The sequence below is a fragment of the Haliotis rubra genome, unplaced genomic scaffold (assembly GCF_003918875.1).
Source record: "Haliotis rubra isolate DU_JTF1 unplaced genomic scaffold, ASM391887v1 Scf174, whole genome shotgun sequence".
NCBI classification, from domain to species: domain Eukaryota; kingdom Metazoa; phylum Mollusca; class Gastropoda; order Lepetellida; family Haliotidae; genus Haliotis; species Haliotis rubra.
Window position 1 is genome coordinate 972,512 of NW_025765714.1, and position 138,362 is coordinate 1,110,873.

General features: G+C 41.8%; 5 protein-coding genes and 1 long non-coding RNA gene across 22 annotated transcripts in view; 3 read left to right on the forward strand and 3 right to left on the reverse strand.

Annotated features, from left to right (window-relative positions):
- Window positions 1-6,378: 6,378 nt before the first annotated feature.
- LOC124272874 lies at window positions 6,379-53,402 on the reverse strand. The gene is made up of 17 exons (XM_046708092.1): window positions 52,933-53,402; window positions 51,897-52,837; window positions 51,496-51,558; window positions 50,636-50,727; window positions 49,737-49,764; window positions 48,035-48,296; window positions 40,010-40,378; window positions 37,514-37,696; window positions 21,674-22,489; window positions 21,451-21,502; window positions 20,867-20,953; window positions 20,079-20,281; window positions 19,473-19,626; window positions 18,834-18,941; window positions 10,607-10,713; window positions 9,397-9,505; window positions 6,379-9,040 (listed from the first exon to the last, which is right to left on the reverse strand). The coding sequence occupies exons 1-17, from the start codon at window positions 53,400-53,402 to the stop codon at window positions 8,717-8,719; spliced, it is 4,368 nt and encodes a 1,455-aa protein (XP_046564048.1). The 3' UTR covers window positions 6,379-8,716.
- A 6,933-nt stretch (window positions 53,403-60,335) lies between these two features.
- On the forward strand, window positions 60,336-88,048 carry LOC124272900 (dimethyladenosine transferase 2, mitochondrial-like). Of its 13 annotated transcripts, XR_006897485.1 has the most exons (13): window positions 60,336-60,898; window positions 62,156-62,224; window positions 62,645-62,736; window positions 63,744-63,900; window positions 66,119-66,267; window positions 66,954-67,052; window positions 67,190-67,240; window positions 68,512-68,675; window positions 69,345-69,447; window positions 86,403-86,607; window positions 86,666-86,771; window positions 86,830-87,012; window positions 87,063-88,048. XR_006897485.1 is itself a non-coding variant. In XM_046708123.1 (11 exons), exons 1-10 carry the CDS (start codon window positions 60,610-60,612, stop codon window positions 86,577-86,579), a joined length of 1,350 nt encoding a protein of 449 aa, XP_046564079.1. In that variant the 5' UTR covers window positions 60,336-60,609; the 3' UTR covers window positions 86,580-86,607; window positions 87,063-88,048. The 13 variants fall into 13 exon arrangements, 1 of the variants encoding a protein (XP_046564079.1); XR_006897475.1 differs by having other exon boundaries at window positions 86,403-86,771; XR_006897476.1 differs by having other exon boundaries at window positions 86,403-86,771; window positions 87,120-88,048.
- Window positions 88,049-97,006: 8,958 nt separating this feature from the next.
- Window positions 97,007-100,177, reverse strand: LOC124272904. Its single transcript, XR_006897488.1, has 2 exons — window positions 98,984-100,177; window positions 97,007-98,909 (listed from the first exon to the last, which is right to left on the reverse strand). It is a non-coding gene; the product is annotated as an uncharacterized LOC124272904 (long non-coding RNA).
- A 37-nt stretch (window positions 100,178-100,214) lies between these two features.
- Window positions 100,215-113,496, reverse strand: LOC124272902. 4 transcript variants are annotated; one of them, XM_046708124.1, is made up of 10 exons: window positions 113,240-113,496; window positions 109,702-109,836; window positions 106,969-107,124; window positions 105,475-105,732; window positions 103,968-104,150; window positions 103,703-103,861; window positions 103,120-103,289; window positions 102,676-102,905; window positions 101,450-101,922; window positions 100,215-101,108 (listed from the first exon to the last, which is right to left on the reverse strand). In XM_046708124.1, the coding sequence occupies exons 1-10, from the start codon at window positions 113,382-113,384 to the stop codon at window positions 100,702-100,704; spliced, it is 2,316 nt and encodes a 771-aa protein (XP_046564080.1). In that variant the 5' UTR covers window positions 113,385-113,496; the 3' UTR covers window positions 100,215-100,701. The 4 variants fall into 4 exon arrangements, with proteins under 4 accessions (XP_046564080.1, XP_046564083.1, XP_046564082.1 ...); XM_046708127.1 differs by having other exon boundaries at window positions 109,656-109,836; window positions 113,240-113,495; XM_046708126.1 differs by lacking the exon at window positions 113,240-113,496 and adding an exon at window positions 111,612-111,702.
- Window positions 111,652-126,724, forward strand: LOC124272903 (mediator of RNA polymerase II transcription subunit 6-like). 2 transcript variants are annotated; one of them, XM_046708129.1, is made up of 9 exons: window positions 111,652-111,808; window positions 115,719-115,878; window positions 117,123-117,214; window positions 118,108-118,190; window positions 120,390-120,429; window positions 123,922-123,990; window positions 125,563-125,703; window positions 125,862-126,037; window positions 126,118-126,724. In XM_046708129.1, the coding sequence occupies exons 1-8, from the start codon at window positions 111,751-111,753 to the stop codon at window positions 125,993-125,995; spliced, it is 777 nt and encodes a 258-aa protein (XP_046564085.1). In that variant the 5' UTR covers window positions 111,652-111,750; the 3' UTR covers window positions 125,996-126,037; window positions 126,118-126,724. The 2 variants fall into 2 exon arrangements, with proteins under 2 accessions (XP_046564085.1, XP_046564086.1); XM_046708130.1 differs by lacking the exon at window positions 111,652-111,808 and adding an exon at window positions 113,415-113,508 and having other exon boundaries at window positions 125,862-126,724.
- Window positions 126,725-138,052: 11,328 nt separating this feature from the next.
- The window catches only part of LOC124272875 (acidic repeat-containing protein-like), a 1,640-nt gene continuing 1,330 nt past the window's right edge, over window positions 138,053-138,362 (forward strand). The window contains exon 1 of the mRNA XM_046708093.1: window positions 138,053-138,152. Coding sequence (XP_046564049.1) covers window positions 138,053-138,152 — 100 coding nt within the window. The remainder of the gene's footprint in view (window positions 138,153-138,362) is intronic.

Genomic DNA, 138,362 nt, shown 5'->3' on the forward strand with positions numbered 1-138,362 from the left:
TACTACTATAACCCAGAGTCTTAAGAGGTTAAAGCGAAAAGTCTGACCAGAAGACCACGAACAGAATACATAATGAAAACACTAGTGCAAAACAAACTGGGTAAAGACAGTCTGAATAAGCTTTCCGCGACAGTCACATCTTCTTGTGTTTCTCATCTCACCACCTGTAACTGTTCCTTCCCCCGAAAGAATGTTTTCACACACACACATGTATACGAATACTAACATACACGTGACATACACAACATACACGTGACATAAACACCTATAGCACTTGTCCAGGCAGCATTATATCTACACGTATACTTGAACTCCATAGCCTAACCAAAGTTACCGGGCAGTTCCCACAATAAATACTTATCACCGCTGTATACATCGATCTAAGGGGGACCGGCCAAAAGATCCTCAGGACAAAAGCCCCTTGGTACAATTAAAGCCCCTCGACCAAAAGCCCCTTTTTCGATGGGATTTTGACCTAGACACCTTTCTACAGTCTTCTTTCAAGTATATTTTCTTTGACAGAAACTTCAGTTTATTTAGCGCTTACACGTTAACATTTTCTTGTTCTCAGATACGAAAAAGAGTTTCTAAGTTATCAGTTGATCGCAAAGTCACAAATGCCTTTGGACATTAACATACATCATATAGACGACACGACTGGGATTTCAACACCATATATACAGTGACAATCGCGTGTCCAGGTCTACCACTGATGACACGGGTAGTTTCCCCAGTTCTCAAGGGAAGGGTCGTTAGCTCTGTACATGTAGAACATCGTCTGACATCGGTAGCACCAGCAATAGCGAGGTCGATAGTTGCTCCTCATCTTCTGCTCCTCGGTTAGAACGGCGATGCCATTTTCGAAAACCTGAAAGTCTTTGAACAGTTCCGGTTCCGGTGTCATACTCTCGGGCTGTTCCTCCTCCTCCTCCTCCTCCCCCTGCAAGGGCTCCTCGTCCTTGTCACAGAACGACATCTCCGCCAATTTGCTGATCAGCCATTTTGTGTCATCGTCACACACTGAGCGCTTCTTTGACCTAGCGGCTTCTGTTCGTTTGAGCGACATCGGGGACGGTACAACGTCGATCGGAGGGAGCGTGACGCATGACGGGGACAGTGGGGGTCGTCCTTTTGTACCTTGCGAAAAAGGAGTCAGAAAATACTCTCCGTTTCAAGTGGTTTAAGAAAAACTAAAAAAGATTAGCTAGAAACGGCAGTTTCTCTATGACGAAGATATCGGTAATATGTAAAATTAGACATGCAGCTACAAAATAGCTTGGAGACGATAACGGTTACAGGGACAGAGGGGTAGCGTAGTGGTTACAGCGTTCGATCCTCACGCCGAAGAGCCACCCACATGGGTACCCCCATGGGTACAATGTGTGAAGCCCATTACTGGTGTCCCCCGCCGTGATATTGTTGTAATATTGCTACAAGCGGCGTAAAACTAAACTCACTCAATTTTGCGTTACACCTCAAAATTCTCGGTAAACCTCAAAAATAGGGGCGGATCCGGGATTTTGGAGAAGTGGGGTTACACATATATCATGAAGTCCAAAGGTTAGGGGGAAATGCTCCTGGGAGAATTTGGGGGGAACGGGGGGCTGTTTACAGGCGCCCCAAACTCACATTCTCTGTGAGACAAGTTACTGTCTATGCCCCCGTTAGCAGTATGCAGCGGGCGGGTGTATGATTTCAGGTGAGAAGTTGTTTCGAGTTCACAAAAACACATGCTTTACAAAGGCAATGGCACTGGATGGTTCGTTGGTTGTTCTATAACGCCACACTCAGCAGCATTGCGGCGGTCTGTAAATATTCGAATCTGGACCAGACAATCCAATGATCATCAGCATGAGCATCGTTCTACGCAACTGGGATACGATGACATGTCAAGCGAGCGAGAAGTCAGCGAGCCTGGCATCCTGATCCCGTCAGTCACCTCTTACGAAAAGCATGGGTTGCTGAAGACAGATTCTAACCCGGATCTTCATGGGTGACACTGGATGAGCGGACTGTATAAAAATGCTTATTTTGACCATGCGTCTGCATGCTGTGATATCTACAGTCTGTGCTATTGAGCAACATTAATGATATACAGCGACTATACTTATTAAAGGCATGTTATGAAACATACATGTACCTTCCGTCCTCCGCCTCAAGATGGTGGAGTCGTAGCTCTTCTTCCTGGCGGACGGGCACGGCAGCTGCAGTGGCATGAAGGTTGTAAGTTATGGACAGATCCTGTTGTGGCAACTGACCGACAGAGTCTGTTTTCCACATCTATATTGTCAGTTACCTTCTGACCTCGGATTACGAGGGGCGGTGGGGTAGCCTAGTGGTTAAAGCGTTGGCTCGTCACGCCGAAGACCCGGGTTCGATTCCCCACATGGGCACAATGTGTTAAGCCCATTTCTGGTGTCCCACGCCGTGATATTGCTGGAATATTGCTAAAAGCGGCGTAAAACTAAACTCAGTCAGTCAGTCAGTCGGATTACGAAATCCTTGAAGTTCTTAAGAAATGGACATACACGGTGGAAGTAAGATGATATTTCGATGATAAACTGACCTACAATTAAGTATTGATTTTCATTTTCTGTGAGGTCTTTAAAATATGAACATTCATAGGGGAACAAACTGTATGAGTGAGAGAGTTTAGTTTTACGACACTTTCAGCAATATTTCAGCAATATCACGGCGGGGGACACAAGAAATGGGCTTCACTCATTGTACCCATGTGGAGAATCGAACCCGGGTCTTCGGCGTGACGAGCGAACTCTTTTAACCACAAGGCTACCCCCATGCACGTGTGGCTGTCATAAGTGTTAGTCATCGTTGATCAGTTGGTCGATCAATGAGAGGTCATTATAAACATATGTCAAACAGATACAGATAAAGGTAGATTTATGGATTGATGTGGACTGTCACGTGTCTGTTGTGCATTTCTTTGTTTCGTTCTCTGAGATCAGTCGGGGAGAGAAAATCTTTTGTGTACGGATAATGTCAAACTTTTTTATGACATCTGTAATGGAAACGTCTCTTCGTCAAGATTTGGCAAATACTTTACAGGAAGGAAAATTGCGTGAACCACACACTCAAGCAGCCAATAAAAAGCACAGCCCCTCGTGCCTTTGCGACGATTAAAGATTAAAGCCGCCCCCCGACTCGAAAGGCTTCACAGTACGATAAATCATATTATGCCTCGTAATGCTATCATGATTTATTTTATGGTTATTTTTTTATCTATTTTAAATCTTTAATCCTCACAAAGACACGTTGGCCTGTGCTTTTCATTGGCTGCTTGAATTTCCTGTGATAAAAAGGTCAAGTATATCAGCTTTCTAAAACGATTTGTCTTCAGTTCTTTAAAACAAGGCAATATAACCTCAACGACTTGGAACAGTCTACTTCAATTTACAGATTCCACAAGGGGCACAATAATGGTGAAAATTAGAATGGGTGGCTGAGAAATAGTCATGGCACCCGGTGCGCCACCACTCACACAAACTGCATAAAACCCGCGTGTTTATGTTGTCCAATACCGCACAGCAACACTCCAATCACGCATGTAAAAGAACCTCACTAAGCAATATTCAAGTTACATGTTGGCGGTTTGTTAATTATCAAGTGTGGTAATCCAGTGATTGACGCTATGAACATCGATGTACGATGGCAAGCAGGTGGGATACGGTGACATCAGCCAAGTAAGCAAGCCTTACCGGCCGATCCAGTAAGTCACCTCTTACGACGGGCATGGGTTGCTGAAGATCAGTTCCAACCCGGACCTTCACGGGTCCAGACATCGGAAGGTATCATATGCTTACCTGAGATGCGTGCGCCATGAGTGTATGTATAGCTCGTCAGTATCTTCTGTAATAGGCCAACACTACAAAAGAACCAATGCATACTTTTTTCGCCTGAATACACCATATGACTTTCAGGTTTTCTAATCGATACCATATGATATAGTCTATTTAGGTGATCTCTTCTCCAAAGACTCCAAGGGCGGTGGGGTAGCCTAGTGGTTAAAGCGTTGGCTCGTCACGCCGAAGACCCGGGTTCGATTCCCCACATGGGCACAATGTGTTAAGCCCATTTCTGGTGTCCCCCGCCGTGATATTGCTGGAATATTGCTAAAAGCGGCGTAAAACTAAACTCAGTCAGTCAGCCAAAGACTCCAAATACACAACCCATGAAGGAATTGTTCCAATTCAGTTACCAAACAAACACCGTGCTACTATATACAGTTAAAGCCATGAACTACCTCTGGGGACACTCGGCACGACACTAGTCCAGTTAGCACTTGTGTTGATACACCATAGCAAGGTATTTCTGAATACGGAGAATACATTCCGTCGTAAATCACTATTAGAGACATTAATACGTAATTACTGTGAAAAACAAAGATCTGCAGTCCCATATTTTGGGTTGGTTTGGTTTATGATCAGAAAATGGCAAATTTGAAGAGCTAAAACTTCCATATGTCATGTTGATATACATGTATATGACTTCTGAAATACAGAAATAAATAGAGTTAAACTTACGTGCTGCTTTCAGTGTATCTTGGATTCTTCCATTACAGCTCAATTCTTTTAAACTATATACATGTATTGACATCCACGTCAATTGCTTGGCAACTGTTTTTCACACAATCATAGCGACTTCGCATTGCAGTTTCCATAGTGATCGTGAGAACGTGTTAATTAAAGTAAAGGTGACACTTTTAAATAGTACAGCGCAATTTCCGTTTTAATTTTTTTTAGCACAATAATAATGTAACATTATTGAGGGCACACTTATTTGAATGTTCTTCTGAAACCCAAAATCCTAGCTCAGTGTTATATATACGTGTAGATAGCCCAGTGTCATATATAAGTGTAGGTAGTCCAGTGTTATATATATGTGTAGATAGCCCAGTGTTATATATACGTGTAGATAGCCCAGTGTCATATATACGTGTAGATAGCCCAGTGTTATATATACGTGTAGATAGCCAAGTGTTATATATACATGTAGATAGCCCAGTGTCATATATAAGTGTAGGTAGTCCAGTGTTATATATATGTGTAGATAGCCCAGTGTTATATATACGTGTAGATAGCCCAGTGTTATATATACGTGTAGATAGCCCAGTGTCATATATAAGTGTAGGTAGTCCAGTGTTATATATATGTGTAGAAACGTGCCTGTATTCTGTAAGTATTGGATGAATATATACTCTTGAAAAAGGTATAGGGAAACTTCATTTTTAATTTACGATTGAAAACAATTGGGAGATATATCGGAGTCAATCATTGTTGGTATGATTATAATGAATGTTTTGAGAGTCCATCACCACTGGCACTTCCTTATGACCATAGTTGTTGGCACAGTAATCGCTCTTGAAGGATGATTGGTGTATGACGTGAAATTTGCATGTGTACGATTTTCATGTCCAAACAAAACAAAACGGCTAGAAACAAACGCTAACTGTGTGATGCAAGATGATTGTCAAAATGATTGGTCTACAGTGATTTATCGACCTTCGGCTTCTTGAACACCGTCAAAATCAAGAATGACACCCCATGCACGTGTGTGGCGCTACTGCATTGTGCACGTGCGTTCCATACGTTGTGTTTAGGGGTGGTGATAAAGAGAAATGGTGGTGCGTTCATAAGATGTAAAGTTTGTTAACGTTTATACTTCCTATCCAAATTGAAAGTTCAGGTTCCCCAACTTTTTAAGAGTATATATAACTAGGGGATCAGAGAAAATACATATCAATACCAAGTGTTTGAACAAAGATGAATGTTGACGATAAACATCCTTTGTGAAGACGTGTTTGTCTGTAAAACGTAGAACCAAAACACGTGTGATCGATTGCACATGCTGTACCCAGTAACGCCACCGACATGTGTTGGGTGGCATTCCTTATTCTGACACATTTAAGTCAGTCTTACCGATTCTGCTTATTTCTTTCATGGTTAGTGTATGACCTGGGGTAAGACGTCTACAGCCCCAGAAGCATGGTATTTATAAACATGCAGGAAGTTTCTGGGTGGATGAGTGAGTGAGTGAGAGAAAGTGGTTTTACGCAGCTTTTCGCAATATTGCAGCAATATCACGGGGGGGGGGGGACACCAGAAATGAGCTTCACATATTGTACCCATGTGTCGAATCTGGGTCTTCAGCTTGATGAGCGAATGCTTTACCTACAGGGGCTGGGATAAGGCTGGAGCTATCATCTTCCAGGTGGCTCTCACACTAACATATCAGGAACACCAGAGGATTTCATGTCCACCATATTAACACAGAAAGAGTGAGTACAGGACTCCTGTGGGAAGTTGTGTAGGCCATATAATCCTCCAGAGGAATCCACATAAACACACACACACACACAAGTAAGTATCATAAACATTATTTATTGCATAATTGGCAATATCCAGTTTGATCTTTGTTACAAAGTTCACAGGTGTCAGAGAGCACTAGATGAATAGTGTACACTAACCATCTTTAAAAAGGCTATATACAAGTGCTGATGAAATATACAATGAAGGTTATTACTAATTTGCATGGAAAAGTATTATGAACAAATGAGTCAACATGATTAATGATGGGATACCTGTAAAACCTTTCTCTTTCAGAGACAGTCAAGGTCTTCACTCATTCTAATTGTTACCCTTAACTGTAGGTTTCATGTATGACATAACAATGCCTTCTCATCATTCTATATCACACATTGCAATCAATTTGCCACATCAGAACCTTATCCAAGTTGGAAGGTAGATATATATATTCAGAACAATAGCAATATAGCAGAGGTGACTATCTACAAGGAAACAGCACCATGTACATCAGTACACATTCCCATGATAAACATCTCCTCACAAGTCACAGTGTCACCAATCTGGGCAAGTCCACCCATCATCCATAGTCTACTATTTAACACTACGTTACCTATATTGCTTCTTTCCTTCTTCAAACACTATCCGTGAAAGACTATAAGTAATACTTCTTTCGGCATTAGGAAGTAGTTGCTAATAATGTCAACACAACCAAACAGTATCATAACTTCATTCACACAAATTTGTAGCACAATTTATGCCAAAACAATAAGAGTGTTTCGGGTTTCCAGTCTCTCCTCTTGAGCTCTTACTTAGTTATTTTCTCTCATTTTTCTCACACTGAATCACCATCTTATTAAGTCTGTATTTCAAGATATCAAAGTAAATTTGATGCACTTCACTAACAATGTACCAGTCATTACAAGAAAACATGAACTACCTATATTTTGATAAACTGAAAATGGCAATGCATATTCTACCCTTACCGAATACCTTTCACCATGGACTGTTCCAAACAGTTAATACGATAACGTCCATTCCCTTGTGTGTGACAAGCTACTGTCTTCTTATTGCTTTACAGGGTTGTACAGATCAGGGGTGGCAGTGAACAGAGTGCTACTGTTGATGGCAGGTGGCTGGGTAGATGGACAGCATACTCTACAAGAAGCTCACATGGGCTATATGTTTTAAAAGTTAGCTTTAAGTCCTACTAAATTCAGTGATAACCAAACCCTTGCTTGACCCAACCCTTAGATGATGTTGGCAGGACTTCACCTCAACAGTAGACAGTTCCATCCTAGGACTACAGGTTTGTATTGTGTGATCAATATTTCTCTGAAATACATCTATACCAACTTCATGTCAGCCATAGAGTCAATTAGGATAGCCCCCTAAATATATTTCTTCATCTTATATATATTGGTATAATGTTATCTATGTGTAGAGCACATTTTGAAGTTACTGCACAAATGTTTATTGAACATAAATCCTTTACAACTGATTAAAAGATTGTGTCACCTTCTCTATTTCATGACATATACATAATCATGAACTGTGATGCCCTCTTTGTATATACATAATCATGCACTGTTCCTGTGATTGACCGGGACTTATAAACTATATACTAAATTCAAGGGTAGTAAAAGTTAGGTAAACAATCATGTACACATGCATCGGGTCTTGTCTTTGCCTACTAGTTTGTAAGAAAATGCCCAGTCCTTATCTCTGTAGGCTGTTTCTTTATGCGTCGGGTACAATCCTATTAAGTTGTGTGTCTATTTCAAGCAATTCAAGCTGTGGCCCTTGCATGAATCTTCTCTCCTCTGTTATTAAAGATAGAGGAGAGAGGATTCATGCAAGGGCCACAGCTGCCAGATGCAGGTCACCATACCAGTGACCAGTATTTCAAGTAATATTATTGTAACTATTATATAAAGTGAACCTTCTTGTAAAGGTTGTTTCTGTACAAATCATGCAATCCCTTTTGTCAACAGTTACATTGTATGTGTTATAGGCTTGTGGCATCGAGGTACTGAATTCACTTCTGTCTATGTCTGTCTGTCTCATACTTCCACTTCTTCAACAAAATACATTATAACCACAAACTTTATAAAATGTTCCCAAATAATTTCAAATAAAACAACAAACCTAGTGTTTCACTGTAATAAAATTGTCAAAATTCCCAAAATGTTAAAATCCTCCAAATACAACATGTGAATGCTCTTACTTGGAACCCTACATGTAGCAGAAAACCAGAACAGAGAATACAACCTAACAAACATCTCTGCCAGGAATTAGCTTTCTCTCACAATCAAGTCATCACCCTGCAGATATGTGCAATTCTAGAGGTCTGTTAAGGAATTTGTTCTGATGGATGAGAAAGTTGCAGTGTTTCACTATGAGTCATTAGCCCAGCCATTAACCTTGACCTGAGACTTGATCTTCTTGACCTTGATGTCTGTATGTGGCAGACAGTCTGCCAGGCTCTCTGTCAGCTGGATGAGGCTGAGTCTGTTGACAGGGACTGTGGGGGCTTCGGGCTGTTTCTGGAGTTCCACATAGTTGGGGGGATAGAAGGGAATCCACATGGCCTGTCGGTCATGGTCAGAGAGGGGATCAGGGGCACACATGTCAGAGTTGACGATCACACCCCACTCCAACAGCTGAAGTTTTTGGAGTTTCGACACCAGTGTGAGCGTGTTGGAATTGACAGCTGCCATCTGAAGCAACAATACAACACTTGGATGTCAGAAAACCTTGGATAATTACATAAGGTTACAATATCATCAATTCATGCAGCTGAAATACTTTTTAAAAGATAAAATTTTGACTTGCTTTAAATCACAAGTATATCAAGAAAGAAACCATTAGGCAAATAAATATGTCCAGTAGTATTTCCAGTTTAGCAATATTACAGCAATATAACTAGAAAGCGTTTTTACTCGTAAATACAGATGTCTCCCCCTTCCCCCTTTAACCCCCAGGCTACCCCACACCATCCTTCACCACAGCTCATGGAAGGCCTTGGTACAAGCTGCTATATGGTAATGGCAACTATGGCCAGGATTTGACTTACATCTGCTGCCTCGGGCCAGACAACCAGGGACCTGAGTTTGTTAAGCTGCTCCAGTGGGATGTACAGCGTGTCGGCCAGGCCGAAGTGGATCAGTTGAAGCTCCTCCAGGCTGACAAATAAATACACACTGTATAATGGTAAACACACATACTGGCAGGCCAGTGTCAGGCTAAGGGTTCTGAACATCTATTGTAAAGTAAGCATGACAGGTGTGGCTTATATATGTACTGCAGTGGTTATTGCATGTTTGTCTTGGAGGAAAATGAAGCAGAACAAGCATTGTCACTAAGGTGACATAATCCCCACTTTGACCTTGGAGTCACTTTGACCTTGACATGAATGTCATGGTGTATGAAATATGCAAAAATAAGAATAAAGAAATTGCTCATCAAAAACATTGAAGAGAAGTCTTGAAAGTCTGTGAAGAAAAACCAGTGAACCGTTCTTGAGATATCTTGCTGACAATCTTAACATGCAGGTGAAAATGCTGAAATCTTCAACCTGTCACCTTGACCTTGAAAATTAAGTGAAGGTCACCAAAATCGAATGGGCCCTGCACTGTCGAATATGAAGAAAATTGAGTGACAGTTCTTTAGGTATCTCGCTGACAAGCTTAACATGCAGGTGAACATGCTGAAATTTTCAACGTGTCACTGTGACCTTGAAAATTAAGTGAAGGTCACCAAAATCGAATGGGCTCTGCACCTTCCCTAGATAAACCATGGTGTCGAATATGAAGAAAATCCAGTGACCAGTTCTTCAGGTATCTTGCTGACAAGCTTAACATGCAGGTGAACATGCTGAAATCTTCTAAGTGTTGCTATGACCTTGAAAATTATGTGAAGATCACCAAAATCGACTGGGCCCTGTGTCTTCCCTAGATAAAGATTGGTGTTGCATATGACAAGAATCCAGTGAACGGTTCTTGAGATATCTTGCTGACAAGGGTAAAATGTTAAAGTCCCCTTGTGAAATGAAATGAAGGTCAAGGTCACCAAACATGACTGGGACCTTTTTCATACTGTGATGGATCTAGGTACCAAATATGAAAAGAATCTAGTCAACGGCTCTTAAGATATTCCAATTCGTACATACTGACGGACAGAGCCTAATACTATATCCCCCACTTCGCGCTAAACGCACGGCGGGGGATAACAATAATTTGTAACTGAACTGGGGATGGAATGTGACAACCGGTAAGTCCACTTACCTCTCCAAGGAGGACAGAGCATCACCAAGGCCGATATCTGGGATCTCCCCACCATACTCCAGGCGGAGGTGAGTCAGGTTTGTCAGCGAGCCCAGCACAAAGTAAGTCTGTAACAACAATCAACTCTATCACAATAGTCTCTCACTGACCTATTTCTTCCTGCATTCTGTAATACTGTGAAACATGTAATTTTCTGAATAAAATTGATATTTTATACTTATCCTGACTCATGCTATTTGCTTGTCTTCTTCTTCTTGCGAACACAGTGGAACACTTGTATCTCCCAATTGAAGTTCCCTTCAATGTAAAATCACTAATTAGTACTCACCACGAGTTATCTTTCCCCTCGAAAGCGCGGGAATGAGGGCGCCACCTCTCACCATGTGCCTCACTCTCTCCTTTTATAGCGAGCCCAACACTTGAATTTACAGGAAAATCCAAAGTGTTATGTGGGGAGGACGGGAGGGCTTACCTCATGAGTCAGGATAAGTATAAAATATCAATTTTATTCAGAAAATTACATATTTTTCCTTATCCTGACTCATGCTATTTGCTTGTAGAATCCGACGGATACGGAGGTGGGAATATATAATACTTTGGATTTGGATAATTAGTGATTTTGAACTGTAATGACTGTAATAACCCTTATGGGAACTTCATAAAGGCACTGAATTGATGAATTCCTGCTGCTAACTTATCAGCTGCCATACATGGGTTATTACAATATAATTATATGATAAAAGTATATACAATATTAATACAAAGCTTAAGACTAATAGACTTAAGTTGTTAATATGATAGCATAACTCCTTCGAGTTTATTAGCTAATATACTTTTATGAAGTAACCAAAGTACTAAGCTTAAGATATGAATAACCTTAAGCTATATGAGTATAGTTCTGTGCTTAAGACATAATTTAACTTAAGCTATATAATAGCAAAAAACTCCGTAGAGTTTGTTAGCTAATACATTTTAAAATGTGACCATAATGCTGAGCTTAAGGTATGATGAAACTTAAGCTAAATATATATACTGTAAACGTACTTATTTTCGCGTGGTGCAATTTTCGCGGAATTGACAGTTTAGACTACATCGCGCGGTCAATTATTCGCGTAATCAGTAATTGCCGGAACTGCCAGCTGTCTCTTTGGCCGCCACTAATAGCAGTGAAAACAAACAGAGTGGCTTAACCTGTCAGGCGGCGTTTATTGCATACTCACAGGAAATCCCTATCTGTGCGATATACTAGTACACAGTAATCCGTTTACTCACGGAAGAGATGAAAAACACATCAGTCTTATGTTCCGAATTCTATCAGTCGTACGCGTCATTTTAAGATTCCCGTAGATTTCTGTCTTCAAACTTGATGTGTTATGGTAACAACTCAGGGGCGAGCGTGGCTAGACAGAATGAATGACAGGTTTATTCGCGGTGTATAAATTTTCGAGCTAAAATGTTTTGCGTGAAAAGCGCGAAAATAAAACCGGCGCAAAATATAATTCGTTTACAGTAATAGCAAAACTCCTTAGAGTTGTTAACTAATATATTGTATGATATAACAACCATAGTACTGAGCTTAAGATAATAAAATGAACTTAAACAAAATATATATAGCATGTAGCTATTTAGTACTGATATCAGATAAGTATAAAATCTGTAAGATTGACTTATCTTCTCCGAGGAACTGTCAACTGTTGAGCGAGGACCATGGGACCGAAATGGTGGATACCTGAGATGTCCTCGGTGGTGATATCTCTCAGATAGTGGTTGGCAAACACCATATCGGATCTCCAGAAACAACCCTCCATTATGGTATTCAAAGAGCAGTTGCCGTGTAGAGCAAGTGTAGATGCTAGCGCTCTAATTTCATGAGGATTAGATGCTCTTGGAGGGTCGAGTCCTGCAGCCTTGTAGGCACGTAGTATGACAGTTCTGATCCAAATGGAGATAGTAGTACGTGAGACTTCCGTCTGCGTAGCTGTAGATAGAGGGATAAATAATCTCTTGAATATTGCTCTCCTCTGTTTGGATCGGTGGAGATATATTTTCAGTGCTCTTACTGGGCATAGTGATAGATCCATCGTATCATGAGGTCCAAGTATAGATGAGAGAGCTGGGACGTGGAATAATCTGTCTGGTTGACCTGGCAATTGGTTCTTGGCTATAAAATCCCAGCGTAGTCCCAGATGAACGATGTTATGAATATCATCAAAGAGTGTTCTCTCGTAATCCAATGCGTGAATCTCTGACATCCTGGCAGCCGTAGCTAGAGATAACAGGAACAATGTTTTCTGAGTCAGTGATTCAAACGATGTAGATTCTAATGGTTCATAAGCCTCACTTGTGAGGTGTTGGAGCACTATATTCAGATTCCAAGCTGGAGCGTGAAACTTCCGTTTTTGATCCTCCAATCAGAATGCTCGTAGCAAAGCGAGTAACTCTGGGGTTTAGGTTAGCTTGACGCCCGTTCTTATAGTTATGACAGAGCTTATTGCTGCAAGATAAGTGGACAAAGTTGAGCCTTTTAGATTCTTAGTCTGACGTAGATAACATAAGTAGTCCGCCACTTGAGGATGAGTAGCATATCTGGCTGTAAATCCTTTCTTTGCAGCATAATTGACAAAACTGTGCCATTTGTCATCGCATAAGTTGCGAGTTGAGTTACGCAGGGCAAGCGTGATTGCTTTTGCCGCTCTGGCTGAATAACCTCTCTTATTCAGACATGCCTTGATACAATCCATACGTGAAGTTGGAATACTTCTGGCTTTCTGTGCGCTTGTTTGGTGTGCGGATGTATCAACAGATTCGAGCACTCTAGAAGTTGTAGAAATGGTTGTCCGATTTCTTGAATAAGAGTTGGAAACCACGTTCTCGCTGGCCAGTAGGGCGCGACCAAAATCAGATGGAGGCTCTGCGTTTGACTGATTTTCCGTAAGACTTGTGGGATTAACGCTGGTGGCGGGAAAGAGTACGCGTTGAGTCCCTCCCACGATATGCTTAGTGCGTCCGTTGCCCATGCTAGTGGGTCTGGAACTGGCAATACGAACGTTGTCAGTTGTTTGTTGAATCGAGTGGCGAATAGGTCTACTAGTGGAGATCCTATTTCCTTGATTATTTGAGTGAATATCTCTGTGTGGAGCATCCATTCTGTCGGCGAAGGTAGGTGTGGCAGAGAGAGAGCGTCTGCTAATACATTCTTTGCTCCTGGAATGTGACATGCTCTGACATGTATGTTTAGATTGTCGATTAGATCGAATAATCGGAAACATAGAGACAGTAGGTTCGGTGACCTTGTTTGTTCACATAAAACGCCACTGTCGAATTGTCTGTGTGAATCATCAACTGAGCGTTCTGTAGTAGGTTGCTCCAGTGACTTATGGCGTTTATGACTGCTTGCATCTCTAGCAGATTTATGTGTAACTTGCTCTCTTGATTGCTCCATAGGCCTGACGCTGTCCTGTTGGCAAGGTGGGCTCCCCAACCTTGTAGTGACGCGTCTACGTAGAGATGTGTTTCCGATTCCGGCTCTATTAAGGAGATGCCTACGCAAACATTCAATCTCTTGGTCCACCAAAGTAGATGAGGTTTGACGTGATCTGGTAGACTGAACGGTAGAGGGTCTTCGAGATGCGCATTGATGAGGACTTGTAACGGACGTAATTGAAGTCTGCCTCTGACTGTCAAGTCTTGAGCTGATGTGAGTAGTCCCAATAGGCTCTGCCACTGTTGTAGTGGTAGCGGAGAGAGTAAGGCTTGTGGGATTAACTGTTGGATCTTGATCCATCTGTCCTCCGGGACTACTATACGATTCTGGGCTGTTAGAAATCATATACCTAGAAATTGCAGATCTTGCGTTGGTTCTAGGTCTGACTTGAGTAGATTTACTAACCATCCTAGTTGAGTTAGTAACTTGATTATAAAGTTCAGCTGTAGTCTGAGACGCTGTGGATCTGGATCCACTTGTATCCCGTCGTCTAGGTAAAACACGCTGCGAAGACCTTGACGATGTAGGTATGAGACAATAGGTTTCGTCACTCTTGTGAATACCCAAGGGGCCGATGAGATTCCAAAGGGAAGTACTTTCCATTGGTAATGTATTCCGTCTAGGATAAATCTTAGATATTTCCTTGAACTTGGCTGAATCGGAATGTGTAGATATGCGTCTTGCAAATCTATGCTGGCCATGTAATCTCTGGGACGAATTAAGTACCGAAGTTGCGGTAAGTGTATCATGCGAAGCGCTGGCGGTTTGCTTAGATAGTCTCTGTTGAAGATGCTCATGTTGTATACGAGACGAAACTTTTCCTTGGAATTTTTCTTGGGCACTAGGAAAACTGGGGAGTAGAAACCTGGTACGATGTTTCGCTGATCCAGAACTTCTAGGGCCTGTTTGTTTAGAAGAGTAGCTACTGTTTCTCTTAACATTGGTAGTTGTGCCGGTTGGAAGTCGAACCTTGGAGGGATGACTGTCAACGGAGGTATGGCCTTGAGTTGTATTTGATATCCGTGCTGTAGGATGTTGGATACATAAGGATCTTGTAGGAATCCCCAGTTTTCCCAGTGCAGCTGAAGGCGTCCACCCACTTGAGAAGGTTGTACTGGAACAGCTGGGGATGAAAGACTCCAGTCGTTCCAAACCTGTATTTCATCGTTTTAAAGCGCGGAAACCTCTGGATGACCTGCCTCTTGCTGATCCTCCTCTGAAATTGCTGAATGGGCGACGAAAAGATTCCTTGGGACCTTTTGCTGTAGCCAATTTCTTGTCCCGTGCTTTCTGTAGTCCAGAGAATTTAGACTTGCCAGAGTATCTCAAGGATGTTTGCTTAATGACATTAGCTAACGTATCCATGGACTTGATCATAAGCACCTCTCTAGAGTCCTTAGACACCTCTTTGGAGACCTTGTCTATGTTACCACCAAAGAGCAAAGGTGATGACCATGGGGCAGCGTAGAGGGATTCCGTAAATTGATTACCCCAATTGCAGGAGGCTAGTAGACCCTGACGACGAGCCATGGTAGTAGCTGCAGTAAGTGCTGATAAGTGATCTGTAAGGAACTGTTGGTCTCTTTTCTGCATGAGTAGAACCGAGTAGATCATCCTATCTTCTTCCTCTGTAGAATCTTTGAACTTGGTGATGAGGGTTTCATTGACAGTTCTAGATCTATTCAATCCAAAAAACATTCTCCTAGAAATGGTATCCAACTGGGCTAGTTTGCGATCGTCTATTCTGTAATTCCTGGACTTGGCATCGTTGATTAACTTAAAGTTCTCATCAATATCTTGAGCCTTGAAAAAGGAGTCCATATTGTGGCCTGCAAACTTCTTGGCGTTGAAAACCGGGAAATGTGTTGACTGAAACTCCGTAGATTTGGTAAAGGCTGTATCCAGATTAGCTGGAACCGCTGCTATCGGGTCAATAGGAGGTAAGGAGATAGTGTCCGCATCATCTTCCTTCATCAAATAAGTATGAGCTGAGTTCTCGTTCTTAGACAGGGAAGTAAGTTCCAATTCATTCACCATCCAGTATCTAATTTCTGCATCCGAGAATACGATACCTCCTTCCTCTTCTGACGTAGGATCACATATAATAGAGTGAGGTGGAGTCCTAGATCTGTAAGAAGATCGTGAGAAGATTGTGGTGAAGCGGACTGACGCCAGTGGCTAGTATAGGGAGACCTTGGAGGAGACTTCCTCGGCGAACGCTGGTGGCTTCGTGAAGCTCGATGAATCCCTTCTAGATCTTCTGGATGAAGATGACTTGGAGCCACTTAACCTTCGTCGTAAAGGCCTTCGTGGAAGGTATCGAGTCAGAGTCCGAATCATTATATAGGAGCTTGCTTCGTGAGAGCGACCTCTGTGTTCTTCAGGGTCTGAGCTCGGTGAAGCACTCCGCCTCCGTGAAGCCCTTCGCGAATGGTGAGGATCTGGATCCTTCGTGGAGGCGGCCTGGGACGTTCTTCACGAAGGCTTCGATACGGGCTGGGTTGCCCTTCGTGGAGGGCGTTTGTGGGCTCTGAGGCCCTACGCGAAGTCATAGCGGGCTCTGGGGCCCTACATGACTTATTATGGGTTGGGCTCTGGGGCCCGCGGCTCTGAGGCCTCTGTAAACCGTATCGGTCTTCCATCAACATCATAATCTGGCTGACCAGGTCATCTGGGACGGTCTGCGCTGGCGTTGAGGCTGCCCTCTCTATGGTAGCGACGGGACCCTCAGTTAGAATCTCAGCCGTCAGCGTAGGCATCTCTGGTTGCGTGTTGATCTGCGCTGAAGTGACGGTAGCCGATACTGGACGCTTCTTATGCCGTACATCTGGAATGATAATCGGAATGTCATCATCATATAAACACAATTCTGAAACAGGAAGAATGTCAGATGAAAAGTTTTTAGTAGCCTTCGTGGGTTTCCCTTTCGACGAAGCTGTAGCCCTGGGGTTCGGAGCAGCACGTTGTGACGACGCGTGGAAGCTCTCCTAGTCTTAGACTGTGATGATGGAATGTCCTGGGATGCAGGTCGCTTCTTGGATCAAGCGGACTGCGTCCCACGCTTCTCCCCCGAAGGTAACTCAGGCGGAACACCAGACGGTAGCGGGTCGTCCGCCAACAGTTGACAGGGTATATCTGACTCTGATCTATCAGCCATGACTGAAGACTGTTTCCGAGATGTATCTGCTGCACGTCTCAAGACGCAATATAAATATTTATCAAAGGCAGAATTAGACAATTTAATACATAAATTGCAGCGTGAAACAATAGAGCATGGCGTTGTACAACTAGGGCATATTAAATGCGGATCGGCAGCAGAGAAACGTAATTTACAAATAGTGCAGATTTTCTTTAACGCAATCCGCTGAGCAAACACGGCGGACCGTGAATAAAGCAGCAGAAACACGAATAAATATCAATGCATGTTGAATAAGGATACTAGTTACACCTCTATAGATGAATATAAGAGGTAACAAACTAAATATAAATAAAGGATATAGTGTGTAGGGAGACACAGGCGCTCTCACGTCCTGCTCACTGGGCGAAGAAGGAGAGAGTGAGGCACATGGTGAGAGGTGGCGCCCTCGTTCCCGAGCTTTCGAGGGGAAAGATAACTTGTGGTGAGTACTAATTAGTGATTTTACATTGAAGGGAACTTCAATTGGGAGATACAAGTGTTCCACTGTGTTCGCAAGAAGAAGAAGACAAGCAAATAGCATGAGTCAGGATAAGGAAAAATATGACTTTTCACAAATCCATGGAAAATGTGAATCTCTCTTGTTTACATAAATAAACATCATAATTACTGGATTACTTGAGTTTAACTAAGTCAAGTCAATGCCAAATAACCTTATAATTATAAGCTAAACACTGCTCACCAAGAAAGTGAAAGTTTCCACTAGAGTAACAGCACTCTCGGTGAATAGTTAACACTGCATATTGCAATTAAAAGATGTGTTAACTCATGCATCATGATCAACACTCAGAACCTTCGCAGAACCGTTTTATTCAAATATGTTCAATTTCATTTGAATGTCAGAGGGAAGGCAAACAATATTTACAGATGATTCTACTTTGTACTATATATGATTGCCCTTTAAGTCAATAGCCTGTTGCGGTTTGCTGTTTTCAAAATATCTAAAGCAGAGATAATCTCATAGTGACTAGTAGTAGTCATACATATCATGACAGTAAGACAACTTCGAAGAAGCCACTCGCAGTATCATCCCTGCACTCTACTTCAGAACACCTTCCACCATTTCTACCTGGAGTCCCCACTGACCATGTGTTCTAGCTGCCCAACCAGTATCCCTCCTTCCTATGGCCTCTGATGAACAAGTGTTCAGTTGCCAAACAAGTGTACCCTCTAAGGACCTCTGATGAACAAGTGTTCAGTTGCGTAACCAGTGCACCGTCCTTCCAAGGACCTCTGATGAACAAGTGTTCAGTTGCGTAACCAGTGCACCGTCCTTCCAAGGACCTCTGATGAACAAGTGTTCTAGTTGTCCAACCAGTGCACCCTCTTTCCTGTGACCTCTGATGAACAAGTGTTCTAGTTGTCCAACCAGTATCCCTACTTCCTGTGACCTCTGATGAACAAGTGTTCTAGTTGTCCAACCAGTGCACCCTACTTCCTGTGACCTCTGCTGACCAGTGCTACATGTGCCCCACAGATGCACCTTACTTCATAAGACTTCTGATAACCATATGTCATAGGTGACTCATCTGTGCATCTCAACTCACCTCCGATGACCAAGTGTTACAGTTGCCAACCTCCAGGAACTTGAGCTGCTTCATGTCACGGAGGAAGTGGAATTCATTATCCGGGATGGACTTCAGTGTAGTGAGCGACTGCACACAAAGGAACAGGTTAACCATAAGTAACACATATAGAGTATAACAAGTGTTTGCCACTGATATGGCAATGTCCCCGCCCCTAAAGAATGGAATATCTATGTTTACTACTTTTTATTTTTTGGTCACATACAAGATGCCTGAAATGACTAGTGCCTGCACAATCACCCAATGTAGGCTGTCGGCATAATTGAAAACATCGGGTGCAATGTTTTATGAGATATTGCGTTTAAATAAGTTTGAAAAGTGGTCAAAGTGCCATGGTGACCTTGAAGATAAGGTCAAGGTCACCCAAATCAACTGGTGTCTGCATAATCCCCCAATGTAGGCTGTCACCAAATTTAAAGATATTGGATACCACAGTTCATGAGATTTCGCATTAACAAGAATCGGAACGTACATATGTACGGAAACCGCTGAATACATAGTCCCCGTTCCTCGTTGCGGCGGGGGACAACTACCTATTTCAGCAGTAACTAGAAACTGAGTATAACATTAGACCCAACATGCATGAATTCACTGTCTCACCAGAGTTTCCAGGTTCTTGAGAGCTGCCAGTTCTGCCAGTCCCCCATTGAATGAGAAGGCAGGTAGTGTGAGGCCCCTAGTACCTCGAAGTCGCAGTTCACGCAAGTGCTTCAGACACACAAACTTGCCCAAGTCAATCTTACAGGGAATGTTCCTGGTAGAAGGTAAGACGGTTTACTTACGAGGATAAATAACTACAACATACTGAATCAATGGTGACATGACGGCATAAATATCTATGTTAATAGATAGCAGTATGTCCTTAAAATACAAGAAGAGTCACAGGCTTTGGTGATAATTAGAAATACTAGTTGACCTGCACTGACCAGATGATCTGAACTCAAATAAGTGCTTTCCTCACTGACTTAATTGGGCCGTCCATTTATGTGTTTAGATATGGTATGTCTATAGGGTCAACTGGTCCTCAATATTTGTTAAAATGCCTTACACTCCATGAAGCTGATATGTGACTTCCTACCACGCAACTGTTTTGGACACGAGGTAATTTGTATTATTGTAGTTTATTGTTCCATGAGCAATGTCAAAAAGAACTAAACATGAGGTCATGCATCATCTACAGACTGAAGTTACAGACATGGCGTGTACCTATTCTGATCTCCGTTGACTTCTGAGATGTACTCTGACTTGAAGACCTCGAGGTTGCCAAGTTTCTCACAGACCAGGTGGAGCACCGAGGCTGGTACATGACCAAACTCTATCTCCCGCAGACCAACCAGGTGGTGGAGGTTGGCAATCATCAAGTGCCATGTCCTGTTCCTGTCGTGTTTGTGGAACATCCCTTGCAGGCACTGGAACAGGCAACCAGGTCAACATCACGTCCAACAACACATAGGCTTAGTTTCAATTCTAGGAAGTAAATAATGACAGAACACAGACTCCGCTTCAGTTCTATACAATGAACAAAACAAAGTCAAACAATAAGACCAAGTGAGTTTCAAACTTTCATCTTACAGAAGGTGAGCATGTTCACAGTTTACTAGAGAAATGAAGTCATCTAGGTTTTGTATTTCATCAGTCAGCATAGTGTTAAATTCAAACCTGTCCGACACTGCTGAGTTCACACTCCGGCAGTTATTTTAATGTCAACATTCCAGCCATGTAACAGCTTCTTACAAATAACTAACAAGAAGACAAAGTCATTAATATCCCCCACGATGGTAACATGCTTCCATGGTTTGAGTTACCTCAGCAATGTTGATCCTGGAATTAGAGTGGTACTGTAGATTTATGTCATTAGGTTCTTGAGTACCAACAAAGTGAAATTAGAGTATTGAAAGTTCTGTTCTGGAAAGGAGAACCTCATAGTTCTGATGTTTGTAAGCTATGGGCTCTTGGACAGAAAGGGGACAAACATGAAGAGTTGTGAAACCTACCAAACTTTCAACTCGGACCTTCCTAAAGAACTGTGCTGCAGCTTCCCACTCACTGATGACTGTGCTCCGGAGTCGAACTCGCTTCCACTGCAACAACACAGTACACTCAAACATTGACGACTACCTGCACTGGTTCCTGAACTTGTAAACAACTAAATTTGGGTCAGACAAGCAATATGCTGTTATTTTAACAACTCACAATATAAGGTCACAATGACTATTGACCCAATCTATGTAGTTGCTCTTCAAGTCAATCATTGTGCTTCAGAACTATTCCACACTAGTATACGGACAGTGGGGTAGCCCAGCATTTAAAGTGTTTGCTCGTCACTCAGAAGGCCTGAATTTGTTTCCCCATATTGGTACAATGTGTGAAGCCCATTTCTGGTGTCCCTCGCCATGATATTACTGGAATATTGCTAAAAGAGGTGTAAAACCCAACTCACTCACTCCACGAGAATCCTCACACAGCTACAATGCAACTAGGGCACACAACTTTAAAAACAATAAAATACATCAACAAATAATAGAAGTTAGATTTTCCATAACTTGATAAGTGTATACATTACTGTCATCATACTCACTAAACATGGTTGCAAGGAGATTTTATTCCAAGTACGACAAACTGCACCAGCCCTGTCAAAACAACACCAACATAATGAGCAGAAGCATACAAACCTACATATTTAAACCTTTTTAACACAAATCAATTATATCAGTCATTTACAGTCCAAATGCAAAGTCTCTACTTCAAAACTGAAAATAAAATGCAAAACCTCAGCCCAAATTTCACAATTCATAACCTACCTTAGGAGATCTTTAGTCCGTAAATATTCGAATATCTGTAACATACAGTCATAACCTGCATACAGTTTTTTAATATAGCAGCAGGTTGCATCCATAGCTTGTCTCCGCTTAGATGCTCGAGTGGAGGGAGAGGAAATGACTGGTGCATCCTTCTTAGCTGCAGCAGCAGGCAGCTCCTCCCCTGGGGGGTGCACTGGGGGGCTAACTTGCTGCTTGCCGTCAGCACTCTCCAAGGACGCTGTGTTATTGGACACTGTCACGCTAAGTTTGGCATTGGGATCTGTTGGAAGAGGGAACGTATTGGGAGGAAGCAGCACCTTCAACCCATCACTTGAGTTTATCACACATGATGGAGGCACCACAATCTGAATATTGTTGATTTTCAATGCCAAAGGCTGTGACAGTTTTAATCTCTTTGTCACACCTTCTGGTAGAGTCAATAATTGTGCATTGAGAGGAATTTCTGACTGCTTGTTAGCATTTGTTGAGAGCTGAGCATCAGTCCTAGGCTGGATTCCATTGGAACCTTGAGACACTGGTACAAGCACCCCCGGGGCAACTGTGAGCCTGGGGGGTGGGATAGTAGGCATAGTGGCCTGAGCAGGCTTGTTGAGAGATGTCTGGAGTGGGGCTCTTAACAAAGTGAGTGGGGGTGCAGCTCGGACTACACCTGATGTGGGGATGGAAATTGTGGCTGGGGTGGGCATAATGGGTGGTGGTCTCACACTGGCATTGACAAGGGTATGAACCGGCACCGGTGCTCTCACCGTTGGCGTGGGGATACTCATGGTCCTTACACTGTTGGTAGTCAGTAAACTAAAATGTAATTTTTTGAGTAAAATTGATATTTTATACTTATCCTGACTCATGCTCTTTTGCTTGTCTTCTTCTTCTTGCGAACATAGTGGAACACTTGTATCTCCTTAATTGAAGCTCCCTTCAATGTAAAATCACTAATTGGTACTCACCAAGAGTTGCCTCCCTTGCCCTTTTGGCGGGAACAGGTGTCGCCACCCTCTGGCCTCATGCTTCACTCTCTCCTGATTTTGCGAGCCCAACACTTGAATTTACAGGGAAATCCAAAGTGTTATGTGGGGAGGATGGGAGGGCTAACCTCATGAGTCAGGATAAGTATAAAATATCAATTTTACTCAAAAAAATTACATATTTTTCCTTATCCTGACTCATGCTCTTTTGCTTGTAGAATCCTACGGAAACGGAGGTGGGCAAAACAGAATACTTTGGATTTATAGAATTAGTGATTTATATAGATATAACTGTAATAACCCCTACGGGAACTTCATAAAGGCATAGACTTAGGATAATTCCTCTATTATAAGCCATAGGTTATATTGCCATACTGGGGTATTTACAATAATAATATACTGAGATATTAAAATAACAACATCAAAGCGACTCTGATAGAGAAGCTATACAACTGAACATATATACATAGTGCTAGAACTCCGTAGAGTTATAAGCTAGATAATGCATGTAACAATTATGCATATTAATCTCGTAAGACTACGTGTTAACGTTTACGAGGGACTGTCAACTGCTGTGCGAGGACCAAGGGACCGAAATGGTGAATGCCTGAGACGTCCTCGGTGGTGATATCTCTCAGGTAGTGATTAGCAAACACCATGTTAGATTTCCAAAAGCATCCTTCCATAATTGTATTCAATGAACAGTTACCGTGTAGGGCGAGAGTGGAAGCCAATGCCCTGATCTCATGGGGATTTGATGCTGTTGGAGGGTCCAGTCCTGCTGCCTTGTAGGCGCGAAGTATGACAGTTCTTATCCATATAGATATGGTGGTACGAGAGACTTCTGTCTGAGTTGTTGCCGACAAGGGGATGAATAATCGTTTGAGAAATCTTCGCCTTGTTTTGGAACGTCGTAAATAGATTTTGAGAGCTCTGACTGGGCATAGAGATAAGTCCAGTGTATCTTGAGATCCGAGAATCGAGGATAATGCAGGGATATGAAATAACCTGTCTGGTTGACCTGGTAGTTGATTTTTGGCGATGAAATCCCATCTTAGTCCCAGGTGTGCTGTGTTTTGATTGTCATCAAACTGTATCCTCTCATAATCTAGTGCGTGAATTTCCGACATCCTGGCTGCTGTGGCTAGAGATAACAGGAAAAGCGTTTTCTGTGAGAGAAATTCAAAGTTTGTCGATTCCAACGGTTCATAAGCCTCACTTGTGAGGTGTTGTAACACTATATTCAGATCCCAAGCTGGGGCGTGGAACTTCCGCTTTTGGTCCTCCAATCGGAAAGCACGTAGTAAGGCCAGTAACTCTGGAGTTTTTGTCAATTTGACACCCGTTCTCATGGTAATCACAGAACTAAGCGCGGCAAGATATGTTGACAATGTCGAGCCTTTTAAATGTTTGTTTTGCCGTAAGTAACACAAATAATCTGCCACTTGTGGATGAGTAGCATCTCTTGCTGTAAATCCCTTATTTGCTGCGTAATTCTCAAAACTGTGCCACTTGTCGTCGTACAAGTTACGTGTAGAATTGCGTAAGGCAAGCGTGACCGCTTTTGCCGCCCTGGTAGAATATCCTCTCTTGTTTAAACACATTTTAATACAGTCCATACGTGAAGTTGGAATACTTCTGGGCTTCCGTGCACCTGTTTGGTGTGTGGATGTATTAATAGATTTGAGCGCTTGGGTAGCTCTAGTGTTGGTTGACCGATTTCTTGAATTAGAATGGGAAACCACGTTCTGGCCGGCCAGTAGGGCGCGACCAAAGTGAGTTGGAGGCTCTGTGTTTGTCTGATTTTCTGTAACACTTGAGGTATTATTGCTGGCGGCGGAAACGCGTACGCATTGAGGCCTTCCCAGGATATGCTTAGAGCGTCCGTTTCCCATGCTTGTGGGTCTGGGACTGGTGACACGAATGTCGGTAGCTGATTGTTGAAGCGTGTGGCGAATAGATCTACTAGCGGCGCTCCTATTTGCTTGATTATCTGTGCAAATATTTCTGTATTGAGCATCCATTCTGTCGGTGACGGTTGATGTGGCCGAGAGAGTGCGTCTGCTAGTACATTCTTGGCTCCGGGAATGTGACATGCTCTGACATGTAGGTTTAGATCGTGGATTAGATCGAACAGTTGAAAGCTTAAAGTCAATAGGTTCAGTGATCTCGTTGAACCTTGTTTGTTCACATAGAACGCCACTGTCGAGTTGTCGGTATGAATCATTAAGTGCGCATTCTGTAGAATGGTGCTCCAATGAAGTATGGCGTTGATTACAGCTTTCATCTCTAACATGTTTATATGGAGCTTGCTTTCTTGCTGATTCCATAACCCTGATGCCGTCCGGTTGGCGAGATGAGCTCCCCAACCTTGGAGCGACGCGTCTACATATAGATGGGTTTTGAATTCCTGCTCTTCTAAACAAATACCTTCGCAGACATTCGACCTCCTGGTCCACCATAGTAGATGAGGTCTGAGACGTTTCGGTAGACTGAATGGTTGTAGGTCGTCGAGATGTGCATTGATGAAGACCTGTAATGGGCGTAACTGTAATCTGCCTGTGACTGTCATGTCTTGGGCTGATGTGAGGAGACCCAACAAGCTCTGCCATTGTCGTAGTGGTAACGTAGAGAGTAGAGCTGGCGGAATGGTCTGTTGGATCTTGAGCCAACGGTCTTCTGGTACGACGATACGGTTGAGATTCGTGATAAATCGAATGCCTAGGAACTGCAGATCTTGCGATGGTACTAGGTCCGACTTGAGTAAGTTTACTAACCATCCTAGCTGTGTTAGTAGCTTTATGATGTAGTTTAACTGTAGTTTGAGACGCTGTGGATCTTGATCTACTTGTATCCCGTCGTCGAGGTAGAACGCACTGCGTAGCCCTAGACGATGTAGATAGGTGACAATAGGTTTCGTTATCCTCGTGAATAGCCAGGGGCTGATGATATTCGAATGGGAAGTACTTTCCATTGGTAATGTAGCCCGTCTAGTGTAAATCTTAGATATTTCCTGGATTCGGGATGTATCGGGATGTGTAGATATGCGTCTTGCAGATCTATACTGGCCATGTAATCCATGGGGCGAATCAACTGCCGTAACTGAGGAAGGTGTATCATGCGAAACTTTGGTGGTTTGCGTAGATAATTCCTGTTGAAAAAGCTCATGTTGTAAATGAGTCTGTATTTCTCCTTGGAGTTTTTCTTGGGTACTAGGAAAACTGGGGAGTAGAAGCCTGGTTCGATGTTTACTTGATCTAGTACTTCTATGGCCTGCTTGGTTATGAGTGATGTAACAGCCTCTCTTAACTTTGGTAGTTGTTGTGCCTGTAAGTCGAACTTGTAAGGGTTGACTGTCAGCGGGCGTGGCCTGTAGTGGGATCTACGAAATCCGTGTTGAAGAATGTTGGAGACATAAGGGTCTTGTAACATTCCCCAGTTCTCCCAGTGTAGTTGGAGGCGTCCACCCACTTGTGACGGTTGTACTGGAACGGCTGGGGGTGGAAGACTCCAGTCGTTCCGAACCTGTCTTTCAGCGTTTATAGTTGCGGGAACCTCTGGGTGTCCTGCCTCTTCCTGACCCTCCTCTATAGTTGCCATATGGGCGACGAAAAGAATCTTTTCCCCTGGCTGGCTATCTTCCTATCCCGTGCTTTCTGTAGTCCGAGAACTTAGATCTCCCTGAGTATCTTTGTGAAGTCTGCCTGATGACGCTGGCTAGCGTGTCCATCGACTTGATCATAAGGACTTCTCTGGAGTCCTTAGTGACTTCCTTGGAGACTTTGTCTATTCCTCCGTCAAAGATGTATGGGGATGACCACGGGGCTGTATAGAGTGGAGCTGTAAAGTTCTCACCCCAGCTGCAGGAAGCGAGGAGGCCTTGACGACGAGCTAAGGTCAGTGCTGCTGAGACAGATGTGAGATGATCTGTAAGGAACTGCTGGTCCTTCTTTTGCATCAGTAGGGCCGAGTAGATCATCCTATCATCTTCAGAGGTCGTATTACGAAATCTGGTGATAAGTGTCTCATTGATCGTTCTAGATCTATTTAGGCCAAAAAACATGCGTCTCGTCATGTTTTCTATCTGCACCAGCTTGCGATCGTCAATCTTGTAGTTCTTGTTCTTAACATCGCTGATCAGCTTGTAGTTGTCATCGATGTCTTGTGCCTTCAGGAAGGGGTCCATGTTGTGCGTGGAGAACTTCTTAGCGTGAAAGTTCGGCAGATGTGGTGTCTGCACTTTCGTAGCTTTAATGAAGGCTGTATCTAGATTATGTGGCACCGCAGCAATCGGGTCGATCGGAGGTAGGGTGATGGCGTCTGCATCGTCTTCCTTCATCAGGTATGTCTGCGCTGAGTTGCCACTCTTGGACGGTGAAGATAAATCTAGGTTGTTTACCATCCAATATCTTATCTCAGCGTCTGAGAAGATGATGCCTCCATCATCTTCTGTACCAGCATCGGTGATGAGAGGTTGATGCTCTTCTGATGGTGAACTGTGGGCTGCTATCTCTATGTCGGGTGACACTTGGGGAGACCTGACTGTAGACTTGCGTGCCGACTTGTGTGGTGACCTGCGAGGTGATGTACGTGGAGATCGGCGTGGTGAACGGCGTGGAGATCGTCTAGGTGATCTGCGTCTATGGGATGACCTTCTTGGAGATCTGCGAGGAGAATGTTGATAGCTTCGTGAAGCTCTTGAGTAGTCCCTCGACGTCCTTCTGGACGATGGCGATCTGTGTGGCGGCCGCCGTGCAGCTTCCTCTGCGTCGGACCTGGGGGGCGCCTTGACTTCCGTGGCGGTTTCCGTGGCGTCTGGTGGTCTGAGTCTGCATCTGAGGATGAGGCCGAGGGCGGTGGCGATCTCTCCGTCTTAGCGAAGGCCTTAGCGAAGACTGTACATCACATCGTCGCCGTCGAGGTGGTCTGTGACTTCCTTCTCGAAGGCTGCCGTCGTGGCTGCTTCGCTGACTGGGGGTGCCTCTGGGGTGTCGTCTGCGTTGCTCAGGCCCTGGGCTGGCTGCTTCTCTCGTCTGTAGTGGCCCTCCATCATGGTCATGATCTGCGCAACAGCTTCGTCTGGGATGGTCTGCGGCGAAGTGGTCGGTGCCCTCTCTGCGATGACAGCTGCTGAGCCCTCAGGAAGTCGTCTGACATCAGTGTAGAGGCATCAGGCTGCATGGCGATCTCTGCTGATGTCACTGTAGCTGTCACCGGTCGCTTCTTGTGGCGTACGTCAGGGATGATGATCGGCTGATCATCGTAGAGGCCCAGTTCGGCGGCTGGAGCGATCTCGGCTGAAAGTTCTTGGCGACCGTAGACTTCCCCTTGGATGTCGGCGCTGCCCTGGGGTCGAAGTCTGCGTTGAGAAGAGGCGTCGTGGCCCTCTTGGACTTTAGCTGCGATGGCCGGGACGTCTGGGGAGGCAGGGCGCTTCTTAGAGGTGGCGGACTGCATCCCACCCCATCTTCGGCCGGAGTCTCTAAGCGGAACACCAGGCGGGAGGGTCTATCGACAGCAGCTGACTGGATGGGGAATCCGATGTATCGGCCATGTCTAACCCTTGTTTGCGTGACCTATCTGCGGTGCGTCTCACGGCGCAAAGATATTTATGAAAAGCAGAATTGGATAGATTAATGCAGTAACTGCAGCGTGTATCAAGCGCGCACAAGGCGTAGCACAACTAGGGCATAATACATGCGGGTCAGCAACAGAAAAGCGTAAATTGCAAATAGTACAGATTTTCATCAGCGTAATACTAGCTGAACAATCACGAACTCGCGTGAATAAACGGTAGAAATACGATTAATTATCAATGCAAATTAATGAAGGATACTAGCTATACCTCTATAGTAACCTATAAGAGGTAATAAACTAAGAAAACCAAAGGATATAGTGTGTAAGGAGACACAGGCTCTCACATCCTGCTCACTGGGTGAAGAAGAGAGAGTGAAGCATGAGGCCAGAGGGTGGCGACACCTGTTCCGCCAAAGGGCAAGGGAGGCAACTCTTGGTGAGTACCAATTAGTGATTTTACATTGAAGGGGCTTCAATTAAGGAGATACAAGTGTTCCACTATGTTCGCAAGAAGAAGAAGACAAGCAAAAGAGCATGAGTCAGGATAAGGGAAAATCCAGCTATATTACATCTGGTCCAACAGTAAAGGACACCGGCTTGTAACTGGCTGAGTATCACAGTTTTAGATCCTTTGTGAGTGAGTGAGTGAGTGAGTGAGTGAGTGAGTGAGTGAGTGAGTGAGTGAGTGAGAGAGTGAGTGAGTGAGTTGAGTTTTACGCTGCACTCAGCTATAATGATACCATATCCAAATGAAAAATGTAATTTTCTGACTAAAATTGATATTTTATACTTATCCTGACTCATGCTAAATGCTTGTCTCCTTCTTCTTGCGAATGATAGTGGAACACTTGAAATCCCTTGAAGTTCCCTTCTAAAAAGCGGACGTAAAATCATCACTCGCCCACGAGTAGTCTCGCTTGACTCCTTTGCTGCCCTTTTTGGTCACATGACCAGTTATGTTTGTCACTCTCTCCGATTGTACACCCTACACCCGGATTTACAGGGAAATCCAGAGTGCCCTGAGAGGGGAGGTTGGGAGGGCTGACCTCATGAGTCAGGATAAGTATAAAATATCAATTTTAGTCAGAAAATGACATATTATTCCTTATCCTGACTCATGCTAAATGCTTGCAGAATCCGTCGGAATTGGTGGTGGGTCAGGCCACTTCCTGGATTCACCGGCTGCTGTTTTACGTCCTGATGATTCTGTTCTTCCATCTGATGAGTCGGGGGGGAGAAAAGGAAGAGACAAGAGGGGGAGAGAGAACCATAACTTGTCAGATTTCTTCCGAAACTTCTCCTGACATTTTTGTGTGGATTTTAGATATACTAATGTTCCATAAGTTATCTATTGCAACTCCATCTCTGGAGATGCGACCCTTCTTCGTGTAAGAAGTAAGTCCTATACAAGTACAGGGTCTATCACTCATGCTAGTCTGTCCTAGATGTGTGCATGGACTTTAACCATTTGCTCTCCAGAGCGTTGGTTTTCACAAGTCACGAGATAAATGGGTGAGATTTTTTTCTCAGAGCCTTTGTGGAACCGTTAGTTGTTGTGCTACAACAAGTGGCCCAAACTGGTGAATGCCTGAGACGTCTGCGGTGGCAATGTCTCTGAGGTAGTGGTTGGCAAACTCTGTGTCCGATTTCAAAAAGCAGCCCTCCATTGTTGTAGTCGAGCAGTTTCCATGCAGAGCAAGTGTAGACGCCAGGGCTCTGACTCCGTGGGGATTGGAGGCTCGTGGAGGCTCAAGTCCTGCTGCTTTGTAGGCCCTTAGTATAACAGCTCTCATCCATATCAATATCGTTGTCTGTGAGACTTCCGTGGGCATCTCAGTGGATAAGGGGATGAATAGACGCTTGAATTTTCGTCTCCTTGTTTTTGTCCTTTCTAGGTAGACTTTTAGTGCTCTGACAGGGCATAAGGATAGAACCTGTGTATCCCGTGCCCCAAGGACTGTAGAGAGTGCTGGGATGTGGAACTGTCTGTCAGGCTGGCCGGGCAGTTGGTTGTTATCAATAAAATCCCATCTCAGTCCTAGATGTACGATGTCACGATGTCTTGATTCAAATCGTGTTCGTTCAAAGTCCAGAGCATGTATTTCTGATATCCGTGCTGCTGTTGCTAGGGCGATCAGGAACAGCGTTTTCTGAGTCAGTAGTTCAAAGGATGTCCGTTCTAGAGGCTTCTAGGCATCACTGGTGTGATGTTGTAGAACTACGTTGAGATCCCAGGCAGGAGCCTTGAATTTCTTTTGTTGGTCTTCCAACTTGAACGAGCGTAGTAGTGCCAGTATCTTTGGTACTTTGGTCAGCTTGACACCCATCTTCATGGTGATAACTGTGCTGAGAGCCGACAGGTACGTTGAGAGTGTTGAACCTTTTAAGTGTCTCGTCTGTCGCAGATGACACAGGTATTCCGCCACTTGAGGATGGGTTGCTTTTACTGCTGTAAAGCCTTTCCTCGTTGCATACTGTTCAAATCTCTGCCATTTGTCGTCATACAAGTTGTGAATTGATCTGCGTAGAGCTAGTGTTACTGCTTTCGCTGCTCTGGTGGAGTACCTTCTAGTCTTCAGGCAAGCTTTGATACGCTCCACGCGTTTAGCTGGAACAATGCGGATGCCCGTGAGCTTGCTTGGCGTGTGGATGGACGAGCAGGTTCGACCACTCTGGTAGTTTCAGGGTTGGACATCCCTTCTTGTATGAGGACAGGAGACCATACCCTCGCTGGCCAATAGGGCGTGACTAAAATCAGTTGCAGCGTTGTCGTCTCCTTGATTTTCTGTATTACTTGTGGTAATAGTGCTGGAGGTGGAAATGCGTAAGCGTTTAGTCCTTCCCATGAAATGCTTAAAGCATCTGTTGCCCATGCCTGAGGATCCGGAATCGGTGAATCGAATGTTGGTAGTTGTTTGTTGAACTTTGTTGCAAACAGGTCTATCAGCGGAGATCCTACTGTCTGTATGACGAACCGGAACAGTTCTGGATGTAACATCCATTCCGTCAGGGATGGGTGTAGTGCACGAGATAGGGCGTCTGCTATGACATTCTTTGCTCCTGGAATGAGACATGCCTTCATGTAGATGTTCAGGTCGTCGACGATGCTGAACAGGAGAAAGCTGAGTTTTAGCAGACTTGTTGACCTTGTTGATCCTTGTTTGTTGATGTAGAACCCTACTGTGGAGTTGTCCATGTGGACCATGAGCCTTGCGTTCCTTAGTACGCTGGAACAGTGTTGTAAAGCGTTGATCACTGCTTTCATCTCCAACAGATTGATGTGCAGAATTTGATCCTGACTCAGCTTTCCTGCTGCCACTTCGTTGTCGAGGTGAGCATCCCATCCTTGTAGTGACTGACTGAGTTTGGTTTTACACCGTTTTAGCAATATTCCAGCAATATCACGGCGTGGGACACCAGAAATGGGCTTCACAAATTGTACCCATGTGGGGAATCGAACCTGGGCCTTCGGCGTGACAAGCGAACGCTTTAACCACTAGGCTACCCACCGCCCCTTGTAGTGATGCACACACTTAGAGATGAGTGTTGCAAGCCGGCTCTGAGAAAAGGTTCCTCCACAAACATTCGACTTCAGAGTCCACCATAAAGTTATGGTTTCAGACTGTCCGGTAGTATCAGTGGATCCAAACTGTCGAGATGGGCGTTCACAAATATTGTAGAGGTCGCAGCTGTAATCTCTCTCTGCGAGTCATGTCTTGAGCTGAGGTCAGTAGACCAAGCACGTAGTGTCAACGGAGAGAGCATTGCCTGAGAATTCATATGTTGTATCTTGACCCAACGATCTGGGACGACCGTGTGATTCTGTGGTGTGATGATCCATATTCCCAGAAATTGAAGATCCTGTTTTGGTTCCAACTCCGATAAGGAGATTACTAGCCATCTACTGCAATCATGTCCTACGTTTTAAGTACGTGGATCTAGGAGCCCTTGCCAAGTCCGTCATGGAAGCGGAGAGATGATCGATTCTGGAATCATGGCTTGAAGCTTGTCTCATCAATCTTCCGGTAATAAGTAATGAAGATGTTGTCACCAGAATCCGAACAATGTGCAGCGATGATGCATAATACGTCATCTCTAGATCAGCAAATATCTATGATGTACTGGGACTGCCATCGATGTGAAGTCTTTTTATAGTCTACCGGCTGCCTCGAGCAGAAACTGTCTCACACTTGTTGCTGCAAGTCCCCAGACAACCAATATTAAATCTGCTGACAGGCGAAGTCCTCTATGACCCTGAAGATAGTCAAACCTTGCTGTACCTTGCTAACTGGACTGTAAATAGAGCCGTCCCCACGTTGAAAGAGTTGTTTACAACTGTAGACGACTTCCTGGCACGTGACTATGACAGAGTTCTGCGGAGGGCGTTGTCTCTCATGGACCAATCAGATTACAGATGTGACGTCACCGGTGTTGCAGGTAAATGATCCTCGTAGAATCTTGTGCAGTCGTTGATTTCTTCGTCAACACTCGGCCTTGTCCGTAACCTCTCTGTTCGGCTTGTGCCGGAGTTACATGAGTGAACACGTGTCTTGATGGCTGAGTGGAAGCGCGCGAAAACTTAGCTGCGTAGTACCGATGTAAGCAGACTGTTCCCTGTCTGTTGTGACTGTATTCTTCAACTTTATTATCTTTACTGCCATCATCTTATACAGATGTTCTGTAAAGTTGACCGTAACCGATGTATCACTGAGGAACTGCGACAATGCTGATAACTGTCCCCTTGATATCTTGATAATATACAATCCAAAAACCATATACAGCTGCCATTTAGATGTAAAAGGTCCAAAATAGAAAGGATATGTGCCGGGACACAGGTGCCGTCTTCAAGGGCGAAGAAGGAGAGAGTGACAAACATAGCTGGTCATGTGACCAAAAAGGGCGCCAAAGGAGGCAAGGGTGAGTGATGATTTTACGTCCGCTTTTTAGAAGGGAACTTCAAGGGATTTCAAGTGTTCCACTATCATTCGCAAGAAGAAGGAGACAAGCATTTAGCATGAGTCAGGATAAGGAAAAATATGGATATTATTTCATATTGAAATATTAGTTAAAGAATCATACATTTTCATGCTACAATTTTTAAGCAGATTGTAGAAAACCAAGAAGTCAGTATCCACCTTGTTTTCTAAATCGTTCAAATACTTAAAGATCACACATATACTCTAGGGGGTACAAATACATAAATCACTAACTGGCATCGCTATAAATGAAACCCCGTCATTAAAACTACCCACTTCGGTCTTTAATTAACTTAAATCAACCTTTTTGACAACAGTGCACAATTCTCACCCGCGAACGAAATTTCAACCAATCAGAGCGGGGCGACTCTGTGACGTCATATGAGGAATAGATATGAGGACCGATGCAGAATTCATCTACATTTCAGGGGGTAAATTATCTTGTTTACAGGTTTGTATAAACCTGAAATCATGACAACTGTTGTGGAAAATGAAAGCTATATGTTCTCACAATCTACTGTCATTTAATTTTGTCTCCTGCTTTGCCTAGTTTCCGAGTTACAACTTGTTTTCATAGACGATTCTGTCAAAATCGCTTGGTGTCATTAGGCCTTATTTGTATAATGACTGATCCAAATTGATCCTATTTCTGTGTTTTTTTACCTCGATATTTAATCATGTCATGTAAAAATCTGTTTGTATTCTCCAAACAAGTTTTCACATGCAATACAGCAATTAATACTCCCTTGTTGTAACCCGTGTTAGGTGGTATAAACCTACACATGTTATTTGTCATCATTCACTTGATGGTCAGTTAATGAATTTATAACAGGTATAATTAGTGGTAACACACTTCGATTACCCGACAAAGGTTCCCATTTGGCATTTCTTGTGTCTGGAGTAAATACTCAACATTATAAACATCGATCAAAGGATTAACCGATAACACGCTGATTGATTAATTACTTTTATCTTACACATCGGATTTGTCAAAAGGTAGTGTTTATGTATGTAGATTTACTAATCTATACTGAATGCACTCTGTCGTGTCGGTGTCTGCGTAAAAACAACGTCCTTCTTTTAAAGGATTAACCGGCAATACATTGATTGATTGCCCATTATTGGCTAACTAAATTACTGTTTTTAAAGAAAGGCGGACATTATGCAATTAGTTGCCAGGTGTGCTATCTTGGGTGACCAATGAGACTAAACACCAATGTGACATACCTGAAACAATATATCACTTTTTCGTATACTAGACTGTTAAAAGACACATAACTTAGAACAGCTGCAGATGAATGGCATATCACTCGTTTTTGTGGATATTAATGGATACATTCCTCGAACAAGGTAATTGCCTGACATTGTTCCTATAAATTTAATGTTTTAATTTTAATATTTGCATTTTGTATTTATTCATTTGTCGTAGCATTCAACAGAATCATTGTTTTTGCCGTGAATTGTAATGAGACAGACAACATACACTAGGGTGTGTGTGCGAATTATGATTCACATTGGCAAACTATAAAATGTCTAGATATTACAGTTCTGTTATAAATTCACTATAAGTATCAGCAGATCGTCTGCTTTTTATTTAGTTTCAAAATGCATACAAGTATGATAATAAACTAATTAGGATTATAAGACCAAATATAAAGACGCACATTGACTAGTATCTACATACTGGTGAGTGGACATTAACCATGTGAATGTAACTTTATCGCGCAGTATTGTGACTTCCACCCCCACCTCGCTTCCGTGCAAGAATTCATTATGTTATAAGTTGTGTCATGCAAAATCCTTTTGGTTATGATTCCAATACATATTTAACTACGAGTAGAAAGTAGTTTTGATTTTCTAACTTGATGAAAACAAACCATAATCTCATTAATTCTAACAGACTTTAGCCCGTCACTTTCACGATTTTCAAAAAAGAAGCCCTGTCGCTGAACATCCGCCAGTCTGAGGATAAATGCTATTTAGGTTTGTTTTCACCGAGTTACAAAATCAAAACTACTTTCTACTGGTAGTAAAATATGTATTTGATTGATGGCCAATAGGATTTTGTATGACATAGCTTATAACGTAACAATTTCTCGCGTGGCAGCGAGGTGGGTGTCAATATAATACTACTTACAATATTATTGTTACTTCGACCACAACCTCACTTCCGAGGAAGAAATCGTTATGTTACAAGTTGTGTCATGGAAAATCTTTATGGTCATCAATCATATACATATTTTACTACAACTAGTAAGTAGTTTTGATTCTTTAACTTCCGTGAAGCAACTGAACACAAGTAAGATATCGTTTCAGGCTTCCACAATGGTAAACCGCACTCACAAACATAACCCATTTAGCACTACGAACTGCGGGGCCCTGTGGAAATCTGTGCATGGTGACACCATCGCCCGACCCTAGGAGCAATTGGCGACAAAGCAACAATTCGGCATGTCGTCGTTGATGTCGAGAAATCATCAAAATGATGAGCGTGCTACACACTTTCTATACAACTAACTGAAAATCGTCCCTCATATGACGTCACTGCAGTGCTCTGGCGACAGAGTTACGTAACCTGTCTGTGGTTTCGTTGGCGGGCGAGAGTGAAGCAGGCGACATTTTGGCGACTTTTAATCGCTCGGTATTAATTAACCACAAGTTTTTTAAAAATAAATTTGGTGTTCCGCATAAGTCTAACCACAAATCTTTCATATGTAATAGTTAAAAGAGTACAAAAAAAACAAAGTTTACTTGTTCTTTAAGCTACTCAAGGGAGTTAACAAAAGCTATTTAGGCCCCCTGAACTACCAGACAGACGAGGATGGTATTTAGGCCCCTGAACTACCAGACAGACAAGGATGGTATTTAGGCCCCCTGAACTACCAGAGAGACAAGGCTGGTATTTAGGCCCCCTGAACTACCAGACAGACAAGGATAGCATTTAAGTCCCCTGAACTACCAGAGAGACAAGGATGGTATTTAAGTCCCCTGAACTACCAGAGACAAGGATGGTATTTAAGTCCCCTGAACTACCAGAGAGACAAGGATGGTATTTAAGTCCCCTGAACTACCAGAGAGACAAGGATTGTATTTAAGTCCCCTGAACTACCAGAGACAAGGATGGTATTTAAGTCCCCTGAACTACAAGGATGGAGAGAGACAAGGATGGTATTTAAGTCCCCTGAACTACCAGAGAGACAAGGATGGTATTTAAGTCCCCTGAACTACCAGAGAGACAAGGATGGTATTTAAGTCCCCTGAACTACCAGAGAGACAAGGATGGTATTTAAGTCCCCTGAACTACCAGAGAGACAAGGATGGTATTTAAATCCCCTGAACTACCAGAGAGACAAGGATGGTATTTAAGCCCCCTGAACTACCAGACAGACAAGGATGGTATTTAAGCCCCCTGAACTACCAGAGAGACAAGGCTGGTATTTAGGCCCCCTGAACTACCAGACAGACAAGGATAGCATTTAAGTCCCTGAACTACCAGAGACAAGGATGGTATTTAAGTCCCCTGAACTACCAGAGAGACAAGGATGGTATTTAAGTCCCCTGAACTACCAGAGACAAGGATGGTATTTAAGTCCCCCTGAACTACCAGAGAGACAAGGATGGTATTTAAGTCCCTGAACTACCAGAGAGACAAGGATGGTATTTAAGTCCCCTGAACTACCAGAGAGACAAGGATGGTATTTAAGTCCCCCTGAACTACCAGAGAGACAAGGATGGTATTTAAGTCCCCTGAACTACCAGAGAGACAAGGATGGTATTTAAGTCCCCCTGAACTACAAGGAGATTTAAGTCCCCTGAACTACCAGAGAGACAAGGATGGTATTTAAGTCCCCTGAACTACCAGAGAGACAAGGATGGTATTTAAGTCCCCTGAACTACCAGAGAGACAAGGATGGTATTTAAGTCCCCTGAACTACCAGAGAGACAAGGATGGTATTTAAGTCCCCTGAACTACCAGAGAGACAAGGATGGTATTTAAGTCCCCTGATATTTAAGTCCCCTGAACTACCAGAGAGACAAGGATGGTATTTAAGCCCCCTGAACTACCAGAGAGACAAGGATAGCATTTAAGCCCCCTGAACTACCAGAGAGACAAGGCTGGTATTTAAGCCCCTGAACTATCAGCCAGACAGGTCTGGTATTTAAGCCCCCTGAACTACCAGAGAGACAAGGCTGGTATTTCAGTCCCTGAACTACCAGACAGACGAGGATAGTCTTTAAGCCTCTGAACTATCAGCCAGACAGGTCTGGTATTCAAGCCCCCATTTAAAGTGTATCTTTACACCCCAGAACCTACCAGACAGAGGAATGTGGCTTTGTCTTCCTTGCAGTTGACACATCGGGGATGGAAGAGACACATACAGCCAGCACACTGTAGAGTTGGGGGGATCCCCTCCAGCCCCGGGCACTGCAACGTGCACAGCTGACCCAGGGACCCTGGGGGAGACAGGGGCGTTGTCGTCTTGCTGAGAGCAGAAACATGTCATTAATTGAATACTGTATCAGCCTTCTCTTATGAACTAATATCCTTAGTCAACAAAGAGCAAAAGAAGTGTAATGTTGACTGCATATCTAGTTACATGGGTTGAGATGACATTGATGAAATAATCAGTCAGAAGGTATATCTGAACAAGTGTCTGGCACTAATATGGCAACATCCCTGAGCATATCCCTGTGACATGGAAAGGCGCTATATAAATGGCCTATTATTATTATTTATTTAACATCCCTAATGAAGAATGAGATAGACATATTTATTAGTTTTTATCTTTTGGTCACATAGAAGATTACCTTTTATGTGATGTAGTTAACGCATTAACAAGATTTTGAAAAGTGTCATGTGACCTTGAAAACAAGAGTCATCAGAAGATGACATATCCCCCCGGCCCTCACATATTTGAAAAAACAAATCATCTGACAGTTACTTTAAGTCCAGCTTGACTTTTTTTAATGACTTTTTTCAAAACTAAGTCAGAAAATAATAAATCACAAAAATCAGCAAATAGCAAAAGGCACCACTTTGGGATCTGCCTCACATATCTGCCAAGTTTTGCTGAAAGATATTAAGAAGTTTTCCAGTTGTGCTCCGGAAACGAAACCCACCCCTCCCTTTTGAGAATAAGTCCGAATCATTTCTATGGAAACCGAGAAAATAATAAATCACAACAAGAAGACAAAGTCATCAATATCCCCCGCAATGGCAAAATACTCTTCATGATTATGTCTACGAGTTATGATTATGTCAAATATTTAGGTGTGTATATAGAAAAGTGGAAGGAGAGTATTGAAAGGTTTTTAAAGTTCTGCTCCAGAAAGGAGCACTATCACCAATTTCAGTCTATGTCAAACTTGTTGCCATGGAAATGCCCCCCATTTTTTTTTTCAGAATTCCGAAACTACCAAAAGGCACCAGTACACCACCAGATCTATCTATGTGCCAAGCTTGGTGAAGAAATAGTGAATGGTTTTAGAGTTCAGCTCCGGAAAAGAGCACTACCACCAATTTCAGGCTAAGTCAAACTTGTTGCCACAGAAAAGCCAAAAATGTTTTATTCAGAATTCAAAAACTACCAAAAGGCACCAGTACACCACCAGACCAATCTATGTGCCAAGTTTGGTGAAGAAAAAATGAACGGTTTTAGAGTTCAGCTCCGGAAAAGAGCACTACCACTTATTTCAGTCCAAGTCGAACTTGTTGCCATGGAAACGCCAAAAATATTTTATTCCAAATTCCAAAACTACCAAAAGGCACCAGTACACCACCAGATCTATCTATGTGCCAAGATTGGTGAAGAAATAGTGAACGTTTTTAGAGTTCTGCTCCGGAAAAGACAAATGTGCATGGACGGACGGACGGACGCACGGACGAAGTCCATTATAAAAATCTGCAAATAGCAAAAGGCACCACTTTGGGATCTGCCTCACATATCTGCCAAGTTTTGCTGAAAGATATCAAGAAGTTTTTGAGTTGTGCTCTGGAAACGAAACCCACCCCTCCCTTTTGATAAGTCCGAATCGTTTCCATGGAAATCGGGAAAAATATAAATGCCAAAAATCTGGAAATAGCAAATGGCACCACTTAAGGTTCTGTTTGATATATCTACCTAGTTTTGTTGAAAAATATTTAACGGTTCTTGAGTTGTGCTCCGGAAATGAAACCCACCCCTACTTTTGAGACTAAGTCCGAATCGTATCCATGGAAACCGGGAAAAATAAAAATGCCAAAATCTGCAAATAGCAAAAGGCACCACTTAAGGTTCTGTTTGATGTATCTACCAAGACTTGTTGAAAAATATTAAACGGTTTTTGAGTTATGCTCCGGAAACGAAGCCCATCCCTCTTTAAGATTAAGTCCAAAACGTTTCCATGGAAACCGAGAAAAATAAAAATGACAATAATCTGTAAATAGCAAAAGACACCACTGTAAGTTATGTTTGACATATCTAACAATTTTTGTTGAAACATATCGAAAGGTCTTTGAGTTATGCTCCGGAAACAAAATGATTATGGACGGATGGACGGACGAGGCGACGACTATATCCCCCGCATTACATGCCGGGGGGATAATAAGGTCAGAAACAAAGTGTCATGGTGACTTTGAAAATAAGGTCAAAGTCACCCCAATGTAGGCTGTCACAAATTTGAAGACATTGGGTACAACTGTTCATGAGATATCGTGTTAACAAACACTGAGACGGATGTTCGGACAGATGTACAGACGGACGGACGGACGGACGGGGACAACTATGAGCTGTGAGTGACATTGTCATACTCGCTACCTCTGAGGCTTCAAGCTTGGGACACGTGGTGTTGTGCTCTTCCTTGCTGTAGCCTTTTTCCGTGGCGGAGCAGAGCTGGTGATGGAGCTGTTGGCATCGTGATCACTGTCTGTGTCCTCCACGTCACTGTGGGAACGCTTGATGCTGACAGCAGATGAAGCAAACTGGACAGTGGGGCTCAAGTTGACATCTGTATCTCTTTCCTCCTCCTCCTCCTCCTCCTCTTCCTCCTCCTCCTCTCTCTCAATCACAACCTCTGGGGGAGGGTAGGACAGCTTGGAGGGACGACCTGGTCTACGTTTGGGTGGCAATATACTGTCAGACACCGGTGTTGAATTCCATGTCACCACTGGACTGTCTGTCTTAACGCTACCAGTTGAAAACACAACCTAGTTAGTCTTAAACATGTTTATATTTCATCGGCAAATGGCAATACTAACAGATTTAATAAGTGATGTATGCCTCCTAAAATGAGCTGTAAGAAGATTGCAAGGTTATCTGGTGAATATACTCTTAAATATTTTTACTTGCCTTTATTCTTCTATGATAAAATTTGTTCATTACTCTACAGCACAAACATAACCTGAAAATATGGATCTATAACTAGGGGTTGGTATTGCACAGAATTTTCATATTGCAATATATTGCGATGCGAAAGCATGTATTGTGATATGTATTGCAATATATTGCCTGAAGTATTTTTAAACAAAAAACTACTGATAACTGAGTTAATGCTTGATTTATAGAGCAAAACCACAACAAAATCACTATGCTTGATTAACCTTTAATAACAACTTTTAATCATGATAAAATAAAAATGTGAAGAATATTTGGCACAAATGAAACAAGGAAATAACCGAAGATTTTCGAGTGTTACGAAGTTTCCGAATGCAAGTCAAAATTGAAAATTTTAACTACAAATTGTATATTTATATACTTATCCTATCTCACGACTTGCACCTCTCTCTCTTCATTCGACCATGAGTGGAAACGAATTAAAACTTTGCTCCAGGCCTACCTTGTCCCTGTCCCCGTGCTGTGCGTGCCTTCCTGTCTCAGTCATGCTCACTAGTCCATGACAACACGAGGCATGCGCAGTCCTCACCCACGTGATCACCTCACATACTCATTCTCGATCTTGGAGCCATAAAAGGACAAAACCGGAACGGTGGTAATCTATGCAGTGGGGAGGTAGGGAGGGACTTTATCGCGTGAGATAGGATAAGTATATAAATATACAATTTATAGTTAAAATTTTCAAATTTTTAAACTTATCCTATCTAACGACTTGCACTTATCCCACGGTAGGAAGGTGGGTCAGAGATTACCCGAAGTTGAAGCGATAACAGCTAAGTGTTATGCCCAAACAACCGTAGGAAGCAACTACAAGGTAGGCCAATAACTACCAAGTTACTACGTGCGAGGGTTAGTGCGAACCCATTGACTTACTAAGCACAAATGCTCCCAGGGACCGAAATTCCCGAGCAATGTGGTGTTCAGTCACTACCTTCACAAAGTGAAAGGACGTAGCTTAGCGAGTGTAATCAGTCGCATCGCCACGATTTCCAAGGTACCCCCGTAATAAAAGTCTAACGACTAGTATCGGGCCAGCCCCTGCTTGAAACAACCCCACAGACACCGCCCCGAGGAGGGTGAAAGGGTAATTGAATCGGTAAAACTCACAATTTTAACGTTCAGTACCACAACATCATCTTATGACTTCCACTACTTACCACAGTAAGATCACATAGATGTGTATAGGCACTTAGGAGCATGAACGCTCTGAAGTGTAACACTTCGGGAAGGACTCACTTCACTGTCTTAATTACTCCGTGGAGCAGAGGACAGTAAGTGAGGTGGCGACTCTCTATAGTCTCAAACAAATGAGAGAAGAAATATAAATCCCGGAAGAAACAAAAACATAAATCAGAAAAAAGTTTTTCAGATTTATTCAGATTGTACACAAGCAGAAACGATCGCGACTTGGGATCAACTGCACAGTGGGATCCATATAGCATCGTAGCACAAGGAAGTTCATTATCTGCGATGTTGTGCGCTGATAACTGCTGGGCAGGGACGAGTGGTCCAAACTGATGAAGGCCTTGAATATCCGTCACCGACACATCTCTGAGGTAATGAGGCGAAAATACCGTGTCAGATGCGCCAAAACAACCCTCCATTATGGCAGTTAACGAGCAGTTGCTATGCAACGCCATAGTAGAAGCCAATGCCCTGGTTTCATGAGGGTTGACTGCCGTAGGTGGTGGCAAACCGGCAAAAGTGTAGGCTCGTAGTATTGTAGCTCGTAGCCAATATGAGAGTGTTGTCGCGAGAGACTTCGCCTTGGAAGCAGTAGACAAGGGTATAAACAGTCTCTTACGCAGACGGCGGCCCTCTTGCGATGCTTTAAGGTAAATGCGAAGTGCTCTGACTGGACAAAGAGACAGATCTTCGACATCTGCTGGACCCAATATGGTAGACAAAGGCGGGATTGTAAAAAGACGATCAGGTTGACCCGGCAACTGTTTTTGAGACAAAATCCCAGCGCAATCCCAAAATTACCTTGCCATGTCTACTCTGTTCAAAACGGACACGGTTGACATCTAGAGCATGCAGTTCTGATATACGTGCCGCTGTAGCCAAGGCAATAAGAAAAAAGGTCTTGAATGAAACCTGTTCAAATTCCTTGTCCTGTAAGGGTTCATAATGCTCGGACACTAAGTGGCGCAGGACCACGGATAAGTCCCAAGCTGGTGGGCCGAAATTTCCTGGATTGGTCGGCTAGCTTAAAAGAGCGAAGCAAGTACTGCAGTTCCGGTACTGTCGAAACCTTCGTACCAGAAGTCGTGGCTAGGACCGAATTAATAGCCGCCAAGTAGGTGGCTAAAGTGGAACCCTTGAGTTTCCTTGTAGCCCACAAATGTTGTAAATATTACGCAACAACCTGGGGCGAAGCAGTAGTAGGGGAAGCGATCCCTCTGACCCGACAATAACATTCAAATTTCTTCCACTTATCGTCATACAAAGAACGTGTAGACGTACGATGAGCTGCAGTGATAGCTGAGGCCACTCTGTGAGAATAACCTTTGGCTATTAGTGATTTCTGCAAATGTGCCATACGTGAAGATTGAACGTCTGTGGCGACTCGTGATACACGCCCGATTGCGGATGAACTAGTAGGTCGTCCCGCACGGGAAGAGGAATGCTGCTTTGACTGACTAGACTTTTTAGGCCGACGAACCAACTTCTCGCCGGCCAAAAGGGCGCTACCAAAAGCAGTTGTACTTTGTTGGTTAACAGAACTTTCTGAATGACCTTGTGAAGTAGAGCCCGGAGGTGGAAACGCATAAGCGTTGAGACCTTCCCAGGGAATGGCCAAGGCGTCGTGATCCCAAGCTAGTGGATCTGGAATTGGAGACACGAATCTCGGCAGTTGGGAGTTGAACCGAGTGGCAAACAGCTCGACACTCGTTCCAGAGAGCGGGTAAATTATCGTCCGAAAGATCTTGGGCAGGAGTTGCCACTCTGTGGGCGACGGGCGACTGGAACGAGACAGAGCGTCGGCAATCACGTTCTTTGTTCCGGGGATGTGCCTGGCTCTTGCGACGATGTTGAGAGAATCTATCAGAAGATAGAATCGAAATGTCCACTGTAGGAGTGCTGCTGAACCCGTCGACCCTAGATGATTGATGTACCACACTACCGTCGAGTTGTCGGATTGTATCAGCAGGTGAGACATCTTGAGTAGAGCCGCCAGTAATACTGCCTTGAACTCCAGAATGTTTATGTGGAGTGACTTGTCTTCTGACGACCACTGCCCTGCCACTTGATGCTGAAGGAAGTGGGCACCCCAACCTTCTAGAGAAGCGTCCACAAACAACTGATGGGTTGGACTGAAGGGCACCAAAGAGACGCGGCGCAAACATTCTGTACGTTGAGCCACCAACGCAGAATTGGACATAGTTCCCTGGGTAACCGAGTCAACTCCTGAGGGTTGTTGGTTTGAAGATGAGGGCGCAGAAATAACTGAAGCGGGCGAAGCTGCAGTTGACCTCTGTAAGTCAGAGCCTGAGCTGACGTTAAGACGCCCAGCAACTCCTGCCACTGGCGTAGAGTTCTGGGGTGATCCAAGGCTAGCGGAACCAGACGCTGAATTTTGGTCCACCTGTCCTGGGGAACAAACAACTTGGCTTGTTCTGTGTCGAAGACTGCTCCTATGAACTGAAGTCTGCGAGTCGGTGTTAACTCCGACTTCTCGTAATTGAGGAGCCACCCTAACTGTTTGAGCAGCCTGATGGTGAACTCCCGATGGATTTGAAGAACGATTGGATCCTGTTGTGCCTGAATACAATCGTCGATATAGCTTTCGAAGGTCACTCCCCCGAGAATGCAGGAAACTGCTGATGGGTTTGGTCACCCGAGTAAAAAGCCACGGGGCCGTAGAGATTCCAAATGGAAGGACTTTCCATTGGAAGTGATGGTCCCCGAAGGTGAACCTCAGATACTTCCGATGATCTGGGTGAATCGGAATGTGCAGGTATGCGTCTTGAAGATCGAGGGATATGAGGAAATCCCCTTTCTTCAGAATTGAGCGGAGAAGACTGACTGATACCATGCGAAAATGAGGCGGTTGTTGCAGGAATCGGCGTTGAATGTCTTCATATTGAAGATGAGACGCAACTTGCTGGAGTTTTTCTTTGGCACCAGAAAAATCGGGGAGTAAAACCCTGGAGTTATGCACACCGGATCTAGGCATTCTATCGCATGTTTCTCCAGTAGAGTTGAGATTGTAGCCGAAAGGACTGCAGCCCGATCCAGAGGATATATTTGCTGCAAAGGTTGAATGGTGAGGGGTGGATCCCCGACCACAGGCAGTCGATAGCCGTGAATGAGAGTCATTGTGACAAATGGATCTCCCAGAAACTCCCAGTTGGGGGCAAACAGACCTAACCTCCCTCCTACAGGGGAATCGAACACTGGAACCACCGGAACCGGCAGAACCAATCCGAGCTCTGACTTCCGTGAGTCACTGTTTGGACTGTCTATTTCCAGTTCCAGTGTCGGGTCGAAAGGGGCGACATGAAGCGGAACCATGAAATGGCTTCTTGCCCCTGCCACGTGCTTGAGAAGGCGCCGTGCCTTTCATACAGTCCCGAAGGTCTGGGTTGGAAGGGGTAAATTGTGCGGTTCGGCGATGCGGCATAGAATCCTGGAGCTGAATTTTTTGCAATTCCAAGAGATCGACAGATACTTGAAATTGGTTAAGACGGTCCACCTTGGATGCGACTTCTGCAATAGCCCCACTGGACACCGTATCCCCCGACCATGGCTGACGAAATAATTTAGCCTTGAATCTATCTTCCCATGAGGAGAAATTCAACGGGCCCCGACGGCGTATGGCAAGTAAATAGCCAAAGAAATGAGACAGTTGCTCTAAGACCACCTGGAACTGGTCTAAAATCAGAGCCATACTTCCCCTGATGTATGCGTCCTGGTCCGTATAGGCATGATTGACAGCCTCGCATACAGCGTCAACAGCGAAATAATGCAGCTGCTGGAAGGGATAGAATGGCGAACCGTAGTATCTAAGTGAGCCAATTCCCTGTCCTCCACAAAAAACGGCGAACTGGAGCGCTTGCCACAGACCATGGAAATGTCATCATCAACTAAAGGTGCCGCTGACCAAAGTTGAACACCATGAGTATCGCCGTCGATGGTCGGAACCTTGGAGCAGACAAACCATCCTTCATCCTTCTAAGCTTGTTGAAAGCCGCGTCAAGAGAAGAAGGTAATTGTCGAAGACATGGACGCAAAGGAAGTGTGATACTGGAAATATTAGTCATGGCATAAGACGTGGCCAAATCATCTGGAGATTTACTAAGAGGTAACTGAAGTTTTTCAACTATCCAGGCTAGCACGCGTGAGCGGTTCAACAACATCAAAACTGCCATCAGGAGTGGAGATGTCTGACTGCCCAGGTGACGGTAAAGTAGTCTGAGATCGAGTCCGATCCCTCAAATCCACAGAACGATTATTGCTAAGTACGGCAGACGATTGTTGAACATGTGAGGACGAACGACACTGATTCCAAGCCGACGTAACAGCACGAAGCATGGTGTCTAAATGCGGCGCTGGAGAGGAATCAAGAGTAGGATTCCAAGACTCAGCAATAACCTGTGACCGAGGCAAAGTAGAAGTGGTATGGCGGGAAGGTGAACGCTGATCCACTGAAGCATAACGCTGCCTAGCAGGTGAAACCACCCCCACAGAACGACGTTGCTGAGGTGTACTATCATGTAAAGGCACTGACCGTAAGACGTCACTAGCACTAGGCTGGCTAGAGGGGATATTCTGATTCACCTGAGGTGAATGAGACCGACTTCTAGTATCCCTCTGACGCAAAGACACCATGGCGGTTAGGTGAACCGGATCGAAATGGCGAACCACTTCGACTAGGTGAGACTGAACGACTACGGGAATCAAAACGCTGTGGTGAATTGATTCGACTATGAGATGGTGAGTCGAACGGAAGCACATGTTGAGGTGAATTGAGTCGGGAATGTGAACCGGTTCGTCCTGGTGAACCAATTTGAGTACGTGAAACAGTACGGCCAGACGAACCCATTCGACTACGTGAATCAGTTCGATCAACTGAACCCATTCGATTACGTGAATCAGTTCGGTCAGGTGAACCCATTCGAGTACGTGAATCCGTTCGGTCAGGTGAACCCATTCGAATATGTTCTGGTGAGCCGACTCGGCAGGGTGAGCCAGCAGGGTGAGCCGAGGGGAATGTGAACTGATTCTTCCTGGTGAACCCATTCGATCACGTGAATCAATTGGGACTGGTATATTGGAAGGCCGGAAAAAGCTCGAGCGTGAACGAGATCTAGAACAACTCCTCCCAGCAGTGGAAGAACGCATTCGCACCTTCGCACCAGCTGGCGACTCAACTCGTGTGGGTGAATTGTTTCGGTGAGATGAAACCGTGGGAAGGGGAGAACGGGTATGTTCCAACCGGCCCGATCCCCGCTTCGATGATGAATGCTTAGAAGTTCTCGAAGTCTGTGAACGTTCCGAAGAAACAGACCTACGAGATAATGTAGATCGCAGGTCTTGCGTAGAAGAAATATCCGTCATTACCACCCTGGTACGCTCATGAGAACTTAAACTGGGTGAGGGAAGCTCCCCAAAAAGCCTTTTAACGTTCTCAGATAAATAGGAATCCAACGAAGCGTTCATAAAATCCTTGTCAGGAGAGACGGGCGATTTAGACCGGTGAGCAGTGAGGGTGGGGCGATCTACACATTGTTTCTTAGCGGGAGATGGACCAGACCCCGCAGGAGCATTCCTGGCCCTATCTGCCAAACGTCTGGCACAAGCACGTTTGTAAGATTTACACGCCTCATTAGACAGGCCTGAACACTTAGGACAACGTGTGTCCCAATCACAAAAACCCACACAATCAACACACGATGTGTGTGGGTCCCATGCTGAAAAGACTTTATTACAACGGGCGCAAAACTTTCGTTTACTGGCCTGAACAGGCTTAACCATTTTGAGCAATTCTCAGACGAAAAAAATTTCACGTCCACTCAGTGGAGCAACAAGAAAGAGAATTAGTATGTGAGGTGATCACGTGGGTGAGGACTGCGCATGCCTCGTGTTGTCATGGACTAGTGAGCATGACTGAGACAGGAAGGCACGCACAGCACGGGGACAGGGACAAGGTAGGCCTGGAGCAAAGTTTTAATTCGTTTCCACTCATGGTCGAATGAAGAGAGAGAGGTGCAAGTCGTGAGATAGGATAAGTTTAAAAATTAACGGTTTTCAACCAGCGTGTCGCAATACGTATCGTTTTCATGTCTGAACCGGTAAATACCGGTAAACCGGTTATATTGCGCAGCCCTATCTATAACCCACATTCATATGAAAATCACTTGATAATCTCTTGCCCATGTTGATCATTGGATTGAATGTGATTTAAATACATAGCTTTCATATACAACAATGTCAGGGACCCACCTAACTCGGAATGAAGATGTATTCTCGGGACTTGGCGAAGTTGAGCGCAAAAAATGACCTCGACCCGGAGATGCACCCCGACCTCGACCTCGACCTCTCCCCCTTCCTCGACTTCTCCCAAACCCTGCACCACCTCGCGACTTTTTCTGGAAACATTTCCTTCCACTGTTCGCTTGCCTCATGACTTCAAAGGGAGGTTCAGAGATACACTTCCGGGCAAAGGAAAAGTTGTCGACAGATAATGGGGACTTAGTCCTTGACACTGTTGAAGAAAAGTAAACAAATGCAATCTAGCATCTGTAACACATCCCATCATACTTGTGCCCATTCCTTGTTTCTAATACACAGTGTTGACACAAACTGGACCTATCAGATAAACCACGATGATAATGAACATGCTTACATCAAACAGACAGATATAACTTGCAGCTTTTTTTTATGGCAATCACTTACTGTGAAAATGAAAAAATGTGCATAACAAACTACAGCACCAAAATTACAGGTTCCTTTGAGTTGGTTATTTGTGTAGTGTACTGTATCTGGCATCTAGGAAGTTTCTGGGGATAAAATCAGGATTGGGATCAGTGTTAATGCTTGACCTGGATAATTGACAAAGATGCTTACAACATGAGGTGAGGTCATGCTTTTCGCATACACTTTCTGGTGAGGTGTCATGCTTTGAGCATACTGTTCATGGTTACTATGCTTTGAGCATACCCTCTATGGTGAGGTGTCACGCTTTGTGCATACTGTTCAAGGTTTATGCTGGAGCATACCCTCTATGGTGAGGTGGCATGCTTTGAGCATACTGTTCATGGTTACTATGCTTTGAGCATACCCTCTATGGTGAGGTATCATGCTTTGAGCATATTGTTCAAGGTTTATGCTTGAGCATACCCTCCATTGTGAGGATTAACTTTGTAGATACCCTCTATGGTGATGTGTCATGCTTTGAGCATACCCTCTATGGTGAGGTATCATGCTTTGAGCATACTGTTCAAGGTTTATGCTTGAGCATACCCTCCATTGTGAGGATTAACTTTTTGCATACCATCTATGGTGAGGTGTCATGCTTTAAGCATACTGTTCATGGTTACTATGCTTTGAGCATACTGTTCATGGTTACTATGCTTTGAGCATAGGTTTATTTGCATACCTCATGGTGAGGTATCATGCTTTAAGCATACTGTTCATGGTTTATGCTTTGAGCATACCCTCCATTGTGAGGATTATGCTTTGAGCATACCCTCTATGGTGAGGTATCATGCTTTGAGCATACTGTTCAAGGTTTATGCTTGAGCATACCCTCCATTGTGAGGATTAACTTTTTGCATACCATCTATGGTGAGGTGTCATGCTTTAAGCATACTGTTCATGGTTACTATGCTTTGCTTAACTTGAGCATACTGTTCATGGTGAGGGTTACATATGCTTTGAGCATACCCTCTATGGTGAGGTGTATCATGCTTTGAGCATACTGTTCAAAGGTTTATGCTTTGAGGCCACTATACCCTCCATTCCATCAGAGCAACCCTTAAAATCTGAAGTTTACAGCATACCAGTTATGGTGAGGTGTATAAATCAACATATCTGAACAAGTTCATCATACGTTATATTCACACAACATCCCCACAGTATGGCACAGTGTGATGAACAGACACTGGGATACAGATACAGTCAAGTCATCACAGTTTGTACTTACAATAATCGGCAATCTGGACCATTGACCTCTGGAAGTAAATGCATCAACCTCAATAAGTTCAATAGATACGACATTACTCACTTATGATGATGTAAATAAGAAAATCTTACTACTGTTGGTAGATCCTATAGCTCTAATGGACCATTGTGTATTCCAATTACTGGTATAGCATTTCAGTCTGTCTTCAGCCAAGGCAGTGAATGCACAAAGGCATATTAAAATGTGTTGCATGTTAACATGTTTATTTTGTACATGTTCTAGTTGTGTGAATTTGAAAAGACCACTGTACTAAGATGTACACGAGAATACTATGCAATTTGTGAAAAAAACTACATCATCTGACATCTGTGTCAAAATCAGAGCTACAGATAACTTTTTGGGTCATTGAGTTATGTACTCGCTTGTGTTCAACTCAATTGGGTATCCTTATTTCCTTTGAGTAACACACCTGGCTGTCCCTTTCTCTGCACTCATCCCTCGTAACAAATAGTGAACTGTGTCAATAGTTTAATGATAGATTGTTAAACAACTTTTTTATTTTTAGGACAAAAATTCTGCAAAAACATCACAGAGTGGGTATGATGTTTTGATTATGATCAGCGTTTCATTGAGTATTTTATGTTTATTAGTTTTCGAGTTAGATTGCAATTCATCGGTCCGCTTTTGAGCCAAACGGACTATAGCCATCGGTACGCAAGCAAAGATTTGACATTTTCGTGTGTACGCATGTAAGATCACATTTTATTGGGTATTTACAAAACTTCAAGCGTACTTGTACGCAATAGACTTAATAGGAATTGAGTTTTCTCATAAATATTTGCGTAATTTACGCAGATATGCGGCTTATCTGTACCTCTGCAAAATTACCTCATTTCTAGCACAGCGTATGCAGAACTTACCAGTTTAGATCCTTCTGGGGGATGGTAGTAGGTGTCCATCTGTGTGTTGGATCCCTCCACCACTGCCCGCATCACCACCTCCCTCCTCCAACCTGCAGAACACAGCCACTCTCACCATGTTACACTCTACACCATCTACCTATTGGCAAGGTCTAACACCCTCTGGACCTGTCGCCCTGTAGGTTCTTTTTATGCTTAAAATAGGGATGAAATGATCAAACAAAAAGTAATTACTGTTAATAATTTCTATGAAAACTAGTTCTAAAACATCAAGAGTAAACAAACCCATCTCCCCTATTTTTTGCCTTTAGGATGGTTGATGTTGAAAATAAGTGAAGACTTCCTCACTGTGATTGGGCATGGGGTACTATTAGTATCACCACTGATTATGGATAGTTGATGGTGAAAAGGATTTTGTGTTAGCATGACAGCTGAGATACAGCATTTCTGGTAATGATGTAAGAGATTTTGTATTTGTAGGAATTAATCAAGTGTGGTCCAGACAATCCAGTGATTGATATTACAATCAATCTTCCAAGCTGTCAGGGTATGGTGACAGAATGAGCCAAGTCACTGCACCAGCCCACAAGACCCATGCGTGAGTGAGTGAGTTTAGTTCTATGCCACTTTTAGCAATATTCCAGCAATATCACGGCAGTGGACACCAGAAATGGGCTTCACACATTGTACCCATGCAAGGAATCGAACCCGGGTCTTCGGCATGACGAGCGAACGCTTTAACCACTAGGCTACCCCACCACCCCCACAAGACCCATAAGTAGCCTCTTTTGGCTTTTTGGAACTTATTCCAACCATGAACACACATGGGAATAATGACCATGCTAAGCTTCTGTACTCACCATAATCAAAGGGCACCCTCAGTAGTGACATATCCAGCTTAGTCTCATGTTGACGTCGAGGTGCTGAAACAAAGGAGAATGTTGTCTGTATTACCTCTTCCATCCTTGTTATCAACCCTACATTGATTCAGGACAACAGTACAAACAAATAAATGCCATGTGATAAATGTTAGTTGACATTAGTATGTAAACATGATAAAGTTGAAACATAACAATGACAAGATTCAAATACAGATTTCAATAATAACGACATCCATGGAAACGAAGGAATAAGATAAGAAAGACGACATGTAAGTTCGGCTATAATGTCGCATTAAATTCAGTTGCAATGAGTACTTATGTCTAACCCAAAATTACAATGACCACTGTTCCAATGCAGGGCTTAACACCTAATTACTTACTTGATGTTCTCTTCTTTTCCTTCCATTCAGCATCAATCATCAAACCCATGTCATCCTCTTCTGTTACAAATGAGGCACCAAAGTCTTTTGATTTGCGCCCGCGTCTGTTGGGTCTCCCCACTACATCAGCTTCTGATTCTGTGTCACTATCGTTGTCATGCTCAGCAATTTTGTTGAGATTCGCTGCAGTGAGAAAGGAGTCTTCCGCTGCCACCCCTCCATTTTCATCCTCCTCAGCATTGTCCATCTCCACCACTGCCTCCCCTCCCTCCTCCGCTGTTACAGTGCTCACAGTATCCTTATCATTGTCATTATCATCTTTCACACTATCACTTTTTCTTTCACCATCCTCAACCTCCTCCTTCTCCTCCTCCTCCTCAGAAAATAACTCTGTCTGAGAGGCAGAAATGGTAACACCCGGGGGCTTTGTTGAGCTGCCCTTCTCCTGTACCCCTACAACTTCTTCCTGGGCACCCTTCCCTACTCCATCGATATCATTTGAAGTATCTCCACCACCTCCTCCACCACTCACAGGTTTCTCCTCTTCAGCAACTCCTTGTACTTCTGCATCAGTGTTTTCATGTCCATGTGTATTCTGTACGTCATCTGCCACCTGTGATCCTACAGGTTTGTTCACTTCCTCTCCAGGTGGGCCTCTACAGTCATCATTCCCTTCCTCACCTTTAGATTCCTGACCTTCAGCAACATTGTCTTTGCTTCCACCTTCATCCCCTTCTTCAACATCCATGCCCTCCTCATCTACTGCAGTTTCCACATCTCGATTAGCTGGTGTGCTTTCAGACTGTGCCATGTCTGGTGCGGTTTCCATACTTTCTTCATCTGGTGCCGTTGCCATACTTTCTTTATCTGGTGACGTCTCCTTACTTACTTCATCTGGTGCCGTTGCCATACTTTCTTCATCTGGTGCGTTGCCATACTTTCTTTATCTGGTTCCGTTGCCATAGTTTCTTCATCTGGTGCCGTTGCCATACTTTCTTTATCTGGTGCGGTTTCCATACATTCTTTATCTGGTGACGTCTCCTTAATTTCTTCATCTGGTGCCATCTCCTTACTTTCTTCATCTGATGTTGTCTCCATACTTTCTTTTTCTAATGTGATTTCAACAGTTTCTTTATCTGGTGTACTTTCTTCACCTTCATTAGCATCTATTTTCTCTTCCTCAATTGCTGCTATTTCAACACTTTCCTTTTGTGGTTCTGCATCTGGTTCTACACCTTCCTTCATATGTTCCAGATCCTCCTCCTCCTCGTCATTACACTGTGGAGACAGTGTCAGTATCATGTCATCCCCATCCTTGCCAGACTCCTTAGTTGCTCCTGCATCTTCAGCTTCGTCAGCTTCTGCTGATACAGGAGGATCAGGAGGCTTCTCTGAGAAATAGTCATGATCTGAGGGAACAGGTTCTATGTGGTCTGTTTGTGCTGGTGCTTGGGTGAAGTAGTCATGGTCACCTGTTGAGGATTGGGGAGTACCCACAGCTTCCATAATGACACCAGTCACTACGTCAGTGCCAACAGTCTACATGTGCACTTAAATATTGGCAAGATGGACCACTCATAAAACAGCACCTTTAACAGTCATTCTTGCTGAAAATATACAAATTGTAGCTCATGATAGTGACTTGTTTCCTTAACATAATTTCTAATGTTTTTTTTGTGTGTTGGTTTAATGCTACAGTCAACAACATTTTAGCTAGAAGACAGCAGTGTCTACTGAACAGCGCCTCACAAAAAGCAACACCACATCTAAGGCGATGCATTTATTAAAAACCTTCAAAATCAATGTTTATTTACATACCCTGTCGATAATGCAACCTTGAACAAGGCTCCAGATAAGGGACGTATCGGCGTATGTACGGATATAAAATATGCACGATACGGTAGGAAATAATTTAGAAAACATAGCAAATACGCACTGCAGAAATGGTGTACGGTCTTAGAATTATTTACAGACGTATTGATCTGAAAAAGTATTGTTTTATTGGGTTTTTTACCTGTTCACACAAGAGTAGCAATGTTGTGGTGCATATATGAAACGAAACACAAGCTTACTGATACTCCATTAAATTCCATTCAGTACTCTAAATGTACACTTAAGGTTTTCCAGTACTCCAATATTGAAAATATAAGAAGTACGTACTAAGTACTAAGTACGATGTTGAAAAATTATCTGGAGCCCTGCTTAAATATGTTTGGACCAAGTCTCTGCTACTTCATAGTTTACTTCATTACAACAATATAATAAAAGGCACAACTTCACACATTTTCGACAATATTTTGGCCTATATTATATATATTCGGGCACATACACTCACTTTAGCTCCTATTGATGCAATAAAAGACTCACTCACTCCTTACAATTTGCCTGAAATCAATAATTGAAACCTCGAGGCGAACAGCTTCCAAACAGAGAACACTTGCCACATATGGAATATGTAAACAATTGCTCCGTACACTGAAAACTGTCGCACGCGGTGTTGTCACTGTTTACCGAACTAGTTTCAATCACAATTTTTTTATAGGATAATCATAAAGAGCACTCCAAGGGACATAACTCTATGGGGTTTGCTTGAAATAATGTTCGGCCAGTAGAGAGCGCAAGAGTCGATTTAATGCAACATTGCATTAATTCATTCGAAATTTTTAATGTAATATTGTAATCTAATTACGTTAAAAAATCCTGAACAATTTATATGGTAGCTACTGAGGACTGATAGTTAGTATTATTGAGAGAAATGCATTATTCATTTTTACAGAAGTGTGGTGTGAAATAGTGCGTTTAAATACTTATTCATGGACAATTTCAGATGATCTCCCTCTGATGGCGGAGACTTTTTTCATTATCTCAGCTGGCTGAGAAATTGTAATCCTGGCGAGGCTCATTTAAACTTTACTTACAGAATATGTATAGGTATAGTATGACGGGTACAATGGATACCTATACCAAAATAGTTCGTGAACAGTTATTTAACAAAATGTTAACTCTTATTGTCAAATATATCTCGAAATATGTATATCTCGATGGCCACTGGACATGGCCAGTCGAAAACTATGTGAGTCCTTCTACCACATGCAAACCCTCTAATTCTTTGTTATTTACAAATGGTAAATAATCAGGAAGCTGCTGTTGCTTTAGTTCGAACACTGCTATTCTCACACCTGGACTATTGCAATAGCCTCCTGTGTGGTGTGTCGCAAGAATCTGTTTCAAGGCTACAAAAAATACAAAATACTGTAGGACTAATTGTGTGTCTTGCTCCAAAGTTTGCACATATACAGCCACATCTACGATCCCTACACTGGCTGCCCATCTCAGCTAGAATTGAGTTTAAAGTTCTTGTACTCGCATACCAGTGCCTTAACGGTATCGCGCCATCCTACTTGTGTGAACATGTAAGCCAGTATAATCCAACCAGAATTCTCAGATCCCAGTCCCAAATTCTGTGCGCAGTGCCTAGATGCAGACTGAAACGATTTGGATTCAGATCATTTGCCTACCAATCAGCTGTTCTATGGAATTCTCTGCCTGAAGATCTCAAAACAGCCCCAAGTCTGCTCTCCTTCAAAACCCTCCTCAAAACGTTTTTATTTAAGAAGTACTTTGTCTAGACTCTCACCCAAATAACTTTACTTGTAGCGCCATGAGCATACCAGCTGGCGTGGAGTTTGGCACATTACTAATTCACTCATTATTATTATATCTGGACCAAAGAACCCATCATGGCTTGCTCAAGGCCATTTCTAACTCAGATCTTTTAGGGGCAATGTCTTATGAAAAAGCATTTTCACATCAATGTGATTCTGTATTTATTGTAAATTCATGATTAACTTCGGCAATGAATTATTTTATTATTATCATTTGGACACAACAAAGAAGTAACAAGTCTGCATGTTATACGATGATGGTACATAAATTTCCATGACCAAGTTTCTAGGTGTGGTAGGGATGACAACTTCATCGGCCATCTATTGATCTCACTGTCACTGTCCAGATCAGTATTGTCATAAGAGCTCTAATAAGACATTCACTATTATAATCTTATTCCACTTTACACATTTCTCAGTTTTCACGTGTCAACAGCAGTCATGTGATCATTAAGGGTGAAACGGTACGCTCTTACCACGGTACAGTACTGTTGCAGTATGAGGCCTTTGATTCGGTATATAATTGACAAGCGCCAAACCTTACACTGTTTAATAACATGGAAAAGAATAACCATAATCTTTGTTATTCAGAATGAACAAAACTGTCATTCTATGACTAGAGACAAATGACGGTACGAAAAACTGAAAATACCAATTTTTTTTATTGCATTATGGTATACCGAACCAAAGGCAAAATAGCGTGTTTCTAGTGATAGATCTATGAGATTTACTACATTATCATTAATTACTCACAAAAGTATCATAAAAAGAATTTGTTTTGCGCTTTTAGAAATACAAATAGCTATACCACATGATTTTTTCATATTACAGATAACTGATTATAAATAACATTGTCTGATAGATGGCATTCTACTGATTTCAGATCACTTTTCCTTTTGAGAATCTGACCATAAATAAATATTTTAGAGGCAAATAAAGTGTCAAAACTTGGGGTCCAGGTTTAGATCGATTTTGTACATGTAATACATGAAACCCGCGGACCGCCGTTTTCGCCCAAAATATCTTAATTCTCCCACAACATTGCTGTTTTTGGTGTATTTAAACAAAATTTGGTACATGGGGTAATTGGATACCCCTGATTTCAGTTTTGGCATCAGAATTCACATAAATCTAATGGATTAAGAGTTATTCCAAAGATTCAAGCAAAAAATTGAATGAATAGTGAGTGCCCGAGTAACATGGACCAAAACCTGATAAGTCGGTTTGTAATATTTTATAATTCTTTACGCAAATTCATTCCTTGTATGAAGTCAAACTGAACAGCGAATTTCAATTAGGGCCAGCAGCAATATTATATATACCATGCCGTCATATGATTCCGTGGTACTTACGTTTCCGTGGTATTTTCTAATGACATAATTTCTCACGAGCCACTCGCCAAATCGCGCAACCTATCGATTGTTTACGTTCATCAGTTGATCGGCACGGGTCTGAACAAAAAATGTTCAGACTTTCATTAATTTGCGTACGTACAGTCACCTACTATTAAAAACTAATGCAACTTTATGTCTAGCACGTAATGCATTTTTTGCGCGATCTTTGCAAACATTTTCTATAAACTTACTCAGCTTCAAAGTTTTCCAAACATCGCTCGTCTGCTAGCTGATGTTATCAATAAAAACAATCACGTGACCTAAGGGGGGAATCCCAGCTCTATTTTTTAAACTATAGAAGCCCGATAGGGTCATCTCTTAAGTTGTTTTTTCACTTTTCATTTCACGTATCCCGTATCAACTCTACATATTTTATGAATTGAAAATTTATTATGAAGAAGTGTGACTACTGGTGTTAATTCTACAAAATCGTTTACTGTATTACAATTTATCAACTCCGATATTACTGTAAACCTACATTGACACTCACGGATTGGCTGTTGACAACGTGTGAGATTGTGACATGTGCTGTGAGCCCGTAATTTGATCTGAAGGAAATACTATGTCGTCTAACACTATATTATGTTTATATGACTTGGCAATATGAGCGATCATATTCATAGTCGTAAATTTCTTAATACCGAGGAAACCCATGACGCGAGGGTATATATGAGGTAAATCAATTTGCAGCACAAACAGCTTTCGTATATCATGATCAATGGTGAAAGTGCAACACAGATATCTGTTAAAATGGCAAAGAACAGACTATTTGTTTTTACTTATGAAATAATGGCAACTTTCCTGAAAAGTGCCATTTGCGAAACATTTTACCCGCGTCTTATTCCGCTTTTACTTGCAGAAAACGTACATCGAAATTCATTGAAAATGCATTTCATTGCACAAAACAAACATAAATATAAAACAAATACAACATTTTATCAGCATACATGAGAACATGTAATGACCTTGCACAGGAAGTATTTATAAATAAACCTCATTACTATGCAAGTTTAACAGAGCCCCCTAGTGGCCATCTCAAATTACAAAATGAAATGGCTGCATGGCTAATGAAAAGAAACAAAGAAACTTCTGGAAATAGAAATGAGTCTGAACTACAGATGTATGCAATGTGTGGACATAGCACAAAAACACCTACTAATTAACTCTGGACTAATAATACCACACAAATCGAGGTTGACAATATTCTGCAAAGTTGTATTGATCGAAGGTGTCAATTGGTAGTTATCTGCCCTTGGAAACATTTCCGCAAACCAAAATTTCATATTCACGAGACCCCTGATTTATTGGCATACCATTTGTTTCGCTTAGTGAATAATGCCAAACTACGTACAAAGATAGACAAATATACCTACTTTCATAGCAGAAGACAAACTCGAGAGAATTCCACATGCGATCCCACTTTTTCCCAGTGTGATGCAGCGGTCTCCTACTAGTCCCAGTCCCATAATTAGCGAGTGCAAAGTAAATAATATTCATTGACAAAAATGATTAATATGTATATTCATTATCAGTATTTAATTACTTTGTGTCACGATAGGTGTTACCAATATTGCGAATATATTAAGTCGGCTATAGCCACACGAGGGTGAAGAAACATACTAACCTGAAAACTTCCCCGCCATTGCAGTCACGATTTTCTCTAAATTCCGGAATAGCGGAACAACATTTATTATGGAATGGACGATATACTCATGAAAGTGTGCTTCAAGGTTCAACGTAACTTGAAACGCAGTAGTCATACAACGGATGTATATTTAAAAATCTATTAATTGCAAATTATAAAGATGCGTCTAATTGAACTTAAAATGTACAATTTGTGGTACTAACTATTAAAATATTTGTCATTCGTGAAAATACGCCACAAGATGAGTCCCGTTTTAGCATAAGAATATTCTTGCCAAATTCTTCTTCATCTGAATGACAAGTAATACCCTGTTAAGGTAATTATCAGCAAATCCGTCTGTCCGGGCTCGTGGGATTCTCGAGTGGGTTAATGGTTGTTACTGTCTCTATATACATTATTCTTAGGTTCTAAAATGCAAGAAAACGTCTGGTCGTGTGAATGTAGATCATAGTTATTATAAGAAATCAGAGACTGGTCTGAAATAGGAGCCTACCTGAAATTGATCACATCTATATTCATACACAACATGTACACGGATAGATCTTCAACTATTTCTTATTTGAGTTATAGTAAATGAACAAATCCACAAAAAGACAACAACTATAGGAGCTATGCGATGGACAAAACAAAATGTAAAACACTGGCGTGGTGATTGCCTTAAAATATTCATCTGACACCATGGAGGGTGACTTTAAACATATCCGCAGCGCCGCACAAACCACCCTGAACAATCGGAGTGAAAAGGTTTTGTTTGTATATTCCAGATATATGACGGCGGTCTGGAAATAATCGGTTCTGGACCAGACAATCCAGTGACTGACATCATGAGCATCAATCTATGCAGTAGGGATACGATGCCATGCCTTCACCACGTCAGAACACCCGATACCGTTAATCGAGTGAGTGAGTGAGTGAGATACCACACAGCTTGTAGAGGGATTAAAACCCGGAGTTTCGCTCATGATAAGGACTATTATCGTGCCACGACTAGAGGCCCTTGTGGCGAGGATGGAATGTGTATCGTTTCTACCCCCAACATATTTCACAAAAACCTAAAACATTCATGGTGTAGATGAATTAGCCGTAAGAATATGCTAAGACTGTGAACTGCACGACGTTAGCAAAAAAACAATGTCTCGAAGTAGGCCTACCTTAAATTTTAGTTTTCATTGAAAATATCTTTACATGTCCGAACAGCATCATAACAAACTTTATCACGATTTATGATAAGTTTTCACTCGTAAAAACACTCATTTACATGTCAATATAGATGCTTATAACGGTTGGGATTGGGTTTTTTTGCATGACACAGAGGACAAAAGTCACTTGTAAACGCGTGATATCATTACATAAAATGGGCGGGCTTACACATGATTTTTAAATGAAAGCTGGATAGTCGTCAATACTATCCAAATATAAAGCTTTGCAACCTATCGGGCTTACACGGAAAAATTAGTTTGCTACGCGCCTGTTACGGGTATGTGTGAACAGGTCAGTCAATTTGTGTGAGAGTTTACCTCACAAACCTTACCTCCAATTCGAATCCGATTTCGCACTTGAGTCTCACTTTTGTGTCTTACAGGTTTTGTAGTAATATTTATTCATTCTCCTACTGTAAAAATTAGGTTCGACCATTGTTCGATCATCCACATACAGTATTGCTAATGAAACGAGAACTTAAAACCAATAGTTTTGCGATGGTTAAAATAAAAATAATATGGTCACATGACACAATATGGCTGCCACCATGAAAACGTGCTCTTGTTTATAAACAAGTGGATTTCTACACTGATTTTCGACAGAACATTTTGCCTGACATTGAACTAATAACTCTATATTTTTCAAGGTTTCTATAAGCTTTCTTGGAATGACTAATCAAGGGATGACATCTTTGACATGTCTGAGAGAAACATAGCTTATATCTCATTCTCAATGTCAAATCGGCAGCAGCTTGTTTTACTGTTTTGACACACTCACGCCACTCAGGAAGTTTTCATTAAGACCGGGACATGCACCTTTGTATTAACTGTTCCCGTTTTTTACGGCTTACGCAAGCGATCCCAAAAAAATTTGGTGCTTCCTCTGTTCCAAGACATTTTGGTACAAGAAACTTTACAAATGATCCAACATCCCGACCTGACATACCCACTCAACGCGTGGAGCCGGTGCCTAAACATCGGTCGTTGTTACACGCAGAAGATGTGCCCAGCAAGGAAAAGGTCTTGTCCAGTCATGAGGTGTTGGCGGGGAAAACTGTTACTCGTTCAAGTCATTACATCATTGACAGAGATATTGCAAGTAATTATACAGATGGCAAAATGACGGTGACGCCTTAGAGATGTGAAAACACCACACCACCATATGTCAAAATAAAACTAAAGAAGAAAACAGGGTGATATCCCCTGCCACAGTGTTCTGTTCCTATTTTGACAACTATTCATTCTTCCTACAAGTAGCGATACATAAGCTGTTAAATGAGAAAGTCTGTTCCCATTGAGGATAACGTGCACCAAATCAAGAAGTGCATGAAAAAGGCCATAACTCTGTAACAAATTGTAACACAGTTTCTGTTTTCGAATTCCTTCAAGGCATTTCTGTCCTGAAAACACTTACCAAATTTGGTTTTCCTGTATGTAAAGTGTGAAAATCTGTACCCATCATCTCGGACGGACAGATGGAGCTCAAACCTTTATCCACCTCCCACTTCGTGGCATGGGATAATAACAGAATAAGTTGAGAAAAACATATTGATAAATATGGAAGTGGTTAGCAAACAGATTTCAAGATTTAATATGACCAAAAGCATTTTTCTGATGTATCCTCATTTGGGAAAAAGTATGTGTGTATTGAGGTTGATCAACAGAAAAATGGTAAGGAAGAGTTGGTTAGCTAACATTGTTACTGACTGCACAACAAATGGAAAAGAGACTGTATATAAACCATTTCCCTTTGAAACACACTCTTTACACACTAAGTGTTATGAAATAATCCAAACCTCTTCTGATATGGCAATAATTACATTAGATATTACTAGGAACAATCTGTAATAACTGAAAATGTTTTGGTATTGCTATGTATGTTATTACATAGCCCAGTTTCTCATCATGCCTAGTTGTGTCAGCCAGAATACAGACTCACACAGTGTGGTAGAAGCCAGAGCTCAGTGTTCCTTACTATCATGTTGCATACTATATTGAGACTTTAGTAGCGTGATATGTATTGATGATGCCCATAGTCATTTCTTGCCAATTTCTACCCGTGAAGGTCCGGGTTGGAATGAGCCTTCAGAAACCCATGCTTGTCGTAAGAGGCGACTAACGGGATCGGGTGGTCAGGCTCGCTGGCTTGGTTGACACATGTCATCGGTTCCCAATTGCGTAGATCGATGCTCATGCTGTTGATCACTGGATTGTCTGGTCCAGACTCGATTATTTACAGACCGCCGGCATATAGCTGGAATATTGCTGAGTGAGGCGTAAAACTAAACTCACTCACTCACTCACTCTTGTTAATTTCTTGCAATATTTGAAGTGATGATTTGAGTTATATTTTCAGGGGCTATAGCGACAGCAGTTTATCAAAACCAGCCATCCGAGAGTTGTGTCCTTGTCGAGGCAAATCCTGGTGAGTGAGCTAGAATCTATCCCTTTTCGCCCATTAGCATTATCCTGTGCATACAATACTTCAACATATGGATACAGCACTCTCCATCCTACTACTGTAACACATCTACTACCCTGCCACAAGCTGAAATGAGGGGAGCATGGCTGATGCTGGCAATCTGATGTCTCCATCATCATGGTGGTGTAGACACTAGAATGGAGTATATTCTGCTTTACCGATGTTTATTGTTGGCAGATTAGTCACCCAACTAACCAGCTGGTAGTAAGAAGTGAAATACCTGTCATTTTGAAATCTGTTTGTTTCACTGACCCATTCTGTAGAACAGCACATGCTCTTAGTTTCTGTCACTTGACATGAGTATGGGTTCAAGCTGTACAAAGATGTGAAGGTCTTCTGTTATTGTGGTTCTTGTACTTTCAGGGCCAGGGATATTGACAAGGGCTTTCTTTGATGCAGGGTGTCAGCACGTTGTTGCTGTAGAGAGTAAACCAGAATTCCAGCCATACATGCAGGTACATCATTCCAGCATCTGCATCCCAACATAGGGCATTGTAACCTTGATGTCACTGGCCACTTGTCATCCTGTAAATACTCATACTAGTCAATTTGGTCTCCTATATGGATATAGGACCACTTCCGTGGTGTAGTGGTTAGAGCGTCCGCCCAGACAGCGGAAGGTTGCGTGTTTGATCCCCGACCACGTCATACCAAAAGACATTAAAATATGGTACTTGTTGGTCCCTGCCTGGCATTCGGCATTAATAGGTACAACCAGGACTGGTCGGCACAGAGTCAGTATAATGTGTCTGAGTGGGGTATTCATGCTTCACTGTGGCATGGTATCTCAGTGGGCTAGCACTATAAAACCAGCTTAAGTCTGGGCTAGTACAAGCAGCCGCACATACATACGCATGCACATCGTCATATGAGCGAAATATTCTCAAGCACGACGTAAATCCCAATTTCACCTCACCTCCTATATGGATATCATGATGGCTTTGGGTTGATGGAGGATAACTAGCAGTTTTTTAACAGTTGACTCATGTCCTCATTTTAGTTTACTTTCTGTATTTGCACTCATGCGTGATTATCTCATGGGCCTGCCGGCGAAAACGTTTTTGGTAACCTGGCCCAGAGGAAACCAAAACCATGACGAGCGGACACTTTAACCATTGGGCTACCGCCCCTACTGTTCCAGCAGACCCGTGAAGATCCGGGTTACAGTTGGTCTTCAGTAAGACTAAGAGACGACTAACAGGATCGGGTGGTCAGGCCCACTGACTTCGTTGACACATGTCATCGGTTCCCAATTGCGTAGATCAATTCTCGTGCTGTTGATCACTGAATTGTCTGGTCCAGACTCAATTATTTACAGACCGCTGCCATATAGCTGGAATATTGCTGAGTGCGGCATGAAACTCACTAACTAACTACTGTTCCAGCAGGGGTGATAGCCTGCCAGCAATGCAAGGGAAGACTTCCATTGTTGTCCCAGTGTATTCCTAGCCTTGGTTTACAGGAGATTGAGAGGACAGTGGGACCAGACAGACTCAAGTATTTTGACTTTGATCCTTTCATCTTGTGGAGGCGGGACATGATCACGAACAAGCATGATGCCAGGTACAAGGAAGTAGAGAACAGCATTGCCCAGTACATAACATCCAGGCTGCTGACAGGTCAGACATAGCAGATAGGTTGCAGCGGTTCAGTTGCTTTGTGTTGTATAGTAGTTTCTTACACACCTGTGGGTGAGAAACCCATGTGAGAAAACTGGTATCACACATATGTGTGAGATCAATTTCTAATCCTGTGATTGGCTACTCCATGATGATGACCTAGGGTCAGGTTATGACGGACTACTTTCCTGATTAAAATTCATTGATAAGTTACTCATGCTTCAATCGAACAGAAACCTGTTACTCGTGGAAAAAATACCCCTTTACACCTACCTGTTATTTTCGCGATTGCAACATAAACAGGTATTTATACAATGAATCACAAGTAGAATAAATATAACACAAATTTATTTATTTTCTTATTCCTTTTATTAAAACTTTTGATTTCTAGTCATGAATTCAAAATGGCTCGAACAATCAGTGATACCTGTGTAAACAGTTATGTGAAAATCACTGTTAGAGATAAAGCCCGAGATTCCCTTCGATTATTCAAAATGTACAACATTGGTACTTTTACTGGAGAGATGCGACAAGTGTCATGTGTCGTCTTGCAAAAATACCTAACACGATAACGTCAATGCCTGTCCAATGTGAGATCGATTTGCCTCGTTGTTTCTTTGATGCATTGATGAAGATGACATTTTCACTGATACACATGATGAAGGCCCACTTCCAGCTCCAAGATACTATGTGATTCCAATGTTATCAAATTCACTCATGACAATCAGAACCAAAACACACTCGTTGAAACAATGTACAACATGGAACGTTTTGCAAGGCTTCATGAGTGCAAATCGAACATGTACAGGAACGGTTGATCTACACATAAGTCATTGCTTAAGAAATTCCTCCAACGCATGATAATGCAAAGTTTATGTCTTGATAACATACAGGATGTAATCAACTCACATTTCATACTGAAAACTCTGTAAATTCCGTTACATTCCAAGTGGCAGTTTCTGGCTCGTGAAAACGAGAAGGCTGTGGCGAAGAAGAGTAGTCCCCCATTGATAGTGAACGTAACCTCAGCAATGTCACATTCAAGCACATGGGTTACACCTAATTACACACACTCAATAGTTGTGGCTCTGGTCGATGGGAGAACATCTAACGTACACAAGTACAGATCCCCAATTTGCAGAGATATCCAAAACAATCTTTCAATGACGACAACCACCAAACAATAACGATGCATCACACGCTCAAATCTTTTATGCTTGCAAGAATTAAAATCATCCACATTTACATGGTAACATCATTGTTTTAGAGGGTTTAATTAATTTTCTGTGATCTGATCTAGTTTGCATTATCACCATTGCCGTTAAGCCCATTTCTGGTGTCCCCCGCCGTGATATTGGTGGAATATTGCTAAAAGCGGCGGCGTAAAACTAAATTCAGTCAGTATCACCATTGCCTTGATGACACGAAGATGTAGCAGAAACTTTTTCGTGGAGGGTCACCTTGGGGATGAGTTGTGATTAGGAAGCCAAGTGACGTCACTCATTCATAAACATTGTGTTGTGTATTATTGCGCAGCTACGATGAGAAAATCTGAAATTTGAATCTATTCGACCTTAAAATGGTGCAATTTTATGGTGTGTAAGAAACAGATTACTGTACTCGTGTCTGTCAGATACAACTTGTTGTAAGTTAAATGGTATCTGACAGACACTCGTTCAGTAATCTCTATCACTCCCATGATACCTTCATGGACAAAGCCATATACAATGAGTACTTCAAAAATAGTACTGTACTGTATCTTCATCTATCACTGAAGTTGACCGCTGTGTCACGTTATGATATTTACTCGTTTATTAATGATAATCGTAAGGTATTTGGGGCGGTGGGGTAGCCTAGTGGTTAAAACGTTCGCTAATCACACCGAAGACCCGGGTTCGATTCCCAACATGGGCACAATATGCGAAGCGAAATGTAACAGTAAAAAAACAAGACACATCCATCAATGATCTGAGATTTAGACTAATTCATGCATCTACTTTTCAATATTGATGATTTTATGGGATCTTATAGAAACTGGTTTTGTCTGATTCTGTCAGATTGTGATGTCAACATGCTTCCGGTGTAAGTTTAATCAAGGGCTTAAATTGAACCCTCTGTATTTACGGTGTTTACGTTTAGTCACCTGCATAATTCATTTGTCTGTCAAGTATTATTGGTTGAAATCTGTATTTAGCATGGCACTGTACCTGTTCTACAGATGTTCCTGTCAGTGTGTTTGGTGTTCTGAGTAAAAACAAGGAGTATCCCTTCCTCTCCTACCTGTCCAAGACCTTTGCCTTAGGGGAAGGGCTGTTCTCTGTCAGGCCAAGGAACTGGTTCTTGTTTGTGTCTGCTAAAATGTACCTGGTGAGTCTTGCCAGGCATTGGTAAGCTTTTCATTGATATCCTGACCCAAACTCTCAGAGATGTAAATAAAATTAAACTTGTAAGATCCGATGAGAGAGAATCAGATAACAACATGGCTAATAGTGTGTGATTGTGCCCCAGTGATGTATGACCTGGGTGACAGTGTGTCATCATACCCCAGTGATGTATGACCTGGGTGACAGTGTGTCATCATACCCCAGTGATGTATGACCTGGGTGACAGTGTGTCATCATGCCCCAGTGATGTATGACCTGGGTGACAGTGTGTCATCATACCCCAGTGATGTATGACCTGGGTGACAGTGTGTCATCATGCCCCAGTGATGTATGACCTGGGTGACAGTGTGTCATCATACCCCAGTGATGTATGACCTGGGTGACAGTGTGTCATCATACCCCAGTGATGTATGACCTGGGTGACAGTGTGTCATCATACCCCAGTGATGTATGACCTGGGTGACAGTGTGTCATCATACCCCAGTGATGTATGACCTGGGTGACATTGTGTCATCATGCCCCAGTGATGTATGACCTTGGTGACAGTGTCATCATGCCCCAATGATGTATGACCTGGGTGACTGCACATAGAGAAAGCTTGTGGATGTTGTGACTCAAGGCCACCTGTCATTCTTGCTGGCTAACAAGTACGGTACTCTCTTTCTTCAGCAACTGAAGGTTTGTCGGGGTGACGTTTGGTCGTCCGTCTTCTACAACAAAGTGGCTGTCATCCTCTACAGTTTCTTTGACTTCAAGTTGGTGATGGAGGTGAGATGAAGCTAGCTTCTAGAATATTTCTATGAATAAGAGTTTATATCATGCCCCTTTAAATTATTGCTTATTGGTAACTATCAACATTGATGTGAGATTATTGACAACTCTAAAATTGACCATTTCATTTTCAGCTTGAACACAACAAATTTGCACCTCCATTTAGGAAGAAAATCAGGAAAGTGGTAAGATACATCATGCCTTTTCTAAGGAAATATTTTAATTTCATATTTTTTAAAGGGATAGAATAGTAATAAAGCCATGCTTGATAATTGTTGTTACTGTGTCTGTTGAGGAATGAGTGTAGTATTATCTCACGGTGTCTGTTATTGAGGACTGAGTGTAGCGTTGTCTTATTGTGTCTGTTGAGGACTGAGTGTAGTGTTGTCTCACTGTGTCTGTTGAGGACTGAGTGTAGTGTTGTCTCACCGTGTCTGTTGAGGACTAAGTGTAGCGTTATCTCACTGTGTCTGTTATTGAGGACTGAGTGTAGTGTTGTCTCACTGTGTCTGTTGAGGACTGAGGGTAGTGTTATCTCACTGTGTCTGTTATTGAAGACTGAGTGTAGTGTTGTCTCACTGTGTCTGTTATTGAGGCATGAGTGTAGTGTTATCTCACTGTGTCTGTTATTGAGGACTGAGTGTAGTGTTGTCTCACTGTGTCTGTTATTGAGGACTGAGTGTAGTGTTATCTCACTATGTCTGTTATTGAGCACTGAGTGTTGTGTAGTCTCACCGTGTCTGTTGAGGACTAATTGTAGTGTTGTCTCACTGTGTCTGTTGAGGACTAATTGTAGTGTTGTCTCACTGTGTCTGTTATTGAGGACTGATAGTGATAGTAGTGCTATCTCACTGTGTCTGTTATTTAGAACTGAATGTGGTTTTATCTCACTGTGTCTGTTGAGGACTGAATGTAGTGTTGTCTCACTGTGTCTGTTGAGAACTGATAGTAGTGATGTCTCACTGTGTCTGTTGAGGACTAATTGTAGTGTTGTCTCACTGTGTCTGTTGAGGACTAATTGTAGTGTTGTCTCACTGTGTCTGTTATTGAGGACTAATTGTAGTGTTGTCTCACTGTGTCTGTTATTGAGGACTGATAGTAGTGCTATCTCACTGTGTCTGTTATTTAGAACTGAATGTGGTTTTATCTCACTGTGTCTGTTGAGGACTGAATGTAGTGTTGTCTCACTGTGTCTGTTGAGGACTGAGTGTAGTGTTGTCTCACTGTGTCTGTTGAGGACTGAATGTAGTGTTGTCTCACTGTGTCTGTTGAGGACTGAGTGTAGTGTTGTCTCACTGTGTCTGTTGAGGACTGAATGTAGTGTTGTCTCACTGTGTCTGTTGAGGACTGAATGTAGTGTTGTCTCACTGTGTCTGTTGAGGACTGAGTGTAGTGTTGTCTCACTGTGTCTGTTGAGGACTGAGTGTAGTGCTATCTCACTGTGTCTGTTGTCCAGACCCGGCTGTACCCCGAGTGTGATGTCAACACAAAGTACCTTGTGCAGCTGTCGGTGAAGCCAAATGTAGAACAGATCCTTCCTCCCAGTGAGATCACCACCTTTGCCATGTTCCTTAAACAGCTCCTGTTCAGGAGGAATGACAGATTCATCCCCCGAATGGAGTAAGTTAATCTTATCACCTCACCTCAGGTGTATTTGGAGAATCTGTTTTTTATTGAAGGAAGGGGATGAGTCAGAGGTTTTACATGCACAGAAAATGCCCTCAAAATAAAGTCACCCTCTAATGTTTGTCATATTTATCATGAGTCTCCCCATGTCCATGTACATTTTCTTCATAACCTTCCCTGAAAAGACAAAATGAAAAAGCCTTAAACCTATTCTCATAAATTGTCCTCTGCTTCATGACCCTTCCCAACAGACAGTGACATTCTTTGCTCTTTTTCTGATAAATATCTACAGCTGAGGTTCTCTTAAAAGTGACAGAAATACAGGTGTAAATTTCTATGATATTGATGAAAGAATGCACAATCAAAGATATATGTTAATTGTTTGATTGGAATTCTAGAAGTTGGTGAGTCACTAATAGAGCATACTACTTTATGGATAACAACTTCTTGTTTATTGCATTGTGTGACATTTCGGTGTAGATTCTTACACCGTTTTCAAGCTTGAAAACGAATCCACACTGAACAGTCAATCAATGCAATAAACAAGAAGTTATTATCCATAAAGTCATATGCTTTATTAAAGAATTTTGTAACTATTTGGTGTCATTAGTATTATCAGCTGCTGCAATTGTGGTTTGTAATCCGGTCTGCTTCTGTCAACAGACAGCTGATCCCTGGGTGTGGGCTGCACTTGATCCAGGCCAGGTTCTCCATGATGCAGCTAGTGATGGACCTGACTCCGGCACAGCTGCTGGAGGTCTTCAAGGTCAGTAATCCCTACACCACCACAGCAGTCGCTACATAGGGATGACAGCAGTCGCTACATAGAGATGACAGCAGTCGCTACATAGAGATGACAGCAGTCGCTACATAGAGATGACAGAGCTGTCAGCTACATAGAGATGACAGCAGTCGCTACATAGAGATGACAGCAGTCGCTACATAGAGATGACAGCAGTCGCTACATAGAGATGACAGCACATAGATGCAGCAGCTACATAGAGATGAGGGATGACAGTCGCTACATAGGATGACAGCAGTCGCTACATAGAGATGACAGCAGTCGCTACATAGGGATGACAGCAGTCGCTACATAGGGATGACAGCAGTCGCTACATAGGGATGACAGCAGTCGCTACACATAGGGATGACAGCAGTCGCTACATAGGGATGACAGCAGTAGCTACATAGGGATGACAGCAGTCGCTACATAGGGATGACAGCAGTAGCTACATAGGGATGACAGCAGTCGCTACATAGGGATGACAGCAGTCGCTACATAGGGATGACAGCAGTCGCTACATAGGGATGACAGCAGTCGCTACTACATAGGGATGACAGCAGTCGCTACATAGGATAGGGATGACAGCAGCGCCATTAAGCTACAGGATAGTCGCCACATTAGGGATGACAGCATAGGGATGACAGCAGTCGCTACATAGGGATGACAGCAGTCGCTATATAGGATGACAGCAGTCAGCATAGGGATGACAGCAGTCGCTACATAGGGATGACAGCATGCATTAGGGATGACAGCAGCAGCTACATAGGGATGACAGCAGTCGCATAGGGATGACAGCATAGGGATGACAGCAGTCGCTACATAGGGATGACAGATGACATGACAGTCGCTACATAGCTACATAGGGATGACAGCAGTCGCTACATAGGGATGACAGCAGTCGGGATGACAGCAGTCGCAGGATGACAGGATGACAGCATCAGCTACATAGGGATGACAGCAGTCGCTACATAGGGAGGGATGACAGCAGTCGCTACATAGGGATGACAGCAGTCAGCAGGGATGACAGCAGCAGTCGCTACATAGGGATGACACAGCAGTGAGGATGACAGCAGCAGTCGCTACATAGGGATGACAGCAGTCGCTACATAGGGATGACAGCTACAGCTACATAGGGATGACAGCAGTCGCTACATAGGATGACAGCAGTCACTACATAGGGATGACAGCAGTCGCTACATAGGGATGACAGCAGTCACTACATAGGGATGACAGCAGTCGCTATAGGGATGACAGCAGTCGCTACATAGGGATGACAGCAGTCGCTACATAGGGATGACAGCAGTCGCTATATAGGGATGACTAGCATAGGATGACAGCAGTCGCTACATAGGGATGACAGCAGTCGCTACATAGGGATGACAGCAGTCGCTACATAGGGATGACAGCAGCATTACATAGGGATGCTCACTATAGGGATGACAGCAGTCGCTACATCGGGATGACAGGGATGACAGCAGTCGCTACATAGGGATGACAGCAGCAGTCGCTACATAGGGATGACAGCAGTCGCTACATAGGGATGACAGCAGTCGCTACATAGGGATGACAGCAGTCGCTACATAGGGATGACAGCAGTCGCTACATAGGGATGACAGCAGTCGCTACATAGGGATGACAGCAGTATAGGATACAGCAGGATGACAGCAGTCGCTACATAGGGATGACAGCAGACAGCAGCTACATAGGGATGACAGCAGTCGCTACATAGGGATGACAGCAGTCAGCGCTACATAGGGATGACAGCAGTCGCTACATAGGGATGACAGCAGGGATGACAGCTACATAGGGATGACAGCAGTCGCTACATAGGATGACAGCAGTCGCTACATAGGGATGACAGCAGTCGCTACATAGGGATGACAGCAGTCGCTACATAGGGATGACAGCAGTCGCTACATAGGGGATGACAGCACTACAGTCGATGACAGCAGTCACTACATATGGGATGACAGCAGGATGACAGCAGATGCTAGCATAGGATGACAGCAGTCGGGATGACAGCAGTCGCTACATAGGATGGATGACAGCAGTCGCTACATAGGGATGACAGCAGTCGCTACATAGGGATGACAGCAGTCGCTACGCCTACAAGGATGACAGCAGTCGCATAGGGATGACAGCATCGCTACATAGGGATACATAGGGATGACAGCAAGTCGCTACATAGGGATGACAGCAGTCGCTACATAGGGATGACAGCAGTCGCTACATAGGGATGACAGCAGTCGCTACATAGGATGACAGCAGTCGCTACATAGGGATGACAGCAGTCGCTACATAGGGATGACAGCAGTCGCTACATAGGGATGACAGCAGTCGCTACATAGAGGATGACAGCAGTCGCTACATAGGGATGACAGCAGTCGCTACATAGGGATGACAGCAGTCGCTACATAGGATGACAGCAGTCGCTACATAGGGATGACAGCAGTCGCTACATAGGGATGACAGCAGTCCCTACATAGGGATGACAGCAGTCGCTACACGGGATGACAGCAGTCGCTACACGGATGACAGCAGTCGCTACATAGGGATGACAGCAGTCGCTACATAGGGATGACAGCAGTCACTTCTAGAAAATTAGTAACATTTGGTTTAATTAGTTATGAACAAAAACAATCTGAATGTTACATCACCGACTGGATGAATAGGAATGATCATGGCAATGGCAGTAAATAAACAAATACATATGAAATTAATTCAGCAGGCTAAAGGCTAAACCAAGGTAAGCTGCCAGTCAGGGACGGGGGGAGTGAGAATTAGTATTGATGTCAGAATGTGGACACTGTGTGAACATGGGCAAATACACTAGAAGAAGAACATTTAAGTTTACACAATTTTGTATGCTACCTTCTGACAATTTGCAGATAATAAGATATAATCTATGACTGTAAAATGTAATGCTTCAAAGGTATTGTATGAATTTGTTGAGTTTTTGGTTTGTAATGTGTTCAAGACTTCAATTTCAACATGCTCAATAAGAACCAATATAGGTCAATTTGATGGTGATGAGATTGATGCCAACTGTGTGCAGTAAGGGGTTTTACACACTTGCACTCTGCTTTACTGCAAGCAATTGTAGTGCTGTCAGATTTCAGTTAATTGTCCTATTATTCATGAAAATAACATCTGAATAAGATCAGAATTCATTATCCATAATAATTTGGTTGTTGTTATTGTATAATATTTGGTTAATATTTTCTTGTAAGGTTCTACATGAGATATTGGTATCTTGAGAGGATAGTTAAAGACATTGTCTTGAAATCACAAAAACTGAGGAAACCTATGTAGACTTTTGGTCCCAAGAATTTGTACAGAAGCTATTTAAATATCAAACTGACAGCAATAGTTGTTCAGTGTTAAGTCTTTGTTGCTTTCATATACAAGAAAGCTACAGTTCTGTGATGCTTTGGTTAACAATATCCTCCATTCAGGTGCTAATGTGATGAATATGATGTACATAGATGTGAGTTGACTGTCCTTCTTCTGTTATGGAGTCTATAGTCTGTCTATTCTACTATGATAAATATCCTGGCAACAAAAGTAAGGTAGCAAATCAGTCCAAGGCATTGTTGGAGCAGAGATATACTGAACAGGACACACTTAGCAGTGTACTTCACATGTTGGATGAGATATTACATATAAATGTGTTGGCACAGTATAGGGATGTCTTGACATAGTCATACACAGATATACAGTTTGTTGCCGCAAATACGGGGTAACCAGACAAAATACTGCCCAAAAGTGCATCATAGGGAAAAAGCCTCTTGGGTGGTTTTTGGAGGGGGGTATTTTATCCGGGATTCGTATGAGGTCAGTTTTTCTTACCTGAAATGGGGAAGTGGGGGTTGAGAAAGGGGCCACCTTATACATTGGGTGGTAAAACTTGTTGGTATGGTGAAAGGTTAGATGCAACCAATAAATAAACATAATTAAAACACAATTATCATTTATTCATGACATATGATATACATTGCTGACTATGTAATAACTAATAAACAAAATTATAAGCGTACAATCGCAAAATCAAATACTCGGGTTTACTTCCCTCAAAACGAAGTACTCGGGATAGCGAATCCAGTCAGAGTGGGTGGGCGTGCACTTAAGTGTGACAAAGGCTTTCATTGGCTGGTGCATTTGCCGATACACTCAGGGCTCTTTGTGTATGTGCATAGAGATGTTGGGTTTTGTAAATACATGCTCATTTTTTGTGTATAACATTGTGCAATCAACAGACATCATAACATGTCATGTGTACAAGTATCACACCTGCCTGTCTGTGTAATTACATAATGTGACAGGGACGGAACTTGGGCCATAAATCAATGCGTTTTGTTTATGGTGTATAGCCTGATAGGTGTTAAGTTCAAATTGCATGTGGTCAGTGATCGAAGTTGTGTATTGCATATTGTCATTAGCAAACAGGCAGGCAGGCAGGCAGACACATATGTGTCAATAAAACAGACATTGAGTTTTGTCTGTGACAGAGGCATATCTATATCACAGTTGAAATTCTGACAATGCTAAACAATGACGATGCTTTTAAGTATCGAACTGAGAAAGTGACTCTGTAAGAAGAATGAATGTGTGGTGAAATAGTCAAATGAAATTATATAAACAGTTAAATCGGTAATCTATAGTCATAACATATAAAAAGCTCGCACCTGTGAAAAATCAACAAAACATTAGAAAAATAGCTCACATCAAAGCCTACTTCGAGTACTCACCGCTAGCGAAGGTTTTCCATCTTGAAATGTCGAATGCCTCACTGGTTGACACAGCTGAGTAGATCTAGATCATTAACTAGGTTCTTTTATGTAATGAGTAGATTATTTACTATTTGTTGTTTGTGTACATAACCAAGATTAGACTGCTCCTGCTCACGACCTTATAATCTGGGCATCCCAGTTCGAGCCCCGTGAACCTATTCACTGCGCATGCGTGCAGCACAGCTGTTGAAACCACTTTTCACCACTTATTTTAGTGAATCGTTTGAACTCTGATTTCATGGGGGTTTTGATCGCCGATATTTATAAGTTGAATTTGCATTTTGATAATTTGTTACTGTAAGTCCGTGCGAAGGTAATATCAGAATCTGTAATGTTGTGTTTTATGCTGCATGTAAGCTTTAAGGCATGAACTACCTGAAAGACTCAAGGCACATCAAAACAACACATGACACCATGTTCAAAGGCATCTGACACACAGATTGTTTCCAGTCTTTTGCCAGACATTATTTGGCATTATGTATCAGTGTGTATGCATAGCATACACCACAATATATTTGTATATTTGACTTCCCTCAAAACGAAGAAATACTCGGGATACAGGAATCCAGTCAGAGTGGGTGAAGTGCACTTAAGTGTGACAAAGGCTTTCATTGGCTGGTGCATTTGCCCGATACACTCAGGGCTCTTTTGTGTATGTGCATAGAGATGTTGGGTTTGTAAATACATGCTCATTTTTGTGTATAACATTGTGCAATCAACAGACATCATAACATGTCATGTGTACAAGTATCACCACCTGCCACAACTCTGTGTAATTACATAATGACAGGGGACGGAACTTAGAGCCATAAATCAATGCGTTTTGTTTATGGTGTATAGCCCTGATAGGTGTTAAGTTCAAATTGCATGTGGTCAGTGATCCCGAAGTTGTGTATTGCATATTGTCATTAGCAAACAGGCAGGCAGGCAGGCAGACACATATGTGTCAATAAAACAGACATTGAGTTTTGTCTGTGACAGAGGCATATCTATATCACAGTTGAAATTCTGACAATGCTAAACAATGGCCGATGCTTTTAAGTAGTGCTCGAACTGAGAAAGTGACTCTGTAAAAGAAGAAGAATGAATGTGTGGTGAAATAGTCAAATGAAATTATATAAACAGTTAAATCGGTAATCTATAGTCATAACATATAAAAAGCTCGCACCTGTGAAAAATCAACAAAACATTAGAAAAATAGCTCACATCAAAGCCTACTTCGGTACTCACCGCTAGCGAAGGTTTTCCATCTTGAAATGTCGAATGCCTCACTGGTTGACACAGCTGAGTAGATCTAGATCATTAACTAGGTTCTTTTATGTAATGAGTAGATTATTTACTATTTGTTGTTTGTGTACATAACCAAGATTAGACTGCTCCTGCTCACGACCTTATAATCTGGGCATCCCAGTTCGAGCCCCGTGAACCTATTCACTGCGCATGCGTGCAGCACAGCTGTTGAAACCACTTTTCACCACTTATTTTAGTGAATCGTTTGAACTCTGATTTCATGGGGGGTTTTTGATCGCGATATTTATAAGTTGAATTTGCATTTTTGATAATTTGTTACTGTAAGTCCGTACCGAAAGGTATCAGAATCTGCAATGTTGTGTTTTGCGTTGCATGTAAGCTTTAAGGCATGAACTACCTGAAAGACTCAAGGCACATCAAAACAACACATGACACCATGTTCAAAGGCATCTGACACACAGATTGTTTCCAGTCTTTTGCCAGACATTATTTGGCATTAAGTGTATCAGTGTGTATGCATAGCATACACCACAATATATTTGTATATTTGGAAAACTTTAATTTTTCCTTATCCTGACTCATGCTTATTGCTTGTCTTCTTCTTCTGGCGAACCTAGTGGAACACTTGTATCTCCCAATTGAAGTTCCCTTCAATAAAAAATCACTCATTAGTACTGACCACGAGTTACCTCCCTTCCACAAGCGCGGGAACGAGGGCGCCACCTGAACCCATGTGCCTCACTCTCTCCTTCTTCGCCCAGTGAGCTGGTCGTGAGAGCGCCTGTGTCTCCCAACACACTATATCCTTTTAGTTTAGTACCTTTTATACTTAGTATAGAGGTGTAACTAGTATCCTTATTCAACTTGCATTGATTATTAATGGTGTTTCTGCTGTTTATTCACGGTTCGCCGTGATTGTTCAGTAGTTTACGTTAATGAGAATCTGCACAGATTGTAAACTTACGTTATTCCGCTACTGATCCACATTTAAAATGCCCTAGTTGCATTACTCCATGTTCTTTGTTTTCTCGTTGTAAATTATGTATTAATTTACCAATTTCTGCCTTTGATAAATATTTATGTTCCGTTTTTAGACGGAAGGCAGATAAATCTTGCAAACAATCTTCAGTCATGGCTATTAGATCAGAAGCTAATATTCCCTGTCAATGTTGACTGGCGACCGCCACCGGCTGGTGGCATGCCTGAGTTCCCTCGAGAATAAGCGTGGGACGCAGTCCGCTATGTTCAAGCAGCGACCTGCATCTCAAGACCTGCCGTCTTCTCAGTCTAAGACTAGGAAGCGTCCATATCATCACATAAGTTTTGAACCCTAGGTCTACAGCCTTCGTCAAAGGGAAATCTACAAAATCTAATAATTTTGCCTCGATAGTTTACCTATCACAGAATTATCTTTATATGATGATGACATTCCGATTATCATTCCAGATGCTCGGCCGTCATAAAGCGTCTTGTTTCTGCGACTGTTACCTCAAGCGCAGATTAGCACACAACCGGAGATGCCGACACTATCACCAGAAATTTTATCTGAGGGTCCCGTCACCTCTGCAGAGAGACATCCCTCATCAGCATGAACCGCTTCAGGCGACTTGATCAACCAGATAATGAGGGTGATGGAAGACCGCTTCACGGCTTACAGAGGCACCTCAGAGCCCACGGGCCTCAGAGCCCACCCCATATCAAGTCATACAGGGCCTCAGAGCCTTTGCCTTCGGCGTGGGGCCTCTGAGCCCATAGACGGCGCCTCCAGCGGGCAACCCTGCCCAGAGTGAGCTCTTTGCATAAGGTATCCCCAGGCAGCCTCCGTGGAAGGAGCTAGAGCCTCACCTTGCAAGAGGCTTGCGCGGAGAAGGAGAGCGCTACGCACGCCTGCTTTGTCATGCCGCCGAAGGCGTTAGCAAAGCAAGCGCTCATATGTCGATCACGGACACTGACTCGATACATTCGCATGAAGGTCGCTGAAGGCTAAGTGGCTCCAGTTCTTCATCGCCTAGAAGATCTACATCAGCCTAGAAGAGCCCGCGGAAGCCCCCAGCGTTCGCTGCGAAGCCCCCAACGTTCGGAAGATATAGTAGAGTTAGCGAAGTCCCCAGCGTTGAGGAGGGTGTCTCCCTCCAAGGTCTCCTTACACTGGAGACACTCGTCAGTCCGTTCATCACAGTCCTCTCATAGATCTTCCCTATAGATCTAGGACTCCGACATGTGACCCTACGGCCAAAGAGGAGGAAAGCATCATTTCTCAGATGCTGAGATTAGATACTGGATGGTGAATGAGTTACAAGCGTGTTTTTCATCGAAGAGCGAGAATTCAACTCAGACTTACGTGATGAAGAATGATGATGTAGACTATTTCACCTTACCTCCTATTGATCCGATTGCAGCGGTACCAGCTAATCTGGATACAGCCTGCTCCAAATCTTCGAAGCCCAAGCATGAATCTGCAGACAATTCTATTACGGAATTGAACAGCAACCTTGTTACAGCGAATAAAACTCATATCGTCAACGATTTCTGAGGGAAGAAATATGTACAACAAGTTCAGCTTTAATTCTACAATTATGACGATACATTCATGTATACAGTCTACAAGTTGACAACTTTGCAAGTTTTATTAAACCTTTATATAAGGAAGTCGAATTATCTTCAAGACTGAAGTTACTTTCTTTCGACAGCCAGGAAATAACCTACCCAGCATTAATATTACAGGCGGGTATTTCGGCGGAGGGTTTAGTCGTTAACCATTAACCCTCAGAACACGTGGTTACTTTCGGGTAACCGGGGAAGCTTCTGTGAAGACCGGCGATTGTTCTAATATCAACGACGGCACTATATTATACAAGGTTCCTTTTCCTGCTACACGGTGACATCACAGCAGCGGGTACTCTACAGAATCAAAATGCCTTGTTCTGATTGGACGCTGATGGACAACGCCTCTACACAGAGGTCGAGCATAGTTCACAGTTCAAGACTTAGGCTGCAAGTGACAACATTATCTCAGTGAGCATCGTCAAAGGACTTTATGGCGAATTTTCCTTGGCGGCGGTATACAAGTGGATCCAAATCCACAGCGTCTCAGACTACAGTTGAATTTCATCATCAAGACCAAGAGAGTTGAATGTTTGCTTAAGCGTCTCCTTAGTAGAGCGAGGTCGAAAAACACATCTGTATGCGTGAGGCCAGCGTCACTACAAGGTTGGGGAGCCACCTTACCGGCAGGACAGCCTCAGGTCTATGGAGCAATCAAGAGAGCAAATGTCACATAATCTGCTAGAGATGCAAGCAGTTATAAGCGCCATAAGTCACTGGAGCAACCTACTACAGAGCGCTCAGATAATGGTTCACACAGACAATTCAACACTGGCGTTTTTTTATGTGAACAAACAAGGTTCAACCAGGTCACAGAACCTACTGACTCGATGTTTCAGACTGTTCGATCGAATCGACAATCTAAACATACACGTCAGTACTTGCCACATTCCAGGAGCATAGAATGTATTAGCAGACGCTCTCTCTGGGCTATACCTACCGTCGCCCACGACAGAATGGATGCTCCACACACAGGGAAATAGGATCTCCTCTGATAGACCTATTCACCACTCGGTTCAACAAGCAACTGACAACATTCGTATCGCCAGTGACAGACCCACTAGCATGGGCAACGGATGCACTAAGCAAGTCTTACAGAAAATCAGTCAAATGCAGAGCCTCCATCTGATTTGGTCACGCCCTACTGGCTAGCGAGAACTTGGTTTCCAGATCTCATACAAGAAATCGGAAAACTAATTCTTCAGCTCCCACAACGCTCCAATCTATTGATACATCTGCACGCCAAACAAGTGCACGATACACCAGAAGCATTCCAACTTCACCATGGATTGTATCAAGGCATGTCTGAATAAGAGGTTATTCTGCCAGAGCTGCTACAGCGGTCCACGCTTTGCCTGACGTAACTCGACTTCGTAACTTATATGATGACAAATGGCACAGTTTTGTCAATTCACGGCTGCTAAGAAAGGATTTACAGCCAGATATGCTACACATCCTCAAGTGGCAGATTTCTTATGTTATCTACGTTAAACTAAGAATCTAAAATGCTCAACCTTGTCCATTTATCTGGCAGCTATAAGTTCTGTCATACTATGAGAAGTGATCAAGTTGACAAAAGCGCCAGAGTTACTTTCGGTTTGTTACAAGCGTTCGATTGGAGGATTAGAAGCGGAAGTTTCAGCAGCCCAGCTTGGGATCTAATATAATGCTCCAACACCTCACTAGTGAGGTTTTTGAACCATCGCTATCTACATCGTTTGAATCACTGACCCACAAACCTTGATCCTGTTAGCACTAGCTCACGGCCACCAGGATGTCAGATTCACGCACTGGATTCTGAGAGAACACGCTTTGATGATTTTCATAACGCCAAGCTCATCTGGGACTTCGCTGGGATTTTATAGGGAAAACCAACTGCCAGGTCAACCAGACAGATTATTCCACGTCCCAGCTCTCTCATCCATACTTGGACGCATGATCTGATGGATCTATCACTATGCCCAGTTCAGTACACTGAAAATATATCTCCAACGATCCAAATAGAGCAGGGGATATTCAAGAGATTATTTATCCCTATATCTACAGCTCACGCAGACGGAAGTCTTCACGTACTACTATCTCTATCTGGATCAGAACTGTCATACTACGTTGCCTACAAGGCTGTAGGATGTGACCCTCCAAGAGCTTCTAATCCTCACGCGAAATTAGAGCTAGCCTCAACTCTAAGCTCTACATGGGAATTGTTAGATTTGAATACCATAATGGAGGGATGTTTCTGGAGATCCGATATGGTGTTTGCCAACCACTATCTGAGAGATATCACCACCAAAGGAAGTCTCAGGTATCCACCGTTTGGTCCCATGGTCCTCAAGCTCAACAGTTGACAGTTCCACGGAGAAGATAAGTCTATCTTACAGATTTTATACTTATCGGATGACAATACTAATAGATACATGCTATCTATATATTTTGCTTAAGTTTAATTTATTATCTTAAGCTCAATTACTATGGTGTTTATATCATACTACATATAAGCTAACAACTCTGAGGAGTTAGTTATTATATATTTAGCTTAAGTTAATCATATCTTAAGCTCAATTCTATGGTTACATTATAATGTATTAGCTAACAAACTCTACAGAGTTTTGCTATTATATATGTAGCTTAAGTTTATTCATATCTTTAAGCTCAAGTACTACGTTTATATCATATAAGTATATTAGCTAACAAACTCTCAAGAGTTTTTGCTATTATATATTTTGCTTAAGTTTCATCATATCTTAAGCATTATGGTTACATTATAACATGTATTAGCTAACAAACTCTACGGGTTTTATTATTATATATGTAGCAAGTTAATTCATATCTTAAGCTCAGTACTATGTTTATATCATATAAGTATATTAGCTAACAAACTCTAAAAGAGTTTTTGCTATTATATATATTTAGCTTCTAAGTTTCATCATATCTTAAGCATTATGGGTACATTATAAAATGTATTAGCTAACATACTCACTTGAGTATTTTGCTATTATATATGTAGCTTTAAGATTAATTCATATCTTAAGCTCAGTACTTTGTTTATATCATATAAGTATATTAGCTAACAAACTCTAAAAGAGTTTTTGCTATTATATATTTAGCTTAAGTTTATTCATATCTTAAGCATTATGGTTACATTATAAAATGTATTAGCTAACAAACTCTCTACGGAGTTTTTTGCTATTATATATTTAGCTTAAGTTAATTCATATCTTAAGCTCAGTACTATGTTTATATCATATAAGTATATTAGCTAACAAACTCTAAAGAGTTTTTTGCTATTATATATTTAGCTTAAGTTTATTCATATCTTAAGCATTATGGTTACATTATAAAATGTATTAGCTAACAAACTCTACGGAGTTTTTGCTATTATATATTTAGCTTAAGTTTATTCATATCTTAAGCATTATGGTTACATTATAAAATGTTTTAGCTAACAAACTCTACGGAGTTGTTTTGCCTATTTAGGTAGCTCAAGTTAATTATATCTTAAGCACAGTACTATACTCATATCATAAAGTATATTAGCTAATAAACTCTAGAGGAGTCTTTGCTGTTATACAGTACTGTGATTCTATATCATACTATATATATGCCTACAACTCTTAGAGTTCTACTATTATATATATGTTCAGCTTAAGTTTCAATCCTTAGAAGCTCAGTCATGTATGTTCAGTTCATGACATGTATTAGTTAACAAACTCTCAGTAATTGGTTACTATTATACAGCTTAAGTTATAGTTATATCTTAAGCACAGTTATATTATAGCTTATATATATGCCATTGTGTAAGCAATACTTTGGTTCATTATAAAAGTATTCACTATAAACTATCAAGAGTTTATACTATCACATTAATGGCTTCAGCTTACTTAATGTTATATATTCTTTTATTATATTCAGTAAATTGTAATAACCCTTATATGGCAGCTGATAAGTTAACAGCAGGAATTCTTCAGTTCAGTGCCTTTTATGAAGTTCCCATAGGGTTATTGCAATCATCTCAGTTCAAATCACTAATTAGTAAAATCCAAAGTATATATAATCCCCACCTCCTTATCAGTGGGATTCTACAAGCAATAAGCATGAGTCAGGATAAGGAAAAATATGTAAATTTTTAGAGTAAAATTAATATTTTATACTTATCTGACTCATGAGGGTAAGCCCTCCCATCCTCCCACATAACACTTTGAGGATTTCCTGGAAATTCAGGTGTTGGACTCAGTATATGAGGGAGAGAGTGAGGCACATGGGTTCAGGTGAAGCCCTCGTTCAGCTTGTGGAAGGGAGGTAGCTTCGTGGTCAGTACTAATGAGTGATTTTTATTGAAGGAACTTCAATTGGGAGATACAAGTGTTCCACTAGGTTCGCAGAAGAGAGACAAGCTAAATAAGCATGGAGTCAGGATAAGTATAAAATATTAATTTTACTTCTAAAATTTCATGTTTGATCGAGTATAATTTTGCTTATGATCTCGCGAAAGTGCTAAATGTGAGTTATTTACTTTTCAGTCACTTCTCACCTGGCCAGAGTATCGGACTCTCCTGTCCTTCATCTTGACAGAGAGGTCAGAGGTCAAGAGCATTGATGAGGAAGAGGTCAAGGATAAATTAAAGGGAGGAGGAGGACAAGTTGAAAGAAGGAAGATATTGCCTTTGAGCAGCAGCAGGGTGGTCGTGGTGGTGACTGATGCACTGACCTCTACCAAGGTCCTGGAGGTCAGCAGGGTGGTCTGTGGTGGTGATTGATGCACCAGCCTCTACCAGATCCTTTTGAGGGGTCGCAGCAGGGTGGTCTGTGGTGGTGATTGATGTACCAGCTCTACCAAGGTCAGGAGGAGTCCAGCAGGGTGGTCTGTGGTGAGGCAGTTGATGCACAGCCTCACCACCAAAGGTGCGGAGGAGTCAGCAGGAGTGAGTCTGTGGTGGTATTTGATGTACCAGCCTCTACCAAGGTCCCAGGTCAGCAGGGTGGTCCAGTGGTAGTGATTGATGTACCCAGCCTCTACCAAGGTCGAGGAGGTCAGCAGAGGTGGTCTGTGAGTGGTGATTGATGTGTACCAGCCTTTACCAAGATCCTGGAGGTCCAGCAGGGGTGGTCAGTGGTGGTGATTGATGCACCAGCCTCCCAGCTCTCTCATCCATACTTGGACCGCATGATAACGATGGATCTATCACTATGCCCAGTTATTACACTGAAAATATATCTCCAACGATCCAAATAGAGGCAGGGGATATTCAAGAGATTATTTATCCCTATATCTACAGCTCATGAGGCGGAAGTCTTACGTGCTACTATCTCTATCTGGATCAGAACTGTCATACTCACGTGCCTACAAGGCTGTTGGATGCTGACCCTCCAAGAGCTTCTAATCCTCACTTAAATTAGAAGCTAGCCTCAACTCTAAAGCTCTACATGGAATTGTTAGTTGAATACCATAATGGAGGGATGTTTCTGGAGATCCGATATGGTGTTTGCCAACCACTATCTGAGAGATATCACCACCAAGGAAGTCTCAGGTATCCACCGTTTGGGGTCCCATGGTCCTCAAGCTCAACAGTTGACAGTTCCACGGAGAAGATAAGTCTATCTTACAGATTTTATACTTATCGGATGACAGTACTAATAGATACATGCTATCTATATATTTTGCTTAAGTTTAATTTATTATCTTAAGCTCAGTACTATGGTGTTTATATCATACTACATATAAGCTAACAACTCTACGGAGTTTGTTATTATATATTTAGCTTAAGTTAATCATATCTTAAGCTCAATTCTATGGTTACATTATAATGTATTAGCTAACAAACTCTACAGAGTTTTTGCTATTATATATGTAGCTTAAGTTTATTCATATCTTAAGCTCAGTACTACGTTTATATCATATAAGTATATTAGCTAACAAACTCTCAAGAGTTTTTGCTATTATATATTTTGCTTAAGTTTCATCATATCTTAAGCATTATGGTTTACATTATAACATGTATTAGCTAACAAACTCACGGAGTTTTTGTATTATATATATTTAGCTTAAGTTTCATCATATCTTAAGCATTAGTTTTACATTAACATGTATTAGCTTCACGGAGTTTTGGCTATTATATATGTAGCTTAAGTTAATTCATATCTTAAGCTCAGTTACTACGTTTATATCATATAAGTATATTAGCTAACAAACTCTAAAGAGTTTTTGCTATTATATATTTAGCTTAAGTTTATTCATATCTTAAGCATTATGGTTACATTATAAAATGTATTAGCTAACAAACTTTACGGAGTGTTTTGCTATTATATATGTAGCTTAAGTTTCATCATATCTTAAGCATTATGGGTACATTATAAAATGTATTAGCTAACAAACTCTCTGGAGTTTTGGCTATTATATATGTAGCTTAAGTTAATTCATATCTTAAGCTCAGTACTATGTTTATATCATAAGTATATTAGCTAACAAACTCTAAAGAGTTTTTGCTATTATATATTTAGCTTAAGTTTATTCATATCTTAAGCATTATGGTTACATTATAAAATGTTTTTAGCTAACAAACTCTGAGGAGTTTTGCTATTATATATGTAGCTTAAGTTTATTCATATCTTAAGCTCAGTACTATATTATATCATATAAGTATCTTAGCTAACAAACTCTAAAGAGTTTTTTGCTATTATATATTTAGCTTAAGTTTCATCATATCTTAAGCATTATGGTTACATTATAAAATGTATTAGCTAACAAACTCTCTGGACAGAGTTTTGCTATTATATATGTAGCTTAAGTTAATTCATATCTTAAGCTCAGTACTATGTTTATATCATCATAAGTATATTAGCTAACAAACTCTAAAGAGTTTTTTGCTATTATATATTTAGCTTAAGTTTATTCATATCTTAAGCATTATGGTTACATTATAAAATGTATTAGCTAACAAACTCTACGGAGTTTTTGCTATTATATATGTAGCTTAAGTTAATTCATATCTTAAGCTCAGTACTATGTTTATATCATATAAGTATATTAGCTAACAAACTCTAAAGAGTTTTTTGCTATTATATATTTAGCTTAAGTTTATTCATATCTTAAGCATTATGGTTACATTATAAAATGTATTAGCTAACAAACTCTATCTTAAGGAGTACTATATTTTGCTATAATATATATTTAGCTTAAGTTTATTCATATCTTAAGCATTATGGTTACATTATAAAATGTTTTAGCTAACAAACTCTAGGAGTTGTTTGGCTATTTAGGTAGCTCAAGTTAATTATATCTTAAGCACAGTACTATACTCATATCATAAAGTATATTAGCTAATAAACTCTAGGGAGTCTTTTGCTGTTATACAGTACTGTGATTCTATATCATACTATATATATGCCTACAACTCTTAGGAGTTCTACTATTATATATATGTTCAGCTTAAGTTTCAATCCTTAAGCTCAGTCATATGTTCAGTTCATGACATGTATTAGTTAACAAACTCTCAGTAATTGGTTACTATTATACAGCTTAAGTTATAGTTATATCTTAAGCACAGTTATATTATAGCTTATATATATGCATATTGTAAGCTTAATACTTTGGTTCATTATAAAAGTATTCACTATAAACTATCAAGAGTTTATACTATCACATTAATGGCTTCAGCTTACTTAATGTTATATATTCTTTTATTATATTCAGTAAATTGTAATAACCCTTATATGGCAGCTGATAAGTTAACAGCAGGAATTCTTCAGTTCAGTGCCTTTATGAAGTTCCCATAGGGTTATTGCAATCATCTCAGTTCAAATCACTAATTAGTAAAATCCAAAGTATATATAATCCCACCTCCTTATCCAGTAGGATTCTACAAACAATAAGCATGAGTCAGGATAAGGAAAAATATGAAATTTTTAGAGTAAAATTAATATTTTATACTTATCCTGACTCATGAGGTAAGCCCTCCCATCCTCCCCACATAACACTTTGGATTTCCCTGGAAATTCAGGTGTTGGGCTCAGTATATGAGGAGAGAGTGAGGCACATGGGTTCAGGTGGCGCCCTCGTTCCCGCGCTTGTGGAAGGGAGGTAACTCGTGGTCAGTACTAATGAGTGATTTTTTATTGAAGGGAACTTCAATTGGGAGATACAAGTGTTCCACTAGGTTCGCCAGAAGAAGAAGACAAGCAATAAGCATGAGTCAGGATAAGTATAAAATATTAATTTTACTCTAAAAATTTCATGTTTGATCGATATAATTTGCTTATGATCTGCGAAAGTGCTAAATGTGAGTTATTTACTTTCAGTCACTTCTCACCTGGCCAGAGTATCCGGACTCTCCCCTGTCCTTCATCTTGACAGAGAGGTCAGAGGTCGACATTGATGAGGAAGAGGTCAAGGATAAATTAAAAGAGGAGGAGGACAAGTTGAAAGAGGAAGATATTGCCTTTGAAGGCAGCAGGGTGGTCCGTGGTGGTGACTGATGCACTGACCTCTACCAAGGTCCTGGAGGTCAGCAGGGTGGTCTGTGGTGGTGATTGATGCACCAGCCTCTACCAAGGTCCTTGAGGTCAGCAGGGTGGTCTGTGGTGGTGATTGATGTACCAGCCTCTACCAAGGTCCCGGAGGTCAGCAGGGTGGTCTGTGGTGGTGATTGATGCACAGCCTCTACCAAGGTGCCGGAGGTCAGCAGGGTGGTCTGTGGTGGTATTTGATGTACCAGCCTCTACCAAGGTCCCGGAGGTCAGCAGGGTGGTCAGTGGTGGTGATTGATGTACCAGCCTCTACCAAGGTCCCGGAGGTCAGCAGGGTGGTCTGTGGTGGTGATTGATGTACCAGCCTTTACCAAGATCCTGGAGGTCAGCAGGGTGGTCAGTGGTGGTGATTGATGCACCAGCCTCTACCAAGATCCTGGAGGTCAGCAGGGTGGTCCATGGTGGTGACTGATGCACCAGCCTTGACCCGAGGTCAGCAGGGTGGTCTGTGGTGGTGATTGATGCACAGCCTCTACCAAGGTCCCGGAGGTCAGCAGGGTGGTCTGTGGTGGTGATTGATGTACCAGCCTCTACCAAGGTCCCGGAGGTCAGCAGGGTGGTCAGTGGTGGTGATTGATGTACCAGCCTCTACCAAGGTCCCGGAGGTCAGCAGGGTGGTCTGTGGTGGTGATTGATGTACCAGCCTTTACCAAGATCCTGGAGGTCAGCAGGGTGGTCTGTGGTGGTGATTGATGCACCAACCTCTACCAAGATCCTGGAGGTCAGCAGGGTGGTCCATGGTGGTGACCGATGCACCAGCCTTGAACATCTGCATGGTGGTCTGTGGTGTTAGAAAATCTTCGTGGTGTCTGTGGTGGTTACCTATGTGTCTCACAGTAGTCTATTTCTGATGTTTATGTTGTGAAAATGAAAGTAATATTTCTCATCATATTTTGTATAGGAGTGAATATTTTGATGAGAAGATGATTTCTATTTCTCAACTGCTGAACACGTATGTGATTATCTCCCTTTGATCAGTTGAATCTCATAATCTCTTGAGTGGTCAAAGAATTTCAGCTTATACCAAATATTTATCTTTCATGACAATACAACCGGGACACCCCTGTCCAAGTGTTGACCTGCTGCCCCACTGCAAATGTATCACATGTAGGTCATTCAGAAGTCTGCTGCTGACATCAACTCAATGTGTCTCATGCACCTATTGTAAATGCCTGTTTGAACTCGATGTACCGCATATATTGAGTACATTGTAATTATTTACTGAACAATATCATACCAACTGATGATGAAGTGAATCCTGGAGCTTAGATGTGAAACACTTTGGTCCTGTGAAAAAGTGTCGGTCCCTCTAGCGAGTTTGGTTTTACACCACTTTTAACAATAGTCCATAGGGATGCCACGATACATCGATACATTGATGCTTCTTCTAAGACTTACAATTATCGATACATTCAAAACTGTATCAATATTTAGTTTTGAAAGTATTGGTTTAAATATGTTTATTATATCATTTACATTTTGCAATTGTATCATGTTTTTTTTATGTTATGAGTGTTATAAATGATTATTTTTCATGCACAAAGATAGGAAATTAGAACTTTTTAATCTCTTAGAATAAAAAATGTCGATCTTTTCATGGAAAATGATGAAATATGAAATATTAATGTTCAAAATGTAACTAAGTTTATGTGATAATGCCGCGAAAATAGGTATCGTGAGACGTATCGAATCATGACATGGGTATTGTGATACGTATCGATTCATGAAACTAATGTATCGTGACATCCCTAATAGTCCAACAATGTTACGGCGGGGACACCAGAAATGGTCTTCACACGTACCCATGTGGGGAATCGAATGCAGGTCTTTGCGTGATGAGTGAACGCTTTAGCCACTGCCCCGTCCCTCATGTTCAGAGCCATCTAAACATACTGCTGCTCAGTAATCACTGCGGACACACTGATATGGTAGTGTTCCTGGGTCAGCTTACATTCACATTTTCACTAGAGTGTATTTTGCCACTGGAGGGGTCTGCATCGCTGGACATAACAGGTTGGTTTAGATGTGAATTGTGTATTGAATAAAATATTGGGTTTTTTTATATCCAATGTTATTTTTGTTTGTAAGATGTTGATGCTTATTTGTGATTTTCTTTCCTGGTAACATGTTTCCTCCTGATTAAGGGGGGAAGTACATATATTCAATGTGCACATCCTCACTAGACATGATGATGGTCAGAGGCAACATCTTGTGAGGATTTTACTGAGGCTGTCTCATCTAGCAGTAGATATACAACATGCCAGTAAAGATTTTACTGAGGCTGTCTCATCTAGCAGTAGATATACAACATGCCAGTAAAGATTTTACTGAAGTTGTCTCATCTAGCAGTAGATATACAACATGCCAGTAAAGATTTTACTGAAGTTGTCTCATCTAGCAGTAGATATACAACATGCCAGTAAAGATTTTACTGAAGTTGTCTCATCTAGCAGTAGATATACAACATGCCAGTAAAGATTTTACTGAAGTTGTCTCATCTAGCAGTAGATATACAACATGCCAGTAAAGATTTTACTGAAGTTGTCTCATCTAGCAGTAGATATACAACATGCCAGTAAAGATTTTACTGAAGTTGTCTCATCTAGCAGTAGATATACAACATGCCAGTAAAGATTTTACTGAGGCTGTCTCATCTAGCAGTAGATATACAACATGCCAGTAAAGATTTTACTGAAGTTGTCTCATCTAGCAGTAGATATACAACATGCCAGTAAAGATTTTACTGAAGTTGTCTCATCTAGCAGTAGATATACAACATGCCAGTAAAGATTTTACTGAAGTTGTCTCATCTAGCAGTAGATATACAACACCTCAGTAAAGATTTTACTGAAGTTGTGTTTGAAGGCACCATTTGGCTGCTATTGGGACAGCAGCATGGAGTAAGGTCTTATGGCAGTGTCAGATTGTTGCACAGGCAACTGAAGAAGCAGAAAAAAAATTGGTTATATTATTGTCACATATTGTGTATAACATTACAGTACCTCACTAAAATGTGGAATATTAAAGTACTGTCGAAAGTAGAAAAAAAACTGTATTTTCTCATTTATCTCTACAATTTATGTAGTTCATATGGGCAAGTGTGAAATATCTGTTAAACCAAGTTCAGCCTAACTACAGTCTCACTGGTAGGGACATAGGAAACGTAGAAAAAGGACTTTACTGAGGAGAGATTAGTGCAGAAATGAGCAATGCAGGTTTTTTGTAAGTCCAAAACGATTTATTTGGAACAGACCATGGCTTTATGCAAATTAGTGTGTGACAATTTTGTATTACAAAGGACACTTTTTAAATGCCCAATTTGAAATTAGACGTAGCTTCATTATAAACGATAGCTGGCGTAAAAAAGAATAACTTTCATACTGAAACTATTAAGGATGTAGCTACCATGGAGTCTCACTATCACTATAAACAGAAACAGATAGGAGGGTTCGTCTCAAAAGCAAAACCTGGACGGGTGTCACAGACAATCGTTGGGGTTGGGCTAGGGGATAGAGATATTAGCTAAGATAAGATAATCCTTAAGGGCAATTATACTGGGGAAGTACACGGCATGTCATAACAATTTACAAATAATATCCAGTCCTAGCGATCTTTGCGATCAGGTGGTCATTCCACCTATATATTTTGAGACATTTAATACGATGCATTTCTATGGTTATCAGGTATCATACTCATTTACATATCTCAACATAAACTTTATGAAAGAAAGATTCGTAAGATGTTAATCAATAGATGAGGCATAGTCAACACACAAAAACACAAAATATCTTTGAGATGACCCCTTGTGCCTGTAGGGGTAGCACACGGTCCGTCGTCATACCTGGCTGAGCGACCTAATTGCCATGTATAGTCTGATATATTGTTTTCAGCAGCTATTCGTATTTTTTCTAAGTTTTGCCCGATTTTACGAGTAAACATGCTTTTCTGGATATCATTTTACGCATCCCACTGAATGCCCAGTTAGGCCGAAGTGGGTTATTTCGACATATGCTATTTGCAGTTGTGTAAATTTTAGGGATACAGAGTAACAGCCTAAAAACAGGGGTGTTTTTCTATTTCCGACTGTACTTTAGCATCTCAGAGAGACAACACAGCCCATGTATAAAGTGCATACAGATGTAGTGAACAGATGATAACATCAGAGCACCTATACACAACACATCTTGTTGTACCTGTATCTGCAGGCCATGCTGGGATCGGATTACTTCAGTCACACTGTACAACTGGTGCATGTCCAGGGGAAGCCTACACCCTGATAAGTGCCCTCAGTAGGTTATGTCTCTAGTAATTGGCCATTATTTACTCTTATGTCAAAATTTTCCTACAGCTAATCCTAGATGAGCGTCATCGGTCAAGATCTATTCAGTCTGTTATTGATTAATTTAAGAACTGGTTATTTATTGATGCACTAATTTGGAAAATTATCTTACACCTCATCATGAAGTTGCTACTGAGGATGCAGATAAGATTTCCTAAATGGAAAATTCCTTCCTGAAGTCGTCCCACGCTTGTACAATATAGTACACTGACTGCCATGCCAACAGGTGGGACCCTGTTGCAATGCCTTCCATGTGATTCACGAGGGAGCTACAATGGGTTGAGATGTTTACTCAACACTGATCTTTCAAACTGCGGCCTGAATCTGGGTGAATCTGAGGCTGTTGTTGATAAGTTGTGGACATGTAGAAATAACAACATGTTTGAGGGCAGGCAGTTGAACTTGGTGTACAAGAATTTAAAAACAAATGTGAAAAATTAACATGTGGCCCCTTTACATTTAATCAACAGAGATTATTTTTAGATGTAGGTCTAAAAAGGCATCCATGATAAAATTCTGTAAGGCATGTAACTGAACCACTAATATTCATATATCTTTGTCTTTCTTGCCTATACTAAAAAATGTTTTCCCCTTCAGGACATTTTACCATTTGGCAGAGATCCTTTTCTTTCGTTATGACTAAGTGGTTGCCAAATATTGCAATCACTGGATGCCTCACAGGATCAATATTGAGTTGTGTAATAGTCCTCAACATTCCAGTCACATGCTAAAACTTTCCATTCAAAGGCTGAGACAGTGTTTTCGCAATACAGCCATGCTGAATTGTTTTCCAGATTGTATGCACTGATTCCACTAGGTGATGGGAACGTGTGATGCAGTCCTCCTCCTCCTCATCAGGACTGGACTTCCCAATATCTGCCATGTGATCTGCACAAGTGGATGGCATGGCCAGCTGTAAACCATGTCCCCAGTTGTCCCGTGATATGTCATCCATCAGTTGTGAGAAGCCTCTTTCTGTCTGCTTGGGTCTTTGGCATGTTCAAATATAATGATAAGTCTGTGATGTCTAACAGATAATCAAACATTTCACTTTCTAGGTCTGTTTTACATGTCCCCTATATGGCTCAGGATGTCAGGTGAGGTGAAATGGGGTTGCAATTAAGATTATTTCGCTCATATGACGACATGTATCCCTGTGTATGTGTGGCTGCTTGTACTAGCCCAGACTTAAGCTGGTTTTATAGTGCTAGCTCACTGAGATAACATGTTGCAGTGAAGCATGAATACCCCACTCAGACACATTATACTGACTCCGAGGGGACCAGTCCTTGTTGTACCCATTAATGCCGAGCGCCAGGCAGGGACCAACAAGTACCATATTTTAACGTCTTTTGGTATGATGCGGTTGGGGATCGAACCCGAGCCCTTCTGCTCTCCGGGCGGACGCTCTAACCACTACACCACGGAGGGGCTCGGTTTAGGTTATGTGTGTGATTAAGTGACAACCTGCCCCTCTGTGGCAAGACAAATTGCAATGTCAGCTTTCTCTGCATGTTGAAAGTGTTCCAGTTGATCGTCTGTTAATTTCTTTGCATGGCAGAACATGAATGGCAACTGTGTCCTATTGTGTGTCTCCACAACAACCCCACAGTTAACATTCAGCCATGCAGGGCAGATACAGGTTCATTGCTTTCTTGGGGAAACATCAACAGGATGTTTACTGTTGTGCAGGTTTCTGATGAGGTGGGTGGTTTCCAGGATGTGAAATACCTGTATTACAATGAGGGTGTTTTGAGTAAAAGACACTTTGAGTCCTTTCAAAATATGTTTACTCCCTAAAATACTTTGAATTAGTGACGTACAGACTAACATGTTTGTATCATGAATTTGGTTTCAGGTTACTGCAGCTAGTTTGGTATTTTTGTGACAATGTTTCATGGCTACTGTTTACTCATCAGGACACCCCCTTTTATCCAAATCCAGGATCTGCCTTTGCACTTTTTTTATGTTAGTGAGGAATGTGTTGACACTAAGCATCAAATGATACAGTGGTCTGAGTCACAGATAACCGCTTTTTGTGATGTGCTAATTCCACTAAGTAGTGGGGAATACAACAGTTAGTCATCTTTTCATCACCCTTTTATATGACATTAGTGTCATTAAATCTCTTTACTTTGATGAAGAATATTTGCTGTTTACTAGAGAGACAACTACTTCTATGGTATGAAAATGTATGGAGTTTTGATTGGAACAGAAATAAATCTACAGGAATCTTTGCTATTGACAACTTTTGATAGTTAACAATTCTCATTCAGGGCTAACTGATGTGTCTGCCCCCGTACATTATATTACATACTCATGCTTGTCATAGCTACTATGTCCAACTATCTGGTATTACATACTCATGCTTGTCATAGCTACTATGTCCAACTATCATGTACCTAGATAGACCTCAGCTGGTACTGTAAGTATACACATTTGCACATGTACTGTAACTATTTTGATCACTGATGTATACTGAAACTGGTCTGTGATTAAGTAAGTAGAAATAGATCTGAGTCAATGATAAAGTATGGGGGTTGAGCCTCGGTGTAGTTCTCAGCATACAAACAGGACAGGGGAAATTCAGCTGTAATTCCCACTGACCTCATTATATCTCAGGCCTTTATTTGTCAGCAAGTTGAGCGCTACAAAAGCTTCCCCTATGAGTCAGTGCTATACCGGGTACTTCCTGGTAGGAGGAAATAAAAAGTTACCCTTTCTCGGACATACAAAGGTCAAAGTTGTCTAGTGCGAGAACATGCTGTGAATATACAAAAGTATGTTTTCATCCCCAAATTGTACCAGTGATAACTCAGCATCTCCTACAGGGACACCTTGGTGAACTTTTTGTTCTTTAGTGATCGATCCACAGATCGAAATCAACTAGAACAATGTAAAATATATGTAAGAAGTTGATCTTTATTTTCCTTAGTGACTTCTTATTTTTATGGATTATCAAAAAATAGTACAATTCCATAGATATGAATATATTATGTACAATTGTTAGAATGTGAAGTATTATATCTTGACACTGCCATGTAGAGGACTCAGTTTCCCGTTCAATAATTATATAGCCCTGCCCTAGAAAACATCCATTCCTTCACCCCTACTACTGACTGACTGCCTGAGTTACCCCACCACCCCTCACCCCCACTAAACTGTAGGAGACACACAATGCCGAGTATGCAAATATACATCGAGTAGAAGTATACACAAGTATGTCAAGTATTAAAGTATGAACATCTATGTCAAGTATTCAGGTATACAAATATATGCCAAATATAGAAGTATACAAATATACATCGAGTAGAAGTATACACAAGTATGTCAAGTATTCATGTATGAACATCTATGTCAAGTATTCAGGTATACAAATATGTGCCAAATATACAAGTATACAAATATACATCGAGTAGAAGTATACACAAGTATGTCATGTATGAACATCTATGTCAAGTATTCAGGTATACAAATATGTGCCAAATAGAGAAGTGTATTGAACAACACAATTAGGAGCACCATGTGTGACAAATCTCATTTCTTGCCTTGTGTAGAAGTATGTCTCAATGTTGGATATGACTTAATGCCTTCAAAATACCATATAGGTGTGGTGTCCTTTTAACAATGAGATGGAATATTTGAAGATCTATCTTAGATGTCTCTCAAATGTGAAAACCTTCTTATCTTTTCTTCTCGGACTTATTTTGGGAGCATATTTGTCATGAGGAAAGTTGAGCACACCTGGAAATTCCACCCAGGTAAATAGTGGAATAATATGGTTCAGTCAGTTGATTTGGTTCGTTCATGGTTACCCTTCCTCGTGTGGGGTTCTGGTTCTTGGGAGTGGGGCAAGCCAACCACCATTCAATGACTTGTCTGGACAAAGTATTCTCTGTACATGAATCAAGGAAATATTATATCAGATAATCAATCTGTATTATGCACTAGTCATGCATGGTGAGATTATACCATCAGATCTGTAACCTGTATTCTGCAGTGGTCATGGATGGTGAGATTATACCATCAGATCTGTAACCTGTATTCTGCAGTGGTCATGGATGGCGAGATTATACCATGAGATCAGTACCATGTATTCTGCAGTGGTCATGGATGGTGAGATTATACCAGGAGATCAGTACCATGTATTCTGCAGTGGTCATGGATGGTGAGATTATACCATGAGATCAGTACCATGTATTCTGCAGTGGTCATGGATGGTGAGATTACACTATGAAATCAGTACCATGTATTCTGCAGTGGTCATGGATGGTGAGATTATACCATGAGATCAGTACCATGTCTTCTGCAGTGGTCATGGATGGTATGTATTCTGCAGTGGTCATGGATGGTGAGATTATACCATGAGATCAGTACCATGTATTCTGCAGTGGTCATGGATGGTGAGATTATACCATGAGATCAGTACCATGTATTCTGCAGTGGTCATGGATGGTGAGATTATACCATGAAATCAGTACCATGTATTCTGCAGTGGTCATGGATGGTGAGATTATACCATGAGATCAGTACCATGTATTCTGCAGTGGTCATGGATGGTGAGATTATACCATCAGATCTGTAACCTGTATTCTGCAGTGGTCATGGATGGTGAGATTATACCATGAGATCAGTAACCATGTATTCTGCAGTGGTCATGGATGGTGAGATTATACCATGAGATCAGTACCATGTATTCTGCAGTGGTCATGGATGGTGAGATTATACCATGAGATCAGTACCATGTATTCTGCAGTGGTCATGGATGGTGAGATTATACCATGAGATCAGTACCATGTATTCTGCAGTGGTCATGGATGGTGAGATTACACTATGAAATCAGTACCATGTATTCTGCAGTGGTCATGGATGGTGAGATTATACCATGAGATCAGTACCATGTCTTCTGCAGTGGTCATGGATGGTGAGATTATACCTTCAGATCTGTAACCATGTATTCTGCAGTGGTCATGGATGGCGAGATTATACCATGAGATCAGTACCATGTCTTCTTCAGTGGTCATGGATGGTGAGATTATACCATGAGATCAGTACCATGTATTCTGCAGTGGTCATGGATGGTGAGATTATACCATGAGATCAGTACCATGTATTCTGCCTTCAGATCTGTAACCATGTATTCTGCAGTGGTCATGGATGGCGAGATTATACCATGAGATCAGTACCATGTCTTCTTCAGTGGTCATGGATGGTGAGATTATACCATGAGATCAGTACCATGTATTCTGCAGTGGTCATGGATGGTGAGATTATACCATGAGATCAGTACCATGTATTCTGCAGTGGTCATGGATGGCGAGATTATACCATGAGATCAGTACCATGTATTCTGCAGTGGTCATGGTTGGTGAGATTATACCATGAGATCAGTACCATGTATTCTGCAGTGGTCATGGATGGTGAGATTATACCTTCAGATCTGTAACCATGTATTCTGGAGTGGTCATGGATGGCGAGATTATACCTTCTGATCTGTAACCATGTATTCTGCAGTGGTCATGGATGGTGAGATTATACCATGAGATCAGTACCATGTCTTCTTCAGTGGTCATGGATGGTGAGATTATACCATGAAATCAGTACCATGTATTCTGCAGTGGTCATGGATGGTGAGATTATACCATGAGATCAGTACCATGTATTCTGCAGTGGTCATGGTTGGTGAGATTATACCATGAGATCAGTACCATGTATTCTGCAGTGGTCATGGATGGTGAGATTATACCTTCAGATCTGTAACCATGTATTCTGCAGTGGTCATGGATGGTGAGATTATACCAACACATCTGTGACCATGCACTTTCTCCACCAAGGCACCCCAAAATCATAGGAATTTTTTTATAGTCTCTCTTTCCCCAATAAGACACTCCATCCCCACAAACTTCTAAAGAAACAAAGGGGAATCTAACACGCCGGTTTATTTCCCCACAGAGTAGGGGCCTTTCTTGATACTTTTCCTATACCACTGCTACAGGCAGGTAACCTCACCCATATACTTAAGAAAAATAAAACATACTTTCTTTTTCAGATTTTATTAGACATAACAAACAATGATGATATTTATCGTGACAGATGTTCATGGATTACTGAGATCACACGCTGCTCCACAATGTTCACATGTTAGGTATATATACACTGAGCAGTAAATGCACTAATGACATGTCAAAAAAACAAAATATATAAATTGTTCAATATCAGACTTTGTAACCATGACAGGCAGACTTTATCTATTGGTTTACAGATAATCTATATATTCAAGCGAGGCCGGTAATTTCGCGCGTCCGGTAATTTTGCGCAGCTGCAATAGCGTACTTCCGTATCGAAGGTAAAATCGTCTGCTACCACATTTACCCTTGAAATCAGGACATTTCTACAAGGGACTGGCTTTTAATCACTAAAGGTAAGTAAATAACAGTAATTGACAGATAAATTGACAGTTTTGTGAAAATTAGTTTTCTTCAGACTATTAAACCTTTATCTTCATTATTCATAATTGGATTTAATATGAAACACTCTTCCTTACATTGATGAAGTGATTTTTAAAAATATCTGGCCCTAATACGCTTCCATACTTCGGATCTCCAGCTGGATGTTATGCGCATCAGTTGCTGCGCAGAATTACCAGACAGCAAGCGATGTCCTCAGAAGGCCGGTAAGGTCAACCGTATGGCATAATGCAACGCTAGAATCTTATAGTCGTCAATAAAACTTATATTTCTAGGTAAATATGATGCATACCAGCATGTTTAGTCACATAAACCACAAAAAATAAGAGACGTTAATTGCCGTGTTGCGTTCGATGTGCTTAGGTGTGCGGGATTACCGGACGGCATTGTATATACATGTATATGCTTACATGAAGTTTGAAAAGTAAGACTTTGAAGATATTTTGTTTAACTTTTCATTAAGCCCTGTTTACAAAGAGAACATAAAACAGACAGTATTTAATGGTCTCGGTTTCACATGAATTAGTAAACCATTATTTAAATGTCTCAAAGACCAATTGTACCTTGTGTACAGAGGTAAAACAGGTCATACAGTCAAAGCCAGTTGGAGATGTTACAATTCCTTGTCTCACTAGTTTTGCCTCATCAGGCCCACCAGCCTCACCAATAATCTTAACTTAATGTTCAAGGGAATTCAGAGTACAAAGTTATATAAGGTCCAGCCTGTCAACAGTAACCTGTGCATACATGACTTCTGAGGTATCCACATATGTACATCTGCAAGCACTTCTCCTAAAGTAGCATCTTCAGGGTAGTGAATGCAGGTGTTGTTAAGTGCAGGTGTTGGTAATGTGCAATAAATATAGTTCATTGTCTAGCTGCCCTCCTTTATGTTGATGATGAAGATGACTAGTACATGCACGAGATGATTGACTACAATCAATGAATTGCATAAGATTGTTAATGGCTTTAAACCGGAAATGTTCAACATGGAACGCAGCAGGTAACATTCTGTCCCAGACTGTAGCTAACTGTTATATCACTGATGAATACATGGTATCCCTATGAGGTCAGTCAGTGGATTGTCTGGACCAAACTAATTTATAATTTACAATTAGAATTGGAGTATTGCTGAGTGATGCATTAATATATGAATCTCCAGAATGATGTTCTCTTCATACAGCTATTTTGTCAATCTCAGGTGGGAGTCATTCTTCAAGAGAAGTTGTTTTGAACATTGATTTGAGTTTCACAAATTTACATACATAAATATCTATCTATTACCTTATAAACAAAAACTACAGCTGCTAACAGAACAAGTGAGGAACACTGAGCACTGCAAACAAGAATAGTTATCTGCTATAAAAAGGCATGCATTAAACCAACATTCATTAAAGTACATAAGCATTTTAGAAGAACATCTGATATGAACATCAACTTTCAATAAAGTACATGAACATTTTAGAAGAACACCTGATATGAACATCAACTTTCAATAAAGTACATGAACATTTTCAATAAAGTACATGAACATTTTAGAAGAACACCTGATATGAACATCAACTTTCAATAAAGTACATGAACATTTTAGAAGAACATCTGATATGAACATCAACTTTCAATAAAGTACATGAACATTTTAGATGAACATCTGATATGAACATCAACTTTCAATAAAGTACATGAACATTTTAGATGAACACCTGATATGAACATCAACTTTCAATAAAGTACATGAACATTTTAGATGAACACCTGATATGAACATCCAGCAGGAAGGGGAGAGCTTCACACAAGTATGTCAGAGTTATAGTAAAGATTGACTTTTGAGACCCTTGGTGAAATGTTTGGGAGATGGGGGTCAGCCAGGGAGTCTACAGGATTCCAAAGCAATACCATAGAAACCTTTAAAATGTCAAAATGTTATAATAATCAGAATCATGATTTGGGTATATAGTGGAACAATATCACTGTATGTACACCAATGGACATTCACACAAACATAGCTTACAGTATATACCCAACACTGATACATTTACACAGACAATGATACATTTACACAAGATACTGACTGACTGAGTTTGGGTTTACGCCGCTTTTAGCAATATTCCAGCAATATCACGGAGGGGGAACCAGAAATGGGCTTCACACATTGTACCCATGTGGGGAATCAAACCAAGGTCTTCAGTGTGACGAACCAACGCTTTAACCATTAGGCTACCCCACCACCCCTACACAAGATACATTTACACTGACAAAATGAGACATTTACACTGACACAATGAGACATTTACACTGATACAATGAGACATTTACAAATATACACTCATACAGTTAAATGCACATGCACACTTACATCCTATATGCACAGTGTATACCTTTCCTGCACTGTGCAGAGCTAACGCATCAACTGGTCAGGCCGAGTGACATGGTGGCAGTGACTGACCATCGCAGGATGATGATATTAGCTTTTATAGTTGGGGAGGATATAAATGCTAGTGATTGGTGGATATTCTTGTTTTAGTCCTCATAATCTTTTACTAACTGACCCTGTTTATCTCACACCTGATGGGTAAACTGTCATGTTGTTAACCTTCTGACTTACCCAAGCCGTGACCTTGACCCACACACTCCGGCACAGCGATGACTAACATAACATCACTGCCACAGTCACTAATTTGCATATCACGTGACCGGACTTTTCTCTTGTTTGTAAACAAATGCGCATATTCATAATAAGAAGAGACTGGACTCACGAAAGCTTTTCGGCGCTCTCTTCATATTGTTTTACATATATATTCTTCCACAACTGCGACAGTAAGGTCTATGACAGTACATATTTAGATATCAAACTGGCTGCATCGTTTGCTCTCCATCAGCTTCGATGACAGCACGTGGAGCCATACAACCTACGTAAACAAAGAATTGCTATGCAAATCGAAATAGTGTTACATGTTTTGGGATATTTTCTCAGTGAAACTAAACCATTCTATTAAAGATGTTTAGTTAGATGTGTAGACTCGTCAAAAGTAAAAGAGTAAAAGAAATCTGTACATTGAATGGACATTGCAAGATGTGACGAATCGTCACAATTTTCTGGCCTGTGGCAGAGGTACTATGCTGGTTTGCCGCATGGAACTCTGGGTAGGAGAGTGCTTGACCCATATTCCAACCCCCAATACCCTCAACCCTAATCTGTTATAAAGCTGTACACCCAACTCTCATACAAAATGTGGGGAAACCCAGACAACACAGTAGCTATCTATCAATACAGATTTTCAGGGCTCAAAACAGAAAACAACCGAAAACAGTATTTCTGTGAGCTACTTCTAAGCAAATGCTCACGTATATGTTTCTTATCTGCAACAACTCGGAATGTATCTTTCTCTGAAATTTTCAGCTCAATATGTCTTTTCTGACCCCTGACCGTGACAGTAGGTTGTTTGTCCAGAAATATAATGACCCGTTTGTCTTTCAACTTCTTCTTGTTGCAACGGATCTTCTTCAGTGGCAGGCTGATTTTGACTTTCAGCATGTCCTTGCCTTGATTTACAAATGAATCATGATACATCTCGCTGAGGTATCGGCGCTTCAGGTTCCTGCATTTCATTGTAATCTGTAGTTCCCGTTGCCGCTTTAAGGAGCGTTTCTTCTTGATGGTGCACTGGATTGCTGAAAGAGAGATGGTAATCATTACTACGTTTATTTATTGTTCTTCAGAGATGTTGCAATGGGCAGTGTTTGCTGGTCACTGGTTTCCCATGTGGGGAAAATAGATGTCTCTTCCTTCATTCCCTGCATCTGTATTAAGTATCTACAGCATTTGTTAACTGCGGTAAATTAGCCTATAGTCACTACGTATGAAATTTTTCCAATGGAATTAATGAATCATTACATTTAATCTTCGCCTGTATGAAACACTCAAGACGGCCATATCTCTCGGGTACTTAACGATAAGAAATATACAGGTATGTATCTCTGCAACAGGCAGTTCTACTAGGAGAATCACTTACCATATCTTTGGAAGCACTCTTTCACTTCAATGCCGTTCAGATCTTGCCATGTCCTTGGTTGGCATAAATTTTCCACTGGATGTATATTCTTTTTCCTGTGAACAATTCCATTTGACTTGCACTGTCCTTTTTGGCGAGTATACACCATTGTATCTTGACAGCATCTCTGTCTTCTGCGGCCTCGACGGGGAACAACTGTATATCCCCCACAGCATGACTGATTCTTGGGATTGTAGAGCTCCTTACCACAGCAAGAGCCGACCTGTGTGGTGTTGTAGAGCCTCCCATTACAACATGTCTGCTCCATGCTGAAGTAGGGGGAGTTTCCACAACAGTCATCTCCATGGTCTTCCATCGAGAACTGCTTATTGCCACAACACACAGAGACACCAGCATTGTAATAGGAGTCTCCACACTTCTTATGACATGGGTTGTGTGATGATTGTGTAGGGTAAGAGCTAGTCCCACAGCATCTGCAGAACACAAAGCATCCTGTACCAGAGCCAGACAATGTAGTTAAGCAGGTCATATGAAAAGCTGAGTATCAATGCACTATATGACCTTGACTTTCACAAGGGAGAATGGGTCAAAGTTAATTCCATCTCACTCAGTCAGGAGAAGCTGTGTTCAAACGTTATCACTCCTAAATTACTTGTTCAACACAGACTGCCAGATTCTCAAATTCACCATCAGAAGGTCGCAGGTTCGATCCCCAACCGTGTCATACCAAAAGACATTAAAATATGGTACTTGTTGGTCCCTGCCTGTCGCTCGGCATTAATGGGTACAACAAGGACTGGTCGGCTTGGAGTCAGTATAATGTGGGGTATTCATGCTTCACTGCGGCATGGTATGTCAGTGGGCTAGCACTATAAAACCAGCTTAATCTGGGCTAGTACAAGCAGCCGCACATACACATACACACGCATGTACCTCGTCATATGAGCGAAATATTCTAAAGCACAACGTTAAACCCAATTTCACCTCACCTCACCTCAAATTCACCAGCCCTGTGTTCTGGCTGACAATTTTGGGAGTTTCATACCCTGGTTGAAGACAATACTGAAAACCCTTACTTCCACAGTAACTAGCAGACCGAAGATGTCTCAAGTGAGTGTGTTCCTGGTTCCAAACACACACCATCAACGTCCAGCCTCAGCATCTGTCCACCCATCCACTTCCACATAACCATATCCCTTCATTACTGTCAAGTTTAATCTACTCACTCTGCTTCATTGATGGAGGTGTTGTGGACGTGACCCTGGCAGCACATCTGGCTTGTCTCACTATAGACCGTCTGCTTCTGCTCCCAGCGGCAACAACCGAGAGTGTCTCCAGGAGGGAAGTGATGGACTTGACCGTCACAGCATACAGCCTTGTTGTCATTGTATTGGTCATGGCCACAGTACCGGTCCTTACCCTTCTGTATTGTCAGGACTTCACCTTCCACACACACCTACACAGACAATCATGCTACAGTGTCCTGGTACTTCAAACTGAAGTCCATCTCACAATAACTAGGATCATATGTATCACAATAACTATACTAGTATTCCTTTGGATCATATAATTATACAACCATAGTCAGATTTAAAAACTGTCATAGGTCAGACAATGTTTCAATCTTATCTACAAAAAACAACAATTCCACCAAACATGAAGATACCAACCTTCTGCGTTCTGTTGTATGTGGTGAACCGGTTTGAGTAATAGATGAAACAGCATGCATCATGACCTTCCTTGAGCTCCACCTGTGTATTTCCACAGCATATGCTGTTTGGTGCCAGCTTGGCTCCTCCACAACAGGTGCTCCCTTTCTTCAGTACCCTTGATGGGGAACCTACAATAAAGAGGTTATCAAATATCTCCAGTTTGCATTACAACTACCAACAACTGCCATCTGAATAGATATTGTCATTTGTTTTTTTCAATAAACAAATGATTATTTGGAACTCTGGATACGGCTCTCTAATTACTTGTCATCACAGTTGAAAAAGCTTGTGTGCAGGTACTGAAAAGTTGAGAACACCTAGTACAATCGTAACAACAAATGCCACCATACAGCTAGAATATTGCTGAGTAGATGTGAATTTTCACTCCCAGTAAGTTCACACTCTCTTATTGTGACAGAGATACCAGTTCTATTACACCTGAGGCACTGACTGTGAATAGAGGGTGACAGCTTGGCAATTAAGTCATCTAGATTCTCTAAGAAACCACATGATAATGATGGTAGTGTATAAGGTGATATACCTTCACAGCAGAAGTGTGTGTCCTTCTCGTAGGGGAGTCTATCACAACATCCCTGCCTGCTTCCATCTATCTTTCGCCCCCAACAGCATTTGTCGTGGCTGCTAGACCTTGGCCTGGTGTTGCCAGCACAACATAGCTCCGTTGTGGTGTTGTAATACCCTGGAAACAATCAGCCTTGTGTTAAACATTTCACACATTCCTGGCTTATGTCTGTAGAAAGAAGAAAGTCTATTGTTTCAAAAGTAAAATATCCCATGTAACCTACCTGTCTCGGTACCCACACAACATTCCAAGTGGTCATCGAGGGGGATAACAACCTCAGCTCTGTGATCCTGGGAACAGCAGACTTCACGCTTCTTATTGTACCCAACTGTGCCACAACAACCCACCTTAGGGTTTCTTTGGGCCTGGTCTTCAGGGTTCAGGTAGGGTTCATCATAGATTTGGTCTGAAATCATAACTCGGGTAACTAAGCCCTTTTTGTTCAGGCAACCTGTTCATAAACAGAAAATCCCTCTTCCCAAGTCATTCATGTGCAAATCTTGTCCTAAGAAGATTTTAGATTGAGATGATAGGTGTAATGTTATCCTGCTATGTTTGCAAAATACCAAACTAATCCTAAACATAATGAAATATCTCTTTTCCTGTGGAGAGTATTATTCGCAGCTGGCCACAATCAAAACTGCCACCGGTCATGGGTTCAAAGTGGATCACAGATGTAGAACAATTAGGGACCGTTCATAATTTATGGCTAGGGGGAGTGACGATGATTTTTAGGAGAAGCATGTACAATGTGAATGACCCCCCCCCCAAAAAAAAAAAAATTTATGTACAAAATAAGTGACCCCCTGCATGTCAAATCAATGACGACCCACCCACCCCTTCCCTTCCCATAATTTCTAAGCATAATTTTAAACATATTTTTATGTACAAAATTGCTGAACCCCCTAGTACATGTGTACAAAATTGGGTGACCCCCCTTAAAATCATCTCTCTCTCTCTCTCTCACACACACACACACACACACACCAGCCATAAATTATGAACGGTCCCTTAAACAACAATCTATGCTACACAGACACAAACTGCTTGCCTGAAAACTATCTACAAGGCCATAGGTGGCTCTGGCCTTCTCTTGGACACATACAGTCAATGTAATTCTCACATTACATAATCATACAATTACTCAGAATGTCAAATATATTTATGGGTTAAGCAATCTTCACCATGGAAGTAGTCTCAGAGTGAGTTGGCTGCGTTAGAGACTGTTTTAAACTTTTAGTTCCCTCACTGCCTGTCACCTTATTGATGCTGACAGAGGAGGTAATTAACCTTCCACTGTAATGTGTGTAATGGCTGAAGATGATATTACGGCCGTGGAAGTATTCTCAGTGTAGCTGTCACAAGGTAACCTTTCACTGTAAGGCCACATAAAATAATTTCTTGTTTCTCATTACCGCCCTACCCTAATTTTAATTTTGATTTTTTTGCACTGGTAAATTTGCATGTATAAAGGTGGCAGACTTCCAAAATCCATCTCAGCTTCCGGCATTCCAAGTTTTCGACTAACTATTGTATAGAAAATCAGAAAAAAAACAATATTAAAAAATAAAAATAAAATCCGCCCAACCTACCCAATTGTTTTTTTAAATAGTGGTGAGAAACAAGAAATGTATTAAATGTGGCATAATGTCTGAATATGCTAAATATTACGCCTGTGGAAGTATTCTCAATGTAGCTGTTACAGTTAGCAGTTACACTGTTCCACTCACCGTCACAACATGTCTTTTCTCGGAGTGAGATGATCTTGCCATCACAGAACTCGTCCTGTTTGTTGACTGTAACAGGATGGCGTGTGTTGCCGGAGACGTTCCAGCGGCAGTTCTGCAGGGACATGTCGACCACCAGGTGACCACAGCACCCGTAGTGTTCTCCACGAACGTGTTTACTGACCTGTGCGGGGTCGTCTTCATTTTGACAACACATCTGCTGTGTGAGGTTGATATACTCCGTGCCGCAACAACCCATATCTGGAACATGGACGAAGCTCAAATACATTTCCAAAAACGATAGTTAACACAAAGGGCAATAGGGATTTCATGGAATACTACTGACGCCATGCATCACATGGACATGGACAGTTTAAAATAATTTAGCGTGAGTCAGCAAGACGGAAAGTAATTTATCTTTATCTGCCTTCCAAAAGACCCGGTTAGGTCCCATACTGCCTACATCCCAAATTACCAACAAAATTTTTTGTAGGCAGCGTGGGAAATGATTTTTTTCTCCTGTAGAATAATGGAATAGCCCAATCACCCTAGATGGCACTGTCCTCAGACATGGCTTTTCGTTGGTCACATACTCACATAACCATGATAACTGGTTTACGGATTAGAAGAATACCCTAGGAGCCAGGAGGTGTTACTGATTATCTTTCAGGATTGCATTGTAAGGCATGCTGAGTAACTTTCAACAGTTATTTAGGAGGGGCTGACAATTCTTGATCCCACGAGTCCGTGTGTTATTCTCGATATTACCCATTTTTAATTGTTCTTTCATAAGGCAGAAACATGTGGGTTCTTAACTCCCTTACTTTGATACAGGCTTATGGTAGTGTTAGTAAGATTACTTTAAGGAACGGGGCCCTGTTGACCTACTCTAAATTGTAACCTTACGTAAACTCGTCTGTGACGTTTTATACAACAGATGACGCCATCTCAATTATCTGCGCTCAAATCACATCCCGTTTCGCTAAGCATCCTCACAAACATCGAACCTAACCATTTTTGGAAGTGAAGAACATATCACGTCATATGTTCTCACAAACTTGAGTGAGTGATTGAGTTTAGTTTTACGCAGCTTTTAGTATAATTTCAGCAATATCAAGGCGGGTACATCAGAAATGGGCTTCACGCCTTAGTTGTAAGCATGTGGGGAATCGAACCCGGGTCTCCCGAGCGTGATGAGCGAACACTTTAACACTAGGCTACCCCACCGCCCCTTCAGCAATATCAAGGGGGGGACATCAGAAATGGGCTTCACACCTTAATTGTAACCATGTGGGGAATCGAACCTTGGTCTCCCGAGCGTGATGAGCGAACACTTTAACACTAGGCTACCCCACCGTCCCTATTGTATCTAAGGAAAAGAAAGAATATATTTCTTGCAATACAAGGCGTCGTTAGTTTGCGAACTTTAAACTTTTCCCAGTATGGCAGGATTCTAAAATATGAAATTTTGTAAAGGAACCGTATCCTGTAACTCACCTGGGTGTCTAAGATGGCTGTTACCGCCGCAGCAGACAGTTGTCTCCACTGGGATTGTAGATTTACTGCAGCACCCATACTCCACCCCTTTCTCGTCGAACCTGTCGTACATCGTGTCTTCACAGCACAGACTCTGGGTGTCGTAGTAGACTGTATCTACAACACAAACCAGCAGCTCCATCAGCACCACGCTACAGCACCACCGTGACAACATTGTCTTACCTGCTTGCCGCTTTGATTTGTAGTAATTAAGCAAGAAGGGAATGCAAACTTAAGTATTTATACCGTTTTCCTCAGTGATTGAATCCGGACGTACAAAAGGCATGGGGATTCCCAGTTTTGACAAACATGCTATCGAATGACGTTGCGAAAGGTAGGTCACACGTGTGTTAATTGTGCCCTTAAACCTACAATGGCCTTAAGTGCACAGCAGTGCGTACGAAACACGTATGACGTAGTCACATAAGCTCCGCCCACTCATGTTTATTTATGATTACTGTGCACTTAAGACCATTGTAGGTTTTAGGGCACAACACACGTGAGATAACTGGAGCTAATACATCCGCCTGGTGTCAGCAGGTCAAGGGTACACATGCCTTAATTACAACTAGAGCTAATACATCCGCCTGGTGTCAGCAGGTCAAGGGTACACATGCCTTAATTACAACTGGAGCGGGTGTGGATCGGATGTTTTCAACAATATGATCATGATGTTATGAACCGGGCACCACTCCCACATACGAAACTAGAGGGAAATACAGATAGGAAAAACACTCCAAACGTACTTTAGAGATAAGTTCATTGTGTAAACCTGACGCATGAGGACGATGTGATTGAGATGGTATGCCCACGCTATGTTTGACGTCAGATGCATATAATACATGCCATAAACTAAGAGATTCCTCAACTACCACAGGGTGATTAAAGCGTATCGTACTTTACAAAAGGGTACCGTATTTCCTCTGAAAAGCGCCTTCCAGACCCGGCGCTTATTACGCTTACCGAGTGTAATTAATTGTTACTGATCGTTATGTCAACGTTAACGTTGGCGACTGGGAGCTGTAAACAAGTATGTCAATGCATGATTTTCCTGAATATAAGCGTTAAGGTTTACTCAATCGAAAAACATTTTCTATCTACTTCTGGTTTCTTGAACACTAAACACTGACGCTTAACTTCAGGAAATTCATACACTGACACACTTGTTTACAACTCCCCGTCGCTGTGACTGGCGTAACGCCCACTGACAATTTTTCCTACGCATCTAGGGAGAATACATTATAGATGATGTTGCTCATTTTTTACTGCATTGTCAAAAATATGTAACTCATCGTAAGGCGATGGTGGGATCTTTGACAGCGCTTAATATTGACCTCTCCTTGACTGGATTGTTGTGTACAAGTAATATCACTCGCAATGATGTTCAGAATGTCATTCTTGCTTACATTAAAGCTTGTGGCAGCTTTACTACTTTGTAAACATGTATAAACGTAGCAAACCTTTATGATGGGCAAGGTGTAAATGGGCCCAGTTGCCCGAACACCTATCAAACTTTCAATTATCCATCCATCCATCCATTATAAAAAAACCGTACCCGGCGCTTATCTCTTAAACCGGCGCTTACTAGAGGAAGTGCGGTAGTTTCAGTCCGCTATGGCTAGGATGTGACGGCCTAACAAAAGGTAATCGCGGAGGCCATTCAGCTGGGCTGTAGGTTTGGTTGGTTTGTTGTTTAACGCTAAACTGAGCAATATTGCAGTTATATGACAGCGACATATGTAATTAATCGACGCCGCAACGAATAATCCAGTGATTGACATCGTGAGCATCGATTCCCGTATGGGACTGGGTCACGTGTAATAAAGTCACCGACCTTGATCACTCTATTAAGTCGTGTCTAACGACATGCAAAGGTTTGCTGAGAATGCTACATTCGCGCACTGATTCCGCAACACCAGTCAGTAACAGTCCATGTAAATAACAGCTGCCCTTAGGTAAGTCATACTCGATTAGGGGCAGTGGGGTAGCCTGATGGTAAAGCGTATCGCTGAAGACACGGGTTCGATTCCCCACATGGGTACAATGTGTGAAGCCCATTATCGGGTGTCCCCCGTCGTGATATTGCTGGAATATTGCTAAAAGCGGCGTAAAACCATACTCACTCACTTATACTCGATTATCGGGTGAATTAGATTTTCATTCTATAAAAATGGCACATTAGATAGACATTATCATAAAAACACTGGATAATTGAGCCTGGGGTCATGTAAACCGGTTGCATGAGAAACGACTCACACCGCCTGAGACAATATATCCCCTCGCACCTGAATCGTTTCAGTGTTGTTCACATTTGATTCAGCCAGACAGCACCTCCTACACTTCAACCCCCAGATGAGGAACCAGGAAGGAATGTTATTTTTTGAGTACCTACTTGTTGCACGCCTGCTAGTACTCACTAGTTACTCGATTATTCGACGGCTTGTACTCACTCGTTACTCGATTATTCGACGGCTTGTACTCACTCGTTACTCGATTATTCGACGGCTTGTACTCACTAGTTACTCGATTATTTGATAGCTTGTACTCACTAGTTACTCGATTATTTGATAGCTTGTACTCACTAGTTACTCGATTAATAAACTGCAAGTATACAATAGTTACTCGATCATTCGACGGCTAATACTCACTGGTTACTCCATTATTCGACTTCTATTCGATTGTTAGTGTTATTACCTCCACAGCATCTCTTTCCCGGTGTCATAATCTCCAGCCGTCCTCCACAACATAAGCGTTTGTTGCGGCTGTACAGTTTCCACTTTCCATCGACGTAACAATCACTTAATGTTTCCCCGACTGAAGCCAGCTTGTCTGAAAATGATGTGAATTATTTTATGAACTTTGTCATCTGTTTTTAGTGTTATTGCTCATATCAAAATCATGGTTATTACAATGTTTATGTAGTGGTGAAATATTGTTATGCATAATATTGCAAGTTTTGATTATAAATGACGATGGGGACGCTGAAACACATATGGTTGTGGGTTTAAGAGTAGGTAGGTGTGTGGGTAGGTAGGTAGTTTGGTAGATAGATAGGTGGGTGGGAAAGGTAGGAAGGAAGGTCGACCTTGGGCCTGAAGAGGCTTTTATGCGCCAAACATTTAACACACTGTTATAATTATGTATATTTAAATAATGTCATATTTCCCCGTTTAAATAAGAAAGTCTTGCACAGATCTCTGTGTGCAACCATACATTAAATATTGTAAATACGTGTTTGGTTTGTTGAGAACACCTTTTGTTTAGATTGTGACGTGGCATTTTATGAGCTGGACGTTCAATAAGATAGTGCTGAACCGTTTCTGGGCAATGTAAGTTACAGTATTTAAATGGAGGAGAGATGTCTTTACATAATCTACTTCTGCTAAACTGCCATCCATGCCAAACTCACGCTTACCCAAGAAATGTTATAACATGTTAATGTTAGATATGAGCCATGGTAAATGTAATTGGGCTTCAACACCGAGAACTGTGCTATTTAACATGGGATTTGGCTATGTTTGGGATCACCCGGGCATGCACTGATAATATTCAGTCGTTTTAATCAGAAGTTATGGATAGAGCTAAATGTATTCATGCATCTTTGTCACAAGGTCCTAAAACATATAATTATTCTATGTACAAGTCAAACTTATCTCCAGAGTATTATATTAAGCATGTAACTATTCGGAAATTTCGTGTCGCTTTAGCTAAGTTTAGATGTAGTTCTCACCAACTGAAACTTGAGATGGGTAGATATTCAAATGTCCCAAGAAATAAAAGATTTTGCGGTGTTTGTAAGCATATTGTTTGTATGCCAGGCTTATGTCGATTTACGTGAACAGTTTATTCCTAGGAAATACTACGTATTTCCAACATTAGCTAAATTTAATCTTTTAATGTCCAGTGATAACAATGATCTTATTAGAAAGTTGGCTATGTATGTTGAGAATTCTATGCAACTGAGAACAAATCTGTTAATGTAGGCAATATGTATTGTGGCTGCTGTATAACTGCTGTGTCATGGGCCGATGGCCTACGTCTCTTGTTGAATAAACAACATGTACATCTCACGAACATGACCAATGGTAGGTATGAGTGAGTTATCTCCCTTGCACTATTCACCCTTTACTTGACATCACGACTGCATAATTGATACATTTGGTTGTGCTGGCCACAGCTTGCCATTTTTCAAATTTTAGTCAATAATCAGAACGTCAATAAATTATAAAGCTTGGATGTATATCAAAACAAATTACAGTTTACAACGGTTATAACGAAGCCAAGAGACTTATTTTAGTTTGCTGTAATCCCACAGTTCGTTAATGGCATTTCGACTAAAATGTACACCAAAATACTAATACTAAGGTTCGCCGACGCCTATTGTGATACCAACCTTTTAAGTTAGTTTTAACAACCCGGTAAACCGAGATGACTGACTAATATCAAAGGTATTCCTAAGACCTTATGGAACTTTAAACGTTTTGTGAGGTTTCCATAAAACATCCATATTGGCGCTAGTAGACTAAAAAGGTTTAAATGTATGAATAGCATAAATTATTGAGTTCAAAACATTTATGTAAATAAACGTAACAATACAGGCTCACCAACAACACTGCAAAACAGTCACAGCTCAAATGACCATACAACCAAGCTAAAAAGCGCCCCCTGCGTGTAGTTTGCGTGTTAACACCTGTTCATCAACATACGGATGAATAGCATGTGGGACTGCAACCAGCTTCGAGGATGTTGTTCCCCTCTCACTCATGTCACTGTACCATAGTCTCACGTCAACGCCATGAAGGTATTTATAGAAACACGTCACCTTAAGGTAGGAAGTTTCCGACATTGGCATCATCAATATTATGCGTTGTGAAATAGCTGTGACACCAAATAACAAGTTATTGAATGTTGGTTTGTTTCGGAAATCCAATTGATCGCACAGCAATGGGTGAAAACTTCACGGCCATTCGGCTGACATATTTAGCTATAGCCGGCATATTATACGTGCGTTTCACTTACTTACGAATTCCCATCACTCATTCACTCACACAAGCACGCACGCACGCGCGCGCGCACACACACACACACACACATCTTTCTCTGATTGTAGCCCATAATATTTGAACTCCGAGTCTGAATCGTCATCGAATATGCCATGAATTGTCACTATAATCGTTCCCATTATTATTAATTAGAAGCACTAAATGTTGTTAACTAGACTTATTGATGCGGGGACGGACACAGAAAGATCCTACCATATCTTACACAACTTCTTTACTCTCATTCCATATGCATTATTAATACACAGTTTTGTTTAAGGATATTTAAAAGAAATAACATGGTAACTTACAAATTGTCGAAATTCTTTATAAGCAGGGCATATCAAACAATTTCTCAGAGATGCATCAACGTTTCTCTGCCTTCCTTATTCGTTATCCTTTAGACGTAAAACACCTCCCCAAAACTTGATAACAAATAGTTCCAAATTTGAAGATAGATATATCTATGGCCCAAGAAAACTCAATGTTGGTAAAACATGTTGATCAACCGCTCTTTAAACTGTGAGTAAAACATCACCGATCACCAACAGTTTGTGAAAGCCAGACAAATTCAAAAAAGTATATGACGGATCACATCAGAATCCCATGTGTGGCCACCAGAAGTATCTAGATAATATAACATAATATATGCCTTGTTCGGAATTCTCCCACCATGCCTTGTCGTTAACACAAGCCACTATTTAATAGTTCAAACGTAGGAATTTATCTTAACTGTACATAAATCATGCACATTCTTCATATACTAACCTCTGACATATACACATACATTGAATTGGCGGAATTTGGCTGTCAAATATATTTCATAATTCCCAAGTTTCGTATTAAAAGCAATGCCTCAGTGTCAAATAACTATTAAAGTGCTTTTAACAACAAATTTAACTATATGGTGTGGTATTTAAGTTTACGAAGGAAAATGGTTTTTAAAATTCGATCTTTATTGATTATATTGGTCAACGATTAAATCTGACACTCTTTATTGTAAGATAGGTAGAAAACAAAAACATTGTCTAAGTGTGCATCATATACACTTATTGACAAAAGGTTGACTTTTACATGAAATAATCGTTTCAATATATTTTAACTGCAAATTGTTTGGTCGGATTAACCCGCAGATAGAAATATTTTCTCAAAAGTGTACCAAATTCAATCAGATGAAAGTAAAATTTACTTACCAGCATTCAGTATGAGAGTGGTGATAGCTAAAAAAGTGATCGCATTCATGTCTTTTAGACAACATGAAAGTTTGAGTTGAAGTTGATCTCTTCGGTGTTTTGTGCGGAATGATTCGATTCCAGTGTAGTCCTTCTTTTTGTACATTTTGATGCCATGATTGTTACTATATTTAGAACTGGGAATTCCCTTCTTGCTGCAACACCGCCATTTGCTTTTGGTGTTGGAAGCAGTTCGCGTGATTCCCTTTGGAAAATGGACAAAACAAATGGTAGGCGTACTTTCTCAGAAACGAGTACACCATCATGTGACAAACTATAGCCAGTAATATTTACCCCAGTGCAATAACATTCGTTTTGGTTGATGCTTGCATGAATGAACATGACTTGTGATGACACAAAAGATTGATCCGGGTAGGGTGAGACAATCGTAGAAAGTCCAAAGGGGCTTATCCGAACACAACGCATCAAAACAAGTTGTTTACTTGCTACCACGTCAACAGGCAGTCACTTTTATCTCATACGTTAACTCATGTTGGCGGTATTCTAAATATAAAAACACGTAGGCTTCTCCATGCCATGCCCGGGAATTTGCCAGTCGAGGATCAGTAAAGCTTGAAATCTGCTGTTACTTTCAGTAAAACATTTGATTAACACATGTTCACTATTTATGAATCGCTAATGTTGTGAATCACATTACAGGCCGCTTGAAGCCTGTAAACACAAAAGTCCATGTGAGCTTGTCTAATGTAAATAACATACATGTAGTTTTAATGTCAGTGTTGTTTTAAGTACTCAAATTTAGTCAAAAGTGTATGTTAATGAAATGCATCATCTGAGAAGATGAAGCTGGACATTAAACACACTAGATATCATGTACATGTTTCAAGTGCTCACAAGATCCTCAAAATACCTTTATAGCTAAAACATTTCAGTCCAGATAGTTTAAATATTTGTTGATGCAGGAAATACCTATGTTCATCATACAGTATTTATAGATCATGACTCGAGAACATACTTTAGTTGTGTATTGAAGGGGATATGTTAGGTTTCATAGTTTACACTGCCATATTACGTGAAAATATACTATATTCAATGTAAAGACTTACAGCAGAGGAGATAATCATATTGGGCAAATATTGAATGACAGGAAATTTCTTAAATAATATGGTATGTCAGTATCATCAAACATCTGTCAACATCTACCTAACTGACCGTCATAATCAGCATCACTTGTTATTTCTAAATAATTACACTGTCCAGAAATACAAAGAACACATTGGATTTGATCTGTATACTGTTTCGATCTTGAATACTCTTCAGGCCAGTATCATCCCATTAGCTTGTTTTGTGCGATCATTATTGACTTGGAGATGACACGAAACAATACATGTACCTCACGATTGCCCAAATGTATTTTACGCAAACTGTAATGCCACTGGTATTAAAGATAGTATAGAAGATGAACAAAGATGCCTAGCTCGATCCAACTCTGAAACTTCCAAGAATGGTATGGGAGTTGTTGCAGCCGAGTGGTCTGTTTCTGATGATGACACAGGTTTATCCCGGAGTGGCTTCATCATGTGATTGTGAAGACAGTTCTCTGTTTTCCTTACGTAATGAGGATGGATTATTGCTGCATCTGCATCCACTGCTGCTCACTCCAAGATCACTCATGTGACAGTCTAGTACAGTGAAACCTGCACCCTGTCTAAACCGTCATTTTATTTTGGTCCCATGGGGTGCCGGTTTAGACAGGTTTCACTGTAGATACAGCTCTAGACCATTCAAACATGTAGTAGATAACCCTAAATCCTGTTACCATAGCTACATTACACATCAACAGTTTGGCTCACAGACAACAATCTGAAAGTTCGTTACCTTGATCAGACTTTGATTAATGATTCAATAAGCTCAATTATCGATTATGCCTAAATGTTGTGTTAACAGCTTACCTTTGCAACAAACACGAAGAATATGCTTCTTTTCACAGATTTCATGTAGATGTTTTCTGATGCAATTGACAGAATTGAGCAATCGCCATATTTGTTGACGTTTCCCTTAATCCTTGCAGTTACAAACTGGACGTTTGGCCATCTAAATATAGCAACATCCATTTAGGTGTGTGTTGCAAACACTGTTCACATCAGTAATCAGCTTAATCATGTTCATCTCCTTATTCTTAGACAGAAAACCTTGTAAAGCCAGTCTGTTTACAAATCTGTTGTGGTAACATTCAATTTATCATCAAAAACATTAGAAGCTCCAATTTGAAGTACAGGTGTTTACAAATTCAATGAGCCATCCTGCTAGGTGTATATATGAACGTCTTTGGGAGATACATACTCACAAGAGTGCTTTTTATTTAACGAACAGTTCAATAAATATTGTAAGTTTTGTTGTTTAAGTTAAACAGACATATATTGACTCAGTGTTGCTCTCTGATTTCTGGAAGAAATGTCAGTACTTTTCATGATTTCAGAGAACCACCTGCATGTGTCATGGTATGACAGTGCCTGGATACCACTCCTCAACCAGTCCAATGTGCTTGACTACTTCTCTGAACGAAGCAATCCATTCTATGACCGCACATGCAACAACGAGATCATCAAGATGCAGCGACTAGGTGTTGAACATCTCAGGTACATTCTTCCCAGGTTGACACTTTCAGGGTGTGGATACATGGTGTAATGACTATAGGGTTGATAACCAGACATACAATGGCCTGACATACAATATACTGACATATCATGGTGTTCTGTCCTGCTCAGTCATGGTGTTCTGTCGTACTCAGTCATGGTGTTCTGTCCTACTTAGACATGGTGTTCTGTCCTGCTCAGTCATGGTGTTCTGTCCTACTCAGTCATGGTGTTCTGTCCTACTCAGTGATGGTGTTCTGTCCTACTCATGGTGTTCTGTCCTACTCAGTCATGGTGTTCTGTCCTACTCAGTCATGGTGTTCTGTCCTGATCAGTCATGGTGTTCTGTCCTACTCAGACATGGTGTTCTGTCCTACTAAGACGACATGGTGTTCTGTCTTACTCAGTCATGGTGTTCTGTCCTACTCAGACCACCTGGTGTTCTGTCCTCAGTCATGGTGTTCTGTCCTACTCAGACAAGCTGGTGTTCTGTCCTATTCAGACAAGCTGGTGTTCTGTCCTACTCAGACATGGTGTTCTATCCTACTCAGACAACTCTGATAGAAGTTTCTCTAGTTACTCAGGGGGCGACGAGGTAGCCTAGTGGTTAAAGGGTTCGCTCATCACGCCGAAGACCCGGTTCGATTCCCTACATGGGTACAATGTGTGAAGCCCATTTCTGGTGTTCCCTGCCGTGATATTGCTGGAATATTGCTAAAAGCGGCATAAAACTAAACTCAGTCACTCACTATTTTAGGGAGGGAATCCCTGACTCGTCACAGGTCATGTGATTCAAAATGATGCCGCTCACATGTGAGAGATCGACTGAGATGTTTGACTGACTTGCAAATATTAACCTCTGGATATTTTGATGACGAAAATAGGGCGCACTTGTAGTCTTAAGTACAAAGAAGTCATTCATATAAGTTTTTCATGCACAATAATCGTTACGGGTGCGCGAAAGTGCAACAAAGGATTTCCTCCATTGCGACCAATAGCGATGCTTCATAGCGTTCGTGTATGTGAGCGCTCTGTGTCATATACTGGCGACAAGAGTACCATATTTGCGATGCGAGTACCGATCTCTAATAAAAGCAAGTCTCTAATAGACGGAGGTATGTTCATCGTGGTGCTCTTGAAATCAGCTTCACCCCCTAAATCATCTCATGTCTCAACTTTCGTAATTTACTCAGGTGCCGCCAACATTGCCTTTTTCAAAGGCTTTTCTTGTTATCTCTCTGTTGCAGTAATATGACTGGCCTGGAGTACATCCTGCTGCATGTACAGGAACCTATTCTGTATGTCATTAGAAAACAGTTCCGGCAGTCACCTACTCAAGGTCAGTACTGCTCTCAATGTTCTGGATCCTATTCTAATCTTTCTTGGCCTTGATGATTTCCTCAATTCACTTTCATCCTTCCAACACAGAATCTGTCCACCTTCCTTGTCCCACTCTTCCTCTCTGTCCTTCTTCCTTGACCCACTGAACATGTGTCCACCATCCTTGTCCCATTCTTCCTCTCTGTCGACCTTCCTTGACCTACCAAACATCTGTCCACCATCCTTGACCGATTCTTCCTCTCTGTCAACCTTCCTTGACCCACTAAACCTTTGTCCACCACCTTCCTTGGCCCACTCTTCCTCTCTGTCCTTCTTCCTTGAAAACCCAAACATCTGTCCACCATCCTTGTCCCATTCTTCCTCTCTGTCGACCTTCCTTGACCCACCAAACATCTGTCCACCATCCTTGACCCATTCTTCCTATCTGTCAACCTTCCTTGACCCACTAAACCTTTGTCCAGCACCTTCCTTGGCCCACTCTTCCTCTCTGTCCTTCTTCCTTGAAAACCCAAACATCTGTCCACCATCCTTGTCCCATTCTTCCTCTCTGTCGACCTTCCTTGACCCACCAAACATCTGTCCACCATCCTTGACCCATTCTTCCTATCTGTCAACCTTCCTTGACCCACTAAACCTTTGTCCAGCACCTTCCTTGGCCCACTCTTCCTCTCTGTCCTTCTTCCTTGACCCAACAAATATCTGTCCACCATCCTTGTCCCATTCTTCCTCTCTGTCGACCTTCCTTGAACCACTATACTTTTGTCGACCTTCCTTGGCCCACTAAATCTCTCGGTACACAAATAAACACATTAGCCCATGTGCCTTCTAGTATTACTAAATAGCTCTATGTATACACTGCCATGTTATTTGACAGTCCATGTGTTTATCTAGTGAGCCCACTTGCCATGTACTACATCATTGGAGGGATCGTGTACCAGGCTCCGGACCTTGGCTCTGTTGTCAACTCCAGATTGGTAAGTAGAGAGCTGACTTCTTCTCATTCCCCCTACTAATCTGTGCACTACAGTCAAGAAAATCACGATGCATCAACAGTAGAGGATTTGACTTATACACGAGACAGTCCCTTGTTACAGTCCCCCATATACAAGTGACTACCTCATTCTCAGGACTGCCTGACTATGAATAGGGAAATCTGCATGTCATTCAAAAACGTGTCTAAAAGTGTTATTTATGAAAATAAAGAAACAAACTTTGGTACAATCATTCATAGTTCTTCAAGTTAATGAATGACATGAATAAGAGCATAAAAAGACAAATGAAATAATAAAAATAATATGCAAAATTTGATGATTTTTAAAAGCGAAATTTCACCAGTGTCCATATTTTTCAGAAACTTATAGTTAGTATTTTCTAAAATTTCATTCATCAATCACCAACCCATGAAGATCCAGTTAGAATTGATCTTCAGTAACCCATGCTTGTCATAAGAGGTGATTAACGGGATCAGGTGGTCAGGCTCGCTGACTTGGTTGACACATGTCATTGTATCCCAATTGCGTAGAACAATGCTCATGCTGATGATCACTGGATTGTCTGGTCCAGACTCGATTATTTACAGACCACCATCACATAGCTGGAATATTGCTGAGTGCGGCGTAAAACAACAGACAAAACAAACCATCAGTCACCACAAGTTGAGTCTTCAGTGTAATGGAGAATGTTGTTCACTGGAAGTCATTGTTACCCTTGGGCCTTAGATGATAGCTAAGCCTAGTGTTTTGCATCCCTGCAGTGCTCAATAACATGATTGTTGTAATGGTGTAATGATCATAGATAGGTCTATTCTGAAAGAGATCCAGTAAAATGTATGACAAGTATGTTGTTAGTGTTTAATAGTTTGTAAAGATTTGTTGTATTGGCACTGAATGTATGTTATATTTCTTAGAAAGAAATTGTGAGGAAAGAAAAGAGCATTTTATTGGGGGGCGATGTTTGTTTGGGCAAGTTTTTCTTTTGACATATGTTACTATACTTTGAATTTTTCCTCCATTGATATCAAATGACCACTAATCAGTATTCATCACAACCAATGAATTTGGTGTTGTCTCATCAATATTTTGATGATTGATAAGCAAACTCTGGAACAGCTACCAACACAAACCCAAACAGTTCACAATTGACCGTCTGGCCGGGTCAATGACAAGACTGTAGGGTGATTGATACAACACAAACCCAAACAGTTCACAATTGACCGTCTGGCCGGGTCAATGACAAGACTGTAGGGTGATTGATACAACACAAACCCAAACAGTTCACAATTGACCGTCTGGCCGGGTCAATGACAAGACTGTAGGGTGATTGATACAACACAAACCCAAACAGTTCACAATTGACCGTCTGTCCGGGTCAATGACAAAACTGTAGGGTGATTGATACAACACAAACCCAAACAGTTCACAATTGACCGTCTGTCCGGGTCAATGACAAAACTGTAGGGTGATTGATACAACACAAACCCAAATAGTTCACAATTGACCGTCTGTCCGGGTCAATGACAAAACTGTAGGGTGATTGATACAACACAAACCCAAACAGTTCACAATTGACCGTCTGTCCGGGTCAATGACAAAACTGTAGGGTGATTGATACAACACAAACCCAAACAGTTCACAATTGACCGTCTGTCCGGGTCAATGACAAAACTGTAGGGTGATTGATACAACACAAACCCAAACAGTTCACAATTAACCGTCTGTCCGGGTCAATGACAAAACTGTAGGGTGATTGATACAACACAAACCCAAACAGTTCACAATTGACCGTCTGTCCGGGTCAATGACAAAACTATAGGGTGATTGATACAACACAAACCCAAACAGTTCACAATTGACCGTCTGTCCGGGTCAATGACAAAACTGTAGGGTGATTGATACACGGTCGTAACTAAGATCTGTGTCATCAGTAAGATGAATCAATGTTACTATAGGTTTAAGATCATTTCAGATCCTTGTGGCAGTAAAAATAAAAATGTAAGACTAGTTTTAGCTGGCTGGTTGCTGAAACCTCAGCTTGTACGAGACTTGAAACCTGTTGTTTCGTATGTTCCTCTTCTGTGATATGGTATCAGACCACACACCATCTCTGTATATTAGACAGACATCAGCTCTACAATCTTTCTGAATATTGATGTAATTTCTTATTTCTCATTTTAGCTGAATACTGTGCACAATCTACAGTCTGCATTTGAAGAAGGTAGGTATTTACATTTTCAAATGAAATTTACAGAATGTCTGACAAGCTGACCAATACTTTTAAATTTTTGTAAGAAGCAGTAGTTTAAGAAAGTAGAAGCTATAGATGACCATTTTAACAACTGAATTGTTAGTTTACTTCTTTGTCTGTACTCAAACTAAATGTTTAGCTCACAATGACCTTTTCATCCTGTATAATAGTACTTGTCTCTTCATCCTGTATCATAGTACTTGTATCTTCATCATGTGTCATAGTACTTGTCTCTTCATCATGTGTCATAGTACTTGTCTCTTCATCATGTGTCATAGTACTTGTCGGTGGGGTAGCCTAGTGGTTAAAGCGTTGGCTCGTCACGCTGAATACCCGGGTTCGATTCCCCACATGGGCACAATGTGTGAAGCCCATTCCTGGTGTCCCCCCACCGTAATATTGCTGGAATATTGCTAAAAGCGGCATATATCTAAACTCACTCACTCATCCTGTATTATAGTACTTGTCTCTTCATCATGTATCATAGTACTTGTTTCTTCATCCTGTATCATAGTACTTGTCTCTTCACCATCTGTCATATAGTACTTGTCTCTTCAACATATGTCAAAGTACTTATCTCTTCAGCATGTATCATCGTACTTGTTCAATGCTCATGCTGTTGATCACTGGATTGTCTTGTCCATACTCGATTATTTATGGACCGCCACCATATAGCTGGAATATTGCTGAGTGCTGCGTAAAACTGAACTCCTCCTTGACCCATGTACATCACTTTATACCAAGGGATGCATGTGTTGTACATATCAGTATACAGCTTCCTTTACCAAGCCACAATTGTCATCTTACGTTTCCTGTACTTAGCAGCAGCAGTCAGATTGTGATGTCTAATAAATTGATTTATTGTAATGATGTTCATTTTATTAAGCAGTATTCTGATTCTACACCTTCTATAAACATGCTTTTTTTGTGCCAGTGTGTGTATGTGTATGTCACAGTCATGCAGGGCATGACAGAATTCATTGTTGTCAGGACAGTCACTCTGAACCCACAGAAAGTGCAATATGTGTCACAGCTCACATCAGTAGTTGTGTTTTTCTGATTTTCGTTTTCACAAATCTGAATCATCAGTGATAATATTCAAGTTGATACACATGCTTGACTCACAGAAATATAAATGTGAATAATAATGTGTGACAGGGTACAGAAATAAACTCTGGAAACTAGAAATATATGAGGAAATACTAGCCACTGATTACACACAAGTGCTGGTGTATTGTCACTCTCCTCTTGTGGCATGCTACCCTGTACAACAGTATTACTGAATGTATCAGGTGACCCTGATCCCTGTACAACAGTGTTACCAAATGTATAAGGTGACCCTGATCCCAGTACAACAGTGTTACCGAATGTATAAGGTGACCCTGATCCCTGTACAACAGTGTTACCGAATGTATAAGGTGACCCTGGTCCCTGTACAACAATGTTACAGAATGTATAAGGTGACCCTGGTCCCAGTACAACAGTGTTACCGAATGTATAAGGTGACCCTGATCCCTGTACAACAGTGTTACAGAATGTATAAGGTGACCCTGATCCCTGTACAACAGTGTTACCGAATGTATAAGGTGACCCTGATCCCTGTACAACAGTGTTACCAAATGTATAAGGTGACCCTGATCCCTGTACAACAGTGTTACAGAATGTATAAGGTGACCCTGGTCCCAGTACAACAGTATTACAGAATGTATAAGGTGACCCTGGTCCCTGTACAACAGTGTTACCTCATGTATAAGGTGACACTGGTCCCAGTACAACAGTGTTACCTCATGTATAAGGTGACCCTGGTCCCTGTACAACAGTATTACAGAATGTATAAGGTGACCCTGATCCCTGTACAACAGTGTTACCGAATGTATAAGGTGACCCTGGTCCCAGTACAACAGTGTTACAGAATGTATAAGGTGACCCTGGTCCCTGTACAACAGTGCTACCGAATGTTTAAGGTGACCCTGGTCCCTGTACAACAGTGGTACAGAATGTATAAGGTGACCCTGGCCCCTGTACAACAATGTTACATAATGTATAAGGTGACCCTGGTCCCTGTACAACAGTGTTACCGAATGTATAAGGTGACCCTGATCCCTGTACAACAGTGTTACCGAATGTATAAGGTGACACTGGTCCCAGTACAACAGTGTTACCTCATGTATAAGGTGACCCTGGTCCCTGTACAACAATGTTACAGAATGTATAAGGTGACCCTGGTCCCTGTACAACAATGTTACATAATGTATAAGGTGACCCTGGTCCCTGTACAACAGTGTTACAAAATGTAAAAGGTGACCCTGGTCCCTGTACAACAATGTTACAGAATGTATAAGGTGACCCTGGTCCCAGTACAACAGTATTACAGAATGTATAAGGTGACCCTGGTCCCTGTACAACAATGTTACAGGATATATTAGGTGACACTGGTCCCTGTACAACAGTGTTACCGAATGTATAAGGCGACCCTGGTCCCTGTACAACAGTGTTACAGAATGTATTACTATTAGGTGACCCTGTTCCCTGTACAACAGCGTTACCGAATGTATAAGGTGACCCTGGTCCCAGTACAACAATATTACGGAATGTATAAGGTGACCCTGTATGACAGTGTTACGAAATGTATAAGGTGACCCTGGTCCCTGTATGACAGTGTTACGAAATATATAAGGTGACCCTGGTCCCTGTACAACAATGTTACAGAATGTATAAGGTGACCCTGGTCCCAGTACAACAATATTACGGAATGTTGAAGGTGACCCTGGTCCCTGTACAACAATGTTACGGAATGTATAAGGTGACCCTGGTCCCTGTACAACAATGTTACGGAATGTATAAGGTGACCCTGGTCCCTGTATGACAGTGTTACGAAATGTATAAGGTGACCCTGGTCCCTGTATGACAGTGTTACGAAATATATAAGGTGACCCTGGTCCCTGTACAACAGTGTTACAGAATGTATAAGGTGACACGGGTCCCTGTACAACAGTGTTACAGGATATATTAGGTGACACTGGTCCCTGTACAACAGTGTTATTAACTGTTTCTCGTTGGTGGTTCAGTGAAAACCAGACCCGTGAAGATCCGGGTAGAATAGGGCTTCAGCAACCCATGCTTGCCACAAAAGGCAACTATGCTTGTCGTAAGAGGCGACTAACGGGATCGGGTGGTCAGGCTCGCTGACTTGGTTGACACATGTCATCGGTTCCCAATTGCGCAGATCGATGCTCTTGTTGTTGATCACTGGATTGTCTGGTGTCGAGACTCGATTATTTACAGACCGCCACCATATAGCTGGAATATTGCTGAGTGCAACGTCAAACTAAACTCACTCACTCAGTGTAAACCCTGTTAGTTGCATATAAAATCAATTACTGTATACATTAAAGAATACACCTTACATCATATAGTAGGTGACAGTCAAGAATGTTGACATCAAAATGGTCCTTTTTCCAGCACAGTCCTTCTCCAAGTACAATCCTTCCAAAGGATACTGGTGGGAGTTCAAAGACAAGGAAGAGAAAGGTCAGTACACCTCATCAAGGTACATCAGTAAGTACCATCATAAGGATATACCTGTAAGTACCATCATCAAGGTACATCAGTAAGTACCATCATAAGGATATACCTGTAAGTACCATCGTCAAGGTACAGAAGTACCATCATAAGGCTATACCTGTCAGTACCATTGTCAAGGTACACAAGTAAGTACCATCATAAGGCTACATAACGCCTGTAAGTACCATCATCACCATGCAAAATGTGGATGGTTTTGTGTATGACCACAATGCCACATGTAAACATTGTTCTAGTGTATGACTGCAGTGTCACATGTTAACATTGTTTTAGTGTATGACCCCAGTACCACATGTTGACAATGTTCTAGTGTATGACCCCAGAGTCACATGTTGACAATGTTTTAGTGTATGACCCCAGAGTCACATGTTGACAATGTTCTAGTGTATGACCCCAGAGTCACATGTTGACAATGTTCTAGTGTATGACCCCAGAGTCACATGTTGACAATGTTCTAGTGTATGACCCCAGTGTCACATGTTGACAATGTTCTAGTGTATGACCCCAGAGTCACATGTTGACAATGTTCTAGTGTATGACCCCAGTACCACATGTTGACAATGTTCTAGTGTATGACCCCAGTGTCACATGTTGACAATGTTCTAGTGTATGACCCCAGTGTCACATGTTGACAATGTTCTAGTGTATGACCCCAGTGTCACATGTTGACAATGTTCTAGTGTATGACCCCAGAGTCACATGTTGACAATGTTCTAGTGTATGACCCCAGAGTCACATGTTGACAATGTTCTAGTGTATGACCCCAGAGTCACATGTTGACAATGTTCTAGTGTATGACCCCAGTGTCACATGTTGACAATGTTCTAGTGTATGACCCCAGTGTCACATGTTGACAATGTTCTAGTGTATGACCCCAGTACCACATGTTGACAATGTTCTAGTGTATGACCCCAGAGTCACATGTTGACAATGTTTTAGTGTATGACCCCAGTGCCACATGTTGACAATGTTCTAGTGTATGACCCCAGTGTCACATGTTGACAATGTTCTAGTGTATGACCCCAGTACCACATGTTGACAATGTTCTAGTGTATGACCCCAGAGTCACATGTTGACAATGTTCTAGTGTATGACCCCAGTGTCACATGTTGACAATGTTCTAGTGTATGACCCCAGTGTCACGTGTTGACAATGTTCTAGTGTACGGCACCAGTGCCACATGTTGACAATGTTCTAGTGTATGACCCCAGTGTCACGTGTTGTTGTCACGGCACCAGTGCCACATGTTGACAATGTTCTAGTGTATGACCCCAGTGTCACGTGTTGACAATGTTCTAGTGTACGGCACCAGTGCCACATGTTGACAATGTTCTAGTGTATGACCCCAGTGTCACGTGTTGACAATGTTCTAGTGTATGGCACCAGTGCCACATGTTGACAATGTTCTAGTGTATGACCCCAGTGTCACGTGTTGACAATGTTCTAGTGTATGGCACCAGTGCCACATGTTGACAATGTTCTAGTGTACAAACATGATGTCACATGATGATGATGTTGCAGACAAACCTGAAGGAAAGGAGAAGAGGAAACGGGAAGAGCCGAGTTCGCTGTTTCAGCGCCAGAGAGTGGACCTGCTGCTCGGAGAGTTGGGCAAGAAGTATCCACCACAGTTTGTGGCCCCAAGTCACCCAGAAAACAAAGGTGTAGTGCCCTCAAAAACTACATCTATGCCATGAATAAATGTCTTCAATAGTGTACTATTCTTATCATTGTTACTGTAAATGTTAAGTTCAGGTGACAATAAGTCCTTCAAACCACTGGGGATGATTTTCTAAACTCTGTGTTGCTGTGTGTTCCAGAGGAGTCTGCCAAGCCGGAGGTGAAGCAGGAGGTGAAGCAGGAGAAGGCTGAGGACAAGACTAGTTCCTCTTCCCCAGCCACTAATGCTGCCATGAAACCTCCCCCAGAGAAGAAGGCCAAAATGATGAGATGATGGCCAGTGTGGCATATTCTAGTAGACACAGTTGAGATGAAGATCAGTGTGCCTTGATCTAATGGAGACAGTTTTGGTGAAAGTCAGTATTGCTTGACCTTGTAGACACAGTTGAAATGAAGATCAGTGTGCCTTGATCTAATGGAAACAGTTTTGGTGAAAGTCAGTATTGCTTGACCTTGTAGACACAGTCAAGGTGAAGGTCAGTGTGACTCCACCTGGTGGACCAATTGAAGGTCAGCTTGGCTTTACCAAATGGAGACAGTTCAGGTGAAGGCTTGTATGACTTCACCTAGTGGATGGAGTTAAGGTGAAGGTCAGTGTGATTTGATCTCATGGACACAATAGGTTTTCCCAGTAAGTTGCTGGACTGGAGCATGGAACACATTGCAAGACCTTGATGGCAGGTGATTTGCTTCAAAGTAATGAAGCATACAGCTACTACAAGCTGAAGAAAGGAAGAGAATATGTTACCAGTGCAATAAAGATAAGGTGTTACTTCAGGGTTACTTAAAAATGAAAAGCTCCTATCTTTTTCAAAATGTTGAATAAACATTTTGGAAAATGTAGACTCAGGTTACAGGCTCTCATGTGCATGAAAATAGTTTGAAAATATCGAGGAAATGATATTTGTCTAGTTACTAGAGGGTCTGTGTTGTGTGTCTATGTTCTTGTCATTGTCATGTCATTGCTGTACATAAACTCAGGAATAAAATGTCATAAAACCTGGCTCATTGGTTGTAACAAGTTCAAAACACATGTACACAAGTTCAACACAGTTTGTGTGTAAATACAGTTTGACCAAACAGATATGACTACCTGAGGACCTCCTTCCACAAAGGGGACTCTACTTGGCAGAGTACGTCAGTACCCGTCACAGGCACGTACGCCAAGGAGAAGCGAGTGTGTCACATGGATGATCATTTGTGTCTGACAGTCTGCAATAGCAGTGATACAGCTGCATGGTTTAGAATACAGTCAGACACTGTATGTTGAACTTGGAAGCATCAAAGCTACAGTTGCCTCGAAGTTTAGTATCCGCAAATGCCTTATTTTGTTCATCATTGTTTAAGCTCTGATGTGTTGAATCAGATGATTACCAATGTCATTTTCCACTCCAAAACATGTTCATCCAGCACAAGTTAAGTGAAAAGTCGATTTTGCCTCAATGATCAATAATAAAAGTTGTGTTGGACATGTATTTAACTTTCTCTCTGTTTGTTGCATATGTTACATGTTATTCATTCATTAAGAAGAAGGGTAAATGAAGCTGAAGTTCATTTTTCAGTTTCAAAGTGTTTGCTTGTGTCTCTTCAACCCTTACAAAGTGTTTGTTCATTCATTTGTTCAGACACAGACTGCTATCCTTAAAATCTCCAAAAATGTGAAAAATACAACATTCATAGTAAATCCTTGTCTGAACCCTCAAGACGGGTTGTTTGGAAATATATGTAGTGTTTCATTGTATAAAAAACGGTAATATCTATTTTTTAAGATATTCACACTGGCAGCTGCAGTATTTCCGTGAACTCTGTTGTATCTAGTCAGCTCTTCTCCCTGGGAACAGCCTCTGTGGATGTCTGGAGGACATGTCTACAGTGCGAGGTCAATTAAGGTCAAGGTTCCTACATTCAATATGCAGATGTATGTCAAATTGGAAGACACGCACATGCCAAACATGGGTTGTAAACGGTTATGCTTAACATGAGCAATGAACTAAGTCACTAGTGCTTGAAATGCTGCAACTGCACTATATTCTTTTAGTTTGTGCTTGTAATGTTCGTACACTACACAGTCTGCTAAATATGTTGCTGGCAGACCTTTGACTGCCGTTCCTCCGTCGGATTGTAACCACGTGATCAAAACTCGATGATGATATTTGTTGATAGCAAAATGGATGTTTCTTGAAAAGCGACTTAGCATTTTTAGCCATTACTGTGCGTAATATTTCTGATCACAGAACCCATGAAGATCCGGGTTAGAATTGGTCTTCTACAACCCATGCTTGTCGTAAAAGGTGACTAACGGGATCCAAACTCGATTATTTATAGACCGCCGTCATATAACTGGAATATTGTTGAGTGAGGCGTTCAACAAGAAACAGACAACGTGATCTCAGGAATAGATTGTTTTCGCATAATATAAAAATAAATAAACATAATGACACATGCAGCTATCATATTTTTAATTAATCACGGCGATATTTCGTGATTCTATTTCAAGCGTCGAAGACCAGAGACCAAAGGTAGAGGTTACTTTCATTTTCAGTTAGCTAGAGTTAAAGCCCAAACAGGAAGTGATTTCCTGAAACTGGAATAACATGTAGCGTTTATATTTAATGCAGTTGCACACGTGAGTCTTGATTATTGGAATTGTACTATTCCAAATCGAAAGGAGAAACCACACACTGGTCCGGTGACCTATAACCATGTCACCAAAGTTGAACACCCGCTCCATTAAGACTTTTATAATTAACACAGCTGGCTTGGAATAAATTCTGATGCGATATTCCCCCGGTTGTGGTGCTAATTTGTTTCTATATGATGAACGTAATCGTTAAACACATGAAGTTAGAACAATACCCATTGATTTTAACTAGTTGGATCCTAAATATGGACCTGGGTCCCGTTCCATAAAGCAATCGTAGTGTTAAGATGATCGTAACTCCCATACTTCAGCGTAGACTTACGACAGTCGTAGCACTACGACCGCTTTGCGGAACGGGGCCCTTGGCTTATAGTCTTGCAGACCCTCAAATATCAGGTAATGCGCATGCAAGTCCATAATGTTTGGCAAGTCTGTATTACTGTAGTTTCAGGAAAACGAAGAATTTACCCTGGCTCTTTCATATTATGTTCTATTTTCTTAAGATAACTTAAAAGTTTTCTGTTCATAATTTACTAGATGTTAGTCTAGTATTATCTCAATTGCTAAATTAATCGTCTCTGTAGATTCAGCAATACTAGGCTCTATACCCAGCTGTCGAAAGTGAAAGTCGAGTAAAGTGTGTCACACATTGACCAGACACACCTACACGGGATAATACCGAGTTCCGTAATGAGGTCATTCTGCAGACTGAGGCATATAGTTAGATATAGCTCAGGTTTACGATTGAGGCGGATGCGCTATAATCACACACGCTCTTAGAGGGCAAATGTTTTCAGCCTCAATTAATCGTTCAACGTCGCGCGTCACTTCAGACGTGTATTCCCCAGAAAGCTAACGTCACTCCTCGGTATCATAGCTTCAAGACCAGTGGGTGCCCTTCAGGGGTCCGTGAGTGGGGCGCGGGCAAGTTGGTGCAAAGGATACACTTTGTTTCAAAAGTAGTATGAACACGTTTTGAATGAATATCCAAGAATACCTAATAACAGAAAAGGTACCTGTGGTTAATAAAGGCCACTAAGATGAATTTGGGATGAAATTACACATGCATCTTTCAATACATATTCATAAGATGTATACACCTACCCACAGGCCGTGATTCACAATCTGCTCGTGCATGTTCAAGCACGGTAAATAATTTGGATGTTTGCGTGCTTGTTGGGAGCTTGAAGCAAACTCTTTGTGTTGCTATGAGATGTTCATAAAAACGGCTTTGTTTAATCGTAAATAACGGTTAAGTAATGTTACCGCTTGATGTCCGCTGCCTACAAACATGGCACAAAACGAAATTGCCAGACATTTTCAAGTTCATCGAAGCACCATACCATCTCCTCTGACAGGTTATCTACGCCAGGGCAACACTCGTGACTCGGTGGGACACTCGTATTACAAGCCGCTTTCACATTTATTAAGAAATAGCTGGTATCTTCAATTGTTTTAAAGATAACTGTATTGTTGTTATTTATTGTAACCTTGGACTTTGCACTGGACGCGTGACTGTCGGATAACTCGACGATGGACTTCCGATCCGATGTTAGGAAGGCACCACACCAGTAAAACTATAGTTAATTACAGAACCGTTGAGATGGTAGGTTCAGGTCTTTTATGTGCTGGACATTGACGTAGTAGTCCCTATTCACTGATGTAATATGTAACTATTTACTTATGTTAGATGTAATTTGTAATTGAAACATACGTCTGGTAGCAGTTGCTCCAGTAACAGCAGACAATTAGACACTGCTCGGGACCGAGGAGAAATGAAGCATCTGACGCCAGTAGAAATGGTACCTTGATGGCACCAATGACGTAGAGGCTAGACTAACGCGGAGTCTTTGAAAACATTTACCTCCATGAGAAACAAAAAAGCCCTATTTCAATCAAAAAGGAGCCTCGGTGAGAAGGGAGATTCGGAGTCCAAGGAAAATCCAGACTTGCCTCATTTTGAGCATTTGTATTTCAGGTAGTGCTGGCTCATGACATGGTAGAGACCACGTGCTGGATAACGGTGTTAGAACCCACACCGAAACGTCGCTCTCACTGTAATAAAGAAGTTCATCATCTATATATTGTCATCCTTCCTTATTGATCCTGTCCAAGCAGGAAGCAACTGTACTGTAATTCCCCATGGTGCCTAGCATGGTGATCTACCTTCAGTTGTTGGCAATATAGAGCCTGTTTTTATGTTGTGTTGTCATTTATAGTTAAAATATTTTAGATTTAGTTTTAATTCTGTTTCTGTGATAATCTAGTTGTTTTACTGTCCTTTGCAGACAGGTAAGTATAATATCTGACTTTATTTATATTCATTTATATATTTACAACTTTCTTAGTCACGATATGGCTGAAATATTGCCGATGTGACTTTAAATATTAACTCACTCGCTCCTTATTGATCCAACTGCTAAATGCCTCTCAAAGAAGTTAGGATGGGTGATATTTGTACATGCTTCCTTGACCCGTCAGATTAGCTCAATGTAGGGATAAAACTGTTTCTCTCGAAGCTGTTGTGATGAATATGTATCAATCCTAATATTTACCCACTGGACGTTATGCAAAACTATGGGTTGAGAAAACATGTCCAGGAATCGATTACCAACTAACACACAACGCCTGTTGTGCCCTTAAACCTACAACAAACGCCAACGCCGGAGAGTAATCAGTCATACCCGGAACAAACTCCGTTGGTCATATAAGGCAAAATAGCCGTGAAAAGTACAAAAATGGATCACCGAAACTCAGTGATGACACAATCGCTAAGAATGTATCCTGTTCTATCGGTAACTCTCACCCGGTGTTGGTTGCCAGACAATCGAACCTTGACAACACATTCCAGACTTTTTTAAAACTAGAACTGAGATAAGCATTTTAATTACGCCAGATGTGCAGAGATTCCGCTCCTTATGAGTAAAGAGTGTCGAGTGAGTCTGGTGTTATGCTGCTTTTAGCAATATTCCAGCAACGTCACGGCGGGTTACAGCAGAAATGGGCTTCACACATTGTACTCAAGCGGATAAGAAAAGACAAACTTTAAAGAAATATGTTTGTTTTGCACAACAGTAGGGGTAGTTTTGATGCCCAAACATTTCTTTTGTTGCTGACTCAGCATCACTGACACATGACCTTCTGATGACATTCGGCTTCGACTTCAATTTACAAGCGGAAACATCGACCCAGTTGTAGTCAATATATGTACAAGAGAATGATCCGTCTCGGTAAAATAATAGGTGTGAACAAGGGCTGGGTCACTAATGACTAGTCGTAACCCAAGTTGTTCGCGAAGTGGGTAAGCATGTCCTACCGTAGTCTGTCTCACAGTCCCTGAACCACATTATTTTCCCTACTGCCTAGCCCTCTGCCTACTGCAATGAAGCAAGTCTAGATTTCCTCTGAATCTCTTGTCTCCCTGGGACTCCTTTTAAATTTAATGGGTTTATTTGTTACAATCAAAATTATATATATTCAGAGACTAAGCGTTAGTCTAGTGCTACCGGTCAAATATCGTGTACAGAGCGTAGCTCACGCTCATATTCGCTTCACAATATACTCCCTGGTTCTGTGACTAGTCACGAAAAGCTATAACCTCACGTTTGGCGACACTTATTGGGTCAAAGTATTGAGTTGATCATATAGGCTTGGTGCTGCGTGATCATGTGTGTTAGCCGCACTCTACATATTGTCAAACGCAGGCAGTAGGGACGTATACTGGATATCAGTATGTTATTTAAGTGAGTGAGTGAGTTTTAGGTTTACGCCGCACTCAGCAATATTCCAGCTGTATGGCGGCGGTCTGTAAATAATCGAGTCTGGACCAGACAATCCAGTGATCAACAGCATGAGCATCGATCTGCGCAATTGGGAACCGATGACATGTGTCAAACCAAGTCAGCGAGCCTGACCACCCGATCCCGTTAGTCGCCTCTTACGACAAGCATAGTCGCCTTTTGTGGCAAGCATGAGTTGCTGAAGACCTATTCTAGTATGCTATTGAAATAGGTCACGCTTTCATAACTTGTGTTTAAATGCGGCCTTGCGCTGATAACAATACCTCTGAGGATATTCCCTGCAAATTACCTGGACTCGAGGAAGGGAGTATTAACAGTTGATTATAAAATAGCATCATGGACTCTATAATAACATTATGTTATTTTGGAAATGTAGTTTTTCTACGGGACAGTTTACATATACACATGGACTCTATAATTACATTATGTTATTTTGGAAATGTATTTGTTCTACGGGACAGTTTACATATACACATGAGGATTAATTAAGCACCATCTACTACTAAAATACAAAAAGCACTACATGTTAACTGTCCATGTATATCGGACGACTGGCAAGGGGATGGTTATCATAACGTGAACACTGTACGGAGGTATCTATTACTCCACGTTGATAACGCAGACGACTAGTGTCCCAGGCACTGTGATGAGCTCCAGCGTCTGATGGACGACGTTGTCTGGTACCAGCAGCCAGCAGCCAGCAGCCTCCTCTTGGTGGTACAGATGGACGACGTTGTCTGGTACCAGCAGCCAGCAGCCAGCAGCCTCCTCCTGGTGGTACAGATGGACGACGTTGTCTGGTACCAGCAGCCAGCAGCCTCCTCCTGGTGGTACAGATGGACGACGTTGTCTGGTACCAGAAGCCAGCAGCCTCCTCCTGGTGGTACAGATGGACGACGTTGTCTGGTACCAGCAGCCAGCAGCCTCCTCTTGGTGGTACAGATGGACGACGTTGTCTAGTACCAGCAGCCAGCAGCCTCCTCCTTGTGGTACAGATGGACGACGTTGTCTGGTACCAGCAGCCAGCAGCCAGCATCCAGCAGCCTCCTCCTGGTGGTACAGATGGACGACGTTGTCTGGTACCAGCAGCCAGCAGCCAGCAGCCTCCTCCTGGTGGTACAGATGGACGACGTTGTCTGGTACCAGCAGCCAGCAGCCTCCTCCTTGTGGTACAGATGGACGACGTTGTCTGGTACAAGCAGCCAGCAGCCTCCTCCTGGTGGTACAGATGGACGACGTTGTCTGGTACCAGCAGCCAGCAGCCAGCAGCCTCCTCCTGGTGGTACTGATGAACGACGTTGTCTGGTACCAGCAGCCAGCAGCCAGCAGCCTCCTCCTGGTGGTACTGATGAACGACGTTGTCTGGTACCAGCAGCCAGCAGCCTCCTCCTGGTGGTACAGATGGACGACGTTGTCTGGTACCAGCAGCCAGCAGCCAGCAGCCTCCTCCTGGTGGTACAGATGGACGACGTTGTCTGGTACCAGCAGCTAGCAGCCTCCTCCTGGTGGTACTGATGGACGACGTTGTCTGGTACCAGAAGCCAGCAGCCTCCTCCTGGTGGTACAGATGGACGACGTTGTCTGGTACCAGCAGCCAGCAGCCTCCTCCTGGTGGTACAGATGGACGACGTTGTCTGGTACCAGCAGCCAGCAGCCTCCTCCTGGTGGTACTGATGGACGACGTTGTCTGGTACCAGCAGCCAGCAGCCAGCAGCCAGCAGCCTCCTCCTGGTGGTACAGATGGACGACGTTGTCTGGTACCAGCAGCTAGCAGCCTCCTCCTGGTGGTACTGATGGACGACGTTGCCTGGTCCTCCTGGTGGTACTGATGGACGACGTTGTCTGGTACCAGAAGCCAGCAGCCTCCTCCTGGTGGTACAGATGGACGACGTTGTCTGGTACCAGCAGCCAGCAGCCTCCTCCTGGTGGTACTGATGGACGACGTTGTCTGGTACCAGCAGCCAGCAGCCTCCTCCTGGTGGTACAGATCGACGACGTTGTCTGGTACCAGAAGCCAGCAGCCAGCAGCCTCCTCCTGGTGGTACTGATGGACGACGTTGTCTGGTACCAGCAGCCAGCAGTCTCCTCCTGGTGGTACTTGTTGAGAGACAGTTTCCCATTCCCCATGGCCGGCTCAGTTCTTCTACATGGGTCATGAAACTGCGTCTTGCCAGACATATAAGGACTCGACTCGACTCGACTAATAACCGTGTGGTTAATACTCAAGTTGGCTGTGGACACGGCATCTCTTCAGCATGCATGCCAATTGCATGCCAGGCGGTGCTTAATTAATGCTCATGTGTGTAGTTTTACGCTATTAAATGTTATCAGTAAAGTCTTTTAATGAGATTGGAATGTTTTCTGTCCGATATGTTTTGTAGAGGGAAAACCAAGCTGCATAACAACAAACGCAGCGGCAGCAGCAGCAGCAGCAACAACAACAACAATGATAGAAAGAAGAAGAAGACGAAGAAAAAGAAGCCAGGGTCACCTTAACCCTCATTGCTGCATTCATCGATACGCATGCAAAAAAGTAACGGAGCACTTATGATTTTTAACCCCTATTATCCCCCATATAGCCATTTATATTCGTAACAAACTTTGTTTGTATGATTATTTTGACCCTTTGGGCGCACCATACACTAATTCTATGCGCGTGCTACAATCAAAAGAGGGCATCACGTGCAATACGTGTACCCGTCTTTTACCAAATATCGAGTTTCAGTTATCCCTTCCTACATCTCAATAAAAAACAATAGATTCTATTGTAAAATCAATAGATTCCGTTGTTGATATTAAGCAAATAGGGTCCTTGTCAGCTGACAACTGCTCAAGTTATTGGAATACGAAATGATGGACTGAGCTATCGAAATGAGCCTGGCCACCTAATCCCGTTAGTCGCCTCATACGACAAGCATGGGTTACTGAAGATCAATTCTAACCGGATTTTCACGGACATGGCCAACAGAACGGTCCAAAAGTGCTTACCGGGTGTAGAGAAAGACGACATATCAGACGTCAGCTGTTATTCCCAAAGCACAAAGCAGCTAAACTAGCTTGCTGTCAAGATTTACGTCACTGAATTTGACGTCACAGGGAATGTCCACTGCTCGGACGAAAGCCAATTTATTCATGACTGATTGCTAAGCTCATATTTTGCGCATCAGAAACATTGAATATGCACAACGGAGTATCTTGCAGCAAGTACCGTTTTGCAGGGGTTCATTGTTGAGTATGGGGTGCTCCTCACATGATCTGGCTTCTTGGTACTACATGGATTTGATGGCCTCTTGGTACGACATGGATTTGATGGCTTCTTGGTACTACATGGATTTGATGGCCTCTTGGTACTACATGGATTTGATGGCTTCTTGGTACTACATGGATTTGATGGCCTCTTGGTACTACATGGAATTGATGGCTTCTTGGTACTACATGGATTTGATGGCCTCTTGGTACTACATGGATTTGATGGCTTCTTGGTACTACATGGATTTGATGGCCTCTTGGTACTACATGGGTTTGATGGCTTCTTGGTACTACATGGGTTTGATGGCCTCTTGGTACTACATGGATTTGATGGCCTCTTGGTACGACATGGATTTGATGGCTTCTTGGTACTACATGGATTTGATGGCCTCTTGGTACGACATGGATTTGATGGCTTCTTGGTACTACATGGATTTGATGGCCTCTTGGCACTACATGGATTTGATGGCTTCTTGGTACTACATGGGTTTGATGGCTTCTTGGTACTACATGGATTTGATGGCCTCTCGTTACTACATGGATTTGATGGCCTCTTGGTACGACATGGATTTGATGGCTTCTTGGTACTACATGGGTTTGATGGCCTCTTGGTACTACATGGATTTGATGGCTTCTTGGTACTACATGGATTTGATGGCCTCTTGGTACGACATGGAATTGATGGCTTCTTGGTACGACATGGAACTGATGGCCTCTTGGTACTACATGGATTTGATGGCTTCTTGGTACTACATGGGTTTGATGGCTTCTTGGTACTACATGGATTTGATGGCTTCTTGGTACTACATGGATTTGATGGCTTCTTGGTACTACATGGATTTGATGGCTTGGCTTACTTGGTACATGGATTTGATACATGGGGTACGACATGATTTGATGCTTCTTGGTACTACATGGATTTGATGGCTTCTTGGTACGACATGGAATTGATGGCTTCTTGGTACTACATGGATTTGATGGCCTCTTGGTACTACATGGATTTGATGGCTTCTTGGTACTACATGGATTTGATGGCCTCTTGGTACTACATGGATTTGATGGCTTCTTGGTACGACATGGAACTGATGGCCTCTTGGTACTACATGGATTTGATGGCTTCTTGGTACTACATGGATTTGATGGATTTGATCTTGGTACGACATGGATTTGATGGCTTCTTGGTACTACATGGATTTGATGGCTCTTGGTACTACATGGATTTGATGGCTTCTTGGTACTACATGGCTTCTTTTGATGGCCTCTTGGTACTACATGGATTTGATGGCTTCTTGGTACTACATGGATTTGATGGCTTCTTGGTACTACATGGATTTGATGGCTTCTTGGTACTATGGATTTGATGGCTTCTTGGTACTACATACATGGATTTGATGGCTACTACATGGGATGGCCTCTTGGTTACATGGATGATGGCTTCTTGGTACTACATGGATTTGATGGCCTCTTGTACGACATGGACATGGATTTGATGGCTTCTTGGTACTACATGGATTTGATGGCTTCTTGGTACTACATGGATTTGATGGCTTCTTACTACACATGGATTTGATGGCTCTTGGTACTTCATGGATTTGATGGTACTACATGGTTTGATGGCCTCTTGGTACTACATGGATTTGATGGCTACTTGGTACTACATGGATTTGATGGCTTCTTGGTTTTGACATGGAACTGATGGGTACTACATGGATTTGATGGCTTCTTGGTACTACATGGATTTGATGGCCTCTTGGTACTACTTGGATTTACTTCTTGGTACTACATGGATTTGATGGCTTCTTGGTACTACATGGATTTGATGGCTTCTTGGTACTACATGGATTTGATGGCTTCTTGGTACATGGATTTGATGGCCTCTTGGTACTACATGGATTTGATGTACGACATGGAACTGATGGCTTCTTGGTACATGGATTTGATGGCTTCTTGGTACTACATGGATTTGATGGCCTCTTGGTTACATGGTACTACATGGATTTGATGGCTTCTTGGTACTACATGGATTTGATGGCTTCTTGGTACTACATGGATTTGATGGCCTCTTGGTACGACATGGATTTGATGGCTTCTTGGTACTACATGGATTTGATGGCTTCTTGGTACTACATGGATTTGATGGCCTCTTGGTACTACATGGATTTGATGGCTTCTTGGTACTACATGGATTTGATGGCCTCTTGGTACTACATGGATTTGACTACATGGATTTGATGGCCTCTTGGTACTACATGGATTTGATGGCTTCTTGGTACTACATGGGTTTGATGGCCTCTTGGTACTACATGGATTTTCTTGGTACTACATGGATTTGATGGCTTCTTGGTACTACATGGATTTGATGGCTTCTTGGTACTACATGGTTTGATGGCTTCTTGGTACTACATGGATTTGATGGCTTCTTGGTACTACATGGATTTGATGGCTTCTTGGTACTACATGGATTTGATGGCCTCTTAATTTACTACATGGATTTGGTGGCTTCTACACATGGAATTGATGGCTTCTTGGTACTACATGGAATTGATGGCTTCTTGGTACGACATGGAATTGATGGCTTCTTGGTACTACATGGGTTTGATGGCCTCTTGGTACTACATGGATTTGATTTTCTTGGTACTACATGGGTTTGATGGCCTCTTGGTACTACATGGACTTGATGGCCTCTTGGTACGACATGGAATTGATGGCTTCTTGGTACGACATGGAATTGATGGCACGATGTGACTGATTTTTTACCAAAAATAACTATTGCTCTCCTGCTCAAACTACACAATTAAATTAAGTTTTGGCTAAAAATAACAATTCTGTTATATACCAAGCTGACATTTACACATCAAGAAAGTTTCAATTATGCATAATCAGGAAGAACCCGAATGTGAAAGATTCAGACCTTTTTCCAACAATTGAGATTGCTAGTTGACAAAAACTGA

Excerpts from the sequence above, each read along its gene's own strand:
- LOC124272874 (XM_046708092.1), bottom strand. The coding sequence starts at position 53,402 with ATGGAAGCTGTGGGTACTCCCCAATCCTCAACAGGTGACCATGACTAC. Across the intron at positions 51,559-51,896 it reads GGAAAAGAAGAGAACATCAA|CACCTCGACGTCAACATGAG; the intron begins GTAAGTAATTAG and ends CCTTTGTTTCAG. Across the intron at positions 19,627-20,078 it reads GTCAACGGAGATCAGAATAG|GAACATTCCCTGTAAGATTG; the intron begins GTACACGCCATG and ends ACCTTCTACCAG.
- LOC124272900 (XM_046708123.1), top strand. The coding sequence starts at position 60,610 with ATGCACCTTTGTATTAACTGTTCCCGTTTTTTACGGCTTACGCAAGCG. Across the intron at positions 60,899-62,155 it reads CATTGACAGAGATATTGCAA|GGGCTATAGCGACAGCAGTT; the intron begins GTAATTATACAG and ends TTATATTTTCAG. Across the intron at positions 69,448-86,402 it reads AGCTGCTGGAGGTCTTCAAG|TCACTTCTCACCTGGCCAGA; the intron begins GTCAGTAATCCC and ends ATTTACTTTCAG.
- LOC124272903 (XM_046708129.1), top strand. The coding sequence starts at position 111,751 with ATGTTGTTCCCCTCTCACTCATGTCACTGTACCATAGTCTCACGTCAA. Across the intron at positions 118,191-120,389 it reads CTGTTGTCAACTCCAGATTG|CTGAATACTGTGCACAATCT; the intron begins GTAAGTAGAGAG and ends TTCTCATTTTAG. Across the intron at positions 125,704-125,861 it reads AAGTCACCCAGAAAACAAAG|AGGAGTCTGCCAAGCCGGAG; the intron begins GTGTAGTGCCCT and ends TGTGTGTTCCAG.
- LOC124272902 (XM_046708124.1), bottom strand. The coding sequence starts at position 113,384 with ATGTACAAAAAGAAGGACTACACTGGAATCGAATCATTCCGCACAAAA. Across the intron at positions 107,125-109,701 it reads GGGAAAGAGATGCTGTGGAG|ATACAGTCTACTACGACACC; the intron begins GTAATAACACTA and ends TTTGTGTTGTAG. Across the intron at positions 101,923-102,675 it reads ACCTCCATCAATGAAGCAGA|ATGCTGTGGGACTAGCTCTT; the intron begins GTGAGTAGATTA and ends TGTGTTCTGCAG.